Here is a 144,179-nt window from a genome sequence, read left to right as displayed (position 1 = left end):
AAGAGGATTAGACAAAATCATGGAGGAGAGAGCTATTAATGGCTTTATCTGGAAGCAGCATGGCTTCTGAACACCAGTTGCTGGAAACTGCATGTGATAGGAATTTTACGGTCTTAGATATATGGTAATGTTCATAAGTGTACCAACCAAGCACATACATAGATCAGCACAGGAAGGCCAACCTGGAACCATTTTGATTCCTAAACTGAGCAAATGTTTTCTAGGCAAGATCAAACTGGAAAAGCCTCCCCATTGTCTTTTCCTTCATTAATCCTGTCTTAAGGGTATGTCTGTGTTTGAATAGGGTGTGAGCCTGTGACATGGCCCAGGAACTAAGTATTTATCACTACAAAAGAATGGCCAGGTTCCCCAGGCAATCCAATCAAGTAACCTGCTAGACAGGAAATAAACAACAAGAGAAAAACAACATTCAAATTTTCTGTTTTAGACCTCCTTTTCTGTGATGTAGGTGTGATGTTTCTGGGGGTGGTCTTGATCTACAGGGTGGCAATTTCAAAAGTCTTGATAAGGCCTTGCACACCATTTTTCTGGGTCCCTCCTCTCTCCTGCGGGTGAGGGGAGCACCCTGTTGCAACTGATCAATAAAGGCCAAGCCTACAGGCTGCTGTTTTGCTCCAAGTTAACCTGGTTGGTGTCTTTGTTTTTGTCCAAGGGAGCCCTCGGATTTTTCCATTAACACGCAGAAGAGGGAGAGTGTTCTTGGGCTCATGTTCTGCTTGTTAGTTCCCCCCAGGCATCTGGTTGGCCGCTGTGAGAACAGGATGACGGACTAGATGGGCCATTGGCTGATCCAGCAGGCTGCTGTAATGTTATGGTTTTTATGTTGTGGTTTTAAAAACAGAGAAACTGATGGGCACCTTATTGAAGGTTCTTATTCAAGCAATGTTACGGAAAAATCTAGGTGCGAGGCTGCTCAGTCACCCAGCTCGTCGGGCAGAGCCCGCGGGTTCCTGCAGAATAAAGGAAGGAGTCCAGCCACCAACTGGAGCAAATAGCTGTAGACCAAAGTTTATTGCGCAACAGATTCAAAGAGGAATTTTGAACCCTGAGGATGGGGAGACAAGGACTTTTAAAACTTTCCCACCATATCCCAGAATACAGTTCATACCATACAGCATCATTGCTACATCACTGACATGTTGTCACAAAAGGGGAGGGGTAGACAGGGGTTACACTAGTTCAGTGGCGTAGTGTGGGGGGTGCAGGGGGGGCCGGCCACACCGGGCGCAAGACCTGGGGGGGGGGGCGCTCGCCGCCTCCGGAGTCGCCGAAGAGCCTCGGGCGCAGGCTGTAGCAGAGCCCCATGTCTCGCGGAACCGACGAGCTGGCAGCGGCTCTCAGTGCTCGCCGCGGTCCCTGCGCATCAGGGCCGCAGAGGGCGCACCAGGCAGCCCCTCCTCACAGCCCCGCCGCTGCTGCTGCAGCTGCTGGGCCATGTTGCATTTTCCTGCCCTCCTCCTCCGGGCAAGTGGCGTCATTTGGGCAGCAGCGCCAGCGGCAACTCGTCTCAGATCACCTGACACGGACCCACCGCCGCTGCCGTGGCTACCTTACCGTAAATACCCCAGCCCAGGCAGCAGCAAGAAGAAGCTGGCAGCGGCGGCAAGTTAGGGGTTAGGGGGCGCAAATTACTTGCCTTGCCCCGGGTGCTGACAACCCACGCTATGCCGCTGCACTAGTTTAACCTTGGCAAACATGTCCAGACAAGTCCTTGGTACAAGATCAGCATAAGCAGACATGTCAGGGCAAGACCCGGGTATAAGATTAGCATAGGCAAACACCTCTGAAGTCCCACCACCCAAAGAACAATAGAACTTCCTTTGCATGTCTGGAACCTGAGGCAAGTCTGGTGATGAGCTCTGGCTTCCCTAGGAGAACAATGAGCCCAGCAACTGTCACCCCTGGGCATTTTCTGGAGTGTATACATGTCTTCAAGCTTGGGGAGGTGGCAGGGGAAAGAGTCCTTTTTCCAAGGGCAAAATGGTGTTGGAATGGAGGAACCTGGCAAAGGTGTTGATTTTATATGATTCATAAAGCTAGGTATATTCCCTGAGCTGTCAAGTCGAAAGGATACATTCAGGCATAATATTTGTAACTGTTAACAACTTTAAAGATTCCCCCCCCCCCCGTAATTTCCATAACAAGGTGGTTCTAGGTTCTTCTTACTATCTTCTTTTCCATAGACTCAACTCATCAGCCTAGATCACTGGCATTCCTTCTCATCTTGTACACTGCAACAGTATTTTTTGTAAAGAGGGCCATGGAAGAAGACAAACCCTCAAGTCCTTCATCTGGAGTTGGATTGGACAGGATGGAAGAATTCCCCCCAGGTGAGGCCATTTCCGTGTGTTCTTTTGGGTCACAGAGCTGCTAAAGGGTCAGGGCTGTGATATCTTCCTATCTCCTGGTATGCCCCATGGAGAGCCTCAACGTCCATAAATAGCAACACCCTAGAGGTCCCGGGCCCTAAGGAAGTTAGATTGGCTTCAACCAGAGCCAGGGCCTTTTCAACTCTGGCCCCGGCCTGGTGGAACGCTCTGCCTCATGAGACCAGGGCCCTGCAGTATCTGATTTCTTTCCGCAGGGCCTATAAGACAGAGTTGTTCCACCTGGCCTTTGGCTTGGAGCCAATTTGATTCCCTCTTTCTTTTTTCTTTTTTCTTTCTTCTCCTATGATGAGGCTACATTTTAATATTTTAATGTTTCAATATTTTAATGTTGTATTTTAATCTTGTTTTTAGGTTGTATTCATTCAACTTGTTTTTTATTATTGCTTGTTAGCCGCCCTGGGGAGGGTGGGGTATAAATAAAAATTATTATTATTAATAATCATCATCATCATCATCTTGTAGGTGGCCACTTGTGCCCGAAAGGCCAACTTCATTTTATGCTGCCTTTTGCTGTTCCTGAAATCCCCCTTACTTCCAATCCATCACTGTTCCTTCTGTCCTTTTAGAATTCTGCCTTAATTTTCCTGGCTATTTAATATGTGTTTTCCCTGCTGATGGTTAGGGCTGAAAGAAAAGTAAACTCATTGCAACATGCTTTTCACTCGTGGAGGAAGGAAGTTAGGAAGAAGTATAAGTATAAGAAAACACCTTACACATTTGTATTTGCACCTTCTGCAGGTCAACATCCAACTTGCCAGTTCTCTCTAAAATAAAGTTTCTCTCTTATTTCCAGCAGGTGATGTGCTGGAGTGGAAGACTGAGGGAGAAGGAATGGAGGTTGAAGTGGAAGGCGAGATCTTGCGTGATCAGGATGGAGCAAGGGAGAAACTGGGAAATGAGAGGGCTCAGTGTGTATCTGATCTGAAAGGAATCTTCATTGAACGAGAAGATCCAGACAAGGGGAGTCATAGTGCTCATCTGAGAATCTGTGGGGAAGGGAAGCAATTTCAAAGCTCAAAACTTGGAAAAAGTGGCAGTCACAGCAGAGAGACTTCTGAATTGCCGTCACTCAGGACAAACGAGAAACAATATAAATGTTCGGAGTGTGGGAAGGGTTTCTATCGGATTGCAAGCCTAAGCTTACACAAGACCTTTCACGTGCCCTACAAATGCGATGAATGCGAAAAGTGCTTCCATCACAAATCAAACCTGGGATTGCACGAAAAAGTTCACCAGGCAATGGGGTCCACGGACTGCGGGAAGAAACCTCGCAGAACTCCAGACAACTCGCGACCAAACCAAAGAATGTAAATGTTTGTTGTGTGCAAGAATAGCAGGTCTCCAGCTAGGCCTTGAACCGCATGGACCATTCCATACAATGGAGAGACCATGCTGATGTCTAAACTGTGATGAAAGCTTTGATGCTGAATCGAGGTTTCATGATCATTAGAATACCCACAGGAGGAGAACCACATAAGCCACATGGAAGGTGGTCAGGCTCCGAGAACGTGGTGGACTTTGAGGGATCCAGCACCGACCAAAGGAGATCTGTTGTTGTTTAGCTTAGGAAGGTGATTGTGTGAAGGATGTGGGAAAGTGTTTCACTGACTGCTTGATGCTGAGCTCACTGTCCTCTTTCAGTTGCATAGCTTTACTTGCTTAGTTCTAAGTGACCGATTTGTGAAAATTGTCTTTGGGAGAAGCTAGATAGCTGCAAACATTTTCCTCTGTCAGGTTGAGGACAGCCATCTTCCCCCTCCTTGGGAGGAGACACCAGGATGTTCTCGTCACAAAATAAGCATCTAAATCAAGTGTGGGGAAACCGCTAGCCCTTCAGAGTTGCTGAACTACAACTCCCACCACCCCTGGCCCATGGCTCATGCTTCCTGAGGCTGATAGGAGTTGTAGTTCAGCAATGTCTGGAGCACCAAACGTTCTGTGCACCTGATCTAAATGCTCAGATAATTGTGAAGAGCCTTTTGATGACTGCTGTGAACCATACAGTTTTGGACATCGGAGTACAACTCTCATCTTCTCTAATCATTGGTAAAGCTAGCTGGGGCTGGTGGGAGTTGGCGTCTTCAGCAACTGGAGGGGGGGAGGGCGAAGGTTGCCCTGGATCGGAATCTCTTGGCTTCTCCTTAATAATAGGCTGTTCCTGCTTTTTTGATGGTGGTTGTGTTGGCTATTAAAGCTTAGTGTGTGCCTTTTTCTGTTTCCTGCTCTCTTGTTTGCCCCCTTAAGCAGTAAGGAACATGCTCCTTTCGAATGCAAGGGGCTCTTTCCTTCTTCTAAATAAATTTATTTATTTGGTTTTCAAATTAAAATTTTACAATCACAATCATAAAGACAAGATTTCAGAGAATCCCCTGGACTTCCCTCCTCCCCTTTGTGGGTCCTATTGTTGATCGTTTCCTCCTGCATCTTTTATATTCATCCAAATCTTTTACATCTCCATTATATCCAAAATTCACCGTTAAACTCAGCACACTTGGCTCCATGGGAAGCTGCCTTACCCTGAACCAGACTGTTGGCTACAGTATTGTCTACACTGACTGGCAGCAGCTCTCCCGGGTTCCAGATGATTCTAGATCTGACTCTCATTCTGGAGCTGGTTTTTTCTGCTCTTGTTGGCCCCTTTCTCGGGGTAAAAGCAGGGAGAATATCCTTGCATGCACACACACCCCTGTTTGGATGACTGAGGTGGAAAGGGAATGTGTCCACATTCTTGCTTTATTAAGACCGTCAGCAGAAAGAGAGCTAACCTTTGTTGTTTAGTTGTTTAGTCGTGTCCGACTCTTTGTGACCCCATGGACCAGAGCACGCCAGGCACCTCTGTCCTCCACTACCTCCCGCAGTTTGGTCAAATTCATGCTGGTAACCTCGAAAACACTATCCAACCATCTCGTCCTCTGTCGCCCCCTTCTCCTTGTGCCCTCCATCTTTCCCAGCATCAGTGTCTTCTCCAGGGAGTCTTCTCTTCTCATGAGGTGGCCAAAGTATTGGAGCCTCAGCTTCACGATCTGTCCTTCCAGTGAACACTCAGGGCTGATTTCCTTAAGAATGGATGCGTTTGATCTTCTTGCAGTCCATGGGACTCTCAAGAGTCTTCTCCAGCACCATAATTCAACCTAGGACTACCAAAATATTATATGGTTTGCACACCATCCCAGGGGTGGCACATCCCATTTTGCCACTTGAGGCAAAAATGGAAAGTTCTGCCCAGCCGCCATCAGCAGAGAAATGGCACCAGCATTGGCACTGATCTCATAAACTCAGCATGATCTTACACGGTTTTGGTAGGATTTCACCAATGCCAATGCCCCTTCTCCAGCAACAGCAGAGAAGATAGAGCAGATGGAGTACCCATGGGACACTGCATCAGAGGCTTCTGTTACCTAATAGCTGGGCCGGCCCTGCACCACCTGTTGTAAGATTCAAGGGGTCCCAGGTGCTAACCCTGGTTCAGTTTCCTTGTAATGAAGGTCAGCAGAGACTGGTGTCTTCAGGATACAGTGGTACCTCGGGTTACATGCGCTTCAGGTTACATATGCTTCAGGTTTCAGACTCCGCTGACCCAGAAATAGTGCTTCAGGTTAAGAACTTTGCTTCAGGATAAGAACAGAAATCGTGCTCCGGCAGCGCGGTGGCAGCAGGAGGCCCCATTAGCTAAAGTGGTGCTTCAGGTTAAGAACAGTTTCAGGTTAAGAACGGGCCTCCGGAACGAATTAAGTACTTAACCCAAGGTACCACTGCATATGGTTTTACTGGCACACATGTAAAACCTGGGCATACCATGGAGATTGCATGTCATGAACTGGTTGGATTCAGAGGAGTGGGGGGAGGAACCAGCTGAGGAACCCCCAAGGGAAGAAAGCTCAGAGCCTGGGGATGTGTGGTGGGACTACAATGAGTTGTCCGAGGGAGAAGACTGGGAGCAGAAGGTGCCAGAAGCTGAGGAGGCAACAGGGTTTAGTGAGAAGGGAGAGCCTGGGGCAGAGAGAAGCCCAGAATCAGAGGGAGAAGCTGAAGCAGAGGAGAAAGAAGACCAAGAGGCAAAGATGAGTCAGGCTGCTGAAGAGTCACTGTTGTCTCCCCCTCTTGCTATGACAAACTCCCCTTCCCCCTGGTCTTCCAGAACCAGAAGAGGCATGAAAAGGGTGGAGGAGAGGTTCCCTTCACACAGGTGCAGTCTCCGATTGCTGGAGAGGAGGGGACCTAGACGGCTGTGGGAAGGCAGGGACTTCTGATCCATGGGCCAAGACCTACCCGGGATGAGCTGCTGTGCTCATCAGGCCTGACCCTCCCTCAAGTCTGTGCAGATCCTGTTCTTGCTAATAAAGAGTTAGCTCCAACTTGCACAGTGTGACTTGCTTGCTTCTGACAGCACACAACATTAACACCCCAAGAGATCTTGCTTCTCCATTAGTCATAGTTTTGAATCTAGCACAGATCAAGCATGTCGATGCCTCCAGCTTCTAGCCTGTCTCCACTTCCCTGCAACTCTCTGGCTTTTGTTCTCCTGCCAGGTAGTTGGCAGATGGACGGATGTGGAGGAAAGGCCCACCCATTAGCCTAAAGAGCATCATCACTTAATTGTGGCTCTTGCAAGCTAGCTAACTCTTTTGGGATGCTGATGACAACACTTAACTGGGAAGCTAAGGACTAAGGGATTAGTTGTAGTTTCCGGGTTACCTTCAAAGGTAGCCCAGAATGGCTTCCCCCAAAGAATTCTGGGAGCTGTGATTTGTTAGGAGACTTCCTATCCCTCTCAGGAAGTGATAATTCCCAGAGTCCCACAGAGACCATATAGCACCGGTCCTGAAAGACCTTCAGTGGCTCCCAGAATGTTTCCGAGTACAACTAAAAGTGTTGGTGCTGACTTTTAAAGCCCTAAACAGCCTCGGCCCTGAATACCTGAAGGAGCATCTCCACCCCCATCGTTCACTGAGGTCCAGCTTCAAGAGCCTTTTGGCAGTTCCCTCACAGTGAGAAGCAAAGTTACAGGGAACCAGGCAGAGGGCCCTCTCGGTAGTGGCTCCCGCCCTGTGGAATCCCCTCCCATCAGATGTCAAGGAAATAAACAACTACCTGACTTTTACAAGACATCTGAAGGCTGCCCTTTTTAGGAAGTTTTTAATGTTTGATGTTTCATCATGTTTTTAATATTCTGTTGGGAGCTGCCCAGAGTGGCTAGAGAAACCCAGCCAAATGGGCGGGGTATAAAATTTATTATTATTATTATTATTATTATTATTATTATTATTATTATTATTTCAAAAAAATATTGTTTTTCACAATTATAACAAATACAACATAACAAAAAACAAAAACAGAAACAGAAAAACATACCAAAAAACAATACAATACTAAAAAAACACAGAACCAAAACCACAATAACAAAAGTAATCTTAATCCCATATCCCTTGAAAACCCAATTTTGCTTACATTGTTAACTGACTTCCTCAAATCCCTCCCTTCTGAATTTCATTGTATCTGCATGTAACAGCTTTCCAATATCATTCTTAAACAAAAATATTTCCAACTATTATCTATCTTATTCACTTTTCTTACTGTTCTAAATCCCATTTATTTAATTAAATCCTAATTTAACCCTAAGCCTATTTGGTACTTTCAAGTGACTTCTAATTATTTATACTACAATATTTATTCAAATAGTCCTCAAATTTCTTCCAATCTTCTTGATATTCCTCTTCTTTCTGGTCACGGATTCTTCCAGTCAGGTCGGCTAGCTCCAAAAAGTCCAACATCTTCATCTGCCATTCTTCCACCATTGGAATTTCTTGAGACTTGTAATTTTTAGCTAACAGCAGTCTTGCTGCTGTAGTGGCATACAAAAATAATTTGACATCTTTTGGGGGCAATTCCATTCCCATTATTCCAAGTAGAAAGGCCTCTGGTTTCTTAGTAAATAATTTTATTTATTATTATTATTATTATTATTATTATTATTATTATTATTATTATTTAATTTATTTATTTCCATTAAATCATTCTGACAACTGTTGTTCTGTGAGGAGAACAGTGGGTCCTCCTAACAGCTCTCATCACTCTTAACAAACTCCAGTTCCCAGAATTCTCTGGGGATGCCATCAAAGTTGTATCATAGTGCCTTAAAATGCATGGGGCGGGAATGAAGTTACATGGTTTTAGCAGAAATGTTATAAAGAATTAAGTAAAAATAGATTGTTAATGGGTCAAAGTGTAAAATTTAAGGTCAGATTGTGTTAAGATAAATTATAGAACAAAAATTGAGAAAGATGGAAAGGATTTGCTGAAATAGCTAATTGAACTAGAATACAAAAAAGGGAGGTGGGAGGAGGTCGATGAAACAAGTAAATGAAAGATAAAGATACGGAAATATTGGATGTGTTTTTAAATGTTTTTGTTTTTCTTATTGTTTTGTTGTATTGTTTTTTGCTTTTTTCTCCTTCTTTCTTCCTTGATGTATTGAAAGGTATTGTTTTGTTTTGTTTAACTTTTTTACTGTTTACTTTTCTTTTCTTTTCTGTAACTATTAAATCTTTAATAAATATCATTTTTTTAAAAAAATGCATGGGGCGAATGTGGCCCTGTGTTGTTCCCCCTCTTCCTGCAACAACAACAACACACACACCCCGGAAACCCTCCATTTTACCAAAAACCTGTTTGTGTGCAATGGCTTTCCGAACTGTACACACCTCAGCTTCACCACAGCTTCAGTTTCAAATCAGATGGAAGAGAATACATAAAGATTGTGGCTAATGTGGCTTCAAACACCAGCAGTGAGAGCTCACTGGAGTAAATGGCAATGTCTGAGGCTACAATCCTACCTGTACCTACTCAAGAGGAAAGTCCCATAGGGCCCGCCCCCAGGTAAGCAGGTTAAGACTTCAGCCTTAATCTAGCAGCCCCTGCAAATGCTAAGGGGTTAATTTAACAGCTGCCCAAATTAAGTGGAGCAAGTGCACAGCTGGGAGAGAGAGGGGAGATTTAGGAGGGAAGTCATATCATGACAACCTTCCCTGAAGGGCTTCACTTGTAGCTAAGGCCTTGGAAGAGGTAATTGGGGTTCCCTGTTTCCGCTTTCCACTTCCCTCCTGGCTTGTATGTATTTTGCGCGTGTTGCTTTGGGGCTCAGTTGTGACCTTTCATTGGGTAAGCTTAACTTTAATGCAATACTTTGGGAGAAGAAAAGCAGAGAGGGGAAAGAGACATGACTGGGGATTTAGAAGGGATGGGAGGAGGACTCCCCTGTGCTGTGGTGGCGCTGGGGGAAATGTTGAGGCACAGCAGGGACAAAGGATATTTCTAGGGTTCAGGAAAGAAAGAAGAATAGGAGTTTGGATTTGATATCCCTCTTTATCAATACCTGAAGGAGTCTCACAGCGGCTAACATTCTCCTTTCCCTTCCTCCCCCACAACAAACACTCTGTGAGGTGAGTGGGGCTGAGAGACGTCAGAGAAGTGTGACTAGCCCAAGGTCACCCAGCAGCTGCATGTGGAGGAGCGGGGAAGCGAACCTGGTTCACCAGATTACGAGTCTGCCGCTCTTAACCACTACACCAGGAATGAATGGGTAGCAAATGAAAGATGAGTTTCTTTTGGTGAAGGCAGGTATTTGCCCTCTTCCTCCCTCTGGTGCCACCTACGTCCCGATAGCAGGGTTCTCTGAGCTGAGGGTTGCCATTTTTGATGCCATACTTGTGCTCATTGAAACTGGACTGCTTGTTCTCCATACAAGGCAAAGGCGTATTGGTACAGAGCTGGGTGGTGGTAGCTTATAGGAAAATGAACAGTGAGCAGGTGAATGAGGACCTGACGTGAAGAGATCCTGTAGTAAGTGTGTGCAGAGTCAGTGTTGTCCTCGGCATCTCATGTGAAGTCTGATTCTTCTGTTGGCCTCTCTGCTATGTTGACCACTCTTTGGGGCAAGAAGCTGCCTGTTTAGCTCAGATGTGTACCATTACACTGCAGTTAATTCAGAACTAAATCAATTCAGCTTGATCTCACAGAAATGTGCATCTACTTAGAAGTTATCTAGTTTTTTTTTAAAAAAAAAAACAAACAAACAACCACCACCATATTGGAGGTTTTTCCTAGTGTTGATTCTAGGCTCTTCTTATATCCTAACCAAGATCAGTGGCGTTAAATCTTGCATTAAACCAGGCAGAGGGCCTTCTCGGTAGTGGCACCTACTATGTGGAACACCCTCCCATCAGATGTCAAGGCAATAAATAACTACAGTGGTACCTCAGGTTAAGAACTTAATTCGTTCTGGGGATCCATTCTTAACCTGAAACTGTTCTTAACCTGAAGCACCACTTTAGCTAATGGGGCCTCCCGCTGCCGGTTTCTGTTCTCATCCTGAAGCAAAGTTCTTAACTCGAGGTAAGGTACTGCTGAATATGAGTGTGTAAAAGGGAATACAGAAAAGGGAGATGTGAGGAAGTCAGGAAAGAGGGTTATAAAAATAATAAGTAAAAAACTGGATTCTTATGTTTTTTAATGTTTTTCTTCTTTTTACCTTTTTTATGTTTTCTATTGTATTCTTCTGTTTTTGTTTGATTGTGATAATGTTTTTCTTTTTTTGGTTGATTGTGAAGTTTGTTTTATTATCGAAAATTTCAATAAATATATTTTATAAAAAAAACACCACAAAGTTCTTAACGCGAGGTACTATTTCTGGGTTAGCAGAGTCTGTAACCTGAAGCGTCTGTAACCCGAGGTACCACTGTATCTGACTTTTAGAAGACATCTGAAGGCAGCCCTGTGTAGGGAAGTATTTAATATTTGGTGCTTTATTGTGTTTTTAATATTCTGTTGGAAGCCTCCCAGAGTGGCTGGGGAGGCCCGGCCAGATGGGGTGGGGCATAAATAACTGTTTGTGTGTTTGTTTGTTTGTTTTTATTTCTACTACTACTACTTTGTATACTACAGTGTTGCTTTTGTGAAGATAACCATGGATCAACACGTTCCCTCACAAGAACCAGCATCCGAAGAGTCAGAAGAAGAAGCTGTAGGTGAGACCACTTATTTTAATTTATGACATTACATGTATGTCTCGCCTTTTCACGAAGGAGCTTGAGACAGTGTACATGGTTCTCCCTCTCCCCATTTTGTCTCACATCACCCCTGTTAGGTAGGCTAGGCTGAGAAGCAGGGACTTGCCCAAGGTCACCTGGCGAGCTTCATGGCTGAGTAGGGACTAGAACCCCAGTCTCCCAGGTCTCAGCCCAACACTCTAACCACTGTGCCACACTGCTAGAGCACAGAGTTGGTCATGGGTCAGTGCTAAGTTCTCTCTCACACACAGGTTGGGTGAACTTGTGGGATGTTTTTAATGTTAATGCTGTATTGTGTTTTTAATATTCGGTTGGGAGCTGCTCAGAGTGGCTGGGGAAACCCAGCCAGATGGGTGGGGTATAAATAATAAATTAAATGTTATTAAATTTATAAATAAATTATTATTATTTGTGGCTTGAGGGCCAACTTCCTTTTCGGTTACACCTCCCACATACATAGAATCATAGAACTGTAGAGTTGGACTACAGTTTCCCTTCCAACCCCCCACAATGCAATAGTCTCAGCTAAAGCATCCATGGCTGATGGCCATCCAACTTCTGCTTGAAAACCTCCAAGAAAGGAGAGTCCACAACCTCCTGAGGGAGACCGTTCCACTGTCCAACAGCTCTTACTGTCAGAAACTTTCCCCCCATATATATATTTCTACCATTTTTTTTTTTACTTCCATCAATCACATCTGAAAATTTTCCAGTCTATTCACTAAATATACATTTCCTACTTCCACAATTACATTTAACTCATAACTAATATCTCTATTCTTTCTCTACTTTGCAATGCTTCATACATTTCTTCTTACAAAACAACTTGTAGTCCTACTAGCGTAATTTGTTGATTACAGTTGCTCTTCAGATAGTTCATATATTTCTTCCAATCGTCTGTAAATCTCTGGTCCCGCAGGTTTCGAATCCTTCCTGTCATTTTATCTAATTCTGCATAGTCCATTAATTTTGTCTGCCATTCTTCTTTCAGGTTTCCCCCCCATATGTTTAGTAGGAATCTCTTTTCTTGTAACTTGAAGCCATGGGTTCAAGTCCTACATGCCGGAGCGGCAGAAAACAAGCTTGCTCCCTCTTCCTTGCCCTTGAGATAATTGAAGGAGACTATCATATTTCTTGTCTCCACTTTTCCAGGCTAAACATCCCCAGCTCCTTCAAGGATGCTGACTAGATAGGCAATTGGCCTTATCCAAAAGACTCTCTCTAATTTGCATGTTCCCCCCACCCTATTTCCACAGTTGAGGTGCCAGTGATAGAGATGGAGGAAGAACCAATGGAGTTGCCCCCAGAAAATTTGGCAGATGAAGTGGTAGGACAGAACTTAGGCACTCAAGATTGGCCAAGATGGCCAGAGGGAGATGAGGAGCAGCAACCACAACAGCAGCAGCAGCAGCCACAACCACCGCCGCAGCCACAGGGAGAAGATCAGTCTGTGCCTGATGCGGATGGAATCTTCCTTAAACCAGAGGAACCGGAAGAGGGCAAGGAGAAATGTCCTGTTGCTCCTCGGATCAGAATGCAAGTGATGGAAGCCCAGAACCAGAGCTTGAAATTGGAGGAAAGGAGCCGCAGTCCCTGCAGAAGCGCCGCCAAATTTCCGACGCAGCTCACCGAAAGAATGCCTCGCTCGTGTTCGCAATGCCGGAAACCTTTCAGCTGCAGCACAAGCCTGAGATCACATCAAGGGGCCCACACAGCGATGCCCTACCAGTGCGAGGAGTGTGGCAAGGTCTTTGCTCACTTAGCCAACCTGAGAGTGCACGAGAGAGGCCACGTGGGGCCGAAGACTTCCAGGTGCCCCACCTGCAAGTTAAGCTTTGCACGGTCTTTGTCCAACCTCGCCGAACATCGGAGAACTCAGCAGGGTACGTTGGAACAGAAATATTCTACCTGTGTGAAAATCGAAGGCACCCAGGTGCTGTTTCAGATCGGGAAGGCAGAGGAGAGGCCACACCAATGTCCACACTGTGGCGAGAGTTTTGAGGATGAGTCAAGCCTTCGTGAACATGAGAAAACCCACAGGCGGAGGACCACCTAAACTGTGTGGGGTGTGCAGACCTCTGTTAACATCCAGGGATACAGGCTTGGGCCACAAACCAAGACATGTAGGCAACCAGCTGTGTGTGTTGTTGTTTTTTAGCCTTTTGATGATCGTTTGGTTTAGAAGTTGCTGTACTGCTTTTGTTGCATAGTTTTTATAGTTTGGTTGCATTTTATCGTTTTATGAAAACCGTCTGTGGGAGAAGCCAGATAGATGGAACGTTTTCCTCTGTCAAATCAAGGACAGCCATCGTTTTTTTTTTGTGGGGCCACGGGGATTTTCCTTTCACAGACTCGGCATTGAAACCAGATGTGGGTGACCTTGGCCCACCCCAGATGTTGCCGAATTGCATCTCCCATCATCCCTGGCCATTAGCCATGCTTGCTAAGGGCTGGTGGGAGTTGTAGTTCTGCAACATCTGGAGGGCCAAAGGTTTCCTATACCTTAAATGCTCAGATATCTCTCTTTTGGACATTGAGTTCTCATCACATGTCTCTAAATGCACAGAGATGGGGTATTCCCAGAGGATGTTGGACTGCCATTCCCATCTCCCTAACCCTTGGTCACGCTGGCTGAATCTGATGGGAGTCGCAGTCCTCTGAATTCTGGAGCACAGGAGCACAATGACTATCCTGGATCAGGACCTCTTGGCTTGTCCTTAATTCATTTGTTAGTATGAACTTGGATAATAGCTGCTGCAGGTTTTTGATTGCTTACGTTATGTAATGGTGACTGTTTTACTAATAAAGTTGAGATGATGCTTCCCCTACCCCTTGTTTTCTACTCTCTAACAAATGCCAGCTCCCTCGGTCTGAAAAGGAAGATGGGTGCCACACCCCATAATCACCTTTGACTGGACTTAACCATCCAGGGGTCCTTTGCCTTTCCTATTACTCTATTAGTTTTATTAGAAAGAAGTGGCACAGCTTTCACATACAGCCATTTGCAGCACACTTGGGAAGACGGGAATCTGCCTCACAAAGAGTTGAGCTCTTGGTCCACCTTGCCCAATACTGTCTAAACTGGCTGCAGTTTTCCAGGATTTCAGATAGCACTCCAGTGGCCAAAATATATGATTATTATCTGAAGACTCCTCCCTATTTTCTGATAATTTAGTTACATACTTTGCTCTGAGAAGACCTCCAGTATATACAGTGGTACCTCGGGTTACAGACGCTTCAGGTTACAGACTCTGCTAATCCAGAAATAGTACCTTGGGTTAAGAACTTTGCTTTAGGATGGGAACAGAAATCGCACAGCGTTAGCAGGAGGCCCCATTAGCTAAAGTGGTGCTTCAGGTTAAGTTTCAGGTTAAGAATGGACCTCTGGAACGAATTAAGTACTTAACCCGAGGTACCACTGTATATAAAAAGGAACAAGGAACCTCATCCTTCTGTCAGATATTTGACAGGTGGGTGACTATGCACATCTGTCAAAGTTGGCTTGCAAGGTGCAAGGAGAGGGGAGAAAAGACCTGGTGCTCCAGGCTAAAAGAATCTACGCCCCTCACTACCCTGTTTGTAATTTAACACATCAGTGTCCCAGACATTTGGAATGTGTGTAAGAAAATGCTGCAATTCAGGACACCACTAGATCTGGCAAAATGATGCATTTAGCCATGTTAGAGCCTGGGATCATTTTCTACTAGGAATCCTGCAAGTTGTAAATACCGACCACCCGCAGCAGCCAAAAAAAAAATTAGCAACACAAACACTTAATCATGTTAACCATTTTATAGCCTCTTGTAGGGTGATGCAAATGGGGCAGTAATTCTTTACAGAAACAAAAATGTAGGTGGACTCTAGACACATATTTTAAAAATGCCATGAAAATGCTTTTTGGAATGTTTTGGAAAATGTATTGAATTTGCCATAGCTCACCATCGCCATCTAGTGTCACATTTGTATAATGCACTTTACAACACACTTTTATATGCTGCTGTATAGCTGTGTGCTTGGGACCGGTCTGGAGTTGTGGTCTAAACCGCTGAGCCTAGGGCTTTCCGATCAGAAGGTTCGAATCCCCACGATGGGGTGAACTCCCATTGCTCTGTCCCAGCTCCTGCCAACAACATAGCAGTTCAAAAGTATGTCAAAGTGCAAGTAGCTGCTCTGGTTTCGCCAGAAGCAGCTTAGTCATGCTGGCCTCATGACCCGGGAAAACTGCAGACAAACGTCTGCTCCCTCGGCCAGTAAAGCGAGATGAGCATCGCAACCCTAGAGTCGCTCGTGACTGAACTTAACTGTCAGGGGTCCTTTACCTTTTTAGCTGAATCCTTAGACATTTGATCTGACTAACCTGATTCTTTGTAGCTGACATAGCAGCAGCAGATAGAACATCTAGAACCAAGGCGAAAATGTTTCAACTGCTTTAATGTTTGCGTTCCTCCCAGAAGGTGCAATGTGGTTACACTTACAGTAGTGCTGTTTCCTTGTTTTTTGTATCCTGTTACGTTCACTCAAATTTGTTGCTACAATATTATGAAACCATGCTTGCAATTGCTGATTTCATGAGACGTTGTTGTAAGCCACTTTGAGCATGGTTTATTTGTGCAAAGGTCGCCCTACAAATAAAGTGGTGGTGGTTACACAGAAGCAGTCAATGATTTGATGAAACATTCACCTTGCAGATTTCGCTACTTATGACTTCTTCCTTAGCCTCACAAGCCGACGGCTCTTCCCCCAACACACACTTCTGGGTTTCCGGCACCAGCATAAGTGTTGGGTGGTGCCTGAGCTTCCACATTAATTGTGAACATCATCCAGTGCACAAAATAAAAACAAAAAAATAACACCTCAGCTGCCCTGGAGGATCAGCTCAGTCTTAAATGCCTTTGATTATTTTATTGTTGCAATCATAGCAGCAGTCATACGGCACTATGAACATGGGGCTTTGCAAAGAACAGGTACGACAAGGCCCTGCCACAAACAGCTTATAATCTAGAACAGATGCAAGGAAACAGAAGGTGGCACGACCAACAGCCAGGGATGATGGGAGGTGCAGTTAAACAACATCTGGAGGGCTCAGCTTTACCCACCTTTAGACACTCAAGATGTGTGTTTTCAGGGCCCCACCAATATTATTGTGTCTCTAATCTGCTTCAGCTTGAATTTAAGACTGAATTTTAAATTGTTGTAACCCACCCTGGAACCTGATGATGATGGACGGTTAATAAATTTAATAAGAAGGAACGGGGTTCAAGAGGAGGCAGATGATTATTCCAAATACGTATACTTAGAATACATTATTGATGAGCATCTCCACCCCCATCGTTCAGCCCGGACACTGAGGTCCAGCTCCCAGGGCCTTCTGGCAGTTCCCTCCATGCAAGAAGTGAGGTTAGAAACAACCATCTGACTTTTTGAAGGCAGCCCTGTTTAGTAAAGTTTTTAATGTTTGATGTTTTATCATGCTTTTAATATTCTGTTGGGAGCTGCCCAGAGTGGCTGGGGACACCTGGCCAAATCAGCAGGGTATAAGTAATAAATTATTATTTTATGATGTTGTTGTTGTTATTCCCCACCCATCTGGCTGGGTTTCCCCAGCTGCTCCGAGCGGCTTCTAGCAGAATATAAATACTAAACATCAAACATTAAAAACTTCCTGAAACAGGGCTGCCTTCAGATGTCTTCTCAAAGTTGTGTAGTGCTTTATCTCCTTGACATATAATGGGAGGGTTAATGCCCTAACATGCCCTGGGACCTTTGAGAGAAGGGCAGATGACAATGACGACAACAGCAACAACCCTGGTCTTAATTACAAAGGTACCTGTGCATATAGGCCAAAGGCTTCCCAGAAGAGGTAAGCCATAAGGAGGGACTTCAAGTGTTGTGCAGCTAAGCTGAACTCAAGAGTAGGCTCATTGAAATCAACATGCCCCAATTAGTCATATTCATTCACTTCAATGGGTCTTGCACCTGATGCAATGCCAGGAAATGAGAGGTATTCACTTGAGGAATCCTGAAAAGTCGGATGCTTCCACAGCATCCCAGTTCTCCTCCCCACTGTTCTGTCAGATGCAGGCAGTTATACAAGTCCCATGCCTCTGCCCCTCACTGCCATCAAAAGGAGTCAGGTTCTGGAGAGAAGGTTATCGTTGAAGGAGCCGTCAGATGTGGGCCAAGCCCCAGCAGTGCCCCAAGTAGATGTTGAGCAAGGCCTTTGCGACTTCTGAACTTTCACAGGATCTCCCTTCTCTGTGGGCATCTGTGGCTTCACTGGGGGCTTTTGGCTCCTCCCCAGAAGAAACTGATTCATCCACAACTTCCTCTAGGAGAGAGAGAGAAAAGTAAAATATTTACTATAGTAATAATAAAGTAACAAACATGGAACAGGAAAGAAGAGGGTAAAAGAGGGGAGCTGATATGGGAGGAAGAAGTGAATGCAAAAGGACCAGAGAGTAATAGTAATATAATAATTTATTACTTATACCCCGCCCATCTGGCCGGGCCTCCCTAGCCATTCTGGGCAGCTCCCAACAGGAGAAAACATCAAACATTAAAAACTTCCTAAACAGGACTGCCTTCAGGTGTCTTCTCAATGTCAGATAGTTGTTTATTGCCTTGACATCTGACAGGAGGGTGACCCACAGGGCGGGTGCCACTACTGAGAAGGCCCTCTGCCTGGTTCCCTGTAACCTCACTTCTCGCAGTGAGGGCACTGCCAGAAGGCCCTCGGAGCTGGACCTCAGTGCCCAGGTTGAACATTGGAGGTGGAGACGCTCCTTTAGGTATACTGGGCCAAGGCCGAAGGATGGAAGGAACTGGCAATGGGAGCTGGGTGAAGGAAAATAAGGTTGAGTGTGAAAGGAGAATGTTATTTACTTACTTATTTCCTACCCTTCACTCAAAGGTCCAAGGGACAGTTACAGCACCTAAACGCAATATTAAAACGATTCAAAACAACTTACAACCCTAAAAATTAAGGTCAATAAAGTATAGGGGATGAGTAAATATACGTGCAAATGGATGTACTTAACTTCAGGAAGCTGACCTACAGAACTCCTTGCCACAAGGGGGAAAAACAGCAAGGCAGAGAATTTAGCAAATGTCGAAAGATGGAATAGGTATCCACAGACAATTATGCCAGTCGTTTGCACCCAATTACACTACACGCTGCCTCCATATAGCACTGGTTATCTGATGAGCTCCGCCCCTGCACTGTCATTTCCTGTCAGGCGGGCCTCAGGAATTTTCAGCCATCTGAAGTGACTCTGAAGGGGAGAAGATTTGAGGACCCCTGTTATAAAGTACATACATTGCAGGCTCCAAGGAGCCTCTGAGCTTCCTGAAGGGCAGGAAGGAGATCCAGCTGAGGTCGGCTCGGGAAGGCGATTCACAGCATCCATGAGCTCAAGCAGGATCTGATAGAGGGAGGCTTTCTCATCACCATCTCCTCGCTGGATTTCAGAGGCCAGAGGCCTTTTCTCGACATAACACAAAGCCTGGCTTGCCATGGGGGAGCTCACAGCCGCCACCTGAGATGCCATCTCCAAGAGAGAAAGAGAAAGAGAAAGGAGACCTTTTAGGGCAGAGCAATAGTGTTGGGGCTAATCAAGCCCTCAATAAGCATCCCTATTCCATGATTGGATTATATATTTTTATATATCGGGGAAGAACCTTAAAGACACCACATTTATTTCAGAGGAAGACTCAGCTGCCCTTCTGCTCTACAGGGATAAGGTGGGAAATGGAAAATAATAATAATATACTCTGGGTGGCTCCCAACAGAATATTAGAAACACGATAAAACAGAGAAGTTTTATCCTAAAGGAGTAGAAAAGACTATTTATGTACGTGACCACGCATGCAGGGATGTTACTGGCCCAGAGCTGGAAAGAAGATAAAGTTCCTACCAGAGAAGAATGGCAGATGACGTTAACGGACTATGCTGAAATGGCTAAAATGACCAGAAGAGTCAGTAATCCAGAAGACCAAAATTTTAATAAGGAATGGGCAAAACTTATAACTTATCTTAAAGACCATTGTAAACAGTTAAAATTGTTAGTAGGATTGCAATACCACTTGTAGTTTAAGGTTAATTCTGGACATAATGGAAGAAGTAACGGGTTTGGGCTATCATAAAAGATGTGGAAGGAAATGATTACTAATAGGACCCACAAAGGAGAGGAAGGAAGTCCAGGAGATTCCTTGGAATCTTGTTTTTATGATTTGTTTGATATATCTCTGTAAAATTTTAGTTTGAAAAACCATATATATATGAGAGTAGGAGATAAAGGTAAAGGTACCCCTGCCCGTACGGGCCAGTCTTGATAGACTCTAGGGTGGTGTGCCCATCTCACTCAAGAGGCCGGGGGCCAGCGCTGTCCGGAGACACTTCCGGGTCACGTGGCCAGCGTGACATCGCTGCTTTGGCGAGCCAAAGCCGCACACGGAACACCCTTTACCTTCCCGCTAGTAAGCGGTCCCTATTTATCTACTTGCACCCGGGGGTGCTTTCGAACTGCTAGGTTGGCAGGCGCTGGGACCGAACAATGGGAGGGCACCCCGCCGCGGGGATTCGAACCGCCGACCTTTCGATCGGCAAGCCCTAGGCGCTGAGGCTTTTACCCACAGCGCCACCTGCGTCCCAGAGTAGGAGATGGGCCTCCCTTAAAAATCCTCAACTTCCACAAGAAGTGAACTGTGGGGTTTTGATCTGCCATGGGTCACCTCGCAGAAACAATGCAGCAGTAAGGAAAGCAGGGGAAAACCAAGAGTGACTGTGATTAGATGCAAGACTAAAACATCATTTACTCAATTTAGGGCAGCTCACGTTACAAAAATATCTTGACCACCAGAAGAGCCTTGCTCAGTCAGACCAAAGGTCCATCTCTTAGGATTATTTATGAACCACTTAATGCCAAAAGAGGGTCCCTTGTCCTTACAGGGAGACCACCAGTTGCCTCTAGTGGGAAGCCTACAAGCAGGAACTGAATGCAACAGAAACTCTCTCCCAATTCTCAGCAACTGATATTCAAAAGCACAGCTGGAGGCAGAGCATAACCACAGTCTCAACAGCTATCTCCTCCAGAAACTCAACCAGTTTGAGTTGTACTCAGTGTACATGATAAAATACAACTTCGTATTAAAATATATGTCTGGGTAGGCACACTCCCATTCTCAGTTACAGCTTTCCGTGTAAAATCCACCCCTGTGCCTTATTTTGATAAGAGTTTTCTCTCTCTCTGCCTCACTTTTGTAACATCCTGGGGAACGGGGAAATCAAAAGTTGAAAAGCCGGGGTCACAGACCACCACAACAGGCTAGGAAACTTGCAAAGAAGATTAGACCCTTTTGAAGGGGCGCTTTAGACCCGTCGTTGAAATCCCCCCTTTTGCCTCGCGGTGCAAAAGCAGAAATCTGTAGAAAGAAGCTCTGCTCTGGAAGCACCTTAAAACATGTTGCTATTGGTGCGCGGATGCTTCCCAAGCCTCCAGTAACTTCAAATCCTGAAAAAGTCATCTGTTTTTCTTCCTTCCTTTTTAAATCAATTTTATGAAGGGTTTCCAACATAGAATGCAATAAAAAACCCAAAGTTAATATGTAAAAAGAGCAAAAGAATCAAAAGTAAAAGAGAGGGGGGAAACACGCCACCCACACTATCTTAATCTTTAGTTCGGAAATAGGCTTTTCTGACTTTATTTCATAGTAAAATAAACACCCGCCTCTTTTAGTTTTTGCTTCCCGTCTCTCTGCAGACACGGAAAGCCTCCCCTAAGCTCCTCACCGAGCCCAGCGAGCATCCACGATCCAGCTTCAGCCACGCTGTAAGAAAAAGAGAGAGCTGACAGGAAGCGGGGATTTTTCAAAAGCAGCTGTTCGTGACGTAGTTTCCGGCAAGGGAGTCTCATTCGAAACAGAAACCTATGTGTCAAAATCCTTTCCAGGAATCCAGGCTCTGTTCCCAAGGCGACTCCTGGGAGGTGGGAAGGGGAGTTGATCGCTCTGCCCCCTGGGCATTTGCTCAGTTCAAAGCCGATTTGGGAAATATATATAATACAGTGAGGGGGGAAAGTATTTGATCCCCTTCTAAATTTGCCTGTTAGCCCTCTGAGGAAGAAATGACCAGTCCATAATTTTAATGGTAGGTTTGTTGTAGCTGTGAGAGACAGAATAACAATAGGAAACCCCCCCCCCCACAAACCCAGAAGACAAAAGTCAGAAATTGACGTGCATTATAATGAGTGAAATAAGTATGTGATCCCTTTGCAAAAGATGACTTAGTACTTGGTTGCAAAACCCTTGTTGGCAATTACAGAGGTCAGACGTTTCTTGTAGGTGGCCACCAGTTTTGCACCCATCTCAGGAGGTATTTTGTCCCACTCCAATAAACCTCTATATATGGATTATTTTCACTTTCAGCAACTGGGAAGCTGCAGTCTTCCAGATGTTGTTGGACTTCCAAAGTCCCCTGATCCCTTAGCAGTGGCTGTGCAACATCTGGAGAGCACAGGCTCCCTGTCCCGGGCGTATGTGATGCCCTTGTTACCGGAAAAATCTGAGGGCTCCCTTGGACAAAAAGTAAAGACACCAACCAGAGTAAATTGAAGCAAATCAGCAACCTGTAGGCTTGGTCTTTATTGAAGAAAGACTGTCGCGACAGGGTGCTCCCCTCACTTGCAGGTGAGAGGAAAGACAAAGAAAAATAGTGTGCAAGGTCTTATAAAAACTTTTGAAATTCCCCTCCTCTAGGTCAAGCCCACCCCCAGAAACATCATGCATACATTACAGAAAGGAGGGGTTGAGGGAGGAGTTGGTGGTAACCTGAGTGTCTTGTCACCTGGCTGGTTCCTCCTTTCCCCCCTCCCCATGAGTCACTTCCAGGAGACAAAGGGGAGTTTGCAGTTTCCTGCCCCCAGAGGGAAGATCTGATCACTGTCCTTTGTTTCAGTCCATGCTGAATCCACTCCCATATGCAAGTTCTTTGTGATCTTGATTGTCTTCTGTCTGGGATCATCAGGGTTGGCATAGCAACTGGGCAGGGCTCCTGTGGATGAGCTGGCATGCTGAAGGGATTATGGCTGACCAGGACCAAGCCACCCCCCTTTGATAGTCCTTGTCATATGGAGTAAAATAAAAATGGAACAGTGCAAATCCGATGTATGGTTGATTTTTCTATGAATTTATAACAGAAATGTGGCGTATGTAGTGTGTGAGTGTGTGTGTGTGTGAAGTTTGTACAAACAGAATGATTGGGGTGGGGGGGTTCCTGCTACACCCTGCAGATGTTGCTGCTCTCCAAAAATCCCTCAGCCCCGCCCTGCTGAGGATCAGGGTGAATAGAAGTTGTGGTTCAAAGATATCAAAAAAGACCCACAGAGAAGCTAGCTCAAAGGTACAGGAATGTGTTATAAGAATTTTAAGATCTCAAATACAGAATAAATAATAATAAATGCACACATATCTAAATATATGAACCATGTGTCTGAAATAGTATGGGAGAGCAGTCCTGAAGCCATTTTGACTCTCCCAATGACCTTAAATATTCCTCTGCAATAAGGGAGGCAAATGGGGAAAGCCTTCCCATTGTCTTTTTGCTTGCAAATCCTGTCTTAAGGGCACATTTGTGTATGAAAAGGGTGAGCCTGTGAGCTGGATTCAGGAGCTAAAGTATTAACCATCACAAAAGAATGGCCAGGCTGCCCAGGTTATACAATCAGTGACCATTATTAGGTATCCTGGCAGGCAGGACTTCTGCTGTAGACTGCCTCCTTCTGTGATGCATGTATGATGGGGTTTTTTTTGGGGGGGTCTTGGGCTACAGGGTGGGCAATTTCAAAAGTCTGTATAAGGGCTTACAGAGCATTGTTCTGGGTTCTCCTCCCTCCTGCATGTGGTGAGTGGGACCGTGTTGCAACAGTTCCTTGACTAAAGATCAGGCTTACTACGGTTGGCCTCTGTTATTTTCTTCTACCGATAGGGAACTCACTTAAGGACTCTATACAGGCTCTGGAATACCCCATAAGGGAAAGGGAGCAGTTTTTCTTATAACAAATGTATTAAAGGTTGGAAATGTAAGGACTCTGAGGGAACATTCTGACATATGTGGTGGACCTGCAGGAAGACAAAGGCCTGCCTTCCTTGTAAGTTTTTAAAAGTGGCAAGTCAGGATTTAAAAAATCTTATAAATGTATAGATCGCTATATAAACTTCAAATTAGATTCTGAGCATGGGCATGGGAGATGTCAGAGGAGTACAGTCATACCTCGGGATAAATATGCTTCAGGATAAGTATTTTCGGGTTGTGCTCTGCAGCGACCCGGAAGTAACGGAGCACGTTACTTCAGGGTTTCGCCGCTCACGCATGCGCAGACGGTCAAAATGGCGTCACGCGCAGTCGCGGAAGCAGCAAAACGCGACCCGCGCATGCGCAGATGTGCAATCATGTCTTACGTTCTGTTCAGGATGCAAACGGGACTCCAGAACGGATCACATTTGCATCCCGAGGTACCACTGTATAAAAATATGCATGGTTGTGGACTTTCCTTACTTGGAAGTTTCTGAGCAGAGGTTGGATGCCCATCTGTCATGGATGCTTTAGCTGATATCCTGCATTGCAGGGGGTTGGACTAGATGACCCTTGGGGTCCCTTCCAACTCTATGATTTGGTGATTCTATGAGAACTACAATCCCCAGCAGCCCTTGCCAACCCAGAGAAATCCCTAATTGGCATTCAGTTGAATAAGAGAGCCAGTGTGGTGTGATTGTTCAAATTAGGGCAAGATCCTCTCTCCCCCTCCCTTGCAACTATCCATAGCTGTCAACTTTCCCCTTTTCTTGCGAGGAATCCTATTTGGAATAAGGGAATTTCCCTTTAAAAAGGGAAAACATTGACAACTATGAACTATCCATTGGGTGACGCTGCCTGTCTAACTGGGCTAAACAAATCCATTCATGTGGGGTATGTGGGGGTGATTTATAACAGCACCATTCCTGATTCTCAGCAAACCATTTTCTTACATTCTTCATCCTTTTTTTTAAGTCTCAAGAAGACACTATCGGAAAGCTGAGCAAGAAAACAATGTGAAGTTATCCTTCGCATTGAAATGAAAACGAAACCTAAGCAGTTCAGACTGTTTCTTCCTGCCTGCCAAAGTTTCTTCTTCCTTAAGACTACAATTCCCAGCAAGCCCCCTGAAAACTCCGTACAAACGACCTGCAGCTGGTTCCCATTTTAATGAGCAAATGAGAAAGGAGCTTTAGGAGGAGGAAGAAGGAAAGTCATGACTGCCTCTCTTGCAGTGGCTGGTTTGCCCCTAGGAAGAGCTCCCGGGAGAACAGGATTCACCTAGGAAGGTGCTGCAAATTTGGGTTCTCGCTTCTGCCTTTTCCTTCCTGATGTTTAACTCATTGGGTGCTCCTTTGAATGTATTTCACCCCATGCTTCTTGGAGTGGGTGCTGCTTTGGGGCCCTCTGTTGACGCTGGAGACGGATCTTGGTGAGTTAACAATAGGAGGAAATTTTTGCCCCAGTGGAAGCCCAGGTGGTGAGGGAGCTTTTTGTTCTTTGAACTCCAGATCACTGAAGATGGGCAGAATTGTCCTTCCAACATTAAGATGTCATAAGGTGTGAAACCATAAGCTTTCAAACTGTAATGCTGTGATCCTACACATGTTTGTTATTTAGTCGTTTAGTCGTGTCCGACTCTTCATGACCCCATGAACCAGAGCACGCCAGGCACTCCTGTCTTCCACTGTCTTCCACTGCCTCCCACAATTTGGTCAAACTCATGCTGGTCGCTTCGAGAACACTGTCCAACCATCTCATCCTCTGTCGTCCCCTTCTCCTTGTGCCCTCCATCTTTCCCAACATCAGGGTCTTTTCCAGGGAGTCTTCTCTTCTCATGAGGTGGCCAAAGTATTGGAGCCTCAGCTTCATGTTTATCTGAGAGTAAGTCCCACTGAACACAAGAGAGTTTGGTTTCTCTTTATTTTCCATTTGTTTTATTTACTCCATATACATTTCTGTTGTATGCAATGACAAAAAAACCACCTGATTTTGTATCAAGGCATTTTCATATCTTTAGCATCCCCTGGACAGTGGGCTATAGCCATTATGAGTTCTACTCAGAGCGGAACCATTGAAAATAATGCACGTCATTAATAGGGCAGATCCTTAAAAGGTAAAGGGACCCCTGACCATTAGGTCCAGTCGTGACCAACTCTGGGGTTGCGGCGCTCATCTCGCTTTATGGGCCGAGGGAGCCGGCGTACAGCTTCCGGGTCATGTGGCCAGCAAGACTAAGCCGCTTCTGGCGAACCAGAGCAGCACACAGAAACGCCATTTACCTTCCCGCTGGAGCAGTACCTATTTATCTACTTGCACTTTGACGTGCTTTCAAACTGCTAGGTTGGCAGGAGCAGGGACCGAGCAACGGGAGCTCACCCCGTCGCAGGGATTCGAACCGCCGACCTTCTGATCAGCAAGCTCTAGGCTCTGTGGCTTAACCCACAGCGCCATCCACATACCCCAGGGCAGATCCTTACCAGACATTTAAAACACACTACTTACCCCAAAGATTCCTGGGAACTGTAGTTGGTTTAGAGTGCTGGGGATTGTAGCTCTGTGATAAGGAAACTACATTTCCCAGGATTCTTGGGGAGGTAGTCATGTGCTTTAAATATATTGTTACACAGCACTCCATATTAACACATATATGAAACCTGGAGGGGCTACTAGCATTATTATTATTATTATTATTATTATTTATTACTTATACCCCATCCATCTGGCCAGGTCTCCCCAGCCACTCTGGGTGGCTCCCAATAGAATATTAAAAACTTCCCTGAACAGGGCTGCCTTCAGATGTCTTCTAAATGTCAGGTAGTTATTTATCTCTTTGACATCTGATGGGAGGGCGTTCCACGGGGCAGGCACCACTACCAAGAAGGCCCTCTGCCGGGTTCCTTGTAACCCAACTTCGCGCAGGGAGGGAACCGCCAGAAGGCCCTCGGAACTGGACCCCAGTGTCTGGGCTGATCAATGGGGGCGGAGACGCTCCTCTTCAACCAGGCCTTTGGTTGATCAGCACACTTGGCCTTTTAACTGTATTTGTAGGAGGGGGTTATTGATTTTTATTATCATTTTTATTATGTACAGTGGTACCTCAGGTTAAAGACGCTTCAGGTTACAGTCACTTCAGGTTACAGACTCCACTAACCCAGAAGTAGTGCTTCAGGTTAAGAACTTTGCTTCAGGATGAAGCAAAATCATGCAGAAATCATGCTCCGGCGGCGCGGCGGCAGCAGGAAGCCCCATTAGCTAAAGTGGTACCTCAGGTTAAGAACAGTTTCAGGTTAAGAACAGACCTCCAGAACGAATTAAGTTCTTAACCAGAGGTTCCACTGTATTTTGTGTTCTCATTTTGTATTTTTTGTTGTGAACCACCCTGTGCTCTTCAGATGAAGGGTGTTATACAAATTTAATAAAGTATTATCATCATCATCATCATCATCATCATCATCATCATCATCATCACCATCATTAGGCTATTGGTCCGTCTAGGTCAGAACTGTTTACATTGACTGGCAGTGGTCCTGCAGGATTTTAGGTACAGAACCTTTCCCAGCCCCACCTGGAGATACTGGGGATTGAACTTGCAACCTTCTCTATGCAAAGTGTACCATATTGCAGGCAGGTCCAACTCCCAAGACACTGCGATCTACTCCCAGTATTAAAAAAAAAAACTTGCAGCGATCTGCCTTGTTTTGGGAAGGATGACCCAGAGTTGATGAGCTCTGGGGGGCGGGGAGCCAGGGTTCGTGAGCTTTTGGGGGAGATCGGCCTAGAACAGCTTCACAGTCGGCAAGTAGATCGCGACCAACCTGTTGGACACAACTGCCATATTGGAAGTCCTTATTCGGTCTGATTCTCTCGGGTAACTCATTAATTTCCCCTCGGATTACCACACCAGCCCATATGCTAACTCTCAGCTTCTGCTGTTGTTTTTTCAGAGGAGAGTCATGGAAGAGAGCAAACCCAGAAGTCCCCCGTTAGAAGCTGGGATGGAGGAGACAGGAGAAATCTTCCAGGACCTCGAGGTGAGACCCTTTCAGTGTGTTGTTTTATAGAATCATAGAAACATACCATCGAAAGGGACACGAGGCTCATCTCACCCAACCCCCTGCAATGTAGGAACCTCATCTAAAGCATCCATGGCAGGTAGATGTAATGGGACAAGGCAATGAGATCTCTCCTAACTTTACAACCAGGAAGGCGAAGCTGCAAGCCTGGATCTTTCTCTCCAGTAAGGCCAATGGACCATGAAGGTCACTGTGGAGGAGAGGGTGAAGTCCTTGCGTCTTGCAATATCGCTCTTCCCTAAAACTCTTTCTCCCAAGTGACTGAAAAGGCCATATTCCTACTAAGAGTCTCATCCTCTACCAACTGAGCTACTGTAGAAGAAGAAGAAGAAGAAGAAGAAGAAGAAGAAGAAGAAGAAGAAGAGGAGGAGTTTGGATTTGATATCCCGCCTTTCACTCCCCTTCAGGAGTCTCAAAGCGGCTAACATTCTCCTTTCCCTTCCTTCCCCCCCAACAAACACTCTGTGAGGTGAGTGGGGCTGAGAGACTTCAAAGAAGTGTGACTGGCCCAAGGTCACCCAGCAGCTGCATGTGGAGAAGCGGAGACGCGAACCTGGTTCACTAGATTACGAGGCTACCGCTTTTAACCACTACACCACACTGTATTTTTCTGTGTATAAGATGTCCCCATGTATAAGACAACCCCTATTTTTTTGGAACCCAAAAATTAAGAAAGCAATATTTTAAACATCAGACAGAACAAGTTTGATATTTTATTGATTACTCAAAGCACCGGCACCGGCAACCCCTGTGAGTGCCTGGGGTGGCCGGGGGGGGGTGCAAGTGTGGGGGCAGATCACCAAAAGTTTTTGAGCTTTTTTTGGTGGGGGGGAGACCACCTAAGCCAGTCCCGGCAGCCGCAGGAAGCTAAGTTGTATTTTTTTAAACCCCTGTGCATTCACCATCCCTGTATAAGACAACCCCCAATTATTGACTTTTTTAAAGCAAAAAACATTGTCTTATACATGGAAAAATATGGTATATTGACTCCCTAGTTCCTCATACGTCAGTGGCATCAGCTGATGGGTGGGTGGGCATGGTTTGGAGAAAACATCCTGGTGGAATAATAATAATAATAATAATAATAATAATAATAATAATAATAATAATAATAAATTATTTATACCCTGCCCATTTGGCTGGGTTTCTCTAGCCACTCTGGGTGGCTCCCAATATAATATTAAAAACACACTAAAACATCAAACATTAAAAGCTTCCTTAAACAGGGCAGCCTTCAGATGTCTTCTAAAAGTCAGAAAGTTGTTTATTTCCTTGATCTGATGGGAGTGTGTTCCACAGGGCGGGCACCACCACTGAAAGGCCCTCTGCCTGGTTCCCTGTAACCTCACTTCTCACAGGGAGGGAACCACCAGAAGGCCCTCGGCACTGGACCTTAGTGTCTGGGCTGAATGATGGGGGGTGGAGACACTCCTTCAGGGTCCGTAGCCCGGAGCTCTCTCCCTGCCCTGTCCCAGTTGAACAGCCTGCAAGCCAGGATTTGGAGGCTTCTCTGTGACCTCCAGAAGAAGCTCCACAAAGACTTCTAGATTCCTTGGGTGAAATCTAGCCCTGGTTTTGCTCTCTTGCTAAGGTAATTGGAGTATGAAGATAGGGTGGTGAAACGTAGGGTGAAGCCTTCACATCCAGTAATGCTTATCTATCCTAAAAATGGTCCACCATTGGTATTTCAGGTACAGTCAGAGGTGGTGGTTCCGAGTTCGTCCACAGCATGCCAAGCTGCCCCCACAGTGGTGGTCTGGCAACCATGGCTGACACCCAAGAGGGAAGACGGCAGAGGTGAGACCAGCCTGATAGGTAAGGGCAGGAGGGAGATGGCTTCTTTGTTCCTGAGTTATAGGATGCTCTGTGATTCCAACAGCAGTATATATTTATAAAAAGGTAAAGGGACCCCTGTGGCGGACGACTCTGGGGTTGCGGCACTCATCTCACTTTATTGGCCAAGGTACAGCTTCCGGTTCATGTGGCCAGCATGACTAAGCCGCTTCTGGCGAACCAGAGCAGCGCACGGAAACGCCGTTTACCTTCCCACTGAAGCAGTTCCTATTTATCTACTTGCACTTTGACGTGCTTTCGAACTGCTAGGTTCTGAGGAGCTAGGACCGAACAACGGGAGCTCACCCCGTCGCGGAGATTCGAACCGCCGACCTTCTGATCGGCAAGTCCTAGGCTCTGTGGTTTAACCCACACCGCCACCCACGTCCCCTATGTACAGTATAGGTAGGTATTATATGGAGTAATGTAGGTATGTTTTATGTTATGAAAATAAGGTAGTGTGTTGTGTATGTGTATTGTGTAAATGTAAATGTATGTGTTTTACAGTATATGTTAATAATAAAAAAGAAAGAAAGAAAAATACATATATACCTAGGTATTACTGAAATGTATACCTACTGTTTCACTAAAGGATTTTCGACTTTACCAAAGACGCACTGCACTAGTGGCAGCACTTGTCATTCACAACGGTGCGATTGTCAGACTTGGGGGCGCTGGGCAGATCTTTGCCGCACATATGCTAAAGACTCCCCTGTATCAGTGTGTGGGATAGTGTGTTTAAATAAAGGAAATGGCGCCCAAACACATTTAGTGGGTTCCTAAGAAGTTTCTGCTTCTCAGGTTGAGTTCTATCGGGTTTTATATTATTATTCTTACAGGTGGCATGCAGTTGACTGAAGCTGAGGGAGAACCACACAGCACATGTGGACCTCAGGATGAAGAGATGAGTGAAAACCTGACATTGCAAGATGGACGAAGGAGGCTAGGGGGAAGCCCCATAGCGGAGAGGGGAGAAGGTGCTTCTCTTTCTCCAACACTCATTGCACAGCAAAACCCATTCAAATGTTCCAAGTGCAAAGAGAGTTTTTATTCAAAGTTTGATTTTCTTATACATCAAAGAATCTGCACAGCAGAGACACCCTGTAAATGTTTATTGTGTGAGAAAGGTTTCAGAGAGAGTTCAAGCTTTAGTTGCCACCTGAAAACTCACACTGAGGAGAGACCTTTCAAATGCCTTAAATGTGGGGAGACCTTCAAGCTGGGTTCACAACTTATTCTGCATCGAAGAACCCACACTGCAGAGAGGCTTTATGAATGCTCAGAGTGTGGATGGAGATTCAGATCCAGCAATTTCCTTAAAGCTCATCAGGGGAGCCATACCGGGGAGTAGCCAGACTGTGGCACAAGCTATGCTTCTCAGTCAAGACTTGTATAAATATAAATCAACCTCCCCAAAAAGAAACGTTTTGTATGGGTGTCAAATGAGTTTCCATTTTGACACAAGCCTTGCAATACTTGGAGTAATCCATAAGGTGGAGGGGGCCACAGAAACGATCAGAGTGTAGCAAGATCTGTGAAGATAGCTCAAAAACATGAGTGTAAGAGAGGCAGCCAATGGGATAACTGTTTAGAATGTGGAAAGGTTGTGCATGCCTTATTTCACACTGAAGAATGCACAGAGGGCAAATATTGTCAACGGGACATCTTAGAACTTGTACGTGAGCAGATGGGGTCCTGCCTTGAGTGCCCTGGGAAGGCAATTAAATGCAACATTGTGCATGCTTACCTTCTGCGGAACTCCCTGCCTCAGTTTTTATGGATCTTGGTTGGTTTTAATTCTTTTAGTGGAAGGATTTTAACCAATTCTAGTTGCTCATTTAGTTGGGAGGAATCAAACTCAAAATAAAAAGGTAGGCATGGCTATAGGAAGTTAACTCCACACAGAAGAGAGAGCTGTTCCAAAACCTTCTGTTTCTCCATTCTTAAATTGACATTTATGTTATTCCCATAAACATTTCTCTTTTTGAAATGCATGTTTTATCTGGGAATTGCTTCTGTAAATATCAGAATGCCTTTGCCAATAAAATTTGTTGTGTTTTTCTTCTGTTTCTATATGTGATACATTTGTCACTTTAAGGCTGCCATGTTAAACATCCTGTAAGTATATGTTGGTGCATTGTTTAAGATATTTAACTACTGCTATTCTGGCAAACCTTTACAATGTGGTTTACGTGAAGATACTAAACAACATATTTCAATCTAAGCTTTGCAATGTCTTGGCCAAGACAAGCTAGCTGGGGAAAGTCTAGACCTCTCTTATTTCCTCACGGCCAGGTGGTTCTGGAATAGCTCCATGGTGCTGTTGGCTGGGGAAGTGGAGGTCTCAGCTGGAGCACAGGATTGAGACTGCCGAGTAGTGTGGCATTTGAAACCCATTTAGCACAACACCTGTGTTAACATGCCGTGAACAAGGATGTTCATAACATGGAATCAAACTTAGGGCCTGTTCCGCGTTTCCTTCTCGGTCACAAAGTCAGTCAGTCAGTCAGTCAGTCACAAACAAAGTGTGAGTTCAGCATGGTAATGTGTGGTTCTCATACGTTTGGAATTTCCCAGACATAGCCGGGATTCAGCCATAGGAAACAGGGTCTGGGCGGAAATCCCTGAGAAAATCTGGACATATGGCAACCCATGTCAGAAGTGTAGATTTTAGTGAATTTCCCGAAAAATAGCCCCATTTTTTTTGGGGGGGGGGTGTTGTTGCAAAAAGCAAAACAAAAACACAACAAATTTGGGCAAGGCTAAAAAAACCTCAACTTTTGTGTCCAGATTTTGAAATATAGCAACCCTACAATAATGATACTCTCCTGCTTTTGTCCCCCTGTGGGAAATCTATTTAATCTTGCAATCACTTCCCACAGTCACCAGTCACACCACGGTGCATCATGGGCAGAGGCCACGGGGCGGTTGCTGCCTCAATACAGCTATGCGCTTGCTTCACTGGGCTCAGCTCAAAATGGCTTCTACAGGTGAACCAGGAAGTGACCTCTCCAGACAATGGAATTACTCTTCTTTTCTTATCTGTGTCACTGCAATCTCCTGGTTGACGTGGACGCCGTTAGGCAGCTGAATGTTCATGCATACTCCATCTGTTTCCCTCCCACCCACCGCTCTAGGCAGACCCGGATGCTAGAAACCTACGCTACGCCACTGCAGCCACATGCCCAAAGCATGATTTCAGCACAATTAACATTCCTAGCTATGGTGGCTATGCTCTGGAAGCAGTATATGTGTTAAGTTGGGGGCGAACATATCAGACGACACAGCGATTCTTCCAAAGCAGCTCTTTATTTCTAAGCTGGAACAGAACTGACTGAGGAGCTCAGTCAGCCTGCTTATATAGAGCTCCGGAACAATGTAACTGTTGCCATTTTCTAAACCTATCCAATCACTGCACTGTGGCTAGAATTAGAGCCTACAGGGTTAAGAGGCTCTGTGCAACGCCTCCCATTCTGGGGCGTGGTTTACTGACGGGAGTGTTTTCCTGTGTCTCAGTTCTATTCCGCTCGCAACAGAGAGAGACGAGCAAAGATGTCGGCCAGGTCGCCGGGAGATTTACGGTCTGTTTTTCTATACGAATAAAGGCATTTAGAAGATAAGAAAGACACCGTGCGTGCAGCCTGATTTATCACACACACTCACAGCAACAGTTTCTCGCTGTGTATGCTCTGCTGAGTAGCTGGTCCGGAGAGGTGAGCAAAGCGCTGGGAGCGAAAGCGTGTGGGCTCCAGTCGGAAGCTCCAGTCGGAAGCTACAAAGGCCACAAGTGTTGTGGCCCCCAACATTCCAACAATTCCACAGGTCATGGGTGGTCCGAAAACGCTTTGAGGCTGTTGCCAGACGTGCCGGTGTGTGGGAGCCTGCTGAGAGAAGCAGAGAGAAGCCAGCTTGGGGCTTGGAGCTGTGCCTAGCGTTTTGAAGGCAAGCTGACGACATTGAAAGCCAGCTTTGAGTCCTGCCTGGGAAAGGGCAGAAGATCTCGCTGAAGAAGAGGCTGATCTGCTGTGCCGGGAGCTGGACGCTGTTGTTCACGTGAGTCAGCTGGGGCCCCGGGGGAAAGATGGCAGACAGCCATGAATCATTTGTAGTTCCATTTGCAAAATTGGACGGAACCAACTGGGAGGAGTGGAGTAGGAAGCTGAAGGCCTGGCTGATAGCCAAGGGTTTGTGGGAGGCGGTCCAACAGCTTCCACTACCCCCACCAGCGGCCGGTGCGGTGGCAGCAGACATTGCAAACGCACACACTTCGCAGAGAAAGAATCAAAAGGCCCTGGGAGCTATCGTGCTCAGTTTGGAGGGTTCTCAGCTGCCTTTAGTAGAGGGGCTTGAGACTGCTTACGATGCCTATCGTGCACTGGAAAGAGTGCACCACAGGACCACAGCTGGGGCAAAGATACACACCACCAGACGCTTGTTTGAGATGAAGCTGCGTCCTGGGGACAGCATCAGGAAGCATGTAACTGAGATGCTTTCTGTGTTCAACCAGCTGAGATTGTTGCAAGTTAACTTTTCTGAGGAACTGAAAGTTTATATCCTGCTCAGCTCTTTGGACAAGAGTTGTGACAATCTGTGTCTAACTCTGGAGTCTATGGATCCACAACAGCTGACACTGTCTTATGTCACAGGCCGTCTAGGGGATGAAGAACAACGACGTGTCAGAGAGGGCAAAGGTGGCTCGGGGGGCTCCTCAGGTTGCAGAGGGGCCAGGCCATCGGAATGCTCAGTTCAGGCTTTTTCCACCCGTCGCTGTTACGTTTGTAATTCCCCTGACCATCTGCGCCGAAACTGCCCCCAGAGAGCAAGGGAGACAATGCAGGATGTCTCCAAGGCCATTTCCCATGGGAATCAGCCAGGTTTCCATGGCAACCAGTCCGGCAGAGCAGGCAAGCGTGAGAAGACGCAGAGACAACGTGGCTCAGAAGGGGAAGACGGAGCTTATCAGCTAACAGCGTCCACAGCGGTTGTACAGGACACCTGCAAAGGCCCCAAGGAAGGCAACGAGACGTTTGCAGCTATAGCAGCTTTGGAGAACAGCTGCAGTGGGGGCAAAAAGATGAACTGGGTTATAGACAGTACTATAAACAGACATCTGATACCAGATACTCTTAGTGTCGAGATGCGGAACTGCAAGCCTGTTTTGGTTGGGAAAACTGTTTGCTTTGCAGAATATTCACAAAAGTCCTTGTGTAAGGTTGGAAATGTATATGTTTCTGTTTTGCAGGGGCAGCTGGAAGTCTTCCAGGCACCAGGGATGAAACATTGTCTTTTATCTGTACCTTGTCTCTTACAGGAGGGGTATAAGGTTTGTTTTGAGAAGAATGTCTGCACAATTTCCAGAGGGGGGAAAGTCCTGATCAGTGTTCCAAAGGAGCACAACGGGTTTTTTGTTTTTGAAACACCTCTGGAGGGTAAAAGGAGCGATAAAGCACAGGCTCAGTGTGCAACTGTTCCGCTGCACACGCATGTTACATGTGCTTGCGTGTGGCACAAGAAAATGTCACATGGTTCTTGTGAGGATATCCAGATGTTTCCGGAGTGCACCAAAGGTTGTAAAATCCGAGAATGTGGTAGACCTCTGAATTGCGGGGCTTGCAGAAAAGCCAAAGCCAAGGGATACAGCTATCCAAGGCTGGAGAGGGTAGCCACAAAACCTTTCGAGCTTGTGCACACAGATCTTTTTGGTCCCATGCAAAAGCAAAGTCTGGGAGGGGCCAGGTTTGGGCTGACACTGCAGGATGATTTTAGCCAGGTCAGCTGGTTTTATCCGCTGAAACGGAAAGAGGATGCGGCACAACTAATCCAAGATTGGGTGGCAGAGGTAGAACTAAGGTTCTCCACCAAGGTGCAGGGGTTCCAGAGTGACCGAGGGTCAGAGGTCACTGGGTCCGCTCTGCAGAAATTCTTTCACCAGAAAGGGATACGTCACAAGGTGACTTCTCCTCAGGAGAGGGGGATGGCAGAGCTTAGGAGCAAAGCTCTGGTTGAAGCAGCAGAAATTCAGCTGTATGACTCTGGTTTGCCTCAAAGTTTTTGGGCTGAGTCGACGAGGGCTTCGAATTTCACGAAGAATAGGTCCTACAATTCAGTGGTAGGTGAAACCCCGCATTTTATGCTTCACGGAGAGAAACCGCAGGTGCATTTCCTCCGCGTGTTTGGTACAAGGGCTTTGGTGCCGGTACCAAGAGCTCTGCAAGAACAGGGTGGTCCAAAGGTCCAGGAAATGATCTTCTGTGGATATGAACCTGCGACAAAGGGGTGGAGGTTTGCATATCCAGAAGGTGATCAGACCAAGCTTCTGATCAGTAAACATGCTGAGTTCTGTGAGCAGGATGGTTGGGCAAGGCGCAAAGTGAGCCCTGACGTTTACTCAGATTGTCTGTCAGAATCTGAGGATGAGGATGAGGGAGAGCCAGAGGCTGAATCTGATGATGACGAAGATGAGGACCAGGTCCAGGATCAGGGTCCAGAACAGGTATGGGCATCTCCAAGGGTTGTGAAAGGAATGTCCAAGAGTGAGCCGTCATCTCCTGTTAGCATAATGGAGAAAGCTCACAGATGGGTCAAGTCAGAGGGGGAGGAGTCTGATGAAGACACACCTGCTGGCCCCAGTGGGTCAGAAGAAACACCCCAGTTTGTGCCCAGACGGTCACCTCGGGCAACGAGAGGTTTCAGGTCACCAATGCGTGGGTTGGTTTCGCACAGTGCGAATCTGAGTGTTTTGGGGAGGTTCAACAGTTGCCTGACAAAGGTGCCAGGAAGGGGAAAAAGCCAAGGGGGAAGGTGTTGAACTCTCAAGGGTCTGTAAATATGTGTGTCCACAACGCCTCTCAGAATGCTTATATAGAGCTCCAGAACAATGTAACTGTTGCCATTTTCTAAAACTATCCAATCACTGCACTGTGGCTAGAATTAGAGCCTACAGGGTTAAGAGGCTCTGTGCAACGCCTCCCATTCTGGGGCGTGGTTTACTGAGGGGAGTGTTTTCCTGTGTCTCAGTTCTATTCCGCTCGCAACAGAGAGAGACGAGCAAAGATGTCGGCCAGGTCGCCGGGAGATTTACGGTCTGTTTTTCTACACGAATAAAGGCATTTAGAAGATAAGAAAGACACCGTCCGTGCAGCCTGATTTATCACACACACTCACAGCAACAGTTTCTCGCTGTGTATGCTCTGCTGAGTAGCTGGTCCGGAGAGGTGAGCAAAGCGCTGGGAGCGAAAGCCTGTGGGCTCCAGTCAGAAGCTACAAAGGCCACAAGTGTTGTGGCCCCCAACATTCCAACAATTCCACATGCACGTCACTTTCAATCCTTCATTTGCATAACTATCTACAGTATCCCCCTGCTGGCCCAGGGTGAGAACTTCAGTACATAACAATATGTTTCTGAGTACCAGCTTCTGGTAGCTGAAGGAGAGGAGAGTCCTCTTGAGCTCAGGTCTTACTTGCAGGATTCCTGTGGGGAAATCAAGTTGGCCACTGAGAACAGGATGCGGGACTAGGCAGGTCAGTGGCCGGATCCAGCAGGCTCTTCTCATGTTCTTTGGTCTGTGTTCTCCACAAACAGTTATGCAGAGATGTACCTCCTTGGCAACAAGAGGCAACATGGAGCCCTCGTCACTCGGAATTTTTATTAATTGTTTTGTTTTACAATTTAGAATATTCATTTATACAACCTTAAAATATCAGTGTCTTCCCTTCTCCTCTTTCTGTGGTTTATTTACATAGCATAAATCCCTGCATATTTTATATAAACTAAACCATTCAGTATTTGTTATGTACTGAGTTGAATAGGATCCAAAATGCAGGGTTCTGATTGGTCCTAGAACAATGCAGCAGTATGATTGGTTTGCAGGAGCCACCCAATCCAGCTCCAGATGGAAGTGAATCCACAACCTGATTGGCCTACAGGAGAATTCTGGAATTAACCAATCACGTGCAGCCCATTGTGTAAATAATGTATATAAAGCAGATACTTTGGGAAAACATTCATTCCTCCTCACCACTATGAACTGAATAAAGAGGATGAAATCCACTCTCGACTCTGAGTATATTTCAGTATTCCATTATTGCCGTACTTCCATCAAAACTTATTTACACGGTTGAATTTATCTTAATGCTGCCAACGTTTTCAAATACACTCAATTTCCCCCCCACACACATATATTCAATAAACATTCTCCAATTTTCTTTAAACAAATGTTCTTGCTGATCTCTTATTCTATATGTTAAGTCTGCAAGCTGCACATATTCCATCATTTTAAGTTGCCATTCTTCTTTAGCTGGGACCTCACTCGTTTTCCATTTTCGGGCTAACAAAACACAGGCCACAGTCATTGCATACATAAATAACCTTTTTTGACACCTTGGAATTTCTGTCTGAATTATCCCCAACAAGAAGGACTCTGTTTTGGGGGGGAAAGTACTTATAAACATCCTCCCCCAATTCATTGTAAATTATTACCCAATATTCTTTTACCCTCATTGCATCTCCAACACTTATCTGATTCAGTCTTATACATCTTAGCAAGCCTACTTGGAGTTAAATACCATCATTGAATGACTCTGAATTCTTGATAGACCCATTCATGTAGGATACAGGTGCTTCCCTTTTGATGCTAGCCATTCCTATATTGCATGATAGCGAATTCTGTATTTCTACACTGCACATATCATAAAATACCAATGTGGTAGACAATGCTAAATACACCATTTAAAAAACTATAGAGGCAACTGTTCAGGCATGCCAACTAGAATAAAATCTATTGTGGGGGCCAAAGCAACCTCAGCCCCTAGGAGTACTTTTAGCTCAGTATACGTTTGCCACCTCAGTCTGTTTGAGAATTTGTTTTGAGACGGAGCAATGCTACTCATTGTAGCACATCCTGTGTTACAGAATTCTGTGCTGCAAAAAGTTTTGGTGGCCACTGGCTTAAACAACTTCAAAGGGGGTGGTATTTAAATTCCTGGAGGATAGGAGGTATTAACCTTAATAGCTCAATAGTACCACCATTTATAGTGGGATGTGGGTGGCACTGTGGTCTAAACCACTGAGCCTCTGGGCTTCCCGGTCAGAAGGTTGGCGGTTCGAATCCCTGCGACGGGGTGAGCTCCCGTTGCTCAGTCCCTGCACCTGCCCACCTAGCAGTTCGAAAGCACGTCAAAAGTGCAAGTAGATAAATAGGTACTGCTCCGGCGGGAAGGTAAACGACGTTTCCGTGCGCTGCTTTGGTCTTGCCAGAAGCGGCTTAGTCATGCTGGCCACATGACCCGGAAAAACTGTCTGTGGACAAATGCCGGTTCCCTTGGCCAGTAGAAGAAAAAGAAGAAGAGGAGGAGTTTGGATTTGATATCCTGCTTTATCACTACCCGAAAGAGTCTCAAAGTGGCTAACACTCTCCTTTCCCTTCCTCCCCCACAACAAACACTCTGTGAGGTGAGTGGGGCTGAGAGACTTCAAAGACGTGTGACTAGCCCAAGGTCACCCAGCAGCTGCATGTGGAGGAGCGGGGAAGCGAACCTGGTTCCCCAGATTACAAGTCTACTGCTCTTAACCACTACACCACACTGGCTCTCAGTAAAGCGAGATGAGCGCCACAACCCCAGAGTCATTGGCAACTGGACTTAACTGTCAGGAGTCCTTTACTTTTTTTTACCACCAATTTTTCAATAGCAGATGCTGAAGACATGGGATTCTAAATTGATGGATTTCATATTTTCTTTTTCTTTTTTAATGTTCCTATGTTGGCAATATATGAAAATAAATTCAATTTTAAGTTTTAAAAAAGAATAGGAAGGCTATAACTCAAAGTACAAGAGGAGAGAGTCTTTCTCTCTCAGCCGCCATGTTGCTCTTCCTGGATCAGTTTTCCTCTCTATGAACTTCAATTCCCAGCAGACTTTGCAAACAAAGAGCAGCTGGCCTCACTTACCTGAGCATGTGCACAGCTGGGGGAGAGTAAGTCTGGGATGCAGGAGGGAGGTCATAAATTCAGCAGCACCTGTCTAGAGCTCAAGAGAAAACGTCATGGGATCTTGTAGGACAAGCTTAACATAGAGTTCCCATTTCTGCTCTGCTTCCTGGGCACTGACATCCTAGCTTTTAATCTTCCACCCCAAGACTGAGTGCTGCATTGGGGCTGGATAGTAGACCCATTTTCCTTTCTGCTTTCCTGGGTGAGTTAAAGGGATTCTTTCATTTCTTCAGAGGAGAATGGAATCTGAATCTGGGAGATGCCTAGTGGTGGTAGTGGAATTTGGTGAGGAAAGTGTTATTGCAACAGGCAACAGAATTTAGTTTATGCCCACAATTATAAATTAATAATAATAATTTTTTATTTATATCCCGCCCTCCCCAGCCAAAGCCGGGCTCAGGGCAGAAAATATTAAGAAGAAATGGGGGTAAATGCAATTTAGTGAGGACAGTGTTGTTGCAACAGGCAACAGATTTTAGTTCATACCCACTATATTAGAAGAAAAAGCCACTAAGTTCTGCCCTAAATTGTGGTAGATCTTAATTACTGCTGGTTGCTTGCAAACTGTATAGAAAAAATACATGCAGCCATAGATGGGGTTCATGGTGTATTCATGGGATACATGGGACATGGGGGGTGCTGTGGTCTAAACCACTGAGCCTCTTGGGCTTGCTGATCGGAAGGTCGGTGGTTCAAATCCCCCACGACGGGGTGAGTTCTCGTTGCTCTGTCTCAGCTCCTGCCAACCTAGTAGTTTGAAAGCATGCCAGTGCAAGTAGATAAATAGGTACCGCTGTGCGGAAAGGTAAACAGACTTTCCATGCGCTCCGGTTTCCATCACGGTGCTCCGTTGTGCCAGAAGCGGTTTAGTCCTGCTGGCCACGTGACCTGGAAAGCTGTCTGTGGACAAACACGGTCTCCCTCGGCCTGAAAGCGAGATGAGCGACACAACCCCATGGTTGCCTTTGACTGGACTTAACAGTCCTGGAGTCCTTTACCTCCCCCCCCCCAACGGTTTAGCATTTGGAGGAAGCCTGTTTCACTTGAGGCACTTTCGCATAATGCTCTAGGTGTGGGAATCTCCCTAATATCTTTGGTGTCTCTGCTACATATCCCATATTCTCTTACAGAGTTGGGAAACCTGTATCTGTGACCCATGGGGGACCAATTCCACATGCAACCTGAAGTGGATCGAGCTCTGGATGACATTGACGAAGTGATACACCAGGAACTCGTTAAGGAAGTGATACGCTCTTTACAGGTGAAATAATCAAGAACTAAAGGCCAATGGCCCATCTAGTCCAGCATCCTGGTCTCCCAGTGGCCAAACAGGGGCAAATAACATCTGGGTACAAGAGCCCTCTCCTCTTCTGTGGTCTCACAACACTCGTATTAAGAAAGAAATGCTAAAGAAATGCTACCTCTTAAGTGTGGAAGTAGAGGATAGCCATCATGGCTAGTAGTCATTGATAGACTTCTCCATGAATATTTTCAAGCCATCCAAGTTGGTGGCCGTTTAGTTCACAGTCGCTAGTGTGCCGCCAGGGTGGTGGTGGGGCCAGGGGTTGAGTTCCTGTCCCTCTTGTGCTTGAGAAGGAGATGTGCAGGCCACAATAGATTAGATAAGGTTGCCTCTTCCATATGGTCTGTCTAGTCTTCAGCCTAGTCTTCAGCAAGGGACTCCACATGTGATGTCTTCAGGGTCTGGAGGTCCTGGAGAGCGCTGGGGGCGCCAGTCTCAAAATAGCTGCTATGGTGGGTGGGACAAGCAAGAACTTTTAGGGGGTGTTAATGCTGTGAGCCCCTCCATCAGAGGCGCAGGTTGCATAGATGTGTAAATAAACCATCTATCATCAAGATACCACAGTCTCAGCTGTCCCTCATTCTGAGGAAACCAAACCCTCGGTAAGTGCCTGGAACCCCTTGAATACCACACTACTGTGAGATGGGGTGGTGTGTAATAAATGGGTATACTTTAAATGTGTGGTGTGTAAACAAACACAGCCCTAAATTCTCACTTGCAGAGGGAGGGTGAAATATAGAGATGATGGGAGCAGTTGCTCCAGCTTGAACAATAGGTTCCTATTAAAATGATTCCTTTCTTTTGTTTCTGGTGATATTGGAGGTGAGGGAGGCGGCTGCAAATTTCTTCACTGCAGGCCAGGCTCCATCTTCAGTTGAGCAGAGGCAGCTGCAGAATGAAACCCAGGAGGAAGATGAAGATGATGATGGGGAGGCGGCTGCAAATTTCCTCAGTGCAGGCCAGGCTCCATCTTCAGTTGAGCAGAGGCTGCTGCAGAATGAAACCCAGGAGGAAGAGGATCATGGGGAGGGCAGGATTTGGGGTAAATTCAGACTCCCCCTATCCTGCTATATGTGCCAAACCCACCCACCCCTTTCCCCACACCTGACTAAAGGCCCTCATTTTATTTCTCACCCCCTTGCATATGCTTCCCCAGCTCACCTGGGCTGGCCAGCTGTTCCACATGCTTTGGTTGGCATGGCCACCTACTGGTCACTACATGAACTGCAGAGCATGATAATACCTTACATTCTTATTTATCTAGGAAGGCAGGATAATCAGGGATTGTGCCAATGCATTCACAATAAGTGATTTTGTTTCATAAGAAAATGAATCCCTGTCCCAGGTTATACAAGGACTTGTATCCTAATTTTTCCCCCAGAGCATGCAAACCAGCAAACACAGCAGTATACTGTTGTTTAATTCCAGTAAACTAATTCTGAAGCCATTAATATTCCCTTCACTCTCTTAAACTCCTGCTTTCGGGGAAAAGAAAAATCTGCTGGTCAAGGTGTCTTTCGGCAGCATATTCTAACAGACAAAGGGGAAATAAATAAGTTGCACTCTGGGAGACAAACAATTTAAATGAATTCAATGACACCACAACACATTTAGGGGAGAGCCTAAGGACGGCTTGCTTCTCCTTTGCTGACCCATAAAGTATTTCTCGCCTTTATTTCAGCAGGTGATACTGAGAAAGAAGGAGAATATTGTGCGGTATCATCAACGGGACCTGAGCACAAAGAGATGAACGAGAATGTTATACAGGGAACTCAAGTGGAAGAAAGACCCTATCAATGTAGCCAATGCGGAAAAAGCTTCAAATACAAGTCAAAACTTCATCGACACCAAATAGTTCACACAGGAGAGGCCCCCTATATATGTAAGCAGTGTGGGAAAAGCTATAAGAGCAAGACGTCCCTTATTAGGCATGAGAGAAGTCACACGGGAGAGAAGCCCTATAAATGTGAGGTGTGTGATAAAAGCTTCAGGTACAAGCCAAACCTTGCCCTACACCAACTCGAGACCCATGGACTACATAGGGTTGCCTCTTCCATATTGTTTTGTCTAGCCCTCAACAAGGGATTCCACATGTCTTCAGGGTCTGAAGGTCCTGGAGAACACTGGGGGTGCCCACCTCAAAAGAGCTGCTATGGCGGGTTGGAGAAGCAAGGCCCTTTGGGGGGGCATTAATGCTGTGAACCCCTCCATCGGAGCTCAGGTTGCATAGATGTGTAAATAAACCATTTATTATCAAGATACAACAGTCTCAGCTATCCCTCATTCTGAGGAAACCGAGCCCTTGGTAAGCGCATGGAACCCCTGGGAATACCACACCACTTGGAGATTGGGTGTGTGTGCAATAAATGGGCACACCTTAAATGTGTGGTGTGAACAAACGCAGCCCTAATTTCTCACTTGCAGAGGGCGAGTGAAAAAGATGGTGTGGACTGTTGCTCCAGCTATTGAAAGGACTCCTTTCTGCTGTTTCAGTTGATACCGGAGGAGAAGGAAGAGGAGGCTGCAAATCTCCCTGATGCAGACCAGGCTCCAGTTTTAGTTGAGCAGAGGCAGCTGCAGAAGGAAAACAAGGAAAACGAGGAGGGCAGGATTGTAGGCAAGTTCCGTCTTCCCCTACCCCTTTGTCCTCCCCCCCACCCCTTTGACTAAAGCCCTACAGTTTATATCTCACCTCTTTGCATATCCCCTCCCCCTGCAGTTCACCTGGGTCAGCCACCTGTTCCTCATGCTTTGGTTGGCATGGCCACCTACTGGTTACCACATGAACTGCAGAGCATGAAAATACCTTCCATTCTTATGTATCTAGGGAGGCAAGATAATCTGGAATTGTGCCAATGCATTCACAATACCTGATTATCTTCCATAAGAAAATAAAACCCTGTCTTGGGTTAGACAAGGACGTGGATCCTAATTGTTCCACCAGAGCACGCAAACCAACAAACACATCAAACTTCAGCAGTATAAAAAAGGTAAAGGGACCCCTGAACATTAGGTCCAGTCATGACCGACTCTGGGGTTGCAGCGCTCATCTCGCTTTATTGGCCGAGGAAGCCGGCGTACAGCTTCTGGGTCATGGGGCCAGCTTGACTAAGCCACTTCTGGCGAACCAGAGCAGAGCACGGAAACGCCGTTTACCTTCCCGTCAGAGCGGTACCTATTTATTTACTTGCACTTTGGCGTGCTTTCGAACTAGTAGGTTGGCAGGAGCAGGGACTGAGCAACAGGAGCTCAGCCCATCGCAGGGATTCAAACCGCTGATCTTCTGATCAGCAAGGCCTAGGCTCTGTGGTTTAACCCACTTTGCCACCCGCATATAAAGGTAAAGGTAAAGGTACCCCTGCCCGTACGGGCCAGTCTTGACAGACTCTAGGGTTGTGCACCCATCTCACTCAAGAGGCCGGGGGCCAGCGCTGTCCAGAGACACTTCTGGATCACGTGGCCAGCGTGACATCGCTGCTCTGGCGAGCCAGAGCCGCACACAGAAACGCCATTTACCTTCCTGCTAGTAAGCGGTCCCTATTTATCTACTTGCACCCAGGGGTGCTTTCGAACTGCTAGGTTGGCAGGCGCTGGGACCGAGCAACGGGAGCGCACCCCGCCGCGGGGATTCGAACCGCCGACCTTTCGATCGGCAAGCCCTAGGTGCTGAGGCTTTTACCCACAGCGCCACCCGCGTCCCGCCACCTGCATATACTGTTGTTTAATTCCAGTAAACTACCGGTCATTCTTAAACCATTAATATTCCCTTCAATCTCTTAAGCTCCTGTTTTAGAGGAAAGGAAAGATCTGCTTGGCAAGGTGTCTTTCAGCAGCATATTCTAACAGACATAGGGAGAAATAAATAACTTGCACTATGGGAGATAGCTAATTTCAATGAATGAAATGACACATTTCAACGGAAGCTTTCCTTCTCCTCTGGGGTCCCATCAAGACTTTCTCCCCTTTTTTTCAGCAGATGATATGCAGGTAACTGAGAATGAAGGAGAACGTTGTACGATGTTGTCAGCAGAGCCTGAGCACAAAGAGATGAACGAGAATGTTATACAGGGAACTCAGGTGGAAGAGAGACCCTATCAATGCAGCCGATGTGGAAAAAGCTTCAAACGCAGGTCGAACCTTTATGAACACCAAAGAGTTCACACAGGAGAGGCCCCCTATTTATGTATGTGGTGTGGGAAAAGCTATAAGACCAGTTCATCCCTTGTTCTGCATGAAAGAAGTCACACGGGAGAGAAGCCCTATAAATGTGAGGAATGTGGAAGAAGCTTCAGTCGTAAGTCAGTCCTTGCCCTACACCAAGTAACCCACACTAAAGAGAAGCCTTATCAATGCTCAGAATGCGGGAAGAGATTCCGTCAAAAGTTCAGCTTGAACGTACACCAGAGATCCCACAAAGGGGAGAGGCCACACAAATGCTCTGAATGTGGCAAGAGTTACCTTACTCAACCTAACCTTACGGTGCATCAAAGAATCCACACGAAAGAGAAGCCTTATCAATGTGAAAAATGTGGGAAGAGCTTCAGTCAAAAGAGCAATTTGAAAAAACACCAGAGAACCCACACAAAAGAGAAGGCTTAAAAATGCTCAAAATGTGGTCAGAGCTTCGATCATAGCACACATCTCAACACACACCAGAGAACCCATGAAGTGGAGAAAACATACAAATGCTCAAAATGCGACAAGGCTGCAGCAAGACCCTTTTTAAAATATCTATTTAATCAGCACAAGACAATTAACACGAAATAAACCACAAATGTGGGGAAAGCTTTTATGATAGCGCACTCATTTCACGTCAGTTTAATCGGCACAAGACAGCAATGGAGAGGCAGAGAGATCTTGCAAATGCTTCTGTTTCTCCATTCTTCTACTTCAGTGTATTGCTCCAATAACAATTACTTCTTTTTAAATGCATGTTTTACTTGGCACTTGCTTCTATCAGTATTTTAATGTGTTTCCTGTATTCACGAATAAATTTTGTAGGTTTTTACCCCTTTTGCTTCTCTTTTTATTACTCTGGCCCCCTGTCGAGGTTGCAGTTTTAAACATACTGCTGTGGTTATGAAATAATTTGTTTAATAAACAGCTTTCCTCATTGCTCATGGTTGTGGAAGCTCTGGCTTGTAATGCAATCTGTCTTCCCCAAGCCAGTCCTTCTTTTCTTTTTTTAAAAAAAGTTCATATGTGGACAATATATAAAAATTAAATTTAAATGTTAAAAAACAACAGGTAAAGGTAAAGGGACCCCTGACCGTTAGGTCCAGTTGTGACCGACTCTGGGGTTGTGGCACTCATCTTGCTTTATTGGCCGAGGGAGCAGGCGTACAGCTTCTGGTTCATGTGGCCAGCATGACTAAGCCGCTTCTGGCGAACCAGAGCAGCACACAGAAACGCCTTCCCGCCGGAGTGGTACCTATTTATCTACTTGAACTTGGACGTGCTTTTGAACTGCTAGGTGGGCAGGAGCAGGGTACGAACAACGGGAGCTCACCCTGTTGCGGGGATTCAAACCGCGACCTTCTGATCGGCAAGTCCTAGGCTCTGTGGTTTAACCCACAGCACCACCCGTGTCCCTTTAAAAACAACACATAACAGGAAGGCTATAAATCAAAGTGCAGGAGGGGGAAGAGGGAATCTTGGACTCTCAGCTGCCTGGTTGTTGGTCTTGGCTCAGTTTTCCTCCCTGTGAACTTCATTTCCCAGCAGCCTTTGCAAAACTTTCTGAAATTACCAGCAGCTGGCCCTATTTACCTGAGCATGTGCACAGCTGGGGGAGAATAAGTCTGGGATGCAGCAGGCGAGTCATAATGCAGCACCACCTGTGTAAAGCTCAAGAGAAAACGTCATGGCATCCTGTAGGAGAAGCTTATCGTAGATTTCCCATTTCTGCTCTGCTTCCCGGGAGCTGACATCCTAGTTTTTAGTATTTCAGCCCTCCAGTGGTGTTTTGGGGCTGAATTGTAGACCTACTTTCCTGGGTGAGCTAAAGGAATTCTTTCATTTCTCCAAAGAAAAAGAGAAGCTGAACAAGTGAGTTGCCTGATGGTGGGGATGCAAATTGGTGAGGAAAGGGTGGTTGCAACAGGCAACAGACCTTAGTTCATATGCACTATACTGAAAAGAAAAAGCCACAAAGGGGGTGAATGTATCCGGGAATGTGAGATCAGTAGTGAGGAGGGGTTTTCCAATTTAGTTTGAATTTCCTTTTATTCTTGCTCGGTCATTTTCAGAAAAGGAGCTTTGGCACTCAATGTTTCCATCACTAGATGTGCCCTTGAAGCAGGAATATCCCTAATTTTTTTAGGCTGCACTTTGGGGGGAGCTGGAGCTCAAAGTCCCTGCCAGGAAGTAGGGCCATCCTTTGGAGTAGGTGTGCTTTGCCGGTGTAAAAAATGACCACATTCATGCCATCCTTTAAAAGGTACCTCTTTAAACAGTCCTGGCTTCCTCCAAAGAATACGGGGAGCTGTACCTTGATAAAAGTACAGGAGACTTCCGCAATTCCCTTCACAGAACTGCAGTTTCCAGCATGGTTTAACAATCAGTCCCACTTCCCAGGGAACTCTGTGCATTGTAGCTGTGTGAGGAGAATAGCAGCAGTCTCTTCACAACCCTCTGCGCTCTTACCAAACTACAGCTCCCTGAGTTCTTTGGGGGAAACCAGCACTGTTTAAAGTGGTATTGTACTGTTTTAAGATGGATGGTGGGAATGTGGCCAAACAGGAACCATTCTTTGCAAGCTGACATGATCCAGGACTCGCTCACACTACTTCTCCTATGTCTTCCACTTGTCTCGTGCTTTATACGCTTGGGTCTGATGAGTTTTTTCTTTCACTTTTCTTGGGGAAACCCATTATTTACCGCTGAATCAGAACGAATGGGGTTTGTTGCGATTCACTGTTAAGCAGCCAGGTTTTCCCAGGAAAAACAGGAGGGTAAATGAAAGCCCTTCCACGCTGATGCCCAGAAAAGAAAGGTCCATCAGAAGTGTGTAAGAGCCCTTATTTGGAGCTGAAGTTTTGATGGACTAGAGAAGCCCCTTCATCATTTACAGGGACTGCAGGGATATGCAGACAGAGGGTGTATTGAACCTTTGGTCCTCTGGATGTTACTGAATTACAACTCCCATCAGCCCCAGCCAGGGATGGTGGATGTTGTAGTCCAGCACCATCCAGGGGGCCCAAAACTTCCACCGCACACAGCGTTTATTTCATTCGTTCATTTTAATAACTTATATACCACTTGCTGCTGTTGTTTATTCATGTCCGACTCTTTGTGACCCCCTGGACCAGAGGCACTCCTGTCTTCCACTGCCTCCCGCAGTTTGGTCAAACTCATGCTGGTAGCTTTGAGAACACTGTCCAACCATCTCGTCCTCTATCGTCCCCTTCTCCTTGTGCCCTCCATCTTTCCCAACAGCAGGGTCTTTTCCAGGGAGTCTTCTCTTCTCATGAGGTGACCAAAGTATTGGAGCCTCAGCTTCACAATCTGTCCTTGCAGTGAGCACTCAGGGCTGATTTCCTTAAGAATGGATAGGTTGGATCTTCTTGCAGTCCATGGGACTCTCAAGAGTCTCCTCCAGCACCATAATTCAAAAGCATCCATTCTTCGGCGATCAGCCTTCTTTATGGTCCAGCCCTCACTTCCATACATCACTACTGGGAAAACCATAGCTTTAACTATACGGGCCTTTGTTGGCCAGGTGATGTCTCTGCTTTTTAAGATGCTGTCTAGGTTTATCATTGTTTTTCCCCCAAAAAGCAGGTGTCTTTTAATTTCGTAACTGCTGTCACCATCTGCAGTGATCATGGAGCCCAAGAAAGTAAAATCTCTCACTGCCTCTATTTCTTCCCCATCTATTTGCCAGGAGGTGATGGGACCAGTGGCCATGATCTTCGTTTTTTTGATGTTGAGCTTCAGACCATATTTTGCGTTCTCCTCTTTCACCCTCATTAAAAGGTTCTTTAATTCCTCCTCACTTTCTGCCATCAAGGCTGTGTCATCTGCATATCTGAGGTCATTGATATTTCTTCCGGCAATCTTAATTCCGGCTAGGGATTCATCCAGCCCAGCCTTTCGCATGATGAATTCTGCATATAAGTTAAATAAGCAGGGAGACAATATACAGCCTTGTCGTACTCCATTCCCAATTATGAACCAATCAGTTGTTCCATATCCAGTTCTAACTTTAGCTTCTTGTCCCAAATAGAGATTTCTCAGGAGACAGATGAGGTGATCAGGCACTCCCATTTCTTTAAGAACTTGCCAAAGTTTGCTGTGGTCGACACAGTCAAAGGCATTTGCATAGTCAACGAAGGAGAAGTAGATGTCTTTCTGGAACTCTTTAGCTTTCTCCGTAATCCAGTGCACTGCCTTGCCATGGCAAAAGGGCTTGAATAACTCAGAGAATAGCTATGAGCTATGCCGTGCAGGGCCATGGTCTGATGGACAGGTCATAGTGGAGTTTTGACCAAACGTGATCCATTTGGAGCACGAACCGGCAAGCCACTCCAGTATCCCTGCCAAGAAAACCCCATGAACAAAGACAACAGGCATATACAGTGGTACCTCGGGTTACATACGCTTCAGGTTAGACTCCGCTAACCCAGAAATAGTACCGTGGGTTAAGAACTTTGCCTCAGGATGAGAACAGAAATCGCACGACGACGGTGCGGCAGCAGCAGGAGGCCCCACTAGCTAAAGTGGTGTTTCGGGTTAAGAACAGTTTCAGGTTAAGAACGGACCTCCGGAATGAATTAAGTACGTAACCAGAGGTACAACTGTTCCACTTAGTACAACAAAATATTGAAGTGGTTCACACAATGTACAATGATGGCATCACAAACGAAAAGGAACGACAGAGCATCAAAATGCAATTAGAACCCATTAAGCAAAACATTAATACATTCATAGGGAAATACCGTATTTTTCGCTCTATAGGGCGCACCTAGGTGTTTTTTTGGGGGGGGAATAAAGAAAAAAAATATTCCCCCCCCCCCAGCCCCAAAGAGCAAAGAAGCGAAAGCCTGCATTTGCTCCATAGGACGCACACACATTTCCCCTTCATGTACAGTAATGCCTGTGGTCTATTACAATGCTTCTATAAAAAAAGGGCATAGTGCCCATGTTTAAACCCTAAACTGTGGTTAATCTTAACTGCAGCTTGTTTCTTGCAAACAGTATAGGAAAAAATACAACCATATATAGATGGGGGTTATGTTGTAGTGTATGGAGGAAGCCTGTTTAACGTGAGGCCCTTCCTCATAGCTCTCTGGGTGTGGGAATCTTCCTAATATCTTGGGGTGTCTCTGCTACATAGCCTATATTCTCTTACAGAGTTGGGAAACCTGTATCTGTGAACCATGGAGAACCAATGCCACAAGAAACCTGACTGGGAAGACCTGGAACTCATTAATGAAGTGATAGAGGTGAAATAATCAAGAACTAAAGGCCAATGGCCCATCTAGTCCAGGATCCTTTTCTCCCAGTGGCCAAACAGGGGTACAAGAGCCCTCTCCTCTTCTGTGGTCTCCCCACACTCGTATTAAGAAAAATTTACTACCTCTAAGTGTGGAAGCAGGGGATAGCCATCATGGCTAGTAGTCATTGATAGACTTCTCCTCCATGAATATGCCCAAGAATATTTTCAAGCCATCCAAGTTGGTGGCCGTTTAGTTCTCATTCGCTAGTGTGCTGCCAGGGGAGTTGTGGTGGGTCCACGGGTTGAGTTCCCTGTCCCTCTTGTGCTTGAGAAGGGGATGTGCAGGCCACAATAGATTAGATAAGGTTGCCTCCTCCATATGGTCTGTCTAGTCTTCAGTCTAGTCTTCAACAAGGGACTCCACAAGTGATGCCTTCAGGGTCTGGAGGTCCTGGGGAGCCTGGAATACCACACCATTTGGAGATTGGGTGTGTGTGCAATAAATGGGTATACTTTAAATGTGTGGTATGTAAACAAGCACATTCCTGATTTCTCACTTGTGGAATGTGAGTGAAAGATAGAGATGATGGGAGGTTGTTGCTCCAGCTTGAACAATAGGCTCCTATTGAAATTATTCCTTTCTTCTGTTTCTGGTGATATAGGAGGAGAGGCAGGCGGCTGCAAATTTCCTCACTGCAGGCCAGGCTCCATCTTCAGTTGAGCAGAGGCAGCTGCAGAATGAAACCCAGGAGGAAGAGGATGATGGGGAGGGCAGAATTTGGGGTAAGTTCAGACTCCCCCTATCCTGCTATATGTGCCAAACCCACCCACCCCTTTGCCCTTCCCCCACACCTGACTAAAGGCCCTCCTTTTATTTCTCACCCCTTGCATATTCCCCCCCCCCAGCTCACCTGGGCTGGCCAGCTGTTCCACATGCTTCGGTTGGCATGGCCACCTACTGGTCACCACATGAACTGCAGAGCGTGACAATACCTTACATTCTTATTTATCTAGGAAGGGAAGAAAACCAGGAATTCTGCCAATGCATTCACAATAAGTGATTTTGTTTCATAAGAAAATGAATCCCTGTCCCAGGTTATACAAGCACTTGTATCCTAATTGTTCTGCCAGAGCATGCAAACCAGCAAACACATCAAATTTCAGCAGTATACTGTTGTTTAATTCCAGTAAACTAATTCTGAAGCCATTAATATTCCCTTAAACTCCTGCTTTAGAGGAAAGGAAAGATCTGCTGGTCAAGGTGTCTTTCGGCAGCATATTCTAACACACAAAGCGGAAATAAATAAGTCGCACTATGGGAGACAAACAATTTTAATGAATTCAATGACACCACAACACATTTAGGGGAGAGCCAAAGGATGGCTTGCTTCTCCTTTGCTGACCCATAAAGTATTTCTCGCCTTTATTTCAGCAGGTGATACGCAGGTGACTGAGAAAGAAGAAGAATGTTGTGCGGTATCATCAGTGGAGCCTGAGCACAAAGAGATGAACGGGAAGGATATACAGGAAACTCAGGTGGAAGAGAGACCCTACCAATGCAGCCAATGTGGAAAAAGCTTCAAATACAAGTCAATACTTCATCGACACCAAATAGTTCACACAGGAGAGGCCCCCTATATATGTAAGCAGTGTGGGAAAAGCTATAAGAACAAGACGTCCCTTATTAGGCATGAGAGAAGTCACACGGGAGAGAAGCCCTATAAATGTGAGGTGTGTGATAAAAGCTTCAGGTACAAGCCAAACCTTGCCCTACACCAACTCAAGACCCATGGACTACATAGGGTTGCCTCTTCCATATTGTTTTGTCTAGCCCTCAACAAGGGATTCCACATGTCTTCAGGGTCTGAAGGTCCTGGGGAGCACTGGGGGTGCCCGCCTCAAAATAGCTGCTATGGCGGGTTGGAGAAGCAAGGCCCTTTGGGGGGGCATTAATGCTGTGAACCCCTCCATCGGAGCTCAGGTTGCATAGATGTGTAAATAAACCATTTATTATCAAGATACCACTGTCTCAGCTATCCCTCATTCTGAGGAAACCGAGCCCTTGGTAAGTGCATGGAACCCCTGGGAATACCGCACCACTTGGAGATTGGGTGTGGGTGCAATAAATGGGCACACCTTAAATGTGTGGTGTGAACAAACACAGCCCTCATTTCTCACTTGCAGAGGGCGAGTGAAAAAGATGGTGTGGACTGTTGCTCCAGCTATTGAAAGGATTCCTTTCTGCTGTTTCAGTTGATACCGGAGGAGAAGGAAGAGGAGGCTGCAAATCTCCCTGATGCAGGCCAGGCTCCAGTTTTAGTTGAGCAGAGGCAGCTGCAGAAGGAAAACAAGGAGAATGAGGAGGGCAGGATTGTAGGCAAGTTCCGTCTTCCCCTACCCCTTTGCCCTCCCCCCCACTTGACTAAAGCCCCTCCCTCTTGTATCTCACCTCCTTGCATATCCCCCCCTCCTGCAGTTCACCTGGGTCAGCCACCTGTTTCTCATGCTGCAGTTGGCATGGCCCCCTACTGGTCACCACATGAACTGCAGAGCGTGATAATACCTTACATTCTTATGAATCCAGGAAGGCAAGTTAATCTGGAATTGTGCCAATACATTCAGAATACCTGATTATCTTCCATAAGAAAATAAAACCCTGTCTTGGGTTAGACAAGAACGTGGATCCTAATTGTTCCACCAGAGCATGCAAACCAACAAACACATCAAACTTCAGCAGTATAAAAAAGGTAAAGGGACCCCTGAACATTAGGTCCAGTCGTGACCGACTCTGGGGTTACGGCGCTCATATCTCTTTATTGGCCGAGGGAGCCGGCTTACAGCTTCTGGGTCATGAGGCCAGCTTGACTAAGTCACTTCTGGAGAACCAGAGCAGAGCACGGAAACGCCGTTTACCTTCCTGCCGGAGTGGTACCTATTTATCTACTTGCACTTTGACGTGCTTTCGAACTAGTAGGTTGGCAGGAGCAGGGACTGAGCAACAGGAGCTCACCCCATTGCGGGGATTCGAACCGCTGACCTTCTGATCGGCAAGGCCTAGGCTCTGTGGTTTAATCCACAGTGCCACCCACATATACTATTGTTTAATTCCAGTAAACTACAAGTCATTCTTAAACCGTTAATATTCCCTTCAATCTCTTAAGCTCCTGCTTTAGAGGAAAGGAAAGATCTACTGGGCAAGGTGTCTTTCAGCAGGATATCCCAACAGACATAGGGGGAAATAAATAACTCGCACTATGGGAGACAGACAATTTCAATCAATGAAATGAGACATTTAGTAGAGAGCCAACGGAAGCTTTCCTTCTCCTCTGGGGTCCCATCAAGACTTTCTCCACTTTATATCAGCAGGTGATATGCAGGTAACTGAGAATGAAGGAGAACGTTGTGCGATGTTGTCAACGGGGCCTGAGCCCAAATAGATGAACGATAATGTTATACAGGGAACTCAGGTGGAAGAGAGACCCTATCAATGCAGCCGATGTGGAAAAAGCTTCAAACGCAGGTCGAACGTTTATGAACACCAAAGCGTTCACACAGGAGAGGCCCCCTATTTGTGTATGTGGTGTGGGAAAAGCTATAAGACCAGCTCATCCCTTGTTCTGCATGAAAGAAGTCACACGAGAGAGAAGCCCTATAAATGTGAGGAATGTGGAAGAAGCTTCAGTCGTAAGTCAGTCCTTGCCATACACCAAGTAACCCACACTAAAGAGAAGCCTTATCAATGCTCAGAATGCGGGAAGAGCTTCCGTCAAAAGTTCAGCTTGAAAGTACACCAGAGAACCCACACAGGGGAGAGGCCATACAAATGCTCAGAATGTGGCAAGAGTTACATTACCCGATCGAACCTTAGGAAGCATGAAAGAATCCACACGAAAGAGAAAGCTTAAGAATGCTCAAAATGTGGTCAGAGCTTCGATCGTAGCACACATCTCAACACACACCAGAGAACCCATGAAGTGGAGAAGACATACAAATGCTCAAAATGCGACAAGGACTTTACTTCTCCATTTGATCTCATTAAACATAACAGGATGCACATTGAAGAAGGACCTCACAAATGCTCAGAATGCGGAGAGAGCTTCAGATGCAGCACCTCCCTTATGGAACATCAGAGAATTCATAGAGGAGAGGAGCCAGACTTTGGCCTCAGCCATGCTTCTGAACCAAGTCTTGTTGAACATAATGTAACCCGCCCTGAAAAGAAATGTTTCGTATGTTCCATTTGTTCCAGAACATTTGGGTGTAGCGGAAGCCTTGGGTTACACCAACTGAAGCATAAATAGGAGACATCGCAGAGCTTCTCAGGCTGCAGCAAGACCCTTTTTAAAATATCCAATTAATCAGCACAAGACAATTCCCACGGAAGAGCCCACAAATGTGGGGAAAGCTTTTATGATAGTGCACTCATTTCACGTCAGTTCAGTCGGCACAAGACAGCAATGGAGAGGCAGAGAGATCTTGCAAATGCTTCTGTTTCTCCATTCTTCTACTTCAGTGTATTACTCCAATCACTGGTACTTCTTTTTAAATGCATGTTTTACTTGGCACTTGCTTCTGTAAGTATTTTAATGTGTTTGCACTATTCATCAATAAATTTTGTATGTTTTTTATTCCTTTTGCTTCTCTTTTTATTACTCTCGCTCCCTGTCAAGGTTGCAGTTTTAAACATACCTCTGTGGCTATGAAATAATTTGTTTAATAAACAGCTTTCCTCATTGGCTGATTTCTCACTCAGGGCTGATTTCCTTCAGAATGGATAGGTTGGATCTTCTTGCAGTCCATGGGACTCTCAAGAGTCTCCTCCAGCACCATAATTCAAAAGCATCCATTCTTTGGCGATCAGCCTTCTTTATGGTCCAGCTCTCACTTCCATACATCACTACTGGGAAAACCATAGCTTTAACTATATGGACCTTTGTTAGCCAGGTGATGTCTCTGCTTTTTAAGATGCTGTCTAGGTTTGTCATCACTTTTCTTCCAAGAAGCAGGTGTCTTAATTTCATGACTGCTGTCACCATCTGCAGTGATCATGGAGCCCAAGAAAGTAAAATCTCTCACTGCCTCCATTTCTTCCCCATCTATTTGTCAGGAGGTGATGGGACCAGTGGCCATGTTGTTAGTTTTTTTATGTTGAGCTTCAGACCATATTTTGCGCTCTCCTCTTTCACCCTCATTAAAAGGTTCTTTAATTCCTCCTCACTTTCTGCCATCAAGGCTGTGTCATCTGCATATCTGAGGTCGTTGATATTTCTTCCGGCAATCTTAATTCCGGCTAGGGATTCATCCAGCCCAGCCTTTCGCATGATGAATTCTGCATATAAGTTAAATAAGCAGGGAGACAATATACAGCCTTGTCGTACTCCATTCCCAATTATGAACCAATCAGTTGTTCCATATCCAGTTCTAACTTTAGCTTCTTGTCCCAAATAGAGATTTCTCAGGAGACAGATGAGGTGATCAGGCACTCCCATTTCTTTAAGAACTTGCCAAAGTTTGCTGTGGTCGACACAGTCAAAGGCATTTGCATAGTCAACGAAGGAGAAGTAGATGTCTTTCTGGAACTCTTTAGCTTTCTCCGTAATCCAGTGCACTGCCTTGCCATGGCAAAGGGGCTTGAATAACTCAGAGAAGCTATGAGCTATGCCGTGCAGGGCCAGCCAAGATGGACAGGTCATAGTGGAGAGTTTTGACCAAACGTGATCCACTTGGAGCAGGAACCGGCAAGCCACTCCAGTATCCCTGCCAAGAAAACCCCATGAACAAAGACAACAGGCATATACAGTGGTACCTCAGGTTACATACGCTTCAGGTTAGACTCCGCTAACCCAGAAATAGTACCTTAGGTTAAGAACTTTGCCTTAGGATTAGAACAGAAATCGCATGGCGGCAGTGCGGCAGCAGCAGGAGGCCGCATTAGCTAAAGTGGTGCTTCAGGTTAAGAACAGTTTCAGGTTAAGAACAGACCTCCAGAATGAATTAAGTACGTAACCAGAGGTACCACTGTACCACTTAGTACAACAAAATATTGAAGTGGTTCACACAATGTACAATGATGGCATCACACACAAAAAGGAACGACAGAGCATCAAAATGCAATTAGAACCCATTAAGCAAAACATTAATACATTCATAGGGAAATAATGCCCGTGGTCTATTACAGTGCTTCGATAAAAAAAGGCATAGCGCCCATGTATAAACCCTAAACTGTGGTTAAACAGCAGCTTGTTTCTTGCAAACAGTATAGGAAAAAATACAACCATATATAGATGGGGGTTATGCAGTGGCGTAGCATGGGTTGTCAGCACCCGGGGCAAGGCAAGTAATTTGCGCCCCCTTGTGTGAGAGAGAGTGAGTGAGCCAGGTAGGGGCAGAGAGCTGCGAGTGCCCCCCCCCAGATGTTGCGCGCAGTGCGGCCGGGCCCCCCTGCACCCCCCACGCTATGCCACTGGGGTTATGTTGTAGTGTATGGAGGAAGCCTGTTTAACGTGAGGCCCATCCTCATAGCTCTCTGGGTGTGGGAATCTTCCTAATATCTTGGGGTGTCTCTGCTACATATCCTGTATTCTCTTACAGAGTTGGGAAACCTGTATCTGCGAACCATGGGGAACCAATGCCACAAGAAACCTGACTGGGAAGACCTGGAACTCGTTAATGAAGTGAGAGAGGTGAAATAATCAAGAACTAAAGGCCAATGGCCCATCTAGTCCAGCATGCTGTTCTCCCAGTGGCCAAACAGGGGGACAAGAGCCCTCTCCTCTTCTGTGGTCTCCCCACACTCGTATTAAGAAAAAATTACTACCTCTAAGTGTGGAAGCAGGAGATAGCCATCATGGCTAGTAGTCATTGATAGACTTCTCCTCCATGAATATGCCCAAGAATATTTTCAAGCCATCCAAGTTGGTGGCCATTTAGTTCCCATTTGCTAGTGTGCTGCCAAGGGGTGGGAGTGGGGCCAGGGGTTGAGTTCCCAGTCCCTCTAATGCTTGAGAAGGAGATGTGCAGGCCACAATAGATTAGATACGGTTGCCTCTTCCATATGGTCTGTCTAGTCTTCAGTCTAGTCTTCAGCAAGAGACTCCACATGTGATGTCTTCAGGGTCTGGAGGTCCTGGAGAGCGCTGGGGGTGCCAGTCTCAATATAGCTGCTATGGCGGGTGGAAGGAGCAAGACCCTTTAGGGGGCATTAATGCTGTGAGCCCCTCCATCAGAGGCTCAGGTTGCATAGATGTGTAAATAAACTATTGATCATTAAGATACCACACTCTCAGCTGTCCCTCATTTTGAGGAAACCGAACCCTCTGTAAGCTCCTGGAAACCTGGAATGCCACACCATTTGGAGATTGGGTGTGTGTGCAATAAATGGGTATACTTTAAATGTGTGGTATGTAAACAAGCACATCCCTGATTTCTCACTTGTAGAATGTGAGTGAAAGATAGAGATGATGGGAGGTTGTTGCTCCAGCTTGAACAATAGGCTCCTATTGAAATTATTCCTTTCTTCTGTTTCTGGTGATATAGGAGGAGAGGGAGGCAGCTGCAAATTTCCTCACTGCAGGCCAGGCTCCATCTTCAGTTGAGCAGAGGCAGCTGCAGAATGAAACCCAGGAGGAAGAGGATGATGGGGAGGGCAGGAATTGGGGTAAGTTCAGACTCCCCCTATCCTGCTATACGTGCCAAACCCACCTACCCATTTGCCCTTTCCCCACACCTGACTGAAGGCCTCCTTTTATTTCTCACCGCCTTGCATATTCCCCCCCCCAGCTCACCTGGGCTGGCCAGCTGTTCCACATGCTTCGGTTGGCATGGCCACCTACTGGTCACCACATGAACTGCAGAGCGTGACAATACCTTACATTCTTATTTATCTAGGAAGGGAAGAAAACCAGGAATTCTGCCAATGCATTCACAATAAGTGATTTTGTTTCATAAGAAAATGAATCCCTGTCCCAGGTTATACAAGCACTTGTATCCTAATTGTTCTGCCAGAGCATGCAAACCAGCAAACACATCAAATTTCAGCAGTATACTGTTGTTTAATTCCAGTAAACTAATTCTGAAGCCATTAATATTCCCTTAAACTCCTGCTTTAGAGGAAAGGAAAGATCTGCTGGTCAAGGTGTCTTTCGGCAGCATATTCTAACACACAAAGCGGAAATAAATAAGTCGCACTATGGGAGACAAACAATTTTAATGAATTCAATGACACCACAACACATTTAGGGGAGAGCCAAAGGACGGCTTGCTTCTCCTTTGCTGACCCATAAAGTATTTCTCGCCTTTATTTCAGCAGGTGATACGCAGGTGACTGAGAAAGAAGAAGAATGTTGTGCGGTATCATCAGTGGAGCCTGAGCACAAAGAGATGAACGGGAAGGATATACAGGAAACTCAGGTGGAAGAGAGACCCTACCAATGCAGCCAATGTGGAAAAAGCTTCAAATACAAGTCAATACTTCATCGACACCAAATAGTTCACACAGGAGAGGCCCCCTATATATGTAAGCAGTGTGGGAAAAGCTATAAGAACAAGACGTCCCTTATTAGGCATGAGAGAAGTCACACGGGAGAGAAGCCCTATAAATGTGAGGTGTGTGATAAAAGCTTCAGGTACAAGCCAAACCTTGCCCTACACCAACTCGAGACCCATGGACTACATAGGGTTGCCTCTTCCATATTGTTTTGTCTAGCCCTCAACAAGGGATTCCACATGTCTTCAGGGTCTGAAGGTCCTGGGGAGCACTGGGGGTGCCCGCCTCAAAATAGCTGCTATGGCGGGTTGGAGAAGCAAGGCCCTTTGGGGGGGCATTAATGCTGTGAACCCCTCCATCGGAGATCAGGTTGCATAGATGTGTAAATAAACCATTTATTATCAAGATACCACTGTCTCAGCTATCCCTCATTCTGAGGAAACCGAGCCCTTGGTAAGCGCATGGAACCCCTGGGAATACCGCACCACTTGGAGATTGGGTGTGGGTGCAATAAATGGGCACACCTTAAATGTGTGGTGTGAACAAACACAGCCCTCATTTCTCACTTGCAGAGGGTGAGTGAAAAAGATGGTGTGGACTGTTGCTCCAGCTATTGAAAGGACTCCTTTCTGCTGTTTCAGTTGATACCGGAGGAGAAGGAAGAGGAGCCTGCAAATCTCCCTGATGCAGGCCAGGCTCCAGTTTTAGTTGAGCAGAGGCAGCTGCAGAAGGAAAACAAGGAGAACGAGGAGGGCAGGATTGTAGGCAAGTTCCGTCTTCCCCTACCCCTTTGCCCTCCCCCCACCCCTTTGACTAAAGCCCTACAGTTTATATCTCACCTCTTTGCATGTCCCCTCCCCCTGCAGTTCACCTGGGTCAGCCACCTGTTCCTCATGCTTTGGTTGGCATGGCCACCACCTGGTCACCACATGAACTGCAGAGCGTGATAATACCTTACATTCTTATTTATCTAGGGAGGCAAGAAAATCAGGAATTGTGCCCATGCATTCACAATTAGTGCTTTTGTTTCATAAGAAAATAAAACCCTGTCTTGGGTTAGACAAGGACGTGGATCCTAATTGTTCCACCAGAGCACGCAAACCAACAAATACATCAAACTTCAGCAGTATAAAAAAGGTAAAGGGACCCCTGACCATTAGGTCCAGTCGTGACCGACTCTGGGGTTGCGGCGCTCATCTCGTTTTATTGGCCGAGGGAGCTGGCATACAACTTCCAGGTCATGGGGCCAGCTTGACTAAGCCACTTCTGGCGAACTAGAGCAGAGCACGGAAACGCCGTTTACCTTCCCGCCAGAGCGGTGCCTATTTATCTACTTGCACTTTGGCGTGCTTTCGAACTAGTAGGTTGGCAGGAGCAGGGACTGAGCAACAGGAGCTCACCCCATCGCAGGGATTCAAACCGCTGACCTTCTGATTGGCAAGGCCTAGGCTCTGTGGTTTAACCCACAGTGCCACCCGCATATACTGTTGTTTAATTCCAGTAAACTACCGGTCATTCTTAAACCATTAATATTCCATTCAATCTCTTAAGTGCCTGCTTTAGAGGAAAGGAAAGATCTGCTGGGCAAGGTGTCTTTCAGCAGCATATTCTAACAGACATAGGGGAAATAAATAACTTGCACTATGGGAGATAGCCAATTTCAATGAATGAAATGACACATTTAGTGGAGAGCCAACGGAAGCTTTCCTTCTCCTTTGGGGTCCCATCAAGACTTTCTCCCCTTGATTTCAACAGGTGATATGCAGGTAACTGAGAATGAAGGAGAACGTTGTGCGATGTTCTCAATGGGGACTGAGCACAAAGAGATGAACGGGAATGTTATGCAGAGAACTCAGGTGGAAGAGAGACCCTATCAATGCAGCCGATGTGGGAAAAGCTTCAAACACAAGCCGAACGTTTATGCACACCAAAGAGTTCACACAGGAGAGGCCCCCTATTTATGTATGTGGTGTGGGAAAAGCTATAAGACCAGCCAATCCCTTGTTATGCATGAAAGAAGTCACACGGGAGAGAAGCCCTATAAATGTGAGGAATGTGGAAGAAGCTTCAGTCGTAGGTCAGTCCTTGCCCTACACCAAGTAACCCACACTAAAGAGAAGCCTTATAAATGCTCAGAATGCGGGAAGAGCTTCCGTCAAAAGTTCAGCTTGAAAGTACACCAGAGATCCCACTCAGGGGAGAGGCCATACAAATGCTCAGAATGTGGCAAGAGTTACCTTACTCAACCCAACCTTAGGGTGCATCAAAGAATCCACACGGAAGAGAAGCCTTATAAATGCTCAGAATGTGGGCAGAGCTTCAGTCAAAAGAGCAATTTGAAAAAACACCAGAGAACCCACACGAAAGAGAAGCCTTAAAAATGCTCAAAATGTGGTCAGAGCTTCGATCATAGCACACATCTCAACACACACCAGAGAACCTATGAAGTGGAGAAAACATACAAATGCTCAAAATGCGACAAGGCTGCAGCAAGACCCTTTTTTAAATATCTAATTAATCAGCACAAGACAATTCCCACCAAATAACCCACAAACGTGGGGAAAGCTTTTATGATAGCGCACTCATTTCACGTCAGTTTAATCGGCACAAGACAGCAATGGAGAGGCAGAGAGATCTTGCAAATGCTTCTGTCTCTCCATTCTTCTACTTCAGTGTATTGCTCCAATAACAATTACTTCTTTTTAAATGCATGTTTTACTTGGCATTTGCTTCTATCAGTATTTTAATGTGTTTGTTCTATTCATCAATAAAGTTTGTAGGTTTTTACCCCTTTTGCTTCTCTTTTTATTACTCTGGCCCCCTGTCGAGGTTGCAGTTTTAAACATACTGCTGTGATTATAAAATAATTTGTTTAATAAACAGCTTTCCTCATTGCACATGGTTGTGGAACCTCTGGCTTGTAATGCAATCTGTCTTCCCCAAGCCAGTCCTTCTTTTCTTTTTTAAAAAAAAGTTCATATGTGGACAATATATAAAAATTAAATTTAAATGTTAAAAAACAACAGGTAAAGATAAAGGGACCCCTGACCGTTAGGTCCAGTTGTGACCGACTCTGGGGATGTGGCACTCATCTTGCTTTATTGGCCGAGGGAGCAGGCGTACAGCTTCTGGTTCATGTGGCCAGCATGACTAAGCCGCTTCTGGCGAACCAGAGCAGCACACAGAAACGCCTTCCCGCCGGAGTGGTACCTATTTATCTACTTGAACTTGGACGTGCTTTTGAACTGCTAGGTGGGCAGGAGCAGGGTCCGAACAACGGGAGCTCACCCTGTTGCGGGGATTCAAACCGCGACCTTCTGATCGGCAAGTCCTAGGCTCTGTGGTTTAACCCACAGCACCACCCGTGTCCCTTTAAAAACAACACATAACAGGAAGGCTATAAATCAAAGTGCAGGAGGGGGAAGAGGGAATCTTGGACTCTCAGCTGCCTGGTTGTTGGTCTTGGCTCAGTTTTCCTCCCTGTGAACTTCATTTCCCAGCAGCCTTTGCAAAACTTTCTGAAATTACCAGCAGCTGGCCCTATTTACCTGAGTATGTGCACAGCTGGGGGACAATAAGTCTGGGAAGCAGGAGGCGAGTCATAATGCAGCACCACCTGTGTAAAGCTCAAGAGAAAACGCCATGGGATCCTGTAGAACAAGCTTAACGTAGATTTCCCATTTCTGCTCTGCTTCCCGGGAGCTGACATCCTAGTTTTTAGTATTTCACCCCTGCAGTGGTCTTTTGGGGCTGAATTGTAGATCTGATTTCCTGGGTGAGCTAAAGGAATTCTTTCATTTCTCCAGAGGGAAAGAGAAGCTGAACAAGTGAGTTGCCTGATGGTGGGGATGCAATTTGGTGAGGAAAGGGTTGTTGCAACAGGCAACAGACTTTAGTTCATAGGCACTATACTGAAAAGAAAAAGCCACAAAGGGGGTGAATGTATCTGGGAATGTGAGATCAGTAGTGAGGAGGGGTTTTCCAGTTTAGTTTGAGTTTGCTTGCTTGCTTGCTTGCTTGCTTGCTTGCTTGCTTGCTTGCTTGATGATTTTCAGAAAAGGAGCTTTGGCACTCAATGTTTCCTTCACTAGATGTGCCCTTGAAGCAGGAATAACCCTAATTTTTTTAGGCTCCCCTTTGGGGGGGGGGGAGCTGGAGCTCAAAGTCCCTGCCAGGTAGTAGGGCCATCCTTTGGAGTAGGTGTGCTTTGCCGGTGTAAAAAATGACCACATTCAAGTCATCCTTTAAAAGGTACCTCTTTAAACAGTCCTGGCTTCCTCCAAAGAATACTGGGAGCTGTACCTTGATAAAAGTACAGGAGACTTCCACAATTCCCTTCACAGAGCTGCAGTTTCCAGCGTGGTTTAACAATCAGTCCCACTTCCCAGAGAACTCTGTGCATTGTAGCTGTGTGAGGAGAATAGCAGGAGTCTCTTCACAACCCTCTGCGCTCTTACCAAACTACAGCTCCCCGAGTTCTTTGGGGGAAACCAGGACTGTTTAAAGTGGTATTGCACTGTTTTAAGATGGATGGTGGGAATGTGGCTAAACAGGAACCATTCTTTGCAAGCTAACATGATCCAGGACTCGCTCACACTACTTCTCCTGTGTCTTCCACTTGTCTCGTGCTTTATACGCTTGGGTCTGATGAGTTTTTTGTTTCAATTTTCTTGGGGAAACCCATTACAGTTGTACCTCAGGTTAAGTACTTAATTCATTCCGGAGGTCCGTACTTAACCTGAAACTGTTCTTAACCTGAAGCACCACTTTAGCTAATGGGGCCTCCTGCTGCCACTGCACGATTTCTGTTCTCATCCTGAAGCAAAGTTCTCAACCTGAAGCACTATTTCCGGGTTAGCGGAGTCTGTAACCTGAAGCATATGTAACCTGAGGTACCACTGTATTTACCGCTGAATCAGAATGAATGGGGTTTGTTGCGATTCACTGTTAAACAGCCAGGTTTTCCCAGGAAAAACAGGAGGGTAAATGAAAACCCTTCCACGCTGATGCTTAGAAAAGAAAGGTCCATCAGAAGTGTGTAAGAGCCCTTATTTGGAGCTGAAGTTTTGATGGACTAGAGAAGCCCCTTCATCATTTACAGGGACTGCAGGGATATGCAGACAGAGGGTGTATTGAACCTTTGGTCCTCTGGATGTTACTGAATTACAACTCCCATCAGCCCCAGCCAGGGAAGGTGGATGTTGTAGTCCAGCACCATCCAGGGGGCCCAAAACTTCCACCGCACCCAGCGTTTATTTCATTCGTTCATTTTAATAACTTATATACCACTTGCTGTTGTTGTTTATTCATGTCCGACTCTTCGTGACCCCATGGACCAGAGCACGCCAGGCACTCCTGTCTTCCACTGCCTCCCGCAGTTTAGTCAAACTCATGCTGGTAGCTTCGAGAACACTGTCCAACCATCTCGTCCTCTATCGTCCCCTTCTCCTTGTGCCCTCCATCTTTCCCAACATCAGGGTCTTTTCCAGGGAGTCATCTCTTCTCATGAGGTGGCCAAAGTATTGGAGCCTCAGCTTCACAATCTGTCCTTGCAGTGAGCACTCAGGGCTGATTTCCTTCAGAATGGATAGTCCATGGGACTTCTTGCAGTCCATGGGACTCTCAAGAGTCTCCTCCAGCACCATAATTCAAAAGCATCCATTCTTCGGCAATCAGCCTTCTTGATGGTCCAGCTCTCACTTCCATACATCACTACTGGGAAAACCATAGCTTTAACTATATGGGCCTTTGTTGGCCAGGTGATGTCTCTGCTTTTTAAGATGCTGTCTAGGTTTATCATTGCTTTTGTCCCAAAAAGCGGGAGTCTTTTAATTTCGTGACTGCTGTCACCATCTGCAGTGATCATGGAGCCCAAGAAAGTAAAATCTCTCACTGCCTCCATTTCTTCCCCATTTATTTGCCAGGAGGTGATGGGACCAGTGGCCATGATCTTCGTTTTTTTGATGTTGAGCTTCAGACCATATTTTGCGCTCTCCTCTTTCACCCTCATTAAAAGGTTCCTTAATTCCTCCTCACTTTCTGCCATCAAGGCTGTGTCATCTGCATATCTGAGGTCGTTGATATTTCTTCCGGCAATCTTAATTCCGGCTAGGGATTCATCCAGCCCAGCCTTTCGCATGATGAATTCTGCATATAAGTTAAATAAGCAGGGAGACAATATACACCCTTGTCGTACTCCATTCTCAATTATGAACCAATCAGTTGTTCCATATCCAGTTCTAACTTTAGCTTCTTGTCCCAAATAGAGATTTCACAGGAGACAGATGAGGTGATCAGGCACTCCCATTTCTTTAAGAACTTGCCAAAGTTTGCTGTGGTCGACACAGTCAAAGGCATTTGCACAGTCAACAAAGGAGAAGTAGATGTCTTTCTGGAACTCTTTAGCTTTCTCCGTAATTCAACGCACTGCCTTGCCGTGGCAAAGGGGCTTGAATAACTCAGAGAAGCTAGGAGCTATGCTGTGCAGGGCCACCCAAGATGGACAGGTCATAGTGGAGAGTTTTGACCAAACGTGATCCACTTGGAGCAGGAACTGGCAAGCCATTCCAGTATCCCTGCCAAGAAAACCCCATGAACAAAGACAACAGGTATATACAGTGGTACCTCGGGTTACATACGCTTCAGGTTAGACTCCGCTAACCTAGAAATAGTACCTTAGGTCAAGAACTTTGCCTTAGGATGAGAACAGAAATCGCACGACGGTGGCACGGCAGCAGCAAGTGGCCACATTAGCTAAAGTGGTGCTTCAGGTTAAGAACAGTTTCAGCTTAAGAACGGACCTCCGGAACGAATTAAGTACGTAACCAGAGGTACAACTGTTCCACTTAGTACAACAAAATATTGAAGTGGTTCACACAATGTACAATGATGGCATCACAAACAGAAAGGAACGACAGAGCATCAAAATGCAATTAGAACCCATTAAGCAAAACATTAATACATTCATAGGGAAATAATGCCCGTGGTCTATTACATTGCTTCTATAAAAAAAGGCATAGTGCCCATGTATAAACCCTAAACTGTGGTTAAACAGCAGCTTGTTTCTTGCAAACAGTATAGGAAAAAATACAACCATATATAGATGGGGGTTATGAAGTGGCATAGCGTGGGTTGTCAGCACCCGGGGCAAGGCAAGTAATTTGCGCCCCCTTGTGTGAGAGAGAGTGAGTGAGCCAGGTAGGGGCAGAGAGCTGCGAGTGTGAGCGCCCCCCCCCCCAGATGTTGCGCCTGGTGCGGCCGGCCCCTCCTGCACCCCCCACGCTATGCCACTGGGGTTATGTTGTAGTGTATGGAGGAAGCCAGTTTAATGTGAGGCCCTTCCTCATAGCTCTCTGGGTGTGGGAATCTTCCTAATATTTTGGGGTGTCTCTGCTACATATCCTGTATTCTCTTACAGAGTTGGGAAACCTGTATCTGCGAACCATGGGGAACCAATGCCACAAGACACCTGACTGGGAAGACCTGGAACTCGTTAATGAAGTGAGAGAGGTGAAATAATCAAGAACTAAAGGCCAATGGCCCATCTAGTCCAGCATCCTGTTCTCCCAGTGGCCAAACAAGGGGACAAGAGCCCTCTCCTCTAAGTGTGGAAGCAGGAGATAGCCATCATGGCTAGTAGTCATTGATAGACTTCTCCTCCATGAATAGGTCCAAGAATATTTTCAAGCCATCCAAGTTGGTGGCCATTTAGTTCCCATTTGTTAGTGTGCTGCCAGGGGGTGGGAGTGGGGCCAGGGGTTGAGTTCCCAGTCCCTCTAATGCTCGAGAAGGAGATGTGCAGGCCACAATAGATTAGATAAGGTTGCCTCTTCCATATGGTCTGTCTAGTCTTCAGTCTAGTCTTCAGCAAGAGACTCCATAAGTGATGCCTTCAGGGTCTGGAGGTCCTGGAGAGCGCTGGGGGTGCCAGTCTCAAAATAGCTGCTATGGCGGGTGGAAGGAGCAAGACCCTTTAGGAGGCATTAATGCTGTGAGCCCCTCCATCAGAGGCTCAGGTTGCATAGATTTGTAAATAAACCATTGATCATTAAGATACCACACTCTCAGATGTCCCTCATTTTGAGGAAACCGAACCCTCTGTAAGCTCCTGGAAACCTGGAATACCGCACGATTTGGAGATTGGGTGTGTGTGCAATAAATGGGTATACTTTAAATGTGTGGTATGTAAACAAGCACATCCCTGATTTCTCACCTGTGGACTGTGAGTGAAAGATACAGATGATGGGAGGTTGTTGCTCCAGCTTGAACAATAGGTTCCTATTGAAATTATTCCTTTCTTCTGTTTCTGGTGATATAGGAGGAGAGGGAGGCGGCTGCAAATTTCCTCACTGCAGGCCAGGCTCCATCTTCCATTGAGCAGAGGCAGCTGCAGAATGAAACCCAGGAGGAAGAGGATGATGGGGAGGGCAGGATTTGGGGTAAGTTCAGACTCCCCCTATCCTGCTATACGTGCCAAACCCACCTACCCCTTTGCCCTTCCCCACACCTGACTGAAGGCCTCCTTTTATTTCTCACCGCCTTGCATATTCCCCCCCCCCCCAGCTCACCTGGGCTGGCCAGCTGTTCCACATGCTTCTGTTGGCATGGCCACCTACTGGTCACCACATGAACTGCAGAGCATGACAATACCTTACATTCTTATTTATCTAGGAAGGGAAGAAAACCAGGAATTGTGCCAATGCATTCACAATAAGTGATTTTGTTTCATAAGAAAATGAATCCCTGCCCCAGGTTATACAGGGACTTGTATCCTAATTGTTCTGCTAGAGCATGCAAACCAGCAAACACATCAAATTTCAGCAGTATACTGTTCTTTAATTCCAGTAAAGGGATGCGGGTGGCGCTGTGGGCTAAACCAGAGAGCCTAGGATTTGCTGATCGGAAGGTTGGCAGTTTGAATCCCCGTGACAGGGTGAGCTCCCGTTGCTCGGTCCCTGCTCTTGCAACCTAGTAGTTTGAAAGCACATTGAAGTGCAAGTAGATAAATAGGTATTGCTGCAGCAGGAAGGTAAACGGCATTTTCCTGTGCTGCTTTGGTTCACCAACGAGACTTTCTCCCCTTGATTTCAGCAGATGATACGCAGGTAACTGAGAATGAAGGAGAACGTTGTGCGATGTTGTCAATGGAGCCTGAGCACAAAGAGATGAACGAGAATGTTACACAGGGAACTCAGGTGGAAGAGAGACCCTATCAATGCAGCCGATGTGGAAAAAGCTTCAAACACAAGTCAAACCTTTATGAACACCAAAGAGTTCACACAGCAGAGGCCCCCTATTTATGTATGTGGTGTGGGAAAAGCTATAAGACCAGCTCATCCCTTATGAGGCATGAAGGAAGTCACACGGGAGAGAAGCCCTATAAATGTGAGGAATGTGGAAAAAGCTTCGGTCGTAAGTCAAACCTTGCCATACACCAAGTAACCCACACTAAAGAGAAGCCTTATCAATGCTCAGAATGCGGGAAGAGCTTCAGTCACAAGTCCAACTTCAACGTACACCAGAGAACCCACACAGGGGAGAGGCCATACAAATGCTCAGAATGTGGCAAGAGTTACATTACCCGATCCAACCTTAGGAAGCATCAAAGAATCCACACGAAAGAGAAGCCTTAAGAATGCTCAGAATGTGGTCAGAGCTTCGATCATAGCACACATCTCAACACACACCTGAGAACCCATGAAGTGGAGAAAACATACAAATGCTCAAACTGCCAGAAGGACTTTACTTCTCCATTTGATCTCATTAAACATAACAGGATGCACATTGAAGAAGGACCTCACAAATGCTCAAAATGCGGAGTGAGTTTCAGGTGCAGCACCTCCCTTAGGGAACATCAGAGAATTCATGGAGGAGAGGAGCCAGATTTTGGCCTGAGCCATGCTTCTGAACCAACTCTTGTTGAACATAACGTGACCCGCCCTGAAAAGAAATGTTTCGTATGTTCCATTTGTTCCAGAACATTTGGGTGTAGCGGAAGCCTTGGGTTACACCAACTGAAGCATAAATAGGAGACATCGCAGAGCTGCTCAAGCTGAAGCAAGACCCTTTTTTAAATATCTAATTAATCAGCACAAGACAACTCCCACTCATTAACCCTCAAGTGTGGGGAAAGCTTTTATGATAGTGCACTCATTTCACGTCAGTTGAATCGGCACAAGACAGCAATGGAGAGGCAGAGAGATCTTGCAAATGCTTCTCTTTCTCCATTCTTCTACTTCAGTGTATTGCTCCAATCACTGGTACTTCTTTTTAAATGCATGTTTTACTTGGCACTTGCTTCTATAAGTATTTTAATGTGTTTGCTGTATTCACCAATAAAGTTTGTAGGTTTTTACCCCTTTTGCTTCTCTCTTTATTACTCTCGCTCCCTGTCAAGGTTGCAGTTTTAAACATAGTATAACAACGTTTATTAAACAGCTTTTCCCATTGCACATGGCCGTAGAAACTCTGGCCTGTGGGCCAATCTGTCTTCCCCAAGCCATGCCTTCTTACTTTTAATGTTCTTATGTGGAAAATATATATGAAAATAAATTTTGGATTTAAATTTTAAAAGAGACCAGGAAGGCTAGAAATCAAAGTGCAAGAGGAGAGAGAGGGAATCTTTCTCAGCTGCCTGGTTGCTGGTCTTGGCTCAGTTTTCCTCCCTGTGAACTTCATTTCCCAGCAGCCTTTGCAAATCCCTCAGAAACAATCAGCAGCTGGCCCCATTTACCTGAGCATGTGGACAGCTGGGGGAGAAGAAGTCTGGGATGCAGGAGGCGAGTCATAAATTCAGCACCACCTGTCTAGAGCTCAAGAGAAAACATCATGAGATCCTGTAGGAGAAGCTTAACATAGAGTTCCCATTTCTGCTCTGCTTCCTGGGTGCGGACATCCTAGTTTTTCATCTTCCAACCCCAGAGTGAGTGCTGCATTGGGGCTGGATAGTAGACCTGCTTTCCTTTCTACTTTCCTGGGTGAGTTGAAGGGATTCTTTCATTTCTTCAGAGGAGGATGGAAGCTGAATCTGGGAGGTGCCTAGTGGTGGGAGTGGAATTTGGTGAGGAAAGTGTTGTTAACCCCTTTCCAGCCCAAGGAGGAGCATGGGAAGAATTTGCACAATATACCTACATACTTCAGCCAACACACTATTGTGTGGCAACACACAGTTTAGAAAGCTCTGGGTTAATGTATTTGGGAGTGGGAGGTGGAAGGAGGGCCTTTCCCAAGTTTAGTTTCAGTTTCAGTTTCCCTTCTTTCTTCCTTTATCATCTTCCGTAAAGGAGCTTTGGCATTCAATGTTTTCTTATTTGGAGGTGTCCTTGAAGCAGAAATATTAGGTTTGAAGACTGCAGTGCTGGGGAGATGGACCTCAAAGTCCCTGCCAGGAAGCATCAGCATCCTTAGGAGTAGGTGAACTTTGCCGGTGCAAAAAAATAATGACCACATTAATGCCATGCTTTTAAAGGTATCTCTTTAAACAGTCCTGGCTTCCTCCAAGCATTCATTTCATTCATTCATTTTACTAACGTATATGCCGCTTGGTACAGCAAAATATTGAAGCAGTTCACACAATGTACAATGATCCCATCACAAGCCAAAAGCAAGTACAGAGTGTCAAAATACAGTAAGAACCAATCAATCAAAACATTAAGACTTGAATAATGCCTGTGTTCTCTTACAATGCTTTTTTAGATAAAGGCATGGGGCCCATATTTAAACCCGTATTTGCAGTTGATCTTAACTACTGCTTTTTCCTTGCAAACTGTATAGAAAAGAATACAGTGGTACCTCGGGTTAAGTACTTATTTCGTTCCGGAGGTCTATTCTTAACCTGAAACTGTTCTTAACCTGAAACACCACTTTAGCTAATGGGGCCTCCCGCTGCCGCCAGAGCACGATTTCTATTCTCATCCTGAAGCAAAGTTCTTAACCCAAGCTACTATTTCTGGGTTAGCGGAGTCTGTAACCTGAAGCATATGTAAACCGAGGTACCACTGTACATGTACAAATAGATGAGGGTCATGGTGTAGTGTTTGGAGGAAATCTGCTTAACGCAGGCATCCCCAAACTCAGCCCTCTAGATGTTTTTTGAGACTACAATTCCCATCATCCCTGACCACTGGTCCTGTTAGCTGGGGATGGTAGGAGTTGTAGAGTCCCAAAACATCTGGAGGGCCAAGTTTGGGGATGCCTGGCTTAACGCGAGGCCCTTCCTCATAGCTCTCTGGGTGTGGGAATATCCCTAATATCTTGGGTGTCTCCGTTACATATCCCACATTCTCTTACAGAGTTGAGAGACCTGTATCTGTGACCCATGGAGGACCATGACTCTATGAATCCTCACTGGCAGTGCTTTTTTGCGGGGGACGCAGAGGTACGCAGACCCCTAAACATTTTGTGAATCCAAGTCTGGCCTCATTAAGGGGCAGTATTTCAATATGAGTAGGGAAATGAGAGTACCCCTAAACATTTTTCAAGGAAAAAAGCACTGCTTACTGGTATGAAGAACCGTGAGACGTTGAAGCCATGCTCTCCTTCCAGGTGAAATAATTAAGAAGCAGAGGCCAATGGCCCATCTAGTCCATCATTCTGTTCTCTCAGTGGCCAAACAGATGCCTGTGGGGAAACATGCAAGAACAAGAGCTCTCTCCTCTTCTGTGGTCCCCCAAAACTCATATTCAGATGCATTACCTCCTCTGACTGGGGAGACAGAACAGAGCCGCCATGGCTACCGGCTGTTGACAGCCTTCACTTCCATGAATATAATAATGATGATAATAATAATAATAATAATAATAATAATAATAATAATAATAATACAGTGGTGCCCCACAAGACGAATGCCTCGCAAGACGAAAAACTCACTAGACAAAAGCGTTTTCCATTTTTTGAGTCGTTCCGAAAGACAAATTTCCCTATGGGTTTGCTACGCAAGACGAAACGTCTTGCGAGTTCTTGCGTGTTTGTTTCCTTTTTCTTAAAGCCGCTAAGCTGTTAATAGCAGCTAAGCTGCTAAGCCATTAACAGCCGCTAAGTCGCTAATAGCTGTGCTTCGCAAGACGAAAAAACCGCAAGACGAAGAGACTCGCGGAACGGATTAATTTTGTCTTGCGAGGCACCACTGTAACAACAACAACAACAACAACAAAACTATTATTATTATTATTATTATTATTATTATTATTATTATTGTTGTTGTTGTTGTTGTTATTGTTAATTTATTTGTACCCCGCCCATCTGGTTGGGGTTCTCCAGCCACTCTGGGCGGCTTCCAACAAAGATTAAAAATACATTAAAATGTCACACATTAAAAACTTCCGTGAACAAGGCTGCCTTCAGATGTCTTCTAAATGTCAGGTAGTTGTTTATCTCTTTGACATCTGATGGGAGGGCGTTCCACAGGGCGGGTGCCACTACCGAGAAGGCCCTCTGCCTGGTTCCCTGTAACTTGGCTTCTCGCAGTGAGGGAACCGCCAGAAGGCCCTCGGCGCTGGACCTCAGTGTCTGGGCAGAACGATGGGGGTGGAGACACTCCTTCAGGTATACTGGGCTGAGGCCAATCATATTTTAAAGGGATCTAAATTGGTGGGCGTTTAGTTACCACTGGCTGTTATGCTGCCAGAGGGTTGGTTGTGGGGCCACAGGTTGAGCTCTGTGGCAGACCCACCCACTTACTACCAATTAATAGTGCAGTGGACTCACCCCACTAACTTCAGGCTACCAGACGTCCCTGTATCCCAGGAACAGTCCCCGGATTTACAAATCAGTCCCCTGACGAAATCCTATCATTCCTATGGAAATTGAAAAGTGTCCCCGGATTCATTGAAAAAAATCTGGCAATCTTACGCTAACTGCCCCCCATTAAATATAGCACACACTCTTCACTGTATGCCAATTGCACAAATTTCTGCAATTAACCACAGTTTGTCCTGTGGGGGTCTAGTGTGAGGGAAAACGTAGTAGATTAGAGTCTCGGGCAGGACTTGCTCAAACACGCATGAAAAGTTTTATTAAACTGAAAGAAGTTTGTGAAATAAAGCGGGTCAGGAAATGCATTCTTTCAAGTAAAAGTTAACTTTTCTAAAGATGCCACAGGCTTAAACATAATGCTCTAGACACGGCTCTTCTTAAACTTTGGTTGCTAAAAAGCAGTTCGTGCACTTCAGTTAGATGTTTAGGTTCTAGAAGAGGTGGTAAAATGCTGGGTTCAGTTTCTGCTACTTAGTTATGACAGGTGGTTCAGTTAAATACATTTAATACAGCACAGCTTCCTTTGCAGATTAATACTTTGGTTCGTGAGTGAGGGGCACTTTTCTTCGGTTACATACTCTCTTAATCATCTCATTCCTGAGGTATTCCAAATGGAATAATAGACCCAGGGGACTTGTTTAGGAGTCTTCTTTACCTAGAAGAACTCGAGACCCATGGAGTCTGTATTACCACAGCTTCTCCCTCTCCTGGCTCAGTCTCAGCCGTTCCAGAACATTCCTGTCTGTATACATTTCCCAAACCCTCAACAATTTCTCCTTATATGTAAAGCTATGAGGCTCTGTCCTCTTGCTAACATCCTCAGTGTGGATGTTCAACTCAAATATGAACTAGTTCTCCATCAAATCCTATCCTGAACCCTATCCCTCAACCTGAACCCGCTCTAACATCTCCAATCAAATCCTGTCCATCTTCTCAAATCCAGCCCTATCTAACTCTCTTCCTCAGAAATGGCTCCTTTTATTTTCCCTCCGAAAGTGCTGCTCCCCCCCCCCCGTGTCTAGTTGACTTTGTAGCCAATCAGCAAAAGGCTCCAGCCCTCTGGTGGAATTTCTTGGGAACTGCACCAGCAGACTCTAGTCTGGCTCTGCTGGCCATCACATGCCCTGTCCCTCTTGTGGTTGATGTGGAGTTTGGAACTTAACAGGTTAAGTTATTCCCATGATGCCTCAACATTCTGACGTCAGCTTTCGAAGCTGGGAGGAGTTTGGGAGGAGTTTGCTGTTTTCTCTCTGTGCTTTGAGGGGAAAGGACGCAGTTTTGTCATGGCTGCAAATAGTCCTGGATTTTCCTGAGAAATGTCGGAATAAAGAACTGTAAATAGACAAACCGGGCTCTGTGTGTTTGTCTGGAAGCTAAGTGAAGCTACGTGATAGCTTTCCCGCTGTGTTATCTCTGCTACGGCGTGACTGGAGCTGCTGAGATGGAGCAGAGTGTCGCAGGGAAGTGTGCCGGACATAAAGAGCTAATTGAGGATCGTAAAGCAATTAGCAGGGTCACGCCAGATCAATAAATCAATCAATTCTACAGGTTATGGACCTTAATCACCGATCGTAAAGCTATCACTGGAGGCTGGCGGAACACTTTGAAGTTGCGGTTTAGAGCAACGGAGCTACGGCAGAAGGTGGTGAGGTTTTTTGCCTGTTGCTAAGAGAGCTGCGGAGCTGAGAGCTGAGAGCAGCAAGGAATCGTTTCTCCACGGACGGGTGCCGGATAAGCTGGTGAGTGAGCTTGGGGCCCCTTGGGAGAACGGAAGAAAATGGCAGACAGCCAGGTCTTGGAGGACGTTGCCGTTTGAAAAGCTCACTTTAAGAAGTTGGGCAACCTGGCTGCTGATCTGAAGTCTATTGTTCTGGGTGCCAGGAAGCCAGAGGTCGCTTGGCTAGCGCTCCAGGAAGCTTGTGAGGCTGGAGGCGGAAGCAAGGGCCGGGAGATGGCTGCATCAGAACAGGAAAGGCAAGATGGCGCTGACCACCTTCGTGAGAGCCGGTGCACAGCTGGGAAGGGCTGTGGGGCTCCAGAGGGGGGCGAAGGGACTATTGCCACTGCTGCTGTTGCTGCCAGTTTTGCAGGGTCTAAAAGCTGCGTGAGTGCTGCAACGTGTCTGCGTGAGGAGCCGGGAAAGCGGCAGGCTGCTGGGAGCCCTTTACCCACCAGAAGGGGCACAGGAAAGCGTCCTGGGAGCCCTGTGAGAAGTGGGGGGGCAAAGAATTCCAAAGGCAAGTTTGAGAAGCCTGCTGGAATGAAGTGGCGGTTCAGAGGGGGCGGAGCTGGCAAGGAGTGCTTTTCTGGAAGAAGGCCAGCTGGGAGGAGCCCCGGGCAGTGTTTTTCCACTGGAGTTCGTCGTTGCTATGTGTGTGGATCCAACAGTCATTTCAAAAGAGACTGTCCACAGAGAGCGAGGGCAGCTGCACAGGAAGGCTTCAAGGACACTTTCCATGGGAATCAGTCGGGTTTCCATGGTAACCAGTCTGGAAGAGGAGGCCAGCGTGGGAACGCAAGGGAAGGACGTGGCAAACAACGTGAGGAGATGTATCAACTAACAGCTAGTCTGGCTTTGTTTGAAGACAGCTGTGGGACAGGCTCAGAGCTTTGTTTTGTAATAGACTCTGCAGCAAATTGCAATTTGATTCCAGAGACCCCTGCTGTCGAGATGTGGAATTGCAAGGCAATTCCGGCTGGGAAAACTGTACTCTTTGCAAATGGGCAGAAAAAGAATGTAACTAATACTGTACATGTGCATGTTTCTGTCTTACAGGAGACGTTGGAATTTTGTACCGTTCCTGGGATGCACCACTGTCTTTTATCTGTGCCTTATTTGTTGAAAAAGGGGTTTAAGGTTTGTTTCGAAGATGCTGTCTGCACAATCTCCAAAGGAGGGAGGATATTTGCCAAGGTTAAAAAGGGGCAGAATGATCTCTTTGTTCTTAAAACACCTCTGGAGGGTGAGGGGAAGGTTGGGAAAGCACAGGCTCTACGTGCTAAAATCAACAATCACGTGACATGTGCACATGCGTGGCATGCAAAAACAGCTCATGGTTCTCTAGAAGAACTACAGGTGCTGCCTGAGGTTTCCAAAGGTTGTGAAATTACAGAATGTGGATGTGCTGTAAAATGTGAAACTTGCAGACTGGCAAAGGTAAAAGGATGCAGTTATCCAAAAGTGGAGAGGGTAACCACAAAACCTTTTGAACTGGTCCACATAGATTTGTGGGGTCCTGTAAGGGAAGCAAGTCTGGGAGGTGCAAGGTTTCTTCTGACGGTGCAGGATAATTTTACGCAGAACTCCGGGAACCAGGGTCTCAAATCCAGGGATGATGCAGCACAGCTGATCAAAGGATGGATTGAGGAGGTGGAACGAAGGTTTTCCACCAGAGTGCAAGCAGTCACCAGTGACAGAGGCGCTCAGTTTACAGGGTCTGCTTTGCAGAAGTTCTTTCACAAGAAAGGGATACGTCACACAGTGACTTCACCCAATCAGAGGGGGGTGGCAGAGCTGAGAAGTGAGGCTCTGGTTAAGGCTGCACAGGTGATGCTGGCAGATGCTGGGTTACCTCCAAGGTTTTGGCTGGAGGCAATCAAGTATGTGGGCTTCACCTGGAATCGCACCTACAATTCACTGGTAGGTGACACACCTTTTGGGTTGTTGCATGGCAGGAAACGCCAGATTCATTTTCTGCGTATGTTTGGTTCAAGTGCATCTGTGCCGGTACCTACTGCTTTGCAGGGGCCAGATGGATCCAAGTTCCGGAAAATGATCTTCTGCGGGTATGAGCCAGAAGCGCGTGCATGGAGGTTTGCATCTCCATCAGGTGATCAGAGTAAGGTGCTGATCAGTAAACACGCTGAGTTCTATGAGCAGGATAAAAGGTCAAAGACTGCTGTCCAGCGTGATCTGCTCTCAGAATGTCTGTCTGATTCTGAGGAGGAAAGGGAAGCAGAGGCTGATCCCGGTGATGAGGATCAGGTCCAGGATCAGGGTTCAGAATCCGATGATGACGATCAGGTCACTGACCAAAGTCAGGAGCAGGATGAGGTATCTGTAGCTTCTCCACAAGATGTTAAGAGAGCACCCAAAAGCGAGCCTAGTTCTCCTGTGAGTGTAATGGAGAGGATTCGAAAACGCTTTAAGTCAGAGGGGGAATCCCGTGATGCTGAGGACACACTTTCTGGTGGCGGTGGGTCAGAGATAACATCTGAGTTTGTGCCTAGAAGGTCCAGTCGCACAACAAAGGGTGTTCCACCTGAAAGGTATCAGGCCACAAGTGCATGGGTAAGTTTTGCACAGTGTGATTCTGGGAGTGTTGAAGGGGTTCAACAGGTGCCTGGGAAAGATGCCGGGAAGGGGCACAAGACAAAGGGAAAGGTGTTGAACTCAAAAGGGTCTTGTCAGAATGTTCGGCAAGGGGGGGTGTGGAGTTTGGAACTTAACAGGTTAAGTTATTCCCACGATGCCTCAACATTCTGACGTCAGCTTTCGAAGCTGGGAGGAGTTTGGGAGGAGTTTGCTGTTTTCTCTCTGTGCTTTGAGGGGAAAGGACGCAGTTTTGTCATGGCTGCAAATAGTCCTGGATTTTCCTGAGAAATGTCGGAATAAAGAACTGTAAATAGACAAACCGGGCTCTGTGTGTTTGTCTGGAAGCTAAGTGAAGCTACGTGATAGCTTTCCCGCTTTGTTATCTCTGCTACGGCGTGACTGGAGCTGCTGAGACGGAGCAGAGTGTCGCAGGGAAGTGTGCCGGACATAAAGAGCTAATTGAGGATCGTAAAGCAATTAGCGGGGTCACGCCAGATCAATAAATCAATCAATTCTACAGTTGAGAAGGCCATGTGCAGGCCACAGTAGACTAGATAGGGTTGCCTCTTTCATATTGTTTTATCAAGCCCTCAACAAAGGATTCCACATGTCTTCAGGGTCTGAAGGTCCTGGAGAACACTGGGGGCGCCCGCCTCAAAATAGCTGCTATGGCGGGTTGGAGAAGCAAGACCCTTTGGGGGGCATTAATGCTGTGAGCCCCTCCATCGGAGCTCAGGTGGCTTAGATGTGTAAATAAACCATTTATTATCGAGATACCACAGTCTCAGCTATCCCTCATTCTGAAGAAACCGAGCCCTTGGTAAGCGCAGGGAACCCCTGGGAATACCGCACGACTTGGAGATTGGGTATGTGTGCAATAAATGGGCACACCTTAAATGTGTGGTGTGAACAAACGCAGCCATAATTTCTCACTTGCAGAGGGTGAGTGAAAAAGATGGTGTGGACTGTTGCTTTAGCTATTGAAAGGATTCCTTTCTGCTGTTTCAGTTGATACCGGAGGAGAAGGAAGAGGAGCCTGCAAATCTCCCTGACGCAGGCCAGGCTTCAGTTTTAGTTGAGCAGAGGCAGCTGCAGAAGGAAAAGAAGGAGAACGAGGAGGGGAGGATTGTAGGCAAGTTCCGTCTTCCCCTACCCCTTTGCCCTCCCCTCCCACTTGACTAAAGCCCCCCCTTTTGTATCTCACCTCCTTGCATATCCCCCCCCCCGCAGTTCCCCTGTGTCAGAAAGCTGTTCCTCATGCAGCATTTGGCATGGCCACCTACTGGTCACCACATGAACTGCAAAGCGTGATAATATCTTACATTCTTATTTATCTAGGAAGGCAAGAAAATCAGGAATTGTGCCAATGCATTCACAATAAGTGATTTTGTTTCATAAGAAAATAAATCCCTGTCCCAGGTTATACAAGCACTTGTATCCTAATTGTTCCCCCAGAGCATGCAAACCAATGAACACATCAAATTTCAGCAGTATACGCTTGTTTAATTCCAGTAAAGGGATGCAGGTGGTGCTGTGGGTTAAACCACAGAGCCTAGGACTTGACGATCAGAAGGTCGGTGGTTCGAATCCCTGCGACGGGGTGAGCTCCCGTTGCTTGGTCCCTGCTTCTGCCAACCTTGCAGTTCGAAAGCACATCAAAGTGCAAGTAGATAAATAGGTACTGGTGCAGCGGGAAGGTAAATGGCGTTTCTGTACGCTGCTCTGATTCTCCAGAAGCAGCTTAAGTCATGCTGGCCACGTAACCTGGAAGCTGTACATCGGCCAATAAAGCAAGATGAGCGCCGCAAGCCCAGAGTCGGTCGCGACTGGACCTAATGGTCAGGGGTCCCTTTACCTTTACCTAATTCCAGTAAGCTACCAGTAATTCTTAAGCCATTAAATTCCCTTCAATCTCTTAAACTTCTGCTTTAGAGGAAAGGAAAGATCTGCTGGGCAAGGTGTCTTTCAGCAGCATATTCTAACAGACATAGGGGGAAATAAATAACTCGCACTATGGGAAATAGCCAAGTTCAATTAATGAAACCACACATTTAGTAGAGAGCCAATGGAAGCTTTCCTTCTCCTTTGGGGTCCCATCAAGACTTTCTCCCCTTGATTTCAGCAGATGATATGCAGGTAACTGAGAATGAAGGAGAACGTTGTGCGATGTTCTCAACGGGGCCTGAGCACAAAGAGATGAACAAGAATGTTATACAGGGAACTCAGGTGGAAGAGAGACCCTATCAATGCAGCCGATGTGGAAAAAGCTTCAAACACAAGTTGAACGTTCATGAACACCAAAGAGTTCACTCAGAAGAGGCCCCCTATTTGTGTATGTGGTGTGGGAAAAGCTGTAAGACCAGCTCATCCCTTATGAGGCATGAAAGAAGTCACACGGGAGAGAAGCCCTATAAATGTGAGGAATGTGGAAGAAGCTTCAGTCATAGATCAAACCTTGCCTCGCACTAAAGAGAAGCCTTATAAATGCTCAGAATGTGGGCAGAGCTTCAGTCACAAGTGCAACTTCAACGTACACCAGAGAACCCACAAAGGGGAGAGGCCATACAAATGCTCAGAATGTGGCAAGTGTTACATTACCCGATCCAACCTTACAGTTCATCAAAGAATCCACACCGAAGAGAAGCCTTATCAATGTTCAGAATGTGGGCAGAGCTTCAGTCACAAGTGCAACTTCAACGTACACCAGAGAACCCACACAGGGGAGAGGCCATACAAATGCTCAGAATGTGGCAAGAGTTACATTACCCGATCCAACCTTAGGAAGCATCAAAGAATCCACACGAAAGAGAAGCCTTAAAAATGCTCAAAATGTGGTCAGAGCTTCGATCATAGCACACATCTCAACACACACCTGAGAACCCATGAAGTGGAGAAAACATACAAATGCTCAAAATGCGACAAGGACTTTACTTCTCCGTTTGATCTCATTAAACATAACAGGATGCACATTGAAGAAGGACCTCACAAATGCTCAGAATGCGGAGAGAGCTTCAGGTGCACCACCTCCCTTAGGGAACATCAGAGAACTCATAGAGGAGAGGAGCCAGATTTTGGCCTGAGCCATGCTTCTGAAGCAAGTCTTGTTGAACATAATGTAACCCGCCCTGAAAAGAAATGCTTCGTATGTTCCATTTGTTCCAGAACATTTGGGTGTAGCGGAAGCCTTGGGTTACATCAACTGAAGCATAAATAGGAGACATCGCAGAGCTTCTCAGGCTGAAGCAAGACCCTTTTTTAAATATCTAATTAATCAGCACAAGACAATTCCCACTAAGTAACCCACAAGTGTGGGGAAAGCTTTTATGATAGTGCACTCATTTCACGTCAGTTTAATCGGCACAAGACAGCAATGGAGAGGCAGAGAGATCTTGCAAATGCTTCTCTTTCTCCATTCTTGTACTTCAGTGTATTGCTCCAATCACTGGTACTCCTTTTTAAATGCATGTTTTACTTGGCACTATAAGTATTTTAATGTGTTTTAATACTTCTATAACCATTTTAATGTGTTTGTTGTATTCACGAATAAATTTTGTAGGTTTTTACCCCTTTTGCTTCTCATGTTATTACTCTCGCTCCCTGTCGAGTTTGCAGTTTTAAACATACTGTAATGCCGTTTATTAAACAGCTTTTCTCATTGCACATGGCTGTAGAACCTCTGGCCTGTGGGCCAATCTGTCTTCCCTAAGTCATGCCTTCTTATTTTTAATGTGGAAAATATATATGAAAATAAATTTTGGATTTAAATTTTAAAAGAGAACAGGAAGGCTAGGAATCAAAATGCAAGAGGAGAGAGAGGGAATCTTTCTCAGCTGCCTGGTTGCTGGTCTTGGCTCAGTTTTCCTCCCTGTGAACTTCATTTCCCAGCAGCCTTTGCAAATCCCTCAGAAACAATCAGCAGCTGGCCCCATTCACCTGAGCATGTGCACAGCTGGGGGAGAAGAAGTCTGGGATGCAAGAGGTGACTCCTAAATTCAGCACCACCTGTCTAGAGCTCAAGAGAAAACGTCATGGGATCTTGTAGGAGAAGCTTAACATAGAGTTCCCATTTCTGCTCTGCTTCCTGGGCGCTGACATCCTAGCTTTTAATCTTCCAGCCCCAGATTGAATGCTGCATTGGGGCTGGATAGTAGACCCATTTTCCTTTCTACTTTCCTGGGTGAGTTAAAGGGATTCTTTCATTTCTTCAGAGGAGAATGGAAGCTCAACTGGGAGGTGCCTAGTAGTGGGAGTGGAATTTGGTGAGGAAAGTGCTGTTGCAACAGGCAACAGACTTTGGTTGAAACGCACAAGATTAGGAAGAAAAGGGCGTTGCTGTACAGGTTTCCAAACTTTTCATGTTGGTGTCAACGCCTTTTAGACATGCATCATTTTTCGACACAGCAATTCAGTTTTTCCAGCAAACTGAAGGTTAAACTAACCCCTTTCCAGCCCCAGGAGGAGCATGGGAAGAATTTGCACAATATACCTACATACTTCAGCCAACACACTATTGTGTGGCAACACACAGTTTAGAAAGCTCTGGATTAATGTATCTGGGAGTGGGAGGCAGGAGGGGCTTTCCCAAGTTTAGTTTCAGTTTCAGTTTCCCTTCTTTCTTCCTTTATCATCTTCCGTAAAGGAGCTTTGGCATTCAATGTTTTCTTATTTGGAGGTGTCCTTGAAGCAGAAATATTAGGTTTGAAGACTGCAGTGCCGGGGAGATGGACCTCAAAGTCCCTGCCAGGAAGCATCAGCATCCTTAGGAGTAGGTGAACTTTGCCGGTGCAAAAAAATAATGACCACATTAATGCCATGCTTTTAAAGGTATCTCTTTAAACAGTCCTGGCTTCCTCCAAGCATTCATTTCATTCATTCATTTTACTAACGTATATGCCGCTTGGTACAGCAAAATATTGAAGCAGTTCACACAATGTACAATGATCCCATCACAAGCCAAAAGCAAGTACAGAGTGTCAAAATATAGTAAGAACCAATCAATTAAAACATTAACACTGGAACAATGCCTGTGTTCTATTACAATGCTTTTTTAGATAAAGGCCTAGGGCCCATATTTAAACCCGTATTTGCAGTTGATCTTAACTACTGCTTGTTCCTTGCAAACTGTATAGAAAAGAATACAGTGGTACCTCGGGTTAAGTACTTATTTCGTTCCGGAGGTCTATTCTTAACCTGAAACTGTTCTTAACCTGAAACACCACTTTAGCTAATGGGGCCTCCCGCTGCCTCCAGAGCACGATTTCTATTCTCATCCTGAAGCAAAGTTCTTAACCCAAGCTACTATTTCTGGGTTAGCGGAGTCTGTAACCTGAAGCATATGTAAACTGAGGTACCACTGTACATGTACAAATAGATGAGGGTCATGGTGTAGTGTTTGGAGGAAATCTGCTTAACGCAGGCATCCCCAAACTCAGCCCTCTAGATGTTTTTTGAGACTACAATTCCCATCATCCCTGACCACTGGTCCTGTTAGCTGGGGATGGTAGGAGTTGCAGAGTCCCAAAACATCTGGAGGGCCAAGTTTGGGGATGCCTGGCTTAACGCGAGGCCCTTCCTCATAGCTCTCTGGGTGTGGGAATATCCCTAATATCTTGGGTGTCTCCGTTACATATCCCGCATTCTCTTCCAGAGTTGAGAGACCTGTATCTGTGACCCATGGAGGACCATGACTCTATGAATCCTCACTGGCAGTGCTTTTTTGCGGGGGACGCAGAGGTACGCAGACCCCTACACATTTTGTGAATCCAAGTCTGGCCTCATTAAGGGGCAGTATTTCAATATGAGTAGGGAAATGAGAGTACCCCTAAACATTTTTCAAGGAAAAAAGCACTGCTTACTGGTATGAAGAACCGTGAGACGTCGAAGTCATGCTCTCCTTCCAGGTGAAATAATTAAGAAGCAGAGGCCAATGGCCCATCTAGTCCATCATTCTGTTCTCTCAGTGGCCAAACAGATGCCTGTGGGGAAACATGCAAGAACAAGAGCTCTCTCCTCTTCTGCGGTCTCCCAAAACTCGTATTGAGACGCATTACCTCCTCTGACTGGGGAGACAGAACAGAGCCGCCATGGCTACCGGCTGTTGACAGCCTTCACTTCCATGAATATAATAATAATAATAATAATAATAATAATAATAATAATAATAATAATAATAATTTATTATTGTACCCCGCCCATCTGGCTGGGGTTCCCCAGCCACTCTGGGCAGCTTCCAACAAAAATTAAGAATACATTAAAATGTCACACATTAAAAACTTCCCTAAACAGGGCTGCCTTCAGATGTCTTCTAAATGCCACTACCGAGAAGACCCTCTGCCTGGTTTCCTGTACCTTTGCTTCTCGCAATGAGGGAACCGCCAGAAGGCCCTCAGCGCTGGACCTCTGCGTCCGGGCAAAACGATGGGGGTGGAGACGCTCCTTCAGGTATACTGGGCTGAGGCCAATCATATTTTAAAGGGATCTAAATTGGTGGGCGTTTAGTTACCACTGGCTGTGATGCCGTCGGAGGGTTGGTTGTGGGGCCAAGGGTTGAGCTCTGTGGCAGACCCACCCGCTTACTACCAATTAATAGTGTGGTGCACTCACCCCACTAACTTAAGGCTACCAGACTTCCCCGTTCCCCGTTTTTACAAATCAGTCCCCTGACAAAATCCTATCATTCCTATGGAAATTGAAAAGTGTCCCCGGATTCATTGAAAAAAATCTGGCAATCTTATGCTAACTGCCCCCCATTAAATATAGCACACACTCTTCACTGTACGCCAATTGCACAAATTTCTATAATTAAGCACAGTTTGTCCTGTGAGGGAAAACATAGTAGATTAGAGTCTCGGGCAGGACTCGCTCAAACACGCGTGAAAAGTTTTATTAAACTAAAAGAAGTTTGTGAAATAAAGCGGGTCAGGAAATCCATTCTTTCAAGTAAAAGTTAACTTTTATAAAGATGCCACAGGCTTAAACATAATGCTCTAGGCACGGCTCTTCTTAAACTTTGGTTGCTAAAAATCAGTTGGTACACTTCAGTTAGATGTTTAGGTTCTAGAAGAGGTGGTAAAATGCTCGGTTCAGTTTCTGCTACTTAGTTATGACAGGTGGTTCAGTTAAATACATTTAATACAGCACAGCTTCCTTTGCGGATTAATACTTTGGTCCGTGAGTGAGGGGCACTTTTCTTCAGTTACACACTCTCGTAATCATCTCATTCCTGAGTTATTCCAAATGGAATAATAGACCCAGGGGACTGGTTTAGGAGTCTTCTTTACCTAGAAGAACTCGAGACCCATGGAGTCTGTATTCCCACAGCTTCTCCCTCTCCTGGCTCAGTCTCAGCCCTTCCAGAACATCCCTGTCTGTCTACATTTCCCAAACCCTCAACACTTTCTCCATATATGTAAAGCTGTGAGGCTCTGTCCTCTTGCTAACACCCTCAGTGTGGATGTTCAAGTCGTAAATTTTATTGCATTAGCCGTGTGGCCATAGCATGATATACATTGAAATAACAACATAAAATGGGGGTGGGGAGGTAAAGGTAGATATCGTCCTGGGCAAATACTTAAAGGGAAAAAAAGGGGGATAACAAAAGCGACAGGGGATTTAAAAGATCGAGCGACAGATAGTACAGAAACAAAAAGACAGACAAAAAAAAAACTGCTGAGGCTGGGGGAGGACCGTTAAAGGGTCCTTCAGCTCCTCAGATTTCTCCTAACTCCATTGTCCTTGTACAATAAGGCTACTTGGAACTTCGTTCGATTGTGCGGCGTATCGACTGCAGCTGTGGTGTTAAGGAAGAAGTTGGTGCCGCTTTCCTCTTCATCACACTAAGCAGGAAGTTAGCTGTCATCTCGGTAATCCAACAATCAGAATCCTGCAAAAAAAGGGACACTATCCAAGGCTGGATTGGGAGATGAAGCTTGTTCACGAGAGGGGTTAAAAACCGAGATCTTTCATCTGTCCAGTTAGGACAGAAGAGCATTACATGTTCCATAGTCTCCAGGGCCGTGTCATTACAGGTGCATGTTCTATTTGCGATGGGAACTCTGGAATAACGACCCGACAGAACTGCTGTAGGAAAACAGTTGAGACGGGCACAGGTAAAGGCCCTTCGCTTAGCCTCCGAAGAAATTGTGAAGCAATATAGAGGGATCCCTTCAGGGGGTGGAATAGCTAGGGCTAGGCCTGAACACAGCCCTCTTGCATGGGAAGCTGTGTTAGAGAAGTCAAGTTGCTGTAGTTTCTTTTTAATTGGAGGTAGGGCCGCCGGGCTGATACACTCTAAGTTAAGAACAGTTTTACAATTCAAATTGAGAAGAGAGCGGAATTTGAGGTTAATTGTAGTTTTCCAAGGGGAATTATGAATATCTCTTAGGATCAGATTGGAAAAACCACCTCTAATTCGAGCATCCGATGCTAGTAGGTGGGAGCTATAGGAAATGGCTCGACTCCATGCTCGTTTTACAATTGAGGGCTGGGCGAACTCGAGTCGTAGGGCTGCACCTGAGACACATCTCGGGGCGCCGGAAAGAGATCTCAGAAACATATGAAGAGGGCGATCCAAGTTACCTGATATTGCTGTAGTCCATACTTCGCATCCATATAATAATTTAGGGACAACTTTGGCATTAAATATTTGAATTGCTGCTGGAAGGTGTTTGCCGCCCTTCTGGTGGTAAAATCGGACAATGGCGTTAGAGGTAGTGGTTGCAGCGAGAAAGGCAGATTGTAGATGGGTGGTCCAGGAGAGATTATAAGTGAATATTAAGCCTAGATATTTAAAGGCTTTTACCTTTTCTAAGTAGCCACCTGTGATCTTAAGCGGCTCCAGCTTGAGTTTGCGGGAACGAGTGAAGTGGAGGACTTTCGATTTTTTATAATTAATATTAAGAGCTTCCGCCTTACAATAGGCGATAAATGCATTAACTGCATTTGCTAGGTCCGCAGCTGTTCTGGATAAGATGACGGCATCATCAGCATAGAAAAGGGAAGCAACGGGGTGGCCTGCTAAGTGAGGAGGGTACTTAGATGCTGGCTTCAAAGTGGAAATTGCATCATGAAGATAGAGATTAAACAGTAGAGGGGCTAAGAGACAACCTTGTCGGACGCCCTTGGCCGTTGAAAATGGAGTAGTGAGGGAGCCGTTGGGACCACTTCGGACGCGAGCTGTGGTGTTTGAATACAGGGAAATAATTAGGGAGATGTTCAAGTCAAATAGGAACCAGTTCTCCATCAAATCCTATCCTGAACCCTATCCCTCAACCTGAACCCGCTCTAACATCTCCAATCAAATCCTGTCCGTCTTCTCAAATCCAGCCCTATCTAACTCTCTCCCTCAGAAATGGCTCCTTTTCTTTTCCCTCCAAAAGTGCTGCTCCTCCCCCCTCGGTGTCTAGTTTACTCTGTAGCCAATCAGCGAAAGGCTCCAGCCCTCTGGTAGAACTTCTTGGGAACTGCACCACCAGACTCTAGTCTGGCTCTGCTGGCCATAACACGCCCTGTCCTCCTAGTGGTTGAGAAGGCCATGTGCAGGCCACAGTAGACTAGATGAAGAAGAAGAGTTTGGATTTGATATCACGCCTTTCACTCCCTTTAAGGAGTCTCAAAGCGGCTAACATTCTCCTTTCCCTTCCTCCCCCACAACAAACACTCTGTGAGGTGAGTGGGGCTGAGAGACTTCAGAGAAGTGTGACTGGCCCAAGGTCACCCAGCAGCTGCATGTGGAGGAGCGGAGACGCGAACCCGGTTCCCCAGATTATGAGACTACCGCTCTTAACCACTACACCACACTGGCCTCTTCCATATTGTTTTATCTAGCCCTCAACAAGGGATTCCCCATGTCTTCAGGGTCTGAAGGTCCTGGAAAGCGCTGGGGGCGCCACCATCAAAATAGCTGCTATAGCGGGTTGGAGAAGCAAGACCCTTGGGGGGGGGGCATTAATGCTGTGAGACCCTCCATCGGAGCTCAGGTTGCTTAGATGTGTAAATAAACCATTTATTATCAAGATACCACAGTCTCCGCTGTCCCACATTCTGAGGAAACTGAGCCCTCGGTAAGCGCATGGAACCCCTGGGAATACCGCACCACTTGGAGATTGGGTGTGTGTGCAATAAATGGGCACACCTTAAATGTGTGGTGTGAACAAACGCAGCCCTAATTTCTCACTTGCAGAGGGTGAGTGAAAAAGATGATGTGGACTGTTGCTCCCGCTTGAACAAAAGGTTGCTATTGAAAGGATTCCTTTCTGCTGTTTCAGTTGATACCGGAGGAGAAGGAAGAGGAGCCTGCAAATCTCCCTGATGCAGACCAGACTCCAGTTTTAGTTGAGCAGAGGCAGCTGCAGAAGGAAAACAAGGAGAACGAGGAGGGCAGGATTGTAGGCAAGTTCCATCTTCCCCTACCCCTTTGCCCTCCCCCCACTTGACTAAAGCCCCGCCGTTTATATCTCACCTCCTTGCATATCCGCTCCCCCTGCAGTTCACCTGGGTCAGCCACCTGTTCCTCATGCTTTGGTTGGCATGGCCACCACCTGGTCACCACATGAACTGCAGAGCGTGATAATACCTTACATTCTTATGTATCTAGGGAGGCAAGATAATCAGGAATTCTGCCAATGCATTCACAATACCTGATTATCTTTCATAAGAAAATAAAACCCTGTCTTGGGTTAGACAAGGGCGTGGATCCTAATTGTTCCACCAGAGCACGCAAACCAACAAACACATCAAACTTCAGCAGTATTAAAAAGTAAAGGGACCCCAGACCATTAGGTCCAGTCGTGACCGACTCTGGGGTGGCGGCACTCATATCGCTTTATTGGCTGAGGGAGCCGGCGTACAGCTTCCAGGTCATGTGGCCAGCATGGCTAAGCCGCTTCTGGCAAATGAGAACAGCGCACAGAAACACTGTTTACCTTCCTGCCAGAGCAGTACCTATTTATCTACTTGCACTTTGACGTGCTTTCAAACTACTAGGTTGGCAGGAGTAGGGAGCGAGCAATGGGAGCTCACCTCATCTTGTGGATTCAAACCACCGACCTTCTGATGGCAAGTCCTAGGCTCTGTGGTTTAACCCACAGTGCCACCCGCATATACTGTTGTTTAATTACAGTAAACTACCGGTCATTCTTAAACCATTAATATTCCCTTCAATCTCTTAAGTGCCTGCTTTAGAGGAAAGGAAAGATCTGCTGGGCAAGGTTTCTTTCAGCAGCATATTGTAACAGACATAGGGGAAATAAATAACTCGCACTATGGGAGACAGGCAATTTCAATGAATGAAACCACACATTTAGTAGAGAGCCAACGGAAGCTTTCCTTCTCCTTTGGGGTCCCATCAAGACTTTCTCCCCTTGATTTCAGCAGATGATATGCACATAACTGAGAATGAAGGAGAAGGTTCTGCGATGTTCTCAACGGGGCCTGAGCACAAAGAGATGAACGAGAATGTTATACAGAGAACTCAGGTGGAAGAGAGACCCTATCAATGTAGCCGATGTGGAAAAAGCTTCAAACACAAGTCAAACCTTTATCAACACCAAAGAGTTCACACAGGAGAGGCCCCCTATTTATGTATGTGGTGTGGGAAAAGCTATAAGACTAAGACGTCCCTTGTTCTGCATGAAAGAAGTCACACGGGAGAGAAGCCCTATAAATGTGAGGAATGTGGAAGAAGCTTCAGTCGTAAGTCAAGCCTTGCCTCGCACCAAGTTAGCCACACTAAAGAGAAGCCTTGTAAATGCTCAGAATGCGGGCAGAGCTTCAGTCATAAGTCCAACTTGAACGTACACCAGAGAACCCACACAGGGGAGAGGCCACACAAATGCTCAGAATGTGGCAAGAGTTACCTAACTCAACCCAACCTTAGGGTGCATCAAAGAATCCACACGAAAGAGAAGCCTTATCAATGTGAAAAATGTGGGAAGATCTTCAATCAAAAGAGCACTTTGAATGTACACCAGAGAACCCACACAGGGGAGAGGCCATACAAATGCTCAGAATGTGGCAAGAGTTACAGTACCCGATCCAACCTTAGGCAGCATCAAAGAATCCACACTAAAGAGAAGCCTTATAAATGCTCAAAATGTGGGCAGAGCTTCGATCGTAGCATACATCTCAACGCTCACCAGAGAACCCATGAAGTGGAGAAAACATACAAATGCTCAAAATGCGACAAGGACTTTACTTCTCCGTTTGATCTCATTAAACATAACAAGATGCACATTGAAGAAGGACCTCACAAATGCTCAGAATGCGGAGAGAGCTTCAGGTGCAGCACCTCCCTTATGGCACATCAGAGAATTCATAGAGGAGAGGAGCCAGATTTTGGCCTGAGCCATGCTTCTGAACCAAGTCTTGTTGAACATAATGTAACCCACCCTGAAAAGAAATGTTTTGTATGTTCCATTTGTTCCAGAACATTTGGGTGCAGTGGAAGCCTTGGGTTACATCAACTGACGCATAAATAGGAGACATCGCAGAGCTTCTCAGGCTGAAGCAAGTCCCTTTTTTAAATATCTAATTAATCAGCACAAGACAATTCCCACTAAGTAACCCACAAGTGTGGGGAAAGCTTTTATGATAGCGCACTCATTTCACGTCAGTTGAATCGGCACAAGACAGCAATGGAGAGGCAGAGAGATCTTGCAAATGCTTCTCTTTCTCCATTCTTCTACTTCAGTGTATTGCTCCAATCACTGGTACTTCTTTTTAAATGCATGTTTTACTTGGCACTTGCTTCTATAAGTATTTTAATGTGTTTGTTGTATTCATCAATAAATTTTGTATGTTTTTTATTCCTTTTGCTTCTCTTTTTATTACTCTTTTTTAAAAAGATATTTATTAAAATTTCAAAAATTATAACACAGTAATACAAGACACAGACAAAAACAAGTATAATTTCAATCCCTTATTTTCTTATAACTTACTTCCCTGACCTCCTCATACCTCCCCTTTCTGTATTCCAATTTCAAATTATTAATTCAGCAAGTCCTCTCCCTTAATTTCATTTAGTTTTTAACCTTTCTTTTCTTTTAACTTAGTCATTACAGCTGCTAACCTTGTTTTCATTTAATTTAGTTCATTTTAAAAGTCCAATTTTCCCTTATCCAAACTTAAACATCGAACTTATACATCGATTCTTATTCTTATAACATTTTTTTTCTAAGATCGACCAAGATTCCCTTCCACGAATTTCCCACTTTACATACCAGTGACAAACAAAATAAAAACAAAATAAATTGTAATTATGAACCCTTTGGATTCCCAAGCTCCACCCCCTTTCCCGGTTTCAGCCCCCACAAGTGTCCATCAGTCTTAATCTACTATCAGCCTGGAGATCTCACGTCCGAGGCTCTTAATTGTCTCTCAGTTCCTCTCTGCCGGTCTTTTTGATAGTCCTTAATATTAAACACCAAATCTTGGAGAAGCTCCGGCCCAACAGGATCCATGTCTCTTCCAGCTAGGCCTCCATACTTAAGAGTAGAGCCTATGGGGTATTCCAATTCTTGTTTCTTGCTCCTTTCAAGTCCAAAAATCCCCAAAGCTCTAACTTCCACCTTAATCACATTTGTAATCCTTAGGTCTTCTGATCTCCACATAAGAAGATCTCTCCATTTCTCAATTTCCATTTCAGGCCGGGCTTTCCACATCAGATTTTTATTTTCCTTTCTTGCCATCCTGCCAGGCCTCAAGGTGCAACTCTCCTTTAACATCTGCAAAATTTCAGCTCCTCCTTCCTTTTCTTCAGGGGCGACATATGTCTCCTCCTCCGTATTCTCAAAACTCTCAGATTTCTCTATTTGTCCAATTGAATAGGCTTCTTGTTTCAAAACCTTATCAGATTCAAGAATGTTATTTACTGTTAAGTCCAGAGTTGTAACATTTGTAGCCAAAACATCAAATTGGCCTTGTAACTTTCCCAAGAGAACAAATACTCTGTCCAATTCAGCCTGGATTTTCCCTCCTCCAGCCATTCCTGTAATGTCACTAAGTCCCTTTAGGAGGATTTTAGTTCCTTAATATTCTTTTCAGCTCGAGTCCAAAAATCAAGTTATTTTGTATCAGCCCTTCCTTGTTTTCAACAAATTGTAGCAAATATAACCAGCAGAAGCAACAAAAACAGAGTTCTCTTTTTCCGTCTTGACAGCTAACTTGACAGCTGTCAAGCACTTTAATATTTCTTCAACAGGCTCTCTCACGGGACGATCCCAGGTCCGGGGGGGGGGGGGTAGAACTTCAGCTCTCAAAATTAATCTTTTATCCTCCAGTAAAAATTCTTGTAATATCAAACCGTGAAATTAAAGTCTTTCGCCAAAAAGACAAGGAAAATTCTCTCGACCTTAGCTAGCAGGTCCTTTGCTTTAAGTTGTTTACAAAGAGGGGGGGCAGACTTCCTTTTTAACCTTTCCCCGCTCGTTCCTAATTCAAGAAATTTTTCCTTTAGAGCCCAAATTTCCATGCTACTCACGGGTTGTTACTTTAGAGTCCAATTGTTCAAAAGAAGAAGTCAGCGCTCTCCGACAATGGCTTGCGGCTTCACTCCACAGAGAAAGCAGTACCCTCAGCACTGCGCCGCACCCCGTCCCCATTCCGAAGCCTTTAAAAAGGCTCCTTCGCAGATTGGGGGGGCGCAAATGGTGCCCGCCGAGTCACCACACTCACAGGCTTCCCCGCCTGTGATTTTTAAGGGTCCCCGCTTCGCCGCAGCGGCAAGACCCGTTCCTGTAGAGCCGATTCCCTCCGGAGCCCGGAGCTCCGGAGCTCGGAGGGAATCCGCCATTAATCGCTGGCGCTAACCCGGAAGGCCTCTTTTTATTACTCTTGCCTCCTGTCAAGGTTGTAGTTTTAAATATGCTACTGCAGTGGGGTTTTTGGTATGGCTTTTCTCTTTTTTTTATAATGCATTTTTATTCATTATTCAGATTACACAAAAAACAACAAAAAAACAGTATACAATATACAAATAAGAATACCAATAAACTTATCAGCATACAAATAAATATGCGTTTACATAGTTTATTATTTTCCTTCCTCAAATTATTCAAAAAATCCTAAAAGAAAAATCGTAATGTTTCAAGCTCTACCGAGCCCTCGACTCCCCTCCACCCTTTTGGTAAGAATCAAATCAATTCCACAATCACGCATTTTGCTTTAACCTTAAAAATTAATCATTCACTGTTAGATTTATTTCAAATTGAGAAGAGAGTGGAATTTGAGGTTAATTGTAGTTTTCCAAGGGGAATTATGAATATCTCTTAGGATCAGATTGGAAAAACCACCTCTAATTCGAGCATCCGATGCTAATAGGTGGGAGCTATAGGAAATGGCTCAACTCCATGCTCGTTTTACAATTGAGGGCTGGGCGAACTCGAGTCGTAGGGCTGCACCTGAGACACATCTCGGGACGCCGGAAAGAGATCTCAGAAACATATGAAGAGGGCGATCCAAGTTACCTGATATTGCTGTAGTCCATACTTCGCATCCATATAATAATTTAGGGACAACTTTGGCATTAAATATTTGAATTGCTGCTGGAAGGTGTTTGCCGCCCTTCTGGTGGTAAAATCGGGCAATGGCGTTAGAGGTCGTGGTTGCAGCGAGAAAGGCAGATTGTAGATGGGTGGTCCAGGAGAGATTATAAGTGAATATTAAGCCTAGATATTTAAAGGCTTTTACCTTTTCTAAGTAGCCACCTGTGATCTTAAGCGGCTCCAGCTTGAGTTTGCGGGAACGAGTGAAGTGGAGGACTTTCGATTTTTTATAATTAATATTAAGAGCTTCCGCCTTACAATAGGCGATAAATGCATTAACTGCATTTGCTAGGTCCGCAGCTGTTCTGGATAAGATGACGGCATCATCAGCATAGAAAAGGGAAGCAACGGGGTGGCCTGCTAAGTGAGGAGGGTACTTAGATGCTAGCTTCAAAGTGGAAATTGCATCATGAAGATAGAGATTAAACAGTAGAGGGGCTAAGAGACAACCTTGTCGGACGCCCTTGGCCGTTGAAAATGGAGTAGTGAGGGAGCCGTTGGGACCACTTCGGACGCGAGCTGTGGTGTTTGAATACAGGGAAATAATTAGGGAGATGTTCAAGTCAAATAGGAACCAGTTCTCCATCAAATCCTATCCTGAACCCTATCCCTCAACCTGAACCCGCTCTAACATCTCCAATCAAATCCTGTCCGTCTTCTCAAATCCAGCCCTATCTAACTCTCTCCCTCAGAAATGGCTCCTTTTGTTTTCCCTCCAAAAGTGGTGCTCCTCCCCCCTCGGTGTCTAGTTTACTCTGTAGCCAATCAGCGAAAGGCTCCAGCCCTCTGGTAGAACTTCTTGGGAACTGCACCACCAGACTCTAGTCTGGCTCTGCTGGCCATAACACGCCCTGTCCTCCTAGTGGTTGAGAAGGCCATGTGCAGGCCACAGTAGACTAGATGAAGAAGAAGAGTTTGGATTTGATATCACGCCTTTCACTCCCTTTAAGGAGTCTCAAAGCGGCTAACATTCTCCTTTCCCTTCCTCCCCCACAACAAACACTCTGTGAGATGAGTGGGGCTGAGAGACTTCAGAGAAGTGTGACTGGCCCAAGGTCACCCAGCAGCTGCATGTGGAGGAGCGGAGACGCGAACCTGGTTCCCCAGATTATGAGACTACCGCTCTTAACCACTACACCACACTGGCCTCTTCCATATTGTTTTATCTAGCCCTCAACAAGGGATTCCCCATGTCTTCAGGGTCCGAAGGTCCTGGAAAGCGCTGGGGGCGCCCGCATCAATATAGCTGCTATAGCGGGTTGGAGAAGCAAGACCCTTGGGGGGGCATTAATGCTGTGAGACCCTCCATCGGAGCTCAGGTTGCTTAGATGTGTAAATAAACCATTTATTATCAAGATACCACAGTCTCAGCTGTCCCTCATTCTGAGGAAACTGAGCCCTCGGTAAGCACATGGAACCCCTGGGAATACCGCACCACTTGGAGATTGGGTGTGTGTGCAATAAATGGGCACACCTTAAATGTGTGGTGTGAACAAACGCAGCCCTAATTTCTCACTTGCAGAGGGTGAGTGAAAAAGATGATGTGGACTGTTGCTCCAGCTATTGAAAGGATTCCTTTCTGCTGTTTCAGTTGATACCGGAGGAGAAGGAAGAGGAACCTGCAAATCTCCCTGATGCAGGCAAGACTCCAGTTTTAGTTGAGCAGAGGCAGCTGCAGAAGGAAAACAAGGAGAATGAGGAGGGCAGGATTGTAGGCAAGTTCCATCTTCCCCTACCCCTTTGCCCTCCCCCCACTTGACTAAAGCCCCACTGTTTATATCTCACCTCCTTGCATATCCGCTCCCCCTGCAGTTCACCTGGGTCAGCCACCTGTTCCTCATGCTTTGGTTGGCATGGCCACCACCTGGTCACCACATGAACTGCAGAGCGTGATAATACCTTACATTCTTATGTATCTAGGGAGGCAAGATAATCAGGAATTCTGCCAATGCATTCACAATACCTGATTATCTTTCATAAGAAAATAAAACCCTGTCTTGGGTTAGACAAGGGCGTGGATCCTAATTGTTCCACCAGAGCACGCAAACCAACAAACACATCAAACTTCAGCAGTATTAAAAAGTAAACGGACCCCAGACCATTAGGTCCAGTCGTGACCGACTCTGGGGTGGCGGCGCTCATATCGCTTTATTAGCTGAGGGAGCCGGCGTACAGCTTCCAGGTCATGTGGGCCGCAGGGCTAAGCCGCTTCTGGCAAACGAGAACAGCGCACAGAAACACTGTTTACCTTCCTGCCAGAGCAGTACCTATTTATCTACTTGCACTTTGACGTGCTTTCAAACTACTAGGTTGGCAGGAGTAGGGAGCGAGCAATGGGAGCTCACCTCATCTTGTGGATTCAAACCACCGACCTTCTGATGGCAAGTCCTAGGCTCTGTGGTTTAACCCACAGTGCCACCAGCATATACTGTTGTTTAATTACAGTAAACTACCGGTCATTCTTAAACCATTAATATTCCCTTCAATCTCTTAAGTGCCTGCTTTAGAGGAAAGGAAAGATCTGCTGGGCAAGGTTTCTTTCAGCAGCATATTGTAACAGACATAGGGGAAATAAATAACTCGCACTATGGGAGACAGGCAATTTCAATGAATGAAACCACACATCTAGTAGGGAGCCAACGGAAGCTTTCCTTCTCCTTTGGGGTCCCATCAAGACTTTCTCCCCTTGATTTCAGCAGATGATATGCACATAACTGAGAATGAAGGACAAGGTTCTGCGATGTTCTCAACGGGGCCTGAGCACAAAGAGATGAACGAGAATGTTATACAGAGAACTCAGGTGGAAGAGAGACCCTATCAATGTAGCCGATGTGGAAAAAGCTTCAAACACAAGTCAAACCTTTATCAACACCAAAGAGTTCACACAGGAGAGGCCCCCTATTTATGTATGTGGTGTGGGAAAAGCTATAAGACTAAGACGTCCCTTGTTCTGCATGAAAGAAGTCACACGGGAGAGAAGCCCTATAAATGTGAGGAATGTGGAAGAAGCTTCAGTCGTAAGTCAAGCCTTGCCTCGCACCAAGTTAGCCACACTAAAGAGAAGCCTTATAAATGCTCAGAATGCGGGCAGAGCTTCAGTCATAAGTCCAACTTGAACGTACACCAGAGAACCCACACAGGGGAGAGGCCACACAAATGCTCAGAATGTGGCAAGAGTTACCTAACTCAACCCAACCTTAGGGTGCATCAAAGAATCCACACGAAAGAGAAGCCTTATCAATGTGAAAAATGTGGGAAGATCTTCAATCAAAAGAGCACTTTGAATGTACACCAGAGAACCCACACAGGGGAGAGGCCATACAAATGCTCAGAATGTGGCAAGAGTTACAGTACCCGATCCAACCTTAGGCAGCATCAAAGAATCCACACTAAAGAGAAACCTTATAAATGCTCAAAATGTGGGCAGAGCTTCGATCGTAGCACACATCTCAATGCTCACCAGAGAACCCATGAAGTGGAGAAAACATACAAATGCTCAAAATGCGACAAGGACTTTACTTCTCCGTTTGATCTCATTAAACATAACAAGATGCACATTGAAGAAGGACCTCACAAATGCTCAGAATGCGGAGAGAGCTTCAGGTGCAGCACATCCCTTATGGCACATCAGAGAATTCATAGAGGAGAGGAGCCAGATTTTGGCCTGAGCCATGCTTCTGAACCAAGTCTTGTTGAACATAATGTAACCCGCCCTGAAAAGAAATGTTTTGTATGTTCCATTTGTTCCAGAACATTTGGGTGCAGCGGAAGCCTTGGGTTACACCAACTGAAGCATAAATAGGAGACATCGCAGAGCTTCTCAGGCTGAAGCAAGACCCTTTTTTAAATATCCAATTAATCAGCACAAGACAATTCCCACGAAATAACCCACAAGTGTGGGGAAAGCTTTTATGATAGCGCACTCATTTCACGTCAGTTTAATCGGCACAAGACAGCAATGGAGAGGCAGAGAAATGTTGCAAATGCTTCTGTTTCTCCATTCTTCTACTTCAGTGTATTGCTCCAATAACAATTACTTCTTTTTAAATGCATGTTTTACTTGGCACTTGCTTCTATAAGTATTTTAATGTGTTTGCTGTATTCACGAATAAAGTTTGTAGGTTTTTACCCCTTTTGCTTCTCTTTTTATTGCTCTTGCCCCCTGTCGAGGTTGCAGTTTTAAACATACTGCTGTGATTATGAAATAATTTGTTTAATAAACAGCTTTCCTCATTGCACATGGTTGTGGAACCTCTGGCTTGTAATGCAATCTGTCTTCCCCAAGCCAGTCCTTCTTTTCTTTTTTTTTAAAAGTTCATATGTGGACAATATATAAAAATTAAATTTAAATGTTAAAAAACAACAGGTAAAGGTAAAGGGACCCCTGACCATTAGGTCCAGTCATGACCGACTCTGGGGATGTGGCGCTCATCTCGCTTTACTGGCCTAGGGAGCCGGCGTACAGCTTCCGGTTCATGTGGCCAGCATGACTAAGCCGCTTCTGTCGAACCAGAGGAGCGCACTAAAACGCTGTTTACCTTCCCGCCGGAGCGGTACCTATTTATCTGCTTGCACTTTGACGTGCTTTCAAACTGCTAGGTGGGCGGGAGCTGGGACCGAACAACAGGGGCTCACCCCATTGCGGGGATTCAAACCGCGACCTTCTGATCGGCAAGTCCTAGGCTCTGTGGTTTAACCCACAGCGCCACCTGTGTCCCTTTAAAAACAAAACATAACAGGAAGGCTATAAATCAAAGTGCAAGAGGGGAAAGAGGGAATCTTGGACTCTCAGCTGCCTGGTTGTTGGTCTTGGGTCAGTTTTCCTCCCTGTGGACTTCATTTCCCAGCAGCCTTTGCAAAACTTTCTGAAATTACCAGCAGCTGGCCCTATTTACCTGAGCATGTGCACAGCTGGGGGAGAATAAGTCTGGGAAGCAGGAGGCGAGTCATAATGCAGCCCCACCTGTGTAAAGCTCAAGAGAAAACGCCATGGGATCCTGTAGAACAAGCTTAACGTAGATTTCCCATTTCTGCTCTGCTTCCTGGGAGCTGACATCCTAGTTTTAATATTTCACCCCTGCAGTGGGGGTTTGGGGCTGAATTGTAGACCTACTTTCCTGGGTGAGCTAAAGGAATTCTTTCATTTCTCCAGAGAAAAAGAGAAGCTGAACAAGTGAGTTGCCTGATGGTGGGGATGCAAATTGGTGAGGAAAGGGTTGTTGCAACAGGCAACAGGCTTTAGTTCATACGCACTATACTGAAAAGAAAAAGCCACGAAGGGGGTTAATGTATCTGGGAATGTGAGATAAGTAGGGAGGATGGGTTTTCCAATTTAGTTTGAGATTCCTTTTCTTCTTGCTGGATGATTTTCAGAAAAGGAGCTTTGGCATTCAATGTTTCCTTCACTAGATGTGCCCTTGAAGCAGGAATAGCCCTAATTTTTTTTAGGCTGCCCTTTGGGGGGAGCTGGAGCTCAAAGTCCCTGCCAGGAAGTGGGGCCATCCTTTGGAGTAGGTGTGCTTTGCTGGTGTAAAAAACGACCACATTCATGCCATCCTTTAAAAGGTACCTCTTTAAACAGTCCTGGCTTCCTCCAAAGAATACTGGGAGCTGTACCTTGATAAAGGTACAGGAGACTTCCGCAATTCCTTTCACAGAACTGCAGTCTCCAGCGTGGTTTAACAATCAGTCCCACTTTCCAGGGAACTCTGTGCATTGTAGAGTTGTAAACAAAAAATGCCCTTTTCCCTTATCCAAGAGCCCATATAGAGTCCTTACATAGGTTCCCTATTGGTAGGAGAAAATAACAGAGGCCAACCAGAGAATATTGAGAAGCAAAGCAGCTAGTAAGCTTGATCTTTATTGATCTGTTGCAACAGGGTGCTCCCCTCACTCGCAGGAGGGGAGGAGGACCCAGAAAAATGGAGTGCAAGGCCTTATAAAGACTTTTGAAATTCCCATCCTGTAGATCAAGACCAGGGACGTGGGTGGCGCTGTGGGTAAAACCTTAGCGCCTAGGACTTGCCGATCGCATGGTCGGTGGTTTGAATCCCCGCGGCGGGTTGCGCTCCCGTTGCTCGGTCCCAGCGCCTGCCAACCTAGCAGTTCGATAGCACCCCCGGGTGCAAGTAAATAAATAGGGACCGCTTACTAGCGGGAAGGTATACGGCGTTTCTGTGTGCGGCTCTGGCTCACCAGAGCAACTTCGTCACGCTGGTCACATGACCCGGAAGTGTCTGTGGACAGCGCTGCCTCCCGGCCTATAGAGCACACAAGCCTAGAGTCTGTCAAGACTGGCCCGTACGGGCAGGGGCACCTTTACCTTTACCTTTTTTAGATCAAGACCACCCCCAGAAACATCATACATACATCACAGAAGGTGTGTAACCTAAGACAACCCCTCAGATACATCACACCTACATCACAGAAAAGGCGGTCTGAAACAGAAATTTGAATATTGTTTTTCTCCTGTTGTTGTTTATCTCCTGTCTGGCAGGTTACTTGATTGGATTGCCTAGGGAGCCTGACTAGTCTTTTGTAGTGATAAATACTTAGTTCCTGGGCCAGGTCACAGGCTCACACCCTATTCATATCTTAAATGTGTCCTTAAGGCAGGATTTGTGAGGAAAGAGACAATGGGGAGGTTTCCCACTTTGACCTTGCAGATAAAACATTTGGTCAGTTTAGGAATCAAAATGGTTCCCAGTTGGCCTTCTTGTGCTGATCTATGTATGTGCTTGGTTGGTACACTTATGACACATTACCATATATCTAAGACCATAAAATTCCTATCACAGTAGCTGTGTGAGGAGAATAGCAGGAGTCTCTTCACAACCCTCCGCGCGTTTACCAAACTACAGCTCCTCGAGTTCTTTGGGGAAAACCAGGACTGTTTAAAGTGGTATTGTCCTGTTTTAAGATGGATGGTGGGAATGTGGCCAAACAGGAACCATTCTTTGCAAGCTAACATGATCCAAGACTCACCCACACTACTTCTCCTATGTCTTCCACTTGTCTCATGCTTAAACGCTTGGGTCAGAGGAGTTTTCTGTTTCACTTTTCTTGGGGAAACCCATTAAGGTAAAGGTAAAGGGACCCCTGACCATTAGGTCCAGTCGTGACCGACTCTGGGTTTGCGGCGCTCATCTTGCTTTATTGGCCAAGGGAGCCGCTTCTGGCGAACCAGAGCATCACACGGAAATGCCATTTACCTCTCCCGCCGGAGCAGTACCTATTTATCTACTTGCACTTTGACGTGCTTTCGAACTGCTAGGTTGGCAGGAGCAGGGACCAAGCAACGGGAGCTCACCCCGTCACAGAGATTCAAACTGCCGACCTTCTGATTGGCAAGTCCTAGGCTCTGTGGTTTAACCCACAGCACCACCCGCGTCTCTTATTTACCGCTGAATCAGAATGAATGGGGTTCGTTGTGATTCACTGTTAAACAGCCAGGTTTTCCCAGGAAAAGCAGCAGGGTAAATGAAAACACGTCCACACTGATGCTTAGAAAAGAAAGGTAAATCAGAAGTGTGTAAGAGCCCTTATTTGGAGCTGAGGTTTTGATGGAATAGAGAAGCCCCTTCATCATTTACAGGGACTGCAGGGATATGCAGACAAAGGGTGTATTGAACCTTTGGTCCTCTGGATGTTACTGAATTACAACTCCCATCAGCCCCAGACAGGGATGGTGGGTGTTGTAGTCCAGCACGATCCAGGGGGCCCAAAACTTCCACCACACCCAGCGTTAATGTCATTCGTTCATTTTAATAACTTATATACCACTTGTTGTTGTTGTTGTTTAGTCGTTTAGTCGTGTCCGACTCTTCGTGACCCCATGGACCAGAGCACGCCAGGCACTCCTGTCTTCCACTGCCTCCCGCAGTTTGGTCAACCTCATGCTGGTGGCTTCGAGAACACTGTCCAACCATCTCGTCCTCTCTCATCCCCTTCTCCTTGTGCCCTCCATCTTTCCCAACATCAGGGTCTTTTCCAGGGAGTCTTCTCTTCTCATGAGGTGGTCAAAGTATTGGAGCCTCAGCTTCAGGATCTGTCCTTCCAGTGAGCACTCAGGGCTGATTTCCTTCAGAATGGATAGGCTGGATCTTCTTGCAGTCCATGGGACTCTCAAGAGTCTCCTCCAGCACCATAATTCAAAAGCATTGATTCTTCGGCGACCAGCCTTCTTTATGGTCCAGCTCTCACTTCCATACATCAATACTGGGAAAACCATAGCTTTAACTATACGGACCTTTGTTGGCAAGGTGATGTCTCTGCTTTTTAAGATGCTGTCTAGGTTTGTCATTGCTTTTCTCCCAAGAAGCAGGCGTCTTTTAATTTTGTGACTGCTGTCACCATCTGCAGTGATCATGGAGCCCAAGAAAGTAAAATCTCTCACTGCCTCAATTCCCTTCTATTTGCCAGGAGGTGATGGGCCCAGTGGCCATGATGTTAATTTTTTTTTTATGTTGAGCTTCAGACCATATTTTGCGCTCTCCTCTTTCACTCTCATTAAAAGGTTCTTTAATTCCTCCTCACTTTCTGCCATCAAGGTTGTGTTATCTGCATATCTGAGGTGGTTGATATTTCTTCTGGCAATCTTAATTCCGGCTAGGGATTCATCCAGCCCAGCCTTTCGCATGATGAATTCTGCATATAAGTTAAATAAGCAGGGAGACAATATAGTGCCTTGTCATACTCCTTTCCCAATTTTGAACCAATCAGTTGTTGAATATCCAGTTCTAACTTTAGCTTCTTGTCCCACATAGAGATTTCTCAGGAGACAGATGAGGTGATCAGGCACTCCCATTTCTTTAAGAACTTTCCGAAGTTTGCTGTGGTCACTTAGTACAACAAAATATTGAAGTGGTTCACACAATGTGCAATGATGCCATCGCACACACAAAGGAACGACAGAGCATCAAAATGCAATTAGAACCCATTAAGCAAAACATTAATACATTCATAGGGAAATAATGCCCGTGGTCTATTACAATGCTTCTATAAAAAAAGGCATAGTGCCCATGTTTAAACCCTAAACTGTGGTTAATCTTAACTGCAGCTTGTTTCTTGCAAACAGTATAGAAAAAAATACAACCATATATAGATGGGGGTTGTGTTGTAGTGTATGGAGGAAGCCAGTTTAACGTGAGGCCCTTCCTCATAGCTCTCTGGGTGTGGGAATCTTCCTAATATCTTGGGGTGTCTCTGCTACATATCCTATATTCTCTTACAGAGTTGGGAAACCTGTATCTGTGAACCATGGGGAACCAATGCCACAAGAAACCTGACCGGGAACACCTGGAACTCGTTAATGAAGTAATACACTCTTTAGTGGTGAACTAATGAAGAACTAAAGGCCAATGGCCCATCTAGTCCAGGGTCCTCTTCTCCCAGTGGCCAAACAGGGGTACAAGAGGCCTCTCCTCTTCTGTGGTCTCCCCACACTCGTATTAAGAAAAAAATACTACCTCTAAGTGTGGGAGCAGGGGATAGCCATCATGGCTAGTAGTCATTGATAGACTTCTCCTCCATGAATATGCCCAAGCATATTTTCAAGCCATCCAAGTTGGTGGACGTTTAGTTCCCATTCTCTAGTGTGCCGCCAGGCTGGTGGTGGTGGGGCCAGGGGTTGAGTTCCCTGTCCCTCTTGTGCTTGAGAAGGGGATGTGCAGGCCACAATAGATTAGATAAGGTTGCCTCTTCCATATGGTCTGTCTAGTCTTCAGTCTAGTCTACAGCAAGGGACTCCACTTGTGATGCCTTCAGGGTCTGGAGGTCCTGGAGAGCGCTGGGGGTGCCAGTCTCAAAATAGCTGCTATGGCGGGTGGAAGGAGCAAGACCCTTTAGGGAGCATTAATGCTGTGAGCCCCTCCATCAGAGGCGCAGGTTGCATAGATGTGTAAATAAACTATCGATCATTAAGATACCACACTCTCAGCTGTCCCTCATTTTGAGGAAACCAAACCCTCTGTAAGCTCCTGGACACCTGGAATACCACACCATTTGGAGATTGGGTGTGTGTGCAATAAATGGGTATACTTTAAATGTGTGGTATGTAAACAAGCACATTCCTGATTTCTCACTTGTGGAATGTGAGTGAATGATAGAGATGATGGGAGGTTGCTGCTCCAGCTTGAACAATAGGCTCCTATTGAAATTATTCCTTCCTTCTGTTTCTGGTGATATAGGAGGAGAGGGAGGCGGCTGCAAATTTCTTCACTGCAGGCCAGGATCCATCTTCAGTTGAGCAGAGGCAGCTGCAGAATGAAACCCAGGAGGAAGATGATTATGATTGGGAGGCGGCTGCAAATTTATTCAATGCAGGCCAGGCTCCATCTTCAGTTGAGCAGAGGCAGCTGCAGAATGAAACCCAGGAGGAAGATGATTATGATTGGGAGGCGGCTGCAAATTTATTCAATGCAGGCCAGGCTCCATCTTCAGTTGAGCAGAGGCAGCTGCAGAATGAAACCCAGGAGGAAGAGGATGATGGGGAGGGCAGGATTTGGGGTAAGTTCAGACTCCCCCTATCCTGCTATAAGTGCCAAACCCACCTACCCCTTTGCCCTTTCCCCACACCTGACTAAAGGCCTCCTTTTATTTCTCACCCCCTTGCATATGCTTCCCCAGCTCACCTGGGCTGGCCAGCTGTTCCACATGCTTTGGTTGGCATGGCCACCTACTGGTCACTACATGAATTGCAGAGCGTGACAATACCTTACATTCTTATTTATCTAGGAAGGGAAGATAACCTGGAATTATGCCAATGCATTCACAATAAGTGATTTTGTTTCATAAGAAAATGAATCCCTGTCCCAGGTTATACAAGGACTTGTGTCCTAATTGTTCTCCCAGAGCATGCAAACCAACAAACACATCAAATTTCAGCAGTATACTGTTGTTTAATTCCAGTAAACTAGTTCTGAAGCCATTAATATTCCCTTCACTCTCTTAAACTCCTGCTTTAGGGGAAAGGAAATATCTGCTGGCCAAGGTGTCTTCCAAAAACACATTCTAACAGACATAGGGGAAATAAATAAGTTGCACTATGGGAGACAATCAATTTTAATGAATGAAATGACACCACAACACATTTAGGGGAGAGCCAAAGGAAGGCTTGCTTCTCCTTTGCTGACCCATAAAGTATTTCTCGCCTTTATTTCAGCAGGTGATACGCAGGTAACTGAGAAAGAAGGAGAATGTTGTGCGATATCTTCAATGGGGCCTGAGCACAAAGAGATGAACGAGAATGTTATACAGGAAACTCAGGTGGAAGAGAGACCCTATCAACGTAGCCAATGTGGAAAAAGCTTCAAATACAAGTCAAAACTTCATCGACACCAAATAGTTCACACAGGAGAGGCCCCCTATATATGTAAGCAGTGTGGGAAAAGCTATAAGAACAAGACGTCCCTTATTAGGCATGAAAGAAGTCACACAGGAGAGAAGCCCTATAAATGTGAGGTGTGTGATAAAAGCTTCTGGAACAAGCCAAACCTTGCCCTACACCAACTAACCCACACTAAAGAGAAGCCTTATAAATGCTCAGAATGCGGGCAGAGCTTTGGCCTAAAGAGAAGCTTGAAAGTGCACCAGAGATCCCACTCAGGGGAGAGGCCATACAAATGCTCAGAATGTGGCAAGAGATACACTACTCAAGCCTACCTTAAGGTGCATCAAAGAATCCACACAAAGGAAGAGCCATATAAATGTTTGGAATGTGAACAGAGTTTCAAATTTAGCATACAGCTTACCAGACACCAGAGTACCCACACAGCAGATAAACTATTCAAGTGATGAGATTGTGGTAAGTCGTTTAATTGTAACTCAAACCTTAATAGACAAAAAAGAATCCACACCAAAGAGAAACCTTATAAATGCTCAGAATGTGAACAGAGCTTCAGTCTCAAGAGCAACTTGACAGAACATCAGAGAATCCACTCAGGGCACATGCCATACACTCAGAATGTGGCAAGAGGTGCATTACTCAAGCCAGACGTAGGAAGCATCAAAGAATCCACACAAAAGAGAAGCCTTATAAATGCTCAGAATGTGGGCAGAGCTTCGATCGTAGCACACATCTCAACGCACACCAGAGAACCCATGAAGTGAAGAAAACGTACAAATGCTCAAAATGCGACAAGGACTTTACTTCTCCGTTTGATCTCATTAAACATAACAGGATGCACATTGAAGAAGGACCTCACAAATGCTCAGAATGCGGAGAGAGCTTCAGGTGCAGCACATCCCTTATGGCACATCAGAGAATTCATGGAGGAGAGGAGCCAGATTTTGGCCTGAGCTATGCTTCTGAAGCAAGTCTTGTTGAACATAATGTAACCCGCCCTGAAAAGAAATGTTTCGTATGTTCCATTTGTTCCAGAACATTTGGGTGTAGCGGAAGCCTTGGGTTACACCAACTGAAGCATAAATAGGAGACATCGCAGAGCTTCTCAGGCTGAAGCAAGACCCTTTTTTAAATATCTAATTAATCAGCACAAGACAATTCCCACTAAGTAACCCACAAATGTCGGGAAAACTTTTATGATAGTGCACTCATTTCATGTCAGTTTAATCGGCACAAGACAGCAATGGAGAGGCAGAGAGATCTTGCAAATGCTTCTCTTTCTCCATTCTTCTACTTCAGTGTATTGCTCCAATAACAATTACTTCTTTTTAAATGCATGTTTTACTTGGCACTTGCTTCTATAAGTATTTTAATGTGTTTGCTGGATTCACGAATAAATTTTGTAGGTTTTTACCCCTTTTGCTTCTCTCTTTATTACTCTGGCCCCCTGTCGAGGTTGCAGTTTTAAACATACTGCTGTGATTATGAAATAATTTGTTTAATAAACAGCTTTCCTCATTGCACATGGTTGTGGAACCTCTGGCTTGTAATGCAATCTGTCTTCCCCAAGCCATTCCTTCTTTTCTTTTCTTTTTAAAAAAGTTCATATGTGGACAATATATAAAAATTAAATTTAATTGTTAAAAAAAACAGGTAAAGGTAAAGGGACCCCTGACCATTAGGTCCAGTCGTGACCGATTCTGGGGATGCGGCACTCATCTCGATTTATTGGCTGAGGGAGCCGGCGTACAGCTTCCGGTTCATGTGGCCAGCATGACTAAGCCACTTCTGGCGAACCAGAGCAGCGCACGGAAATGCCGTTTACCTTCCCACCGGAGCAGTACCTATTTATCTACTTGCACTTTGACATGCTTTCGAACTGCTAGGTGGGCGGGAGCTGGGACCGAACAACGGGAGCTCACCCCGTCGCGGGGATTCGAACCACCGACCTTTTGATCATCAAGTCCTAGGCTCTGTGGTTTAACCCACAGCGCCACCCGTGTCCCTTTAAAAAACAAACAAACCAGGAAGGCTATAAATCAAAGTGCAAGAGGGGAAAGAGGGAATCTTTGACTCTCAGCTGCCTGGTTGTTGGTCTTGGGTCAGTTTTCCTCCCTGTGAACTTCATTTCCCAGCAGCCTTTGCAAAACTTTCTGAAATTACCAGCAGCTGGCCCTATTTACCTGAGCATGTGCACAGCTGGGGGAGAATAAGTCTGGGAAGCAGGAGGCGAGTCATAATGCAGCCCCACCTGTGTAAAGCTCAAGAGAAAACGCCATGGGATCCTGTAGAACAAGCTTAACGTAGATTTCCCATTTCTGCTCTGCTTCCCGGGAGCTGACATCCTAGTTTTTAGTATTTCACCCCTGCAGTGGTCTTTTGGGGCTGAATTGTAGATCTACTTTCCTGGGTGAGCTAAAGGAATTCTTTCATTTCTCCAGAGGGAAAGAGAAGCTGAACAAGTGAGTTGCCTGATGGTGGGGATGCAAATTGGTGAGGAAAGGGTTGTTGCAACAGGCAACAGACTTTAGTTCATACGCACTATACTGAAAAGAAAGAGCCACGAAGCGGGTGAATGTATCTGGGAATGTGAGATCAGTAGTGAGGAGGGGTTTTCCAGTTTAGTTTGAGTTTGCTTGCTTGCTTGCTTGCTTGCTTGCTTGCTTGCTTGCTTGCTTGCTGATTTTCAGAAAAGGAGCTTTGGCATTCAATGTTTCCATCACTAGATGTGCCCTTGAAGCAGGAATAGCCCTAATTTTTTTAGGCTGCTCTTTGCGGGGAGCTGGAGCTCAAAGTCTCTGCCAGGAAGTGGGGCCATCCTTTGGAGTAGGTGTGCTTTGCTGGTGTAAAAAATGACCACATTCACGTCATCCTTTAAAAGGTACCTCTTTAAACAGTCCTGGCTTCCTCCAAAGAACAGTGGCGTAGCGTGGGGGGTGCAGGGGGGGGCCGGCCGCACTGGGCGCAACATCTGGGGGGGCGCGCTCGCTGCCTCCGGAGTCACCGAAGAGCCTCGGGCGCAGGCTGTAGCAGAGCCCCATGTCTCGCGGAACCGAGGAGCTGGCAGCGGCTCTCAGCGCTCGCCGCGGTCCCCGCGCGTTAGGGCCGCGGAGGGCGCGCCAGGCAGCCCCTCCTCACAGCCCCGCCGCCGCCGCCGCTGCTGCAGCTGCTGGGCCATGTTGCATTTTCCTCGCCTCTCTGCCCTCCTCCTCCGGGCAAGCAGCGTCGTTTGGGCGGCAGTGCCAGCGGCAACTCGCCTCAGATCACCTGACACGGACCCGCCGCCGCCGCCGTGGCTACCTTACCATAAATGCCCCAGCCCAGGCAGCAGCAGGAAGAAGCTGGCAGCGGTGGCAGGTTAGGGGGCGCAAATTACTTGCCTTGCCCCGGGTTAGAGGGCGCAAATTACTCGCCTTGCCCCGGGTTAGTGCTGACAACCCACGCTACGCCGCTGGCAAAGAATACTGAGAGCTGTACCTTGATAAAAGTACAGGAGACTTCTGCAATTCCTTTCACAGAACTGCAGTTTCCAGCGTGGTTTAACAATCAGTCCCACTTTCCAGGGAACTCTGTGCATTGTAGTGTTGTAAACAAAAATTGCCCTTTTCCCTTATCCAAGAGCCCATATAGAGTCCTTACATAGGTTCCCTATTGGTAGGAGAAAATAACAGAGGCCAACCAGAGAATATTGAGAAGCAAAGCAGCTAGTAAGCTTGATCTTTATTGAACTGTTGCAACAGGGTGCTCCCCTCACCCGCAGGAGAGGAGGAGGACCCAGAAAAATGGCGTGCAAGGCCTTATAAAGACTTTTGAAATTGCTACCTTGTAGATCAAGACCACCCCCAGAAACCTCATACATACATCACAGAAGGGGTGTAACCTAAGACAACCCCTCAGATACATCACACCTACATCACAGAAAAGGCGGTCTGAAACAGAAATTTGAATATTGTTTTTCTCCTGTTGTTGTTTATCTCCTGTCTGGCAGGTTACTTGATTGGATTGCCTGGGGAGCCTGGCCATTCTTTTGTAGTGATAAATACTTAGTTCCTGGGCCAGGTCACAGGCTCACACCCTATTCATATCTTAAATGTGTCCTTAAGGCAGGATTTGTGAGGAAAGAGACAATGGGGAGGTTTCCCACTTTGACCTTGCAAAGAAAACAGTTGGTCAGTTTAGGAATCAAAATGGTTCCAGGTTGGCCTTCCTGTGCTGATCTATGTATGTGCTTGGTTGGTACACTTATGAACATTACCATATATCTAAGACCATAAAATTCCTATCATAGTAGCTGTGTGAGGAGAATAGCAGGAGTCTCTTCACAACCCTCCGCGCTTTTACCAAACTACAGCTGCCCGAGTTCTTTGGGGAAAACCAGGACTGTTTAAAGTGGTATTCTACTGTTTTAAGATGGATGGTGGGAATGTGGCCAAACAGGAACCATTCTTTGCAAGCTAACATGATCCAAGACTCGCCCACACTACTTCTCCTGTGTCTTCCACTTGTCTCGTGCTTAAACACTTGGGTCAGAGGAGTTTTTTGTTTCACTTTTCTTGGGGAAACCCATTAAGGTAAAGGTAAAGGGACCCCTGACCATTAGGTCCAGTCGTGACCGACTCTGGGGTTGCGGCACTCATCTCGCTTTATTGGCCAAGCAAGCCACTTCTGGCAAACCGTGACCGACTCTGGGGTTGCGGCGCTCATCTCGCTTTATTGGCCAAGCAAGCCACTTCTGGCAAACCAGAGCATCACACGGAAACGGCGTTTACCTTCCCGCCGGAGCGGTACCTATTTCTCTATTTGCACTTTGACGTGCTTTCGAACTGCTAGGTTGGCAGGTGAAGGGACCAAGCAACGGGAGCTCACCCCGTCACGGAGATTCAAACCGCCGACCTTCTGATCGGCAAGTCCTAGGCTCTGTGGTTTAACTCACAGCGCAACCCGCGTCTCTTATTTACTGCTGACTCAGAATGAATGGGGTTTGTTGCGATTAACTGTTAAACAGCCAGGTTTTCCCAGGAAAAGCAGCAGGGTAGATGAAAACACTTCCACGCTGATGCTTAGAAAAGAAAGGTCAATCAGAAGTGTGTAAGAGCCCTTATTTGGAGCTGAAGTTTTGATGGACTAGAGAAGCCCCTTCATCATTTACAGGGACTGCAGGGATATGCAGACAGAGGGTGTATTGAACCTTTGGTCCTCTGGATGTTACTGAATTACAACTCCCATCAGCCCCAGCCAGGGGGCCCAAAACTTCCACCGCACCCAGCGTTAATTTCATTCGTTCATTTTAATAACTTATATACCACTGGTTGTTGTTGTTTATTCGTTTAGTCCTGTCCGACTCTTCGTGACCCCATGGACCAGAGCATGCCAGGCACTCCTGTCTTCCACTGCCTCCCGCAGTTTGTTCAGACTCATGCTGGTAGCTTCGAGAACACTGTCCCACCATATTGTCCTCTATCTCCCCTTCTCCTTGTGCCCTCCATCTTTCCCAACATCAGGGTCTTTTCCAGGGGGTCTTCTCTTCTCATGAGGTGGCCAATGTATTGGAGCCTCAGCTTCACAATCTGTCCTTCCAGTGAGCACTCAGGGCTGATTTCCTTCAGAATGGATAGGCTGGATCTTCTTGCAGTCCATGGGACTTTCAAGAGTCTCCTCCAGCACCATAATTCAAAAGCATCCATTCTTCGGCGATCAGCCTTCTTTATGGTCCAGCTCTCACTTCCATACATCAATACTGGGGAAACCATAGCTTTAACTATATGGACCTTTGTTGGCAAGGTGATGTCTCTGGTTTTTAAAATGCTGTCTAGGTTTGTCATTGCTTTTCTCCCAAGAAGCAGGCGTCTTTTAATTTCCTGACTGCTGTCACCATCTGCAGTGATCATGGAACCCAAGAAAGTAAAATCTCTCACTGCCTCCATTTCTTCCCCTTCTATTTGCCAGGAGGTGATGGGCTCAGTGGCCATGATGTTAGTTTTTTTGATGTTGAGCTTCAGACCATATTTTGCGCTCTCCTCTTTCACCCTCATTAAAAGGTTCTTTAATTCCTCCTCACTTTCTGCCATCAAGATTGTGTCATCTGCATATCTGAGGTTGTTGATATTTCTTCCAGCAATCTTAATTCCGGCTTGGGATTCATCCAGCCCAGCCTTTCTCATGATGAATTCTGCATATAAGCTAAATAAGCAGGGAGACAATATACAGCCTTGTTGTACTCCTTTCCCAATTTTGAACCAATCAGTTGTTCCATATCCAGTTCTAACTTTAGCTTCTTGTCCCACATAGAGATTTCTCAGGAGACAGATGAGGTGATCAGGCACTCCCATTTCTTTAAGAACTTTCCAAAGTTTGCTGTGGTCAACACAGTCAAAGGCATTTGCACAGTCAACGAAGGAGAAGTAGATGTCTTTCTGGAACTCTCTAGCTTTCTCCATAATCCAGCGCACTGCCTTGCCGTGGCAAAGGGGCTTGAATGACTCAGAGAAGCTAGGAGCTATGCCGTGCAGGGCCACCCAAGATGGACAGGTTATAGTGGAGAGTTTTGACCAAACGTGATCCACTCGGAGCAGGAACTGGCAAGCCATTCCAGTATCCCTGCCAAGAAAACTCCATGGACAAAGACAACAGGCATATACAGTGGTACCTCGGGTTACATACACTTCAGGTTACATACGCTTCAGGTTAGACTCCGCTAACCCAGAAATAGTACCGTGGGTTAAGAACATTGCCTCAGGATGAGAACAGAAATCGCACGACGACGACGCGGCAGTAGCAGGTGGCCCCATTAGCTAAAGTGGTGCTTCAGGTTAAGAACAGTTTCAGGTTAAAAACGGACCTCCGGAACGAATTAAGTACATAACCAGAGGTACAACAGTTCCACTTGGTACATCAAAATATTGAAGTGGTTCACACAATGTACAATGATGGCATCACAAACAAAAAGGAACGACAGAGCATCAAAATGCAATTAGAACCCATTAAGCAAAACATTAATACATTCATAGGGAAATACCGTATTTTTCGCTCTATAGGGCGCACCGGACCATAGGGCGCACTTAGGGGGGTTTTTTTTGGGGGGGGGAATAAAGAAAAAAATGTATTCCCCCCCCCACAGCCCCAAAGAGCAAAGAAGCGAAAGCCTACATTCACTCCATAGGACGCACACACATTTCCCCTTCATATACAATAATGCCTGTGGTCTATTACAATGCTTCTATAAAAAAGGGGCATAGTGCCCATGTTTAAACCCTAAACTGTGGTTAATCTTAACTGCAGCTTGTTTCTTGCAAACAGTATAGGAAAAAATACAACCATATATAGATGGGGGTTATGTTGTAGTGTATGGAGGAAGCCAGTTTAACGTGAGGCCCTTCCTCATAGCTCTCTGGGTGTGGGAATCTTCCTAATATCTTGGGGTGTCTCTGCTACATATCCTGTATTCTCTTACAGAGTTGGGAAACCTGTATCTGTGAACCATGGGGAACCAATGCCACAAGAAACCTGACTGGGAAGACCTGGAACTCGTTAATGAAGTGAGAGACGTGAAAAAATCAAGAACTAAAGGCCAATGGCCCATCTAGTCCAGGATCCTGTTCTCCCAGTGGCCAAACAGGGGGACAAGAGCCCTCTCCTCTTCTGTGGTCTCCCCACACTCGTATTAAGAAAAAATTACTACCTCTAAGTGTGGAAGCAGGAGATAGCCATCATGGCTAGTAGTCATTGATAGACTTCTCCTCCATGAATAGGTCCAAGAATATTTTCAAGCCATCCAAGTTGGTGGCCATTTAGTTCCCATTTGCTAGTGTGCTGCCAGGGGGTGGGAGTGGGGCCAGGGGTTGAGTTCCCAGTCCCTCTAATGCTTGAGACGCAGATGTGCAGGCCACAATAGATTAGATAAGGTTGCCTCTTCCATATGGTCTGTCTAGTCTTCAGTCTAGTCTTCAGCAAGAGACTCCACATGTGATGTCTTCAGGGTCTGGAGGTCCTGGAGAGCGCTGGGGGTGCCAGTCTCAATATAGCTGCTATGGCGGGTGGAAGGAGCAAGACCCTTTAGGAGGCTTTAATGCTGTGAGCCCCTCCATCAGATGCTCAGGTTGCATAGATGTGTAAATAAACTATTGATCATTAAGATACCACACTCTCAGATGTCCCTCATTTTGAGGAAACCGAACCCTCTGTAAGCTCCTGGAAACCTGGAATACCACACCATTTGGAGATTGGGTGTGTGTGCAATAAATGGGTATACTTTAAATGTGTGGTATGTAAACAAGCACATCCCTGATTTCTCACTTGTAGAATGTGAGTGAAAGATAGAGATGATGGGAGGTTGTTGCTCCAGCTTGAACAATAGGCTCCTATTGAAATTATTCCTTCCTTCTGTTTCTGGTGATATAGGAGGAGAGGGAGGCGGCTGCAAATTTCTTCACTGCAGGCCTGGCGCCATCTTCATTTGAGCAATGGCAGCTGCAGAATGAAACCCAGGAGGAAGATGATAATGATTGGGAGGTGGCTGCAAATTTCTTCACTGCAGGCCAGGCTCCATCTTCATTTGAGCAATGGCAGCTGCAGAATGAAACCCAGGAGGAAGATGATAATGATTGGGAGGTGCCTGCAAATTTCTTCACTGCAGGCCCGGCTCCATCTTCAGTTGAGCAGAGGCAGCTGCAGAATGAAACCGAGGAGGAAAATTTTGATGATTGGGAGGTGGCTGCAAATTTCTTCAATGCAGGCCAGGCTCCATCTTCAGTTGAGCAGAGGCAGCTGCAGAATGAAACCCAGGAGGAAGAGGATGATGATTGGGAGGCGGCTGCAAATTTCTTCAATGCAGGCCAGGCTCCATCTTCAGTTGAGCAGAGGCAGCTGCAGAATGAAATCCAGGAGGAAGAGGATGATGGGGAGGGCAGGATTTGGGGTAAGTTCAGACTCCCCCTATCCTGCTATAAGTGCCAAACCCACCTACCCCTTTGCCCTTCCCCCACACCTGACTAAAGGCCTCCTTTTATTTCTCACCCCCTTGCATATGCTTCCCCAGCTCACCTGGGCTGGCCAGCTGTTCCACATGCTTCGGTTGGCATGGCCACCTACTGGTCACCACATGAACTGCAGAGTGTGATAATACCTTACATTCTTATTTATCTAGGAAGGCAAGAAAATCAGGGATTGTGCCAATGCATTCACAATAAGTGATTTTGTTTCATAAGAAAATGAATCCCTGCCCCAGGTTATACAAGGACTTGTATCCTAATTGTTCTGCCAGAGCATGCAAACCAACAAACACATCAAATTTCAGCAGTATACTGTTGTTTAATTCCAGTAAACTAGTTCTGAAGCCATTAATATTCCCTTCACTCTCTTAAACTCCTGCTTTAGGGGAAAGGAAATATCTGCTGGCCAAGGTGTCTTCCAAAAACACCTTCTAACAGACATAGGGGAAATAAATAAGTTGCACTATGGGAGACAATCAATTTTAATGAATGAAATGACACCACAACACATTTAGGGGAGAGCCAAAGGAAGGCTTGCTTCTCCTTTGCTGACCCATAAAGTATTTCTCGCCTTTATTTCAGCAGGTGATACGCAGGTAACTGAGAAAGAAGGAGAATGTTGTGCGATATCTTCAATGGGGCCTGAGCACAAAGAGATGAACGAGAATGTTATACAGGAAACTCAGGTGGAAGAGAGACCCTATCAATGTAGCCAATGTGGAAAAAGCTTCAAATACAAGTCAAAACTTCATCGACACCAAATAGTTCACACAGGAGAGACCCCCTATATATGTGAGCAGTGTGGGAAAAGCTATAAGAACAAGACGTCCCTTATTAGGCATGAAAGAAGTCACACAGGAGAGAAGCCCTATAAATGTGAGGTGTGTGATAAAAGCTTCTGGAACAAGCCAAACCTTGCCCTACACCAACTAACCCACACAGGGGAGAGGCCACACAAATGCTCAGAATGTGGCAAGAGATACATTACTCAAGCCTACCTTAAGGTGCATCAAAGAATCCACACAAAGGAAGAGCCATATAAATGTTTGGAATGTGAACAGAGTTTCAAATTTAGCATACAGCTTACCAGACACCAGAGTACCCACACAGCAGATAAACTATTCAAGTGATCAGATTGTGGTAAGTCGTTTAATTGTAACTCAAACCTTAATAGACACAAAAGAATCCACACCAAAGAGAAACCTTATAAATGCTCAGAATGTGAACAGAGCTTCAGTCTCAAGAGCAACTTGACAGAACATCAGAGAATCCACTCAGGGCACATGCCATACACTCAGAATGTGGCAAGAGGTGCATTACTCAAGCCAGACGTAGGAAGCATCAAAGAATCCACACAAAAGAGAAGCCTTATAAATGCTCAGAATGTGGGCAGAGCTTCGATCGTAGCACACATCTCAACGCACACCAGAGAACCCATGAAGTGAAGAAAACGTACAAATGCTCAAAATGCGACAAGGACTTTACTTCTCCGTTTGATCTCATTAAACATAACAGGATGCACATTGAAGAAGGACCTCACAAATGCTCAGAATGCGGAGAGAGCTTCAGGTGCAGCACATCCCTTATGGCACATCAGAGAATTCATGGAGGAGAGGAGCCAGATTTTGGCCTGAGCCATGCTTCTGAACCAAATCTTGTTGAACATAATGTAACCCGCCCTGAAAAGAAATGTTTCGTATGTTCCATTTGTTCCAGAACATTTGGGTGTAGCGGAAGCCTTGGGTTACATCAACTGAAGCATAAATAGGAGACATCGCAGAGCTTCTCAGGCTGAAGCAAGACCCTTTTTTAAATATCTAATTAATCAGCACAAGACAATTCCCACTAAGTAACCCACAAATGTGGGGAAAACTTTTATGATAGTGCACTCATTTCATGTCAGTTTAATCGGCACAAGACAGCAATGGAGAGGCAGAGAGATCTTGCAAATGCTTCTCTTTCTCCATTCTTCTACTTCAGTGTATTGCTCCAATAACAATTACTTCTTTTTAAATGCATGTTTTACTTGGCACTTGCTTCTATAAGTATTTTAATGTGTTTGCTGTATTCACGAATAAAGTTTGTAGGTTTTTACCCCTTTTGCTTCTCTCTTTATTACTCTGGCCCCCTGTCGAGGTTGCAGTTTTAAACATACTGCTGTGATTATGAAATAATTTGTTTAATAAACAGCTTTCCTCATTGCACATGGTTGTGGAACCTCTGGCTTGTAATGCAATCTGTCTTCCCCAAGCCATTCCTTCTTTTCTTTTTTTTAAAAAAAAGTTCATATGTGGACAATATATAAAAATTAAATTTAATTGTTAAAAAAAACAGGTAAAGGTAAAGGGACCCCTGACCATTAGGTCCAGTCGTGACCGATTCTGGGGATGCGGCACTCATCTCAATTTATTGGCTGAGGGAGCCGGCGTACAGCTTCCGGTTCATGTGGCCAGCATGACTAAGCCACTTCTGGCGAACCAGAGCAGCGCACGGAAATGCCGTTTACCTTCCCACCGGAGCAGTACCTATTTATCTACTTGCACTTTGACATGCTTTCGAACTGCTAGGTGGGCGGGAGCTGGGACCGAACAACGGGAGCTCACCCCGTCGCGGGGATTCGAACCACCGACCTTTTGATCATCAAGTCCTAGGCTCTGTGGTTTAACCCACAGCGCCACCCGTGTCCCTTTAAAAAACAAACAAACCAGGAAGGCTATAAATCAAAGTGCAAGAGGGGAAAGAGGGAATCTTTGACTCTCAGCTGCCTGGTTGTTGGTCTTGGGTCAGTTTTCCTCCCTGTGAACTTCATTTCCCAGCAGCCTTTGCAAAACTTTCTGAAATTACCAGCAGCTGGCCCTATTTACCTGAGTATGTCCACAACTGGGGGAGAATAAATCTGGAATGCAGGAGGCGAGTCATAATGCAGCCCCACCTGTGTAAAGCTCAAGAGAAAATGTCATGGAATCCTGTAGAAGCTTATCGTAGATTTCCCATTTCTGCTCTGCTTCCCGGGAGCTGACATCCTATTTTTTAGTATTTCACCCCTGCAGTGGTCTTTTGGGGCTGAATTGTAGATCTACTTTCCTGGGTGAGCTAAAGGAATTCTTTCATTTCTCCAGAGGGAAAGAGAAGCTGAACAAGTGAGTTGCCTGATGGTGGGGATGCAAATTGGTGAGGAAAGGGTTGTTGCAACAGGCAACAGACTTTAGTTCATACGCACTATACTGAAAAGAAAAAGCCACGAAGGGGGTGAATGTATCTGGGAATGTGAGATCAGTAGTGAGGAGGGGTTTTCCAGTTTAGTTTGAGTTTCCTTGCTTGCTTGCTTGCTTGCTTGCTTGCTTGCTTGCTTGCTTGCTGATTTTCAGAAAAGGAGCTTTGGCATTCAATGTTTCCATCACTAGATGTGCCCTTGAAGCAGGAATAGCCCTAATTTTTTTAGGCTGCTCTTTGCGGGGAGCTGGAGCTCAAAGTCCCTGCCAGGAAGTGGGGCCATCCTTTGGAGTAGGTGTGCTTTGCTGGTGTAAAAAATGACCACATTCACGTCATCCTTTAAAAAGTACCTCTTTAAACAGTCCTGGCTTCCTCCAAAGAACAGTGGCGTAGCGTGGGGGGTGCAGGGGGGCCGGCCGCACTGGGCGCAACATCTGGGGGGGCGCGCTCGCTGCCTCCGGAGTCGCCGAAGAGCCTCGGGCGCAGGCTGTAGCAGAGCCCCATGTCTCGCGGAACCGAGGAGCTGGCAGCGGCTCTCAGCGCTCGCCGTGGTCCCTGCGCGTTAGGGCCGCGGAGGGCGCGCCAGGCAGCCCCTCCTCACAGCCCCGCCGCCGCTGCCGCTGCTGCAGCTGCAGCTGCTGGGCCATGTTGCATTTTCCTCGCCTCTCTGCCCTCCTCCTCCGGGCAAGCGGCGTCGTTTGGGCGGCAGTGCCAGCGGCAACTCGCCTCAGATCACCTGACACGGACCCGCCGCTGCCGCCGTGGCTACCTTACCATAAATACCCCAGCCCAGGCAGCAGCAGGAAGAAGCTGGCAGCGGTGGCAGGTTAGGGGGCGCAAATTACTTGCCTTGCCCCGGGTTAGAGGGTGCAAATTACTTGCCTTGCCCCGGGTTAGTGCTGACAACCCACACTACGCCGCTGGCAAAGAATACTGAGAGCTGTACCTTGATAAAAGTACGGGAGACTTCTGCAATTCCTTTCACAGAACTGAAGTTTCCAGCGTGGTTTAACAATCAGTCCCACTTTCCAGGGAACTCTGTGCATTGTAGTGTTGTAAACAAAAATTGCCCTTTTCCCTTATCCAAGAGCCCATATAGAGTCCTTACATAGGTTCCCTATTGGTAGGAGAAAATAACAGAGGCCAACCAGAGAATATTGAGAAGCAAAGCAGCTAGTAAGCTTGATCTTTATTGAACTGTTGCAACAGGGTGCTCCCCTCACCCGCAGGAGAGGAGGAGGACCCAGAAAAATGGCGTGCAAGGCCTTATAAAGACTTTTGAAATTGCTACCTTGTAGATCAAGACCACCCCCAGAAACCTCATACATACATCACAGAAGGGGTGTAACCTAAGACAACCCCTCAGATACATCACACCTACATCACAGAAAAGGCGGTCTGAAACAGAAATTTGAATATTGTTTTTCTCCTGTTGCTGTTTATCTCCTGTCTGGCAGGTTACTTGATTGGATTGCCTGGGGAGCCTGGCCATTCTTTTGTAGTGATAAATACTTAGTTCCTGGGCCAGGTCACAGGCTCACACCCTATTCATATCTTGAATGTGTCCTTAAGGCAGGATTTGTGAGGAAAGAGACAATGGGGAGGTTTCCCACTTTGACCTTGCAAAGAAAACATTTGGTCAGTTTAGGAATCAAAATGGTTCCAGGTTGGCCTTCCTGTGCTGATCTATGTATGTGCTTGGTTGGTACACTTATGAACATTACCATATATCTAAGACCATAAAATTCCTATCATAGTAGCTGTGTGAGGAGAATAGCAGGAGTCTCTTCACAACCCTCCGCGCTTTTACCAAACTACAGCTCCCCGAGTTCTTTGGGGGAAACCAGGACTGTTTAAAGTGGTATTGCACTGTTTTAAGATGGATGGTGGGAATGTGGCCAAACAGGAACCATTCTTTGCAAGTTAACATGATCCAAGACTCGCCCACACTACTTCTCCTGTGTCTTCCACTTGTCTCATGCTTAAACACTTGGGTCAGAGGAGTTTTTTGTTTCACTTTTCTTGGGGAAACCCATTAAGGTAAAGGTAAAGGGACCCCTGACCATTAGGTCCAGTCATGACCGACTCTGGGGTTGCGGCGCTCATCTCGCTTTATTGGCCAAGCGAGCCGCTTCTGGCAAACCAGAGCATCACACGGAAACACTGTTTACCTTCCCGCCGGAGCGGTACCTATTTCTCTATTTGCACTTTGACGTGCTTTCGAACTGCTAGGTTGGCAGGTGAAGGGACCAAGCAACGGGAGCTCACCCCGTCACGGAGATTCAAACCGCCGACCTTCTGATCGGCAAGTCCTAGGCTCTGTGGTTTAACTCACAGCGCCACCCGCGTCTCTTATTTACCGCTGAATCAGAATGAATGGGGTTTGTTGCGATTAACTGTTAAACAGCCAGGTTTTCCCAGGAAAAGCAGCAGGGTAGATGGAAACCCTTCCACGCTGATGCTTAGAAAAGAAAGGTCAATCAGAAGTGTGTAAGAGCCCTTATTTGGAGCTGAAGTTTTGATGGACTAGAGAAGCCCCTTCATCATTTACAGGGACTGCAGGGATATACAGACACAGGGTGTATTGAACCTTTGGTCCTCTGGATGTTACTGAATTACAACTCCCATCAGCCCCAGCCAGGGGGCCCAAAACTTCCACCGCACCCAGCGTTAATTTCATTCGTTCATTTTAATAACTTATATACCACTTGTTGTTGTTGTTTATTCGTTTAGTCCTGTCCGACTCTTCGTGACCCCATGGTCCAGAGCAGGCCAGGCACTCCTGTCTTCCACTGCCTCCCGCAGTTTGTTCAGACTCATGCTGGTAGCTTCGAGAACACTGTCCCACCATATCGTCCTCTATCTCCCCTTCTCCTTGTGCCCTCCATCTTTCCCAACATCAGGGTCTTTTCCAGGGGGTCTTCTCTTCTCATGAGGTGGCCAATGTATTGGAGCCTCAGCTTCACGATCTGTCCTTCCAGTGAGCACTCAGGGCTGATTTCCTTCAGAATGGATAGGCTGGATCTTCTTGCAGTCCATGGGACTTTCAAGAGTCTCCTCCAGCACCATAATTCAAAAGCATCCATTCTTCGGCGATCAGCCTTCTTTATGGTCCAGCTCTCACTTCCATACATCAATACTGGGGAAACCATAGCTTTAACTATATGGACCTTTGTTGGCAAGGTGATGTCTCTGGTTTTTAAAATGCTGTCTAGGTTTGTCATTGCTTTTCTCCCAAGAAGCAGGCGTCTTTTAATTTCCTGACTGCTGTCACCATCTGCAGTGATCATGGAACCCAAGAAAGTAAAATCTCTCACTGCCTCCATTTCTTCCCCTTCTATTTGCCAGGAGGTGATGGGCTCAGTGGCCATGATGTTAGTTTTTTTGATGTTGAGCTTCAGACCATATTTTGCGCTCTCCTCTTTCACCCTCATTAAAAGGTTCTTTAATTCCTCCTCACTTTCTGCCATCAAGATTGTGTCATCTGCATATCTGAGGTTGTTGATATTTCTTCCAGCAATCTTAATTCCGGCTTGGGATTCATCCAGCCCAGCCTTTCTCATGATGAATTCTGCATATAAGCTAAATAAGCAGGGAGACAATATACAGCCTTGTTGTACTCCTTTCCCAATTTTGAACCAATCAGTTGTTCCATATCCAGTTCTAACTTTAGCTTCTTGTCCCACATAGAGATTTCTCAGGAGACAGATGAGGTGATCAGGCACTCCCATTTCTTTAAGAACTTTCCAAAGTTTGCTGTGGTCAACACAGTCAAAGGCATTTGCACAGTCAATGAAGGAGAAGTAGATGTCTTTCTGGAACTCTCTAGCTTTCTCCATAATCCAGCGCACTGCCTTGCCGTGGCAAAGGGGCTTGAATGACTCAGAGAAGCTAGGAGCTATGCCGTGCAGGGCCACCCAAGATGGACAGGTTATAGTGGAGAGTTTTGACCAAACGTGATCCACTCGGAGCAGGAACTGGCAAGCCATTCCAGTATCCCTGCCAAGAAAACTCCATGGACAAAGACAACAGGCATATACAGTGGTACCTCGGGTTACATACACTTCAGGTTACATACGCTTCAGGTTAGACTCCGCTAACCCAGAAATAGTACCGTGGGTTAAGAACATTGCCTCAGGATGAGAACAGAAATCGCACGACGACGACGCGGCAGTAGCAGGTGGCCCCATTAGCTAAAGTGGTGCTTCAGGTTAAGAACAGTTTCAGGTTAAAAACGGACCTCCGGAACGAATTAAGTACATAACCAGAGGTACAACAGTTCCACTTGGTACATCAAAATATTGAAGTGGTTCACACAATGTACAATGATGGCATCACAAACAAAAAGGAACGACAGAGCATCAAAATGCAATTAGAACCCATTAAGCAAAACATTAATACATTCATAGGGAAATACCGTATTTTTCGCTCTATAGGGCGCACCGGACCATAGGGCGCACTTAGGGGGGTTTTTTTTGGGGGGGGGAATAAAGAAAAAAATGTATTCCCCCCCCCACAGCCCCAAAGAGCAAAGAAGCGAAAGCCTACATTCACTCCATAGGACGCACACACATTTCCCCTTCATATACAATAATGCCTGTGGTCTATTACAATGCTTCTATAAAAAAGGGGCATAGTGCCCATGTTTAAACCCTAAACTGTGGTTAATCTTAACTGCAGCTTGTTTCTTGCAAACAGTATAGGAAAAAATACAACCATATATAGATGGGGGTTATGTTGTAGTGTATGGAGGAAGCCAGTTTAACGTGAGGCCCTTCCTCATAGCTCTCTGGGTGTGGGAATCTTCCTAATATCTTGGGGTGTCTCTGCTACATATCCTGTATTCTCTTACAGAGTTGGGAAACCTGTATCTGTGAACCATGGGGAACCAATGCCACAAGAAACCTGACTGGGAAGACCTGGAACTCGTTAATGAAGTGAGAGACGTGAAAAAATCAAGAACTAAAGGCCAATGGCCCATCTAGTCCAGGATCCTGTTCTCCCAGTGGCCAAACAGGGGGACAAGAGCCCTCTCCTCTTCTGTGGTCTCCCCACACTCGTATTAAGAAAAAATTACTACCTCTAAGTGTGGAAGCAGGAGATAGCCATCATGGCTAGTAGTCATTGATAGACTTCTCCTCCATGAATAGGTCCAAGAATATTTTCAAGCCATCCAAGTTGGTGGCCATTTAGTTCCCATTTGCTAGTGTGCTGCCAGGGGGTGGGAGTGGGGCCAGGGGTTGAGTTCCCAGTCCCTCTAATGCTTGAGACGCAGATGTGCAGGCCACAATAGATTAGATAAGGTTGCCTCTTCCATATGGTCTGTCTAGTCTTCAGTCTAGTCTTCAGCAAGAGACTCCACATGTGATGTCTTCAGGGTCTGGAGGTCCTGGAGAGCGCTGGGGGTGCCAGTCTCAATATAGCTGCTATGGCGGGTGGAAGGAGCAAGACCCTTTAGGAGGCTTTAATGCTGTGAGCCCCTCCATCAGATGCTCAGGTTGCATAGATGTGTAAATAAACTATTGATCATTAAGATACCACACTCTCAGATGTCCCTCATTTTGAGGAAACCGAACCCTCTGTAAGCTCCTGGAAACCTGGAATACTACACCATTTGGAGATTGGGTGTGTGTGCAATAAATGGGTATACTTTAAATGTGTGGTATGTAAACAAGCACATCCCTGATTTCTCACTTGTAGAATGTGAGTGAAAGATAGAGATGATGGGAGGTTGTTGCTCCAGCTTGAACAATAGGCTCCTATTGAAATTATTCCTTCCTTCTGTTTCTGGTGATATAGGAGGAGAGGGAGGCGGCTGCAAATTTCTTCACTGCAGGCCTGGCGCCATCTTCATTTGAGCAATGGCAGCTGCAGAATGAAACCCAGGAGGAAGATGATAATGATTGGGAGGTGGCTGCAAATTTCTTCACTGCAGGCCAGGCTCCATCTTCATTTGAGCAATGGCAGCTGCAGAATGAAACCCAGGAGGAAGATGATAATGATTGGGAGGTGCCTGCAAATTTCTTCACTGCAGGCCCGGCTCCATCTTCAGTTGAGCAGAGGCAGCTGCAGAATGAAACCGAGGAGGAAAATTTTGATGATTGGGAGGTGGCTGCAAATTTCTTCAATGCAGGCCAGGCTCCATCTTCAGTTGAGCAGAGGCAGCTGCAGAATGAAACCCAGGAGGAAGAGGATGATGATTGGGAGGCGGCTGCAAATTTCTTCAATGCAGGCCAGGCTCCATCTTCAGTTGAGCAGAGGCAGCTGCAGAATGAAATCCAGGAGGAAGAGGATGATGGGGAGGGCAGGATTTGGGGTAAGTTCAGACTCCCCCTATCCTGCTATAAGTGCCAAACCCACCTACCCCTTTGCCCTTCCCCCACACCTGACTAAAGGCCTCCTTTTATTTCTCACCCCCTTGCATATGCTTCCCCAGCTCACCTGGGCTGGCCAGCTGTTCCACATGCTTCGGTTGGCATGGCCACCTACTGGTCACCACATGAACTGCAGAGTGTGATAATACCTTACATTCTTATTTATCTAGGAAGGCAAGAAAATCAGGGATTGTGCCAATGCATTCACAATAAGTGATTTTGTTTCATAAGAAAATGAATCCCTGCCCCAGGTTATACAAGGACTTGTATCCTAATTGTTCTGCCAGAGCATGCAAACCAACAAACACATCAAATTTCAGCAGTATACTGTTGTTTAATTCCAGTAAACTAGTTCTGAAGCCATTAATATTCCCTTCACTCTCTTAAACTCCTGCTTTAGGGGAAAGGAAATATCTGCTGGCCAAGGTGTCTTCCAAAAACACCTTCTAACAGACATAGGGGAAATAAATAAGTTGCACTATGGGAGACAATCAATTTTAATGAATGAAATGACACCACAACACATTTAGGGGAGAGCCAAAGGAAGGCTTGCTTCTCCTTTGCTGACCCATAAAGTATTTCTCGCCTTTATTTCAGCAGGTGATACGCAGGTAACTGAGAAAGAAGGAGAATGTTGTGCGATATCTTCAATGGGGCCTGAGCACAAAGAGATGAACGAGAATGTTATACAGGAAACTCAGGTGGAAGAGAGACCCTATCAATGTAGCCAATGTGGAAAAAGCTTCAAATACAAGTCAAAACTTCATCGACACCAAATAGTTCACACAGGAGAGACCCCCTATATATGTGAGCAGTGTGGGAAAAGCTATAAGAACAAGACGTCCCTTATTAGGCATGAAAGAAGTCACACAGGAGAGAAGCCCTATAAATGTGAGGTGTGTGATAAAAGCTTCTGGAACAAGCCAAACCTTGCCCTACACCAACTAACCCACACAGGGGAGAGGCCACACAAATGCTCAGAATGTGGCAAGAGATACATTACTCAAGCCTACCTTAAGGTGCATCAAAGAATCCACACAAAGGAAGAGCCATATAAATGTTTGGAATGTGAACAGAGTTTCAAATTTAGCATACAGCTTACCAGACACCAGAGTACCCACACAGCAGATAAACTATTCAAGTGATCAGATTGTGGTAAGTCGTTTAATTGTAACTCAAACCTTAATAGACACAAAAGAATCCACACCAAAGAGAAACCTTATAAATGCTCAGAATGTGAACAGAGCTTCAGTCTCAAGAGCAACTTGACAGAACATCAGAGAATCCACTCAGGGCACATGCCATACACTCAGAATGTGGCAAGAGGTGCATTACTCAAGCCAGACGTAGGAAGCATCAAAGAATCCACACAAAAGAGAAGCCTTATAAATGCTCAGAATGTGGGCAGAGCTTCGATCGTAGCACACATCTCAACGCACACCAGAGAACCCATGAAGTGAAGAAAACGTACAAATGCTCAAAATGCGACAAGGACTTTACTTCTCCGTTTGATCTCATTAAACATAACAGGATGCACATTGAAGAAGGACCTCACAAATGCTCAGAATGCGGAGAGAGCTTCAGGTGCAGCACATCCCTTATGGCACATCAGAGAATTCATGGAGGAGAGGAGCCAGATTTTGGCCTGAGCCATGCTTCTGAACCAAATCTTGTTGAACATAATGTAACCCGCCCTGAAAAGAAATGTTTCGTATGTTCCATTTGTTCCAGAACATTTGGGTGTAGCGGAAGCCTTGGGTTACATCAACTGAAGCATAAATAGGAGACATCGCAGAGCTTCTCAGGCTGAAGCAAGACCCTTTTTTAAATATCTAATTAATCAGCACAAGACAATTCCCACTAAGTAACCCACAAATGTGGGGAAAACTTTTATGATAGTGCACTCATTTCATGTCAGTTTAATCGGCACAAGACAGCAATGGAGAGGCAGAGAGATCTTGCAAATGCTTCTCTTTCTCCATTCTTCTACTTCAGTGTATTGCTCCAATAACAATTACTTCTTTTTAAATGCATGTTTTACTTGGCACTTGCTTCTATAAGTATTTTAATGTGTTTGCTGTATTCACGAATAAAGTTTGTAGGTTTTTACCCCTTTTGCTTCTCTCTTTATTACTCTGGCCCCCTGTCGAGGTTGCAGTTTTAAACATACTGCTGTGATTATGAAATAATTTGTTTAATAAACAGCTTTCCTCATTGCACATGGTTGTGGAACCTCTGGCTTGTAATGCAATCTGTCTTCCCCAAGCCATTCCTTCTTTTCTTTTTTTTAAAAAAAAGTTCATATGTGGACAATATATAAAAATTAAATTTAATTGTTAAAAAAAACAGGTAAAGGTAAAGGGACCCCTGACCATTAGGTCCAGTCGTGACCGATTCTGGGGATGCGGCACTCATCTCAATTTATTGGCTGAGGGAGCCGGCGTACAGCTTCCGGTTCATGTGGCCAGCATGACTAAGCCACTTCTGGCGAACCAGAGCAGCGCACGGAAATGCCGTTTACCTTCCCACCGGAGCAGTACCTATTTATCTACTTGCACTTTGACATGCTTTCGAACTGCTAGGTGGGCGGGAGCTGGGACCGAACAACGGGAGCTCACCCCGTCGCGGGGATTCGAACCACCGACCTTTTGATCATCAAGTCCTAGGCTCTGTGGTTTAACCCACAGCGCCACCCGTGTCCCTTTAAAAAACAAACAAACCAGGAAGGCTATAAATCAAAGTGCAAGAGGGGAAAGAGGGAATCTTTGACTCTCAGCTGCCTGGTTGTTGGTCTTGGGTCAGTTTTCCTCCCTGTGAACTTCATTTCCCAGCAGCCTTTGCAAAACTTTCTGAAATTACCAGCAGCTGGCCCTATTTACCTGAGTATGTCCACAACTGGGGGAGAATAAATCTGGAATGCAGGAGGCGAGTCATAATGCAGCCCCACCTGTGTAAAGCTCAAGAGAAAATGTCATGGAATCCTGTAGAAGCTTATCGTAGATTTCCCATTTCTGCTCTGCTTCCCGGGAGCTGACATCCTATTTTTTAGTATTTCACCCCTGCAGTGGTCTTTTGGGGCTGAATTGTAGATCTACTTTCCTGGGTGAGCTAAAGGAATTCTTTCATTTCTCCAGAGGGAAAGAGAAGCTGAACAAGTGAGTTGCCTGATGGTGGGGATGCAAATTGGTGAGGAAAGGGTTGTTGCAACAGGCAACAGACTTTAGTTCATACGCACTATACTGAAAAGAAAAAGCCACGAAGGGGGTGAATGTATCTGGGAATGTGAGATCAGTAGTGAGGAGGGGTTTTCCAGTTTAGTTTGAGTTTCCTTGCTTGCTTGCTTGCTTGCTTGCTTGCTTGCTTGCTTGCTTGCTGATTTTCAGAAAAGGAGCTTTGGCATTCAATGTTTCCATCACTAGATGTGCCCTTGAAGCAGGAATAGCCCTAATTTTTTTAGGCTGCTCTTTGCGGGGAGCTGGAGCTCAAAGTCCCTGCCAGGAAGTGGGGCCATCCTTTGGAGTAGGTGTGCTTTGCTGGTGTAAAAAATGACCACATTCACGTCATCCTTTAAAAAGTACCTCTTTAAACAGTCCTGGCTTCCTCCAAAGAACAGTGGCGTAGCGTGGGGGGTGCAGGGGGGCCGGCCGCACTGGGCGCAACATCTGGGGGGGCGCGCTCGCTGCCTCCGGAGTCGCCGAAGAGCCTCGGGCGCAGGCTGTAGCAGAGCCCCATGTCTCGCGGAACCGAGGAGCTGGCAGCGGCTCTCAGCGCTCGCCGTGGTCCCTGCGCGTTAGGGCCGCGGAGGGCGCGCCAGGCAGCCCCTCCTCACAGCCCCGCCGCCGCTGCCGCTGCTGCAGCTGCTGGGCCATGTTGCATTTTCCTCGCCTCTCTGCCCTCCTCCTCCGGGCAAGCGGCGTCGTTTGGGCGGCAGTGCCAGCGGCAACTCGCCTCAGATCACCTGACACGGACCCGCCGCTGCCGCCGTGGCTACCTTACCATAAATACCCCAGCCCAGGCAGCAGCAGGAAGAAGCTGGCAGCGGTGGCAGGTTAGGGGGCGCAAATTACTTGCCTTGCCCCGGGTTAGAGGGTGCAAATTACTTGCCTTGCCCCGGGTTAGTGCTGACAACCCACACTACGCCGCTGGCAAAGAATACTGAGAGCTGTACCTTGATAAAAGTACGGGAGACTTCTGCAATTCCTTTCACAGAACTGAAGTTTCCAGCGTGGTTTAACAATCAGTCCCACTTTCCAGGGAACTCTGTGCATTGTAGTGTTGTAAACAAAAATTGCCCTTTTCCCTTATCCAAGAGCCCATATAGAGTCCTTACATAGGTTCCCTATTGGTAGGAGAAAATAACAGAGGCCAACCAGAGAATATTGAGAAGCAAAGCAGCTAGTAAGCTTGATCTTTATTGAACTGTTGCAACAGGGTGCTCCCCTCACCCGCAGGAGAGGAGGAGGACCCAGAAAAATGGCGTGCAAGGCCTTATAAAGACTTTTGAAATTGCTACCTTGTAGATCAAGACCACCCCCAGAAACCTCATACATACATCACAGAAGGGGTGTAACCTAAGACAACCCCTCAGATACATCACACCTACATCACAGAAAAGGCGGTCTGAAACAGAAATTTGAATATTGTTTTTCTCCTGTTGCTGTTTATCTCCTGTCTGGCAGGTTACTTGATTGGATTGCCTGGGGAGCCTGGCCATTCTTTTGTAGTGATAAATACTTAGTTCCTGGGCCAGGTCACAGGCTCACACCCTATTCATATCTTGAATGTGTCCTTAAGGCAGGATTTGTGAGGAAAGAGACAATGGGGAGGTTTCCCACTTTGACCTTGCAAAGAAAACATTTGGTCAGTTTAGGAATCAAAATGGTTCCAGGTTGGCCTTCCTGTGCTGATCTATGTATGTGCTTGGTTGGTACACTTATGAACATTACCATATATCTAAGACCATAAAATTCCTATCATAGTAGCTGTGTGAGGAGAATAGCAGGAGTCTCTTCACAACCCTCCGCGCTTTTACCAAACTACAGCTCCCCGAGTTCTTTGGGGGAAACCAGGACTGTTTAAAGTGGTATTGCACTGTTTTAAGATGGATGGTGGGAATGTGGCCAAACAGGAACCATTCTTTGCAAGTTAACATGATCCAAGACTCGCCCACACTACTTCTCCTGTGTCTTCCACTTGTCTCATGCTTAAACACTTGGGTCAGAGGAGTTTTTTGTTTCACTTTTCTTGGGGAAACCCATTAAGGTAAAGGTAAAGGGACCCCTGACCATTAGGTCCAGTCATGACCGACTCTGGGGTTGCGGCGCTCATCTCGCTTTATTGGCCAAGCGAGCCGCTTCTGGCAAACCAGAGCATCACACGGAAACACTGTTTACCTTCCCGCCGGAGGGGTACCTATTTCTCTATTTGCACTTTGACGTGCTTTCGAACTGCTAGGTTGGCAGGTGAAGGGACCAAGCAACGGGAGCTCACCCCGTCACGGAGATTCAAACCGCCGACCTTCTGATCGGCAAGTCCTAGGCTCTGTGGTTTAACTCACAGCGCCACCCGCGTCTCTTATTTACCGCTGAATCAGAATGAATGGGGTTTGTTGCGATTAACTGTTAAACAGCCAGGTTTTCCCAGGAAAAGCAGCAGGGTAGATGGAAACCCTTCCACGCTGATGCTTAGAAAAGAAAGGTCAATCAGAAGTGTGTAAGAGCCCTTATTTGGAGCTGAAGTTTTGATGGACTAGAGAAGCCCCTTCATCATTTACAGGGACTGCAGGGATATACAGACACAGGGTGTATTGAACCTTTGGTCCTCTGGATGTTACTGAATTACAACTCCCATCAGCCCCAGCCAGGGGGCCCAAAACTTCCACCGCACCCAGCGTTAATTTCATTCGTTCATTTTAATAACTTATATACCACTTGTTGTTGTTGTTTATTCGTTTAGTCCTGTCCGACTCTTCGTGACCCCATGGTCCAGAGCAGGCCAGGCACTCCTGTCTTCCACTGCCTCCCGCAGTTTGTTCAGACTCATGCTGGTAGCTTCGAGAACACTGTCCCACCATATCGTCCTCTATCTCCCCTTCTCCTTGTGCCCTCCATCTTTCCCAACATCAGGGTCTTTTCCAGGGGGTCTTCTCTTCTCATGAGGTGGCCAATGTATTGGAGCCTCAGCTTCACGATCTGTCCTTCCAGTGAGCACTCAGGGCTGATTTCCTTAAGAATGGATAGGCTGGATCTTCTTGCAGTCCATGGGACTTTCAAGAGTCTCCTCCAGCACCATAATTCAAAAGCATCCATTCTTCGGCGATCAGCCTTCTTTATGGTCCAGCTCTCACTTCCATACATCAATACTGGGGAAACCATAGCTTTAACTATACGGACCTTTGTTGGCAAGGTGATGTCTCTGGTTTTTAAAATGCTGTCTAGGTTTGCCATTGCTTTTCTCCCAAGAAGCAGGCGTCTTTTAATTTCGTGACTGCTGTCACCATCTGCAGTGATCATGGAACCCAAGAAAGTAAAATCTCTCACTGCCTCCATTTCTTCCCCTTCTATTTGCCAGGAGGTGATGGGCTCAGTGGCCATGATGTTAGTTTTTTTGATGTTGAGCTTCAGACCATATTTTGCGCTCTCCTCTTTCACCCTCATTAAAAGGTTCTTTAATTCCTCCTCACTTTCTGCCATCAAGATTGTGTCATCTGCATATCTGAGGTTGTTGATATTTCTTCCAGCAATCTTAATTCCGTCTTGGGATTCATCCAGCCCAGCCTTTCTCATGATGAATTCTGCATATAAGCTAAATAAGCAGGGAGACAATATACAGCCTTGTCGTACTCCTTTCCCAATTTTGAACCAATCAGTTGTTCCATATCCAGTTCTAACTTTAGCTTCTTGTCCCACATCGAGATTTCTCAGGAGACAGATGAGGTGATCAGGCACTCCCATTTCTTTAAGAACTTTCCAAAGTTTGCTGTGGTCAACACAGTCAAAGGCATTTGCACAGTCAACGAAGGAGAAGTAGATGTCTTTCTGGAACTCTCTAGCTTTCTCCATAATCCAGCGCACTGCCTTGCCGTGGCAAAGGGGCTTGAATGACTCAGAGAAGCTAGGAGCTATGCCGTGCAGGGCCACCCAAGATGGACAGGTTATAGTGGAGAGTTTTGACCAAACGTGATCCACTCGGAGCAGGAACTGGCAAGCCATTCCAGTATCCCTGCCAAGAAAACTCCATGGACAAAGACAACAGGCATATACAGTGGTACCTCGGGTTACATACACTTCAGGTTACATACGCTTCAGGTTAGACTCCGCTAACCCAGAAATAGTACCGTGGGTTAAGAACTTTGCCTCAGGATGAGAACAGAAATCGCACGGCGGCGGCGTGGCAGCAGCAGTTGGCCCCATTAGCTAAAGTGGTGCTTCAGGTTAAGAACAGTTTCAGGTTAAAAACGGACCTCCGGAACGAATTAAGTACATAACCAGAGGTACAACTGTTCCACTTAGTACATCAAAATATTGAAGTGGTTCACACAATGTACAATGATGGCATCACAAACAAAAAGGAACGACAGAGCATCAAAATGCAATTAGAACCCATTAAGCAAAACATTAATACATTCATAGGGAAATACCGTATTTTTCGCTCTATAGGGCGCACCGGACCATAGGGCGCACTTAGGGGGTTTTTTTTTGGGGGGGGGGATAAAGAAAAAAAATGTATCCCCCCCCCCAGAGCCCCAAAGAGCAAAGAAGCGAAAGCCTACATTCACTCCATAGGACGCACACACATTTCCCCTTCATATACAGTAATGCCTGTGGTCTATTACAATGCTTCTATAAAAAAAGGGCATAGTGCCCATGTTTAAACCCTAAACTATGGTTAATCTTAACTGCAGCTTGTTTCTTGCAAACAGTATAGGAAAAAATACAACCATATATAGATGGGGGTTATGTTGTAGTGTATGGAGGAAGCCTGTTTAATGTGAGGCCCTTCCTCATAGCTCTCTGGGTGTGGGAATCTTCCTAATATCTTGGGGTGTCTCTGCTACATATCCTGCATTCTCTTACAGAGTTGGGAAACCTGTATCTGTGAACCATGGGGAACCAATGCCACAAGAAACCTGACTGGGAAGACCTGGAACTCGTTAATGAAGTGAGAGAGGTGAAATAATCAAGAACTAAAGGCCAATGGCCCATCTAGTCCAGGATCCTGTTCTCCCAGTGGCCAAACAGGGGGACAAGAGCCCTCTCCTCTTCTGTGGTCTCCCCACACTCGTATTAAGAAAAAATTACTACCTCTAAGTGTGGAAGCAGGAGATAGCCATCATGGCTAGTAGTCATTGATAGACTTCTCCTCCATGAATATGTCCAAGCATATTTTCAAGCCATCCAAGTTGGTGGCCATTTAGTTCCCATTTGCTAGTGTGCTGCCAGGGGGTGGGAGTGGGGCCAGGGGTTGAGTTCCCAGTCCCTCTAATGCTTGAGACGCAGATGTGCAGGCCACAATAGATTAGATAAGGTTGCCTCTTCCATATGGTCTGTCTAGTCTTCAGTCTAGTCTTCAGCAAGAGACTCCACATGTGATGTCTTCAGGGTCTGGAGGTCCTGGAGAGCGCTGGGGGTGCCAGTCTCAATATAGCTGCTATGGCGGGTGGAAGGAGCAAGACCCTTTAGGAGGCTTTAATGCTGTGAGCCCCTCCATCAGATGCTCAGGTTGCATAGATGTGTAAATAAACTATTGATCATTAAGATACCACACTCTCAGATGTCCCTCATTTTGAGGAAACCGAACCCTCTGTAAGCTCCTGGAAACCTGGAATACCACACCATTTGGAGATTGGGTGTGTGTGCAATAAATGGGTATATTTTAAATGTGTGGTATGTAAACAAACACATCCCGGATTTCTCACTTGTAGAATGTGAGTGAAAGATAGAGATGATGGGAGGTTGTTGCTCCAGCTTGAACAATAGGCTCCTATTGAAATTATTCCTTCCTTCTGTTTCTGGTGATATAGGAGGAGAGGGAGGCGGCTGCAAATTTCTTCACTGCAGGCCAGGATCCATCTTCAGTTGAGCAATGGCAGTTGCAGAATGAAACCCAGGAGGAAGAGGATGATGGGGAGGGCAGGATTTGGGGTAAGTTCAGACTCCCCCTATCCTGCTATATGTGCCAAACCCACCCACCCCTTGCCCTTCCCCCACACCTGACTAAAAGCCCTCCTTTTATTTCTCACCCCCTTGCATATGCTTCCCCAGCTCACCTGGGCTGGCCAGCTGTTCCACATGCTTTGGTTGGCATGGCCACCTACTGGTCACTACATGAATTGCAGAGCGTGATAATACCTTACATTCTTATTTATCTAGGAAGGCAGGATAATCAGGGATTGTGCCAATGCATTCACAATAAGTGATTTTGTTTCATAAGAAAATGAATCCCTGCCCCAGGTTATACAGGGACTTGTATCCTAATTGTTCTGCCAGAGCATGCAAACCAGCAAACACATCAAATTTCAGCAGTATACTGTTGTTTAATTCCAGTAAACTAATTCTGAAGCCATTAATATTCCCTTCACTCTCTTAAACTCCTGCTTTAGGGGAGTTTCTGCTGGTCAAGGTGTCTTTCGGCAGCATATTCTAACAGACAAAGGGGAAATAAATAAGTCGCACTCTGGGAGACAAACAATTTTAATGAATTCAATGACACCACAACACATTTAGGGGAGAGCCAAAGGAAGGCTTGCTTCTCCTTTGCTGACCCATAAAGTATTTCTCGCCTTTATTTCAGCAGGTGATACGCAGGTAACTGAGAAAGAAGGACAATGTTGTGTGATATCTTCAAAGGGGCCTGAGCACAAAGAGATGAACGGGAAGGGTATACAGGTAACTCAGGTGGAAGACAGACCGTACCAATGCAGCTAATGTGGAAAAACTTCAAATACAAGTCAAAACTTCATCGACACCAAATAAAAAAAGCTATAAGAACAAGACATCCCTTATTAGGCATGAGAGAAGTCACACGGGAGAGAAGCCCTATAAATGTGAGGTGTGTGATAAAAGCTTCAGGTACAAGCCAAACCTTGCCCTACACCAACTCGAGACCCATGGACTACATAGGGTTGTCTCTTCCATATTGTTTTATCTAGCCCTCAACAAAGGATTCCACATGTCTTCAGTGTCTGAAGGTCCTGGAGAGCGCTGGGGGTGCTCGCCTCAAAATAGCTGGAGAATAGGTTGGAGAAGCAAGACCCTTTGGGGGGCATTAATGCTGTGAGCCCCTCCATCGGAGCTCAGGTTGCTTAGATGTGTAAATAAACCATCTATCATCAACATACCACAGTCTCAGCTGTCCTCATTCTGAGGAAACCGAGCCCTCGGTAGGCGCATGGAACCCCTGGGAATACCGCACCACTTGGAGATTGGGTGTGTGTGCAATAAATGCGAACACCTTAAATGTGTGGTGTGAACAAACACAGCCCTAATTTCTCACTTGCAGAGGGTGAGTGAAAAAGATGGTGTGGACTGTTGCTCCAGCTATTGAAAGGATTCCTTTCTGCTGTTTCAGTTGATACCGGAGGAGAAGGAAGAGGAGGCTGCAAATCTCCCTTATGCAGGCCAGGCTCCAGTTTTAGTTGAGCAGAGGCAGCTGCAGAAGGAAAACAAGGAGAACGAGGAGGGCAGGATTGTAGGCAAGTTCCGTCTTCCCCTACCCCTTTGTCCTCCCCGCCCACTTGACTAAAGCTCCTCCCTTTTATATCTCACCTCCTTGCATACCCCCCCACAGTTCACCTGGGTCAGCCACCTGTTCCTCATGCTTTGGTTGGCATAGCCACCTACTGGTCACCACATGAACTGCAGAGAGTGATAATACCTTACATTCTTATTTATCTTGGAAGACAAGAAAATCAGGAATTGTGCCCATGCATTCACAATAAGTGATTTTGTTTCAGAAGAAAATAAATCCCTGTCCCAGGTTATACAAGCACTTGTATCCTAATTGTTCCGCCAGAGTATGCAAACCAAGAAACACATCAAATTTCAGCAGTATACTGTTGTTTAATTCCAGTAAAGGGATGTGGGTGGCGCTGTGGGTTAAACCACAGAGCCTAGGACTTGCCGATCAGAAGGTTGGCAGTTCGAATTCCTGCGATGGGGTGAGCTCCTGTTGCTCTGCTCCTGCCAACCTAGCAGTTCGAAAGCACGTCAAAGTGCAAGTAGATAAATAGGTACTGCTGCAGCGGGAAGGTAAACGGTGTTTCTGTGTGCTGCTCTGGTTCGCCAGAAGCAGCGTAAGTCATGCTGGCCACATAACCCAGAAGCTGTATGTCGGCTCCCTCGGCCAATAAAGCCAAATGAGCGCCACAACCCCAGAGTTGGTTAGGACTGGACCTAATGGTCAGGGGTCCCTTTACCTTTACCTAATTCCAGTAAACTACCGGTAATTCTTAAGCCATTAAATTCCCTTCAATCTCTTAAGCTCCTGCTTTAGAGGAAAGGAAAGATCTGCTGGGCAAGGTGTCTTTCAGCAGCATATTCTAACAGACATAGGGGGAAATAAATAACTCTCACTATGGGAAATAGCCAATTTCAATGAATGAAACCACACATTTAGTAGAGAGCCAATGGAAGTTTTCCTTCTCCTCTGGGGTCCCATCAAGACTTTCTCCCCTTTATTTCAGCAGATGATATGCAGGTAACTGAGAAGGAAGGAGAACGTTGTGCGATGTTGTCAGCAGAGCCTGAGCACAAAGAGATGAATGAGAATGTTATACAGGGAACTCCGGTGGAAGAGAGACCCTATCAATGCAGCCGATGTGGAAAAAGCTTCAAACACAAGTTGAACGTTTATGAACACCAAAGAGTTCACAAAGAAGAGGCCCCCTATTTGTGTATGTGGTGTGGGAAAAGCTGTAAGACCAGCTCATCCCTTATGAGGCACGAAAGAAGTCACACGGGAGAGAAGCCCTATAAATGTGAGGAATGTGGAAGAAGCTTCAGTCATAGATCAAACCTTGCCTCGCACCAAGTAACCCACACTAAAGAGAAGCCTTATAAATGCCCAGAATGCGGGCAGAGCTTCAGTCACAAGTGCAACTTGAATGTACACCAGAGAACCCACAAAGGGGAGAGGCCATACAAATGCTCAGAATGTGGCAAGTGTTACATTACCCGATCCAACCTTACAGTTCATCAAAGAATCCACACCGAAGAGAAGCCTTATCAATGCTCAGAATGTGGGCAGAGCTTCAGTCACAAGTGCAACTTCAACGTACACCAGAGAACCCACACAGGGGAGAGGCCATACAAATGCTCAGAATGTGGCAAGAGTTACATTACCAGATCCAACCTTAGGAAGCATGAAAGAATCCACACAAAAGGGAAGCCTTAAGAATGCTCAAAATGTGGTCATAGCTTCGATCATAGCACACATCTCAGCACACACCAGAGAACCCATGGAGAAAACATACAAATGCTCAAAATGCGACAAGGACTTTACTTCTCCATTTGATCTCACTATACATAACAGGATGCACATTGAAGAAGGACCTCACAAATGCGGAGAGAGCTTCAGGTGCAGCACATCCCTTATGGCACATCAGAGAATTCATAGAGGAGAGGAGCCGGATTTTGGACTCAGCCATGCTTCTGAACCAAGTCTTGTTGAACATAATGTAACCCGCCCTGAAAAGAAATGTTTCGTATGTTCCATTTGTTCCAGAACATTTGGGTGTAGCGGAAGCCTTGGGTTACACCAACTGAAGCATAAATAGGAGACATCGCAGAGCTTCTCAGGCTGAAGCAAGACCCTTTTTTAAATCTCCAATTAATCAGCACAAGACAATTCCCACCAAATAGCCCACAAGTGTGGGGAAAGCTTTTATGATAGCACACTCATTTCACGTCAGTTGAATCGGCACAAGACAGCAATGGAGAGGCAGAGAAATGTTGCAAATGCTTCTGTTTCTCCATTCTTCTACTTCAGTGTATTACTCCAATCACTGGTATTTCTTTTTAAATGCATGTTTTACTTGGCACTTGCTTCTATAAGTATTTTAATGTGTTTGTTGTATTCACGAATAAATTTTGTAGGTTTTTACCCCTTTTGCTTCTCGTTTTATTACTCTCGCTCCCTGTCAAGGCTGCAGTTTTAAACATACTGTAACGACGTTTATTAAACAGCTTTTCTCATTGCACATGGCTGTAGAACCTCTGGCCGGTGGGCCAATCTGTCTTCCCTAAGTCATGCCTTCTTATTTTTAATGTGGAAAATATATATGATACGGAAGGAACAGGGGGGGGGGTACCCATCCTTCCCTACCGCTCCCTGAAGGGGTCCGAGGCGATGGCCCCTGCAGTGCCCAGCCGGCCTCGAACCCTCAGCCCCCGCACCATTGCATAGGCACCACACTGTACCCCTGCCTTGTAAATAAAAGGCTCTCTTTCCTGTCTTCACGCGGGCGGAATAAGCCCCATCTTTCCTATGCCTTTCTCTCGCCCTATTCCTAACGTGAGTCTGGAAAGCATTGAAACCTTTAGAAATTGATATAAAATCAACCACAACTCCGATTTTCTCCATCCTGGTGACATTCTACTCAGCTCCCTTTGGACTCCATGATGTGACCCCTACCTCCATAATCCCAGAAGCGACAGGACACGTACACAGGAACTTCTTAATCCTGTCAGATCGCTTCGCCTAACCCTTCCTCCGGGCAATATTAGGTGGCAGACGATGCATATCTCTGGCCCATTGTCTTGCCACCACCGGTATTCAATAAATGTTTACCCATGTATATCTCTCACTCTGCATATTCCCCCCTCCCTTATCTCAAATGTTAATTAGTGTAACCCCACCTTTCCTCTGAGATATTCATGACGTGTGTAATATATTCATGATGTAATCCATGAAACCCAACCTTCCCAAAATGTATTCATGACGTTTCGTGCACTGTATTCTGGGACTTGGAGGGAACTTTTAAAAGTCTATGTCGCCCCATTCTCGGGGTTCAATCTCGCCTTGAACCTGTTGCGCAATAAACTTGGATCTTCTACAGTTTGCTCCTGCGTCCGGCTGAGCTCATTTTCTTCCGCAGGGACCCACGGACTTAGTCCGATGAGCTGGGTGGCAGAGCAGCCTCGCACCCAGATTTTTCCGTAACAGTTGGCGCCGCAACGTGGGGCTTGCGGTTCTCCCGAGCTGCTGACTGGGGGCCCCGAAATCTTCAGCCGGCTCCGGGCCATTTTGCCTGGGAAGATCCTTTTGGACCCCCAGCCATCTTCCGGGCGGTAATCGAAAGCCCTAGGAGTTCAGCCGGGGAGCAAAAGAGGGATCCAGCCGGCTTATTCATCGATCCCGGGATCATCATAGAAGACGCGTGAGTATAAGGAAAAGGAAAAAATCCAGTGCACTGGTGGGAAGGGGGTGGAAGTCTCCTGGCAACTGAATTCTCTGCCCTCCTCTCTATCGCTCCTTCTCGCCTGTCTCTTGGTCCAAGTGGTGAGAGAGACCGTGGACCGCTGCTCAACCCGAAAGGGGGGGTTCTGAGCTCTATCTCTTTCTCTAACACCCTCCAGCCAGCCGCACCAATTGGGAGCCCAAAAGTAAGACGGAGAGACCCGACTTGAAAGATAGCCGACTCTCCGCAACGGGCATCCCAGTTGAAAGCAAGGGGTTGGAGCTCTTTTTCCGATCTTCCCGAGCGTCCTTCCTAGGGGGCAGGAAGTGGTCTTGCTTTCTATCCCAATCCCAGCCGCACTGGTCGGAGCCACGTAACATGTGTATCGTGCGTGAGCCCGCTTCCAAAAGCAAGGGGGATTTTCAGTTCGAAGTTCTATCCAGGGATCACCCGATCTGGCACTGCACGGCGCGGGCGTCCAGTAGGGCCCCTTTTCCTGAGATTGTGACGATAGATAAGGAGGTTGCCAGGAGGGATAGCCCATGAGGAATTGGGCGGGATCGGCAGAGTGGAAAGGGACCCCAGGTTATTGATTAAGGAAATCGGAAGGAAATATGAAATACCGGATAGCTAGAGCTCTTTAAAAACTCTCTCAGAAAGTTGCCAAGCGACTGATGACCCCTCTTTTGCTATAAATCCTCATGTTAAGTATACCAATCTCCTAGACCTACCAATCCTCACCGACCCCTTCTCTTTCCCTCTTTCTGTCTAGACACGCGTGAAACATAAAGGGGTACCCCGTCAACCAAGCGTTGTGAGCCCTACCAGTTTGATTAACTGGTGGTGTGTTTGAAGAGGCAAGGAGGCTCATAAAACCATGTGGGACCTTCCTACTAATTTCACTTAATGAAGCCAAAGGTAGTGGCCCAACTCCTTGCAATAACCAACTAAAGGATGAGAATATATATGTTTACATGTTGTCTGTTATGTGTGCTGTCTGTTAATACATATATGAGAATATGTATGTTTACATGTTGTCTGTTATTTGTGTTGTCTGTTCCTTCTGTCTCTGGCAGACTGCCTTTCTTAAGTGTGCATAGTTTAAACTGCAAGGTTGCTTCAAAAGTTAAATCTAAGGAAGCCATGCTGGATCTTAGCAGTCCTAAATAAGACAAGATGAGAATGAAGTGTGCAAATGTTTACCCCACCTCTTGCTTTGCCCCAACTTTTGAGATTGTGAGTCTACAGTCTTATTTTGGAAGGTGCTGATAACCAAATGTTTCTGCTGCAAAAGCCTAGTTGAGCCAACTGCTCTCTCAAGCTAAAATGCAGTGTATGTACTTCATTAAGCATATGCCTATGAAGGTATGGTGTTCCTTCTAAGAAAATTATGTGAGTCCAGTTTTAACTTTGATTCGGTTGGACAGAAGAGTTATTGTAAGGCTCCTGATATCAGTCTCTATAAGACGTCCTGGCCTCTTTTCTTAGAAAATGCCCCCCTTGTTTCATTCTGTCTCTTTCAGGTTTTTTCCCTTCTCCTTCTTATTCTGTGCCAGGTAAATTTACTCCTGAGTAAGCTTCCTTTAAAGGAAACTGCAAAGGTGGGGGGGCATAGATTAGGCTTACTATTCCTCTGCAAGTTCAGGAAAAATTGTTCACTCTTGTATTCCTTTAAATCAAATCTATGGCTGTTTAAACTATGCTTTATAAGAGATCCTCTCCCTATCTTAGGAAAAATGTTCACTTCAGTCTTTAAAGATAATTTATCTAGGAACTTTCACTCTTTAGTCTAAGGAAGTAAACTGTCACTCAAACTAGTTGGGTACTTTTATTTTCCTCTTCCTTAGTACATGATAGGCGCATGGTTTGTGATAGGCGCATGGCTTGTGATCTCTTCCCCAGTTGTGTCTGTGTACATAAGTATGTGTGTGTTTCTGGTAGTACAAATCTTGCTATGAACCCTGTATTTTAGGGTTGGACTAGATGACCCCAGGTCCCTTTCAACTTTCCCAATTTGTGGCTGATGAGTTGAAATTCAGCCCAGATTTGCTCTTGGTTTTTTAAAAGGTGTGAGGTGAAGCCATGATGTTTGAAGCAGAACTGGTGATATCAGGCATTTAAGTGATTACAGTGTTTATCGTTTTGTCTATTATTTACAAAAATCAGACTTAAAAGTCCACTCAAAGTTTAAGCACATACAAATGAATAATCAAGTAGAATTAGCCTTGACCAATCCTGTAAATAAAGGGCAGGAGAAAAATTTGTCTGCGAATGGTAAGGCTGAACTGACTGAGAATGTTTAAAATCCTATGAATTCTGACTGGCCATTTTTACTCATAAATAAGAGAGCGGTTGATTGTTCCGCGAATGACCAGATAAAATGACCAATAATGATAGCCCTTTCCTGTACATAAAGGAAGCAGTCTCTTTTGCTTGGGCTAAAATAGCTAGTTTTCGTGAATACGTAAAATGCTGAGTTTCTCTTTTTTGTTTAAAAATCTAACCCTATTTTTAAAATCTACTCCATACCCTTCCCTTCCCTTATTCAAATGGTAATTTAGCCAAAGGATGCAACATTTCAATAGTATAAAAGGTTTGCTGAGAGATGAACTCTGCACATGCACAGAGGCTAGATCAGTTTGAAAAGAGAGAGAGAGAGAGAGAGAGAGAGAGGAGGAGGGAAAGAAGGGGGGGGGGAGAGGAGGTTTGGAGAGCGAGTACTGCAAGAAAAAAACCTATCCAAATTTCCTTAGAACCATTGAGGGAAATCACCCTCCCTGAGCTAGGTAAGACAAAAGAGTAGGTACTGAACCATCAAAAGTCAAGAGGTTGCCAAGTTTCAAATCTTAACATGCCAAATTCTTTTCACAGGTAAATATCAAAGCACTCCCACTGTGAGTTCCTCTCTTGAGCAGTTCCCCAATCTAACATGCAAAATTCTTTTCACAGTTTTCCCACTGAGCTTGTCTTTTGTCTGGTTTTGTGAATACTATATACCTATGCATTATAGGAACAGCATTCCTGACAGATTTTCACAGGAAATAAAAATTTCCCTTTCAAACAGGATAGTGAAGAGAATTCGGACCCACATAAGCAAAATGTTTAACAATTTGCCAATTGTGTTCAGATTAACAAAGGTTTTGTCCCTTCGTTTCTTCCACAGCCAAACTAAGTGAAGGAAATTAAATGTAAATGATTATAATATTCAAATAGATAAAATGCTTAACTATGAGTTTGTATTTACAGCCTCCCAAGAAGAAAATTTTAGAATATTCTCTCCTTTCTTGACTATTATCTTCCTCCTTAAAAAAGAAAAGAAGGAAAAAACAACAACTAATTATGTCTTCAGATCCTACAGGCCTATTTCCAAAGGATGCTTTGCGGGAGACCAAAATACTAAGACCATCTCCTCACCAGCTAAGCAACCTGCCAATGCATCACAGTGGCCACAACAATTTCTTCCCATAAAAGACTTGAGAAACTGACTAATTGGATTTTGAAGGAAATGCCCTTGCGCCAAGTTTGGAAATACATGTAAAAGCAGCAAGAATTGCCTCAAGATCACATTATTGCCTCAAGATATAGTGTAGAATTAATAATTTGTACGTTTTGTGTATTATGTGTTATTATGTAGGAATGCTGAAGTGTGTCTGATAATGTGTTATCTCCACAAAGAAAAATTTCTGTGTGTAATTGTTTCTGTATAATGTAGGATACATAACTATGAACAGCAGAAGGATATGGCTTACACCCAAGTTTTCATGGAGGATTCCCATATATTACAATGCTTTCCAATAGAGCGCACTATATTTAGATTAAGTCAACTGATGATCATATTTCCTTGTCCCACCTGGCACTCTGCAGAGTCCAACCTTCCCTACCTATTTATTTATGTATTTAATGTTTTCCTATACATGAAGTTCCCAGATTTTACTATTTCTTTCTTTCTGTTCCAGAAAACTATTTCAAATCTTTTCTATGATTTCCCTGCATCTCTTGCAGATTCAGTACTGTCTTCAAGTAGCAATTGTTCTGCATTTATTTACTTATTAATCTTGTTTTTCATCTATAGCTGCGAAATTAATCTACCACAACCAAGTATTATTATCGGAACCATATTCTATCAGATAGATTTGAAGCAACACTCCTTATTATTATTTGAGATGTTTTGATTAGGATGCCAGATGAAATTGGGTGTAGATCATGTCCCAAATTTTATTTATTTATTTGAGGACACGACTACCATACGTAATATTATTATTGGTAACAAGAAAATTGTATATGCCTTGATGTAGCAAGAATGGTCCCTTATAGAGTTAAATTGACTCATTTGGACAAATGCCCCCTTAGGAATGGCTTTGGTTTTAACATATTGGTTTTGAAAAGTTGAGAACCATGGGGCAAGATAAATTCAAATTGGACTCTACCGGAATTGGGCACGTGTATCCAGGCTGCAACTAGCTTTTGGTCCTTTAAGAGCAAGTGGACAACTTTCCATGAGTGTGAAGCCAGAGCCTGCAATAATGAAAACCCCATAGAAAGACCAAGGCGAAGACATATCTCTCATGATGTGTCCAAGCCTGTGCCAGCTATGGTGGTTGCCAGGCGACATGGTTAAATGAAAGCCCTGAGGGGATTCAGCAGGATGTGTTACTGTACCACTATGCACCCGGTGTGAGACCACAGAAGAGCTAGCTTGGCACCTGAAAACACAAAAACGGTGGGGCTAAAAAGCAAACTGCATTTTTTTTCAGTCAGTAGTGGACCTTCCTGCTAAATGTAAAGCATACACCACTATTGAAAGTGTTTGAAAGAGCTAGGGTGCCACAAGTAATTTTATTCGTCTGTGTTGTTCCCTCTTTTGCTGCCCACCCACCTCCTTTTCCATTAGAGCCTATTCCCACTCACAGGGCACCCCTACATTCACCGAGATTTAGGGTGCGGAGAAAAGATTTGCAAGTTCTTGCAGAACTTTAATGCAAATCTATCTCCGAATGGGGGACTGATACGGAAGGAACAGGGGGGGGGGTACCCATCCTTCCCTACCGCTCCCTGAAGGGGTCCGAGGCGATGGCCCCTGCAGTGCCCAGCCGGCCTCGAACCCTCAGCCCCCGCACCATTGCATAGGCACCACACTGTACCCCTGCCTTGTAAATAAAAGGCTCTCTTTCCTGTCTTCACGCGGGCGGAATAAGCCCCATCTTTCCTATGCCTTTCTCTCGCCCTATTCCTAACGTGAGTCTGGAAAGCATTGAAACCTTTAGAAATTGATATAAAATCAACCACAACTCCGATTTTCTCCATCCTGGTGACATTCTACTCAGCTCCCTTTGGACTCCATGATGTGACCCCTACCTCCATAATCCCAGAAGCGACAGGACACGTACACAGGAACTTCTTAATCCTGTCAGATCGCTTCGCCTAACCCTTCCTCCGGGCAATATTAGGTGGCAGACGATGCATATCTCTGGCCCATTGTCTTGCCACCACCGGTATTCAATAAATGTTTACCCATGTATATCTCTCACTCTGCATATTCCCCCCTCCCTTATCTCAAATGTTAATTAGTGTAACTCCACCTTTCCTCTGAGATATTCATGACGTGTGTAATATATTCATGATGTAATCCATGAAACCCAACCTTCCCAAAATGTATTCATGACGTTTCGTGCACTGTATTCTGGGACTTGGAGGGAACTTTTAAAAGTCTATGTCGCCCCATTCTCGGGGTTCAATCTCGCCTTGAACCTGTTGCGCAATAAACTTGGATCTTCTACAGTTTGCTCCTGCGTCCGGCTGAGCTCATTTTCTTCCGCAGGGACCCACGGACTTAGTCCGATGAGCTGGGTGGCAGAGCAGCCTCGCACCCAGATTTTTCCGTAACAATATATGAAAATTAATTTTGGATTTAAATTTTAAAAGAGACCAGGAAGGCTAGAAATCAAAGTGCAAGAGGGGAAAGAGGGAATCTTTCACTCTCAGCCGCCTGGCTGCTGGTCTTGGCTCAGTCTTTGCAAATCCCTCAGAAACAATCAGCAGCTGTTCTCATTTACCTGAGCATGTGCACAGCTGGGGGAGAAGAAGTCTGGGATGCAAGAGGCAAGTCATAAATTCAGCACCACCTGTCTAGAGCTCAAGAGAAAACGTCATGGGATCCTGTAGGAGAAGCTTAACATAGAGTTCCCATTTCTGCTCTGCTTCCTGGGTGCTGACATCCTAGTTTTTCATCTTCCAACCCCAGAGTGAGTGCTGCATTGGGGCTGGATAGTAGACCCATTTTACTTTCTGCTTTCCTGGGTGAGTTAAAGGGATTCTTTCATTTCTTCAGAGGAGAATGGAAGCTGAATCTGGGAGGTGCCTAGTGGTGGGAGTGGAATTTGGTGAGGAAAGTGTTGTTGCAACAGGCAACAGACTCTGGTTCAAACCCACAATGTTAAGAAGAAAAGGGTGTTACTGTACAGGTTTCCAAACTTTTCATGTTGGTGACAACGCCTTTTAGACATGTATCATTTTTCAACGCAGCAATTCAGTTTTTCTAGCAAACTGCAGTTTAAACTAACCCCTTTCCAGCCCCAGGAGGAGCATGGGAAGAATTTGCACAATATACCTACATACTTCAGCCAACACACTATTGTGTGGCAACACACAGTTTAGAAAGCTCTGGGTTAATGTATCTGGAAGTGGGAGGCAGAAGGAGGGCCTTTCCCAAGTTTAGTTTCAGTTTCAGTTTCCCTTCTTTCTTCCTTTATCATCTTCCGTAAAGGAGCTTTGGCATTCAACGTTTCCTTTTTTGGAGGTGTCCTTGAAGCAGGAATATTAGGTTTGGAGACCACACTGCTGGGGAGCTGGACCTCAAAGTCCCTGCCAGGAAGCAGCAGCATCCTTAGGAGTAGGTGAACTTTGCCGGTGTAAAAAAAAATGACCACATTAATGCCATACTTTTAAAGGTACCTCTTTAAACAGTCCTGGCTTCCTCCAAGCATTCATTTCATTCATTCATTTTACGAACGTATTTACCGCTTGGTACAGCAAAATATTGAAGCAGTTCACACAATGTACAATGATCCCATCACAAGCCAAAAGCAAGTACAGAGTGTCAAAATATAGTAAGAACCAATCAATTAAAACATTAAGACTGGAACAATGCCTGTGTTCTATTACAATGCTTCTTTAGATAAAGGCCTAGGGCCCATATTTAAACCCGTATTTGCGGTTGATCTTGACTACTGCTTGTTCCTTGCAAACTGTATAGAAAAGAATACAGTGGAACCTCAGGTTAAGTACTTATTTCGTTCCGGAGGTCTCTTCTTAACCTGAAACTGTTCTTAATCTGAAGCACCAGTTTAGCTAATGGGGCCTCCCGCTGCCGCTGAGCCGCCGGAGCACAATTTCTATTCTCATCCTGAAGCATAGTTCTTAACCCGAGGTACTATTTCTGGGTTAGTGGAGTCCGTAACCTGAAGCATATGTAACCCGAGGTACCACTGTACATGCACAAATAGATGAGGGACACGGTGTAGTGTTTGGAGGAAATCTGCTTAACGCAGGCATCCCCAAACTCGGCCCTCCAGATGTTTTGGAACTACAAT

The 144,179-nt window shown here is 45.8% G+C and overlaps 1 protein-coding gene, 1 long non-coding RNA gene and 2 pseudogenes across 3 annotated transcripts; 3 read left to right on the top strand and 1 right to left on the bottom strand.

Annotated features, from left to right (window-relative positions):
• Nucleotides 1-15,964: 15,964 nt before the first annotated feature.
• Nucleotides 15,965-21,333, bottom strand: LOC144326697 (uncharacterized). Of its 2 annotated transcripts, XR_013391676.1 has the most exons (4): nucleotides 21,264-21,333; nucleotides 18,792-19,023; nucleotides 18,363-18,408; nucleotides 15,965-17,804 (listed from the first exon to the last, which is right to left on the bottom strand). It is a non-coding gene; the product is annotated as an uncharacterized LOC144326697 (long non-coding RNA). The 2 variants fall into 2 exon arrangements; XR_013391675.1 differs by lacking the exon at nucleotides 18,363-18,408.
• Nucleotides 21,334-53,620: 32,287 nt separating this feature from the next.
• LOC144326778 (uncharacterized) lies at nucleotides 53,621-59,615 on the top strand (annotated as a pseudogene).
• Nucleotides 59,616-60,464: 849 nt separating this feature from the next.
• On the top strand, nucleotides 60,465-125,611 carry LOC114591104 (uncharacterized). The gene is given in 19 exon segments (XM_077923587.1): nucleotides 60,465-61,039; nucleotides 67,874-68,545; nucleotides 78,973-79,088; nucleotides 79,171-79,546; nucleotides 79,613-79,798; nucleotides 88,221-89,112; nucleotides 93,866-93,989; nucleotides 94,971-96,051; nucleotides 101,507-101,519; nucleotides 102,462-102,780; nucleotides 103,439-104,182; nucleotides 104,263-104,585; nucleotides 112,016-112,532; nucleotides 113,191-113,850; nucleotides 113,931-114,274; nucleotides 121,618-122,134; nucleotides 122,793-123,452; nucleotides 123,533-123,876; nucleotides 125,576-125,611. Coding segments are annotated over 19 exon segments (8,499 nt in total).
• Nucleotides 125,612-130,295: 4,684 nt separating this feature from the next.
• On the top strand, nucleotides 130,296-134,705 carry LOC144326777 (uncharacterized; annotated as a pseudogene).
• Nucleotides 134,706-144,179: the final 9,474 nt, after the last annotated feature.

The sequence above is a fragment of the Podarcis muralis genome, chromosome 2 (genome assembly GCF_964188315.1).
Source record: "Podarcis muralis chromosome 2, rPodMur119.hap1.1, whole genome shotgun sequence".
In the NCBI taxonomy this organism is placed as follows: Eukaryota; Metazoa; Chordata; class Lepidosauria; order Squamata; family Lacertidae; genus Podarcis; species Podarcis muralis.
This window is presented reverse-complemented; position numbering and strand designations above follow the sequence as displayed.